This window comes from Nilaparvata lugens, chromosome 4 (genome assembly GCF_014356525.2).
Source record: "Nilaparvata lugens isolate BPH chromosome 4, ASM1435652v1, whole genome shotgun sequence".
Taxonomy (NCBI): domain Eukaryota; kingdom Metazoa; phylum Arthropoda; class Insecta; order Hemiptera; family Delphacidae; genus Nilaparvata; species Nilaparvata lugens.
Window position 1 is genome coordinate 50,494,348 of NC_052507.1, and position 131,805 is coordinate 50,626,152.

A 131,805-nucleotide genomic window follows, 5' to 3' on the forward strand; every position below is an offset into this window, starting at 1 on the left:
GGCGCGCTTATTAGCTCAGACACAGAACATTTACCATCTTTCCAATTCGTGATTTTGAAGTGGGTGAGATTGAATGCTCTCGCCCTCCCCCAAAATTTCTTATAATTGTTTTGTTCGATGTTTATTTCCCACGTCTAAAAATCAGTTAATTTTATGGAAGTATAAATTACAACAATTTCATCTCACTTCTCATACGTACAGTTTTTGGCATGGCGCCCATTTCAAATAATCTTCGTCCATGGTTTCCAGTATTTCTTCGCATTCTTGTATGAGTAAAGGAGCTAATGAACCAATGTTTAAGAATGTTACTATGATTTAGAAAGTAAAAGTAAACAAACCCCCTTTGAACCTATGATGCGCATTTCCAAAGTCGCATGGAGAATGTAAACTCATAATGGAGGGATAACATTAAAGGGTCCTGAGATTTGTTTGTATTTCTATTTATATTACAATAAGTAGCCCTAAACAGAAAAGATACAATAATTATGAGACTATAGTTTAGGGTGACCAAATGTTTAGGTTTCCAGTAAAGTACAAACGTACTTTCTGATTTGCATAGATAATCAGGTGGGGGATGGGTGGTGGAACGACCGTTCCATTCGTTTAAGTTCAGTAAATGTTCATCAGGAATCTTAGGACGGGAGACGAGTTTTTCATTGATGTATATCATTGCTTTTTTACCAAACTGTTTGAATACTTACTCTCATTATGAATTGCAATGGGAGGCGGGCTTCTTATTTTTATCAGAACATTTTCTTACTGAAAGCTTATAAATTTTTGTTGGATTTTTTTTTGTACACATTTTTTCCCAAACCAAAGTTTTCAATAGGGTCGGGGTAGTGGACGGGTGACGAATTCTTTTATGGAGAATTTTTAAAAGAGAATGTTTATTTCTCCGTCCTTATAGATTCTATTAGATTGAACATAACTTACCATAAATATGATGAGCATAACTATGTCAAGTTCCTTTTAATCTAATAGAATCTATAAGGACGGAAAAATAAACATTTTAATAGCTTTAGTGTAAACGCAGCTTAAGGATTTTCGGATAAATTGGAAGTGATATTAAGACATGTTTCATACCCAGGAACAATGCCCTAGAATGACTAGAATATTGGCAGGGATTTCGGAAACATCTGTATAGTTCAAAATCGTCTTATATTGTGAGATTCAATTTATTGTACACCTACAAATATTGACCACCTTCTGCTATTTGAAATCGTTCAAAATCACTTAAAAACTGGTCTTTGCTATTTCTAATTGTTATGGAATATCAAGTTAGTTAGAGTGAAGGGGGGTAGAAATTGAAAGTGTCTTGGTTTTTTGGGGTAATGATTTGGTCACCCTAAACTATAGTCTCATAATTGTCTCTTTTCTGTTTAGGGCTACTTATTGCAATATAAATAGAAATACAAATCTCAGGACCCTTTTTGAATTATTTCAAAATTGATTTGAAATAAAATAAGTTTTATCAAAATCACTTGAAAATGGCATGAATGTTGAAACATGTTGTGATAAAATAATTTAAAAAGAGTACTGAGATTTGTATTTCAATTTATATCATAGTCTCAAAATGTATGCTAAAATTGTACATTGACACCTCTATGCAAATTCCAACCTTGGCATTAGAATAAACTCACGTAATTCTATGATTCATGATGATATAGCCTATATTAATCATCAACCTTTTATAAATTTATTCAGTAAGGTAATGAAATTCTTCTTTAGCGGGTATTTAGTATTTACCTACATTATCGAACATGATTTTTTATTCAACAGACACAAAGTCACTAATTGAAATGATAAATAATATCTAATCATAACTTTGCTTAACTATAGTGAGGTCCACGTTATAATGGCAGTGTTCAATTAGCAATGGTATTGCTATCCTTGTCTATCATTCAACAAATCGGATAGCGCTATCTCATTCTCGCTTTGCTGTTGCCAGATCGTCTTTTAACAATGTAGCATAATTAATTAACAAAATATTTCATTTTAATTATGAAATTATTGAAAAATATAATGTTTTGGTTAATAAAATATAATTGATTATTCAAAACGAGAATGAACCTTTAATATTACATCAATAAACCTTTATCAGCTAGCGTCGATAAAGGGCTTTGACAAGACAGAGGATCGGCAACGTTTTTCTCCTATCTTTCTCCACTGCCATTATAACGTGGACCTCACTATAGGATTTAGTCTAACAGCTTCATTTGAAATGAGTAGGCAAACATTAGATTAACGGTATTATTACAATTTATAAAATAAATTATTGTATTATGGAAAAGTAAAATGCCTCTATTGATACGCTTCTTCTTTCAACAGTTCTAGCACCTAAAAATGTGCTGGCTTAAGGAAACTTCAGTCATTTCAAAGTGAAATTGACAGTGAAAAATGCTCATCTATTGTATATGATTGGAATACATGTTTCTAGATTAACATAGATTTCTCTATACAGAGTGAATCATATTGAATGGGAACCTTCAATAAATTGGAGACTGTCGTGGATATAAAACTGTAACTTTCAGGATAAGTTATTGGTTGAATACTCTAACTTAAATACTCTAATTCTATACTTTTGACGTAAAACTGAATTTCAACCCCTCATAAGGGGGTGACATAGGGGTTGTAACTCAAATATTTTATATGTAAACGCCCATTGTGGTACATCATTTAAGACCTATCTAAAACAAGGAAGATGACATCAATAAAAATGTTCTATGATACTTGTATCCAAAATGGCGGCTGATTGAAGTTTTAGTTTTTAAGGAAATGAGGGGTTGTAATTCAAATATTTCAAAGTTAACAGCCATTGTGTGATACATCATTCTTAAGGCCTTTTCAAAACAAGAAATATGACATCTATAAAAATGTTCTATGATATTTGTATCCAAAATAGAGGCTGATTGAAGTTTTGGTTTTAAAAGAAATAATTGATAAAATTCAATAAGACGCCATTTTAGATAAATGTATCATAGAAAATATTTTTTTGATGTCATCTTTTCCGTTTTGAAAAGGCCATTAAAATGATGTACCACACAATGGGTGTTAACATTTAAAATATTCGTGATACAACTCCTAAGTCACCCCTTTATGAGGGGTTGAAATTCAGTTGTACGTCAAAAGGTAGAGTATTTGACCAATAAATTATTCTGAAAGTTACAGTATTATATCTACAACAGTCTCCAACTTATTGAAGGGTTCCCATATATATGACTCACTCTGTATAATGTAGATTACAATATTTGCAAGCTTATATTGTACACTAATCTAAAATTACCACAGGATACAGCAGTGTATTAATTGATTATAGCAGTTTCCTCTGATTAATAAAAACAAAATATAAATCTTGTAGTGCCCTTTATTTGAAAAAAACTTTACTAAGACATTTCTAAATGACATTTCAACTTGAAAATGACCTAAGTTAGGGTCGAAACTAGTTGTTGAACTATTTAAAAGTTTTTTTTTTAATGAAGGGTACTACAAGATTTATATTTTGTTTTTATTGATTTGTTTGTAAGTAGCCCATGTGAGTGAACAGTTTTCTCTGATATGACTGATTCCTCCACAATTTACTGCACAATTGTTGATTGTTCTAACTAAATGGACAAGAGGTTTATGACCAAAATTAAAATTTATACGAACATTATTCAACATTCAATAACTAAGTTATAGGCCTATAGACTGAAGAATTATAGAACAATGGGATGAAAAGCAATATGAATTACTATAATATAATATCTACTATAATATATATTCATTAATGGATGAAGACATCAGGAGGTGAATAATGTTGAGTCACTGTGATTTGTGGAAGAAGTTATTTGAGTTCTGCAGGCCGGGACAAGTGCAATTTGATTTTTAATAACAATATGCACTAGTCAAGGCCTTTATCCCTCAAATCAGTAGCTGTATAGACTCTCAGGTGGGTCATATCCGTGCATCCATTCCAAGCGCTTACATCTATACATTTATTTGTGTGGAATAACTTATTGATATAAACTCTATAAACAATACAGTATGCTACAATGTGTGATAGGCCTACAGTATAATCATAGTGATAGACAATAATAATGAGAGGGATTTCTATTATGTCAAAATGATTTATGTGTTTGAACATTTATGGTGGCAGCATTCACGGAGATTAAATGCAGTCGGTATTGTCACGTAGGCCTACTGCTCCGTGGAGGGCCATGAACATGCACTAAATAAATATAAATTTTGAATTAATAAATTGAAAATCGGATGCCTTTGAAAAACTATGAAATTGAACTATGAAAACTTTGAAATTGAAAAACTATGCCTTCGCAAGTCGGACAAAGATCAACCTAACCTATATATTACGAAGTACAGTTTCATAACCTCAAAGTTTCCAACTGTTTATTTGTTTTTTGGTTCAATTGCTCAAAGTATACCATTATTCATTTTCGTGCATGCTCGTGCCCCGCCAAGGAGTAGAACGTCACACATGCCGACACAACATAAGCCATTAAACGTTGAGAACTATCACTCAGAGTTTATAATTATAATTCCGATTTTCAATTTAATAATTCAAAATTTATATTTATTTAGTGCATGTTCATGCCCCTCCACGGAGCAGTACGTGACAGTATGTAAAATGTTTTTTGTGAGTTTCCCTCTTCAACTCTTTATTCTTTAAAAGTAAAACTATAAAACTTTGTAAGGTAAAACTATATAAAACTTCATCAGGTTATGGGCCCAGATAATGGCCAAAAACTTAAAAACAAGTAAAAAGTTAAATCTTAAAACAAGTAAAACATGAAAAGTGATTATCGGTTTTTTCTTAAAATAATAGTAAATAAAGGTAACCTTAAAATGGCGACGATGGACGGGGAACTATGTGCATAAGATAAAGGATGCAGATTCATTTACTATGTGGGATTTTGAAATTAAAATATTACTTAAAGCTAAAGATCTGATGGATGTGGCGGATGGAACTGAAACTTCAGAACAACAGGGTGAAAGTGCTGATAAGATTAAGATTTTCAAAAACTAAGACGCAAAAGCTCAACATTTACATCTTGATGACACTGGACAATGATGTAAAAATACATAGGCCTATTATTATATCGTGTAATAGTGCCAAGGAAATGTATGACACATTGAAAAATTTATTCAAACGAGACACAACTCAACAAAAATGTGCTCTTCTTCAAGACTTTTATACATGCAAGTTCTCTACAGATAGACATGATGGGTAACCTAACATACATCCAAAACATCGCATATAAATTTAACAGACTTGACCAGAAAATCTACGAAACGATGGAGATTACTAAAATACTGAGTGGATTCTGGGATTCTACAGTAAACACAAAAAAGACTTTGGATAATCTAAAGGCTAGACTTCTTCAAGAAGAAATCAAATAGGCAGGTGAGAGTGAATCTCTGGCGTTTAAAACAGTAAGACAAGAACGAGGTAAGATCAAGGCTTCTACTTTCAATAGTAAGACAACAAAATGCTACTCCTGTAATGAATATGGGCACATTCGTAATAACTGCACAAATAACAGGTCTAAACAAAACTTTTGTACTTATTGCAAAAAGTCATATCATTATGAAAAGGATTGTTTTTTGAAAAAAAATCTAGTGATAACAAGTCATGTAAAATCTGTAAAAAAAAACTCCAATCACAATGAGAAAGATGTTACTTTCGTAATAAGGCTCAAAGTAAAACATCTTTTCTAACTCAAGTAAATAGTTCAATAAGTCATAGCCTAAAAGCAACTGAGGGTAAGGATGTCTTCAATAAAGTATGATAGATAGTGGTTGTACACCAAACCACATGACTAATGATGTTAGAATTTTAGATAATATAAGAACATGTAAACAAACGATATCTGTTGCCAAGAAAGATCAAAGTATGGTATCATTAGCTTCAGGAGTTGTAAACTCAGAACAGTGTATAGGTTCTTAACAACGTTACATATGTCCCAGATCTCACTAATAATTTAATGTCAGTAAATGCAATTACCGAAATGGTGGAAAAGTTTTGTTTACTAAAAGTAAAGTCCAAATCATGAAAAACGAAATTGTTATTTTGGAAGGGAATAAAAATAAGCATGGTTTATATGAAGTTGAATTAAAAGAAGAAATTAAAAATAATGTAACTATTGCTGAATATTGCAGTAAAATAGATAATCATGACAAGGCTATAGTGAATAATATTTCTAAGAAGATTGACAAGATTCTGAATCTAGTTTCTTAAATCATTCAGAAGCAATGAATTGGCATAGAAAATTAGGTCATATTAGTTTTAAGAATCTTGAAAAATTATCCAAAAATTCAGTAGGAATTCCATCAAGTGTATTAAATATTTGTGAAGAGGAATTTTGTAATATTTGTCCAAAAGCTAAACAAGTGAGAAAACCTTTCAATTCCATGAGAAATAGAGTATCAATTTTTTGCAAGTAATTCATTCAGATTTATGTGTCCTATTGATCCACAAACCCATGATGGTAAAAATTACTTTTTGGCATGTGTTGATGATTTCAGTCATTTTTGTAGAGTCTATTTGTTAAGATCTAAGAATGAAACTGATTCTTATTTGGAGGAATATGTATATGAAGCTGAAGCTCATTTCAATCTCGAAGTTGCTAAAATCAGGTGTGATAATTGTGGGGAATATGTATGTAATTGCTTGAAAAATTGGTGTAAATCATGGGAATTGTGCTAGATTATACTATACCCTATTCACTCCAACTAAATGGAACTGCTGAACGAATGAACAGAACATTAATGGAAAAGGCCAGAGCATTAATTTTTTATTCAAATTTACCCAAAAGTATGTGGGGAGAGGCTGTATTAACATCTGCCTATCTTATAAATCGTAGTCCAACTGTTAGTATTGATACAACACCTGCTGAAAAATGGTAGAAAACCATATTTGAGTATATTAAACATATTTGGTTTTAAAGTACATTCAAAAGTATTAGGTCCACTTAAAAAACTTGACAGCCGTAGCAGAAAGGCAATTTTTGTAGGATATGCCCCAAATGGTTATAGATTATGGGATCCAGTAAAAAGGAAGATTTTTATCTCGAGAGATGTTTTGTTCAATGAAAAAGAAGAAATGTTCAGTTCAAATGAAACTGTAAAATACCAAAATAAAATCCATGTAGACAAAGAAAGGATTGTAAAATGTAGACAGAATAGAAATGATTTGGAAAATCAGAGAGAACAAGAAAATGTACAAGAAATGGAGATGAATGAAAGAACAAGAATCAGGGATGATGAATGAAAGAGAACAAGAAGCAGAGATGGTGAATGAGGATCTATTAGAGGAAGTGAATCAACATTATAGTTTGAGACCAAGAAATAATATAAGACTACCTGCTAGATACAATGACAATATTCATGATGAACAAGTAATGTTAACATTCATGGAATGCATGGAGAGTGAGGATAGAGAAAAATGGAAGGAAGCAATAAATAAAGAGAAGGTATCTTTGGGAAAGAATAATACTGTATTGTTGATGAAAAAGAAACTACAGGAAAGTAAATTTCAACAAGTAGGTGGGTATTCAAAGTGAAAGATAATGGGATATACAAGGCTAGGTTAGTTGTTAGAGGATGTCAACACAAGGAAGGTTCAATCGATTTTGAAGATACTTCTAGTCCTATTGTAGACAATGCATCATTAAGAATTTTGTTTTCAATTGCAGCGCAGGATAATTTGGAAATTCAAACATTTGATGTAAAAACTGCTTTTTTGTATGGGGAATTGGATGATGAAATTTTTATGAGAATTCCAGAAGGATTTGGTGATGAAGAAGGAAAAGTATGTACATTGAAGAAAGCACTTTATGGATTGAAACAAGCCCCTTCTTAATGGAATAAAAAACTAACATCTTTTCTAGAGCAAGAAGGTTTACATCAACTAAAATCTGATCAATGCATTTTCAAACACAGTTCAAATGAACTTTATTTAGCCATACATGTGGATGATGGAATTTTGATGAATAAGGATGAAACTAAAATGAATAATCTATTGGAAAAATTAATGACAAATTTTGAAATGACAGTAAATGATAATCCAGCTAGTTATTTAGGTTTAGAAATAAGACAAAACCAAGAAGGCATTTTTGTAACACAGACAAACTATTCTGAGAAAGTACTTGAAAATTTTAGTATGACTGGCAGTAAATATCAAAATACACCCATAGTAAAAAATGACGAAATTGAAAAGCTTAGAATAGATTTTCCCTATAGAGGCGGTAGGTAGTTAGCTATACTTATCTAACAAAACAAGACCGGACATGTCTTTTGCAGTCAACTATGAAAGCCGATACTTAGATAACCCTAGTGCTAAAGATGTGAAAATCCACATTTGATGTACAAAATGTTAAAAGAACCCTAAGATATCCAAATGGAGCAAAAGAAGTTGGTTTATTTTTTCCTAGTTGTAAGACAAATGTATTGAAAGTTGAAGCATACTGTGATTCAGATTATGCTGGTGATTTAAATGATAGAAAAAGCACAAGTGGGTATGTTATACTGTTGGGAGGAGCACCAATTATTTGGAGCTCTAGAAAGCAGCCATTTATTGCCTTATCCACAGCAGAAGCTGAGTATATTTCTGCTGCAGAGTGTTGTAAAGAATTAAAATATTTGAAGACTTTTCTTTCAGAATTGACTAACAAAACTATTAAAACAGTACTTAATGTAGATAATCAAAGTGCTATCAAGCTTATTAAATCAGGTCAAATGAACAGGAAAAGTAAACACATTGATTTCAGGTACCATTTTGTAAGTGAAGACTTTCATAATGGCATGTTTGAAATAAAATATTGTTGTTTAGAAAATCAGCTAGCTGACATATTTACTAAACCATTATTGAGTAACAAATTTTCAAAGTTCAAAGATATTTTGGTGACTATGTAAAACAAGTGATGACTTTCTAACAAGTAATTCTGATTGAAATCTTATTTTCATTAAATAAATAACAATTTAGATGTAACCTGATTTTTGTTTAAACATTTTGACAATGAGGAGAAGTGTTGGAATATAATAATTCATGTAAAACTATATTTTGTATTATTTCTATTATAATATCAAAATGATTTATGTGTTTGAACATTTATGGTGGCAGCACTGTCTTGGAGATTGGATGCAGTCGGTATGTAAAATCGTTTTCTTTATAAGTTTCCCTCGTCAACTCTTATTCTTTAAAAGTAAAACTAAAACTTTATCAATTTCGACTCAAATTATTATTGCAATGTTTCTTTTAAATACTCTGACATTGTCCAATGCAATTTTGTAATTATTCTTTGACAAAAATAAATCATAGAGAAAAGATAGCATATGAGAAGATACCCTTTTTTCTATGGTACAATGATCTATACAATAAAAGTTTAATATTTTAATGGAACAATTGAACAATTTGAACAGGATTTTATCAGAATATACATTAGTCAAGAATTATGATAAATATTATCACATTTAAGTAACAAAGATTGAAGTCATCTCCAAGGAATAAAATTTATCATGAAATTCAGGGACAGAATTTCCTAGTCGAAAGTAAGGACGGAAAGTCGGTAAAAAGGTAGATTTATAAATAGGACTTTTCAAAAGTTATCTAGGATTCTTATTAATAATATATTATGAAATATACTGTTTTCTGCATGTTCTTCTTTCTTCTTGAATCCAATGTGGCTGGAGTATTTCGTTGGCAGCGAAGATTATGTTCTGGAGTCAAATAGGCCGGGACAAGTGCAATATTCGAATCAATACACAATATTGGCACTCATCACGAACTAGTTGAAACCAGCTATATCAATCTCTTGAAGATTCCTCATGTTTTCTGAAAGGCTGAAGAAATAGTCTGAAACTGGCTTGAAATTTCAAATCTAAATTGACCAAACGCTAAACTTTGTATAATCAGAATTTTCATTGACAAAATATAGAAGTATCTCAGAAAATATATCAATCATTACAAAAAATTAACAAAGTAAAGTAGAACAAATATAAAATATAAATAGAATAGAATTGAATAAATTCCGTTTCTACTATTTGAAGACTTCTTATTTCAATGATTTTTTAATCTATTCTACAAACAAAATCTAACAGGATTTGTTTGTAATGTATATCTACAATATTATTTAATTTGATTTAATTATTTGGAAGAATAATTAGAAATTTCAGTTAACAAATGATGAAATATTTCAAGAAATTCATTCAAATGTCCAATGAAAGGCCGGGTTGTTCTAGTGGTAAAGAGTTTCAAAATTCGGCCTGGTTTATTGGTTCGATTCCCGCCAATGACACGAACGTTTGTTTGTTCTCATCAATTCACCAACGCACTTTTCATTGCCCACGCGCAAGTAGAACGCTCATGTGGACATGATCCGTAATAAAACAACTATATAGCTTACATTTGATATTATTCTGAATCATCATTTCAATTCAATGGGTAATTTTTTTTGTTCAATAGCACATGTAATTGACCGAGCGAAGTGAGGTCTAAGATTCAAGTCGACGGTTTGGTATTTCTCTTAATGTTTAAATGTTTGAATATTTAAATGTTTATATGTGCATTTACGGCGGAACGCGGTAATAGCTTTTCATGAAATTTGACAGGTGTGTTCCAATTTTAATTGCGCGTCGACGTATATACAAGGTTTTTGGAAATTTTGCATTTCAAGGATAATATAAAATGAAAAGGGAGCCTCCTTCAAACGCCAATATTAGAGTAAAAATCTGGTGTGGCGCACTCAAACAACTTTCCTTGCCGTTATGAAAATTGATCAACTGAGCTAGTGTTCCCGCGCATCTAAATTAGTCTACTATTCAAAGGTCTAAGCCAGCTGGTGACAGGACAATAACGCTGCAGACACATGAAGTCTGCTATCTGTTCATAGTGAATGATTTAATAGAATCAACACTTGCCAACATTTTGCAAATTGAATAATCTTATTTTCTCGAACTTCGAGCTTATTTCCAATTTTAGGTGAAAATGTTACTGGACATTAATTGTAGAGATTTTCATGCCCAATCTTTTCCACTTGGATTTTTTTGTTTAAATTGTGTCTGAAGCCTGATAATTGGGAATCTAAAATCAAACTTTGCATAGATGGGGCGGAGCTCCTGAAATTTTTACAGATATTATGGGACTAGTGGCAGTTGTTAGAGCTTATCAATGACTTTTTTAGGTATAAATTTGATCAAAATCGTTGGAGCAGTTTTCGAGAAAATCGCAGAAAACCCTGTTTTTGACAACATTTTCGCCATTTTAGCCACCATCTTGAATTGAATTTGATCGAAATTGTTCGTGTCGGATCCTTTTAGAGGAAGGACCTTAAGTTCCAAATTTCAAGTCATTCCGTTAATTAAGATATGAGATATCGTGTACACAGACGCACATACACTCATAAACTCATACACACATATATATATATATATATATATATATATATATATATATATATATATATATTATATATATATATAGACCAATACTCAAAAACCACTTTTTTGGACTCAGGGGACCTTGAAACGTATAGAAATTAATTTTTTTTTCGGAAAGCCATACTTTCCTTACCTATGGTAATAGGGCAAGGAAAGTAAAAATCAGACTATAGAATTATTCATCATAAATCAGCTGACAAGTGATTACACAGATGTGTGGAGAAGCCAGTCTATTGCTGTATTTCTATAAGGTCTATAGTTTCAATCAGGTACTTGTGGATGAGAAGTACCTGATTGAAACTATAGACCTTATGGAAATACAGCAATAAACTGGCTTCTCCACACATCTGTGTAATCACTTGTTAGCTGATTTATGATGAATAATTCTATAGTCTGATTTTTACTCTAATATTGGCGTATGAAGGAGGCTCCTTTTTCCTTTTATATTATCCTTGAAATGCAAAATTTCAAATAATTTTGTATATACGTCGACGCGCAATTAAAAAAGGAACATTTCTGTCAAATTTCATGGAAATCTATTACCGCGCTTCGCCGTAAATGCGCAACATATGAACATATAAGTGTAGGTACGTTTAATTCTTCAAAGAGTTTCTTGCTTGGGTATCGTCTTGGTTTATCCAGTACTGCTCTTATAAGTTGCTTTTGTAATGTGAAAATTTTATTGAAGTGACAATCATATGCACCAGCCCAAGCTTCAATCGCATATTGAAACAGGGAGTGGGCATAAGCAATATAAATTGAAGGTATTTCAAATGTTTTATTTTGTAAAAGCTATAAATGAGAAATTTAAATCTAAAAGACAGGTAATTCATATGAGAATATCATTTCAAATGTCTATCCACCATCACTCCCAAATATTTCATGGAATCAACTTTTTCAATTCGTTGGCACAAACATTTCAACCCAGTATTTAAGCAGTGAAGATTGATCCTTGTGCATACTTCAATTTTAGCTTTACCAGCTCATATTGAGCAGCCTAAAATAGTGGCATTGTTGAAACTTTTACAAGTAAATGCAAACAATCAAACTAGCCTATAATTATTTTCCAGCTTCTTTTAGTACACAATTTTTATTCATTCGGATGTAAACAATAGATTGGATGTTTCTATGCTTGCCCAAAAGCATCAAGTACTTTACTGATTGACTGACTTGTTGTAATTAGGGAATTATTTCTGGAGAACCAAAACAACTTGAATACTTGGTAAGCATGCAAACACACATCACCTGGTTAACAGAAGAGCCGAAGCGCGTGCCATCTGCACAGGAAGCACCATTTCTTCCTGTTCATCTTCTTATTATTCTTCGTCCTCTATTTCTCTATTCCACTTGTTGCTGCTTCTCCTCTGCCCAAATGAGTAGGTACCTGCCTCAACATCGGCTCACGTCTCAACGACTCATGTTGATGTTGTCAGGAAATGGTCCGTTCTTTTTTTGGCGCCATTCCAGCTGCCGCTTTCAGCTTCAATCAACAATCTCTGTTGAGGTAGCAATAACAGAAACTTATTATTTCAAGTGAATTTGTTTCCCAACACAACACACTACATTTCGATCACAGAGTAATAGAATACTGTAATAGCATCTATTTTTCCTTAATTGTTTTCTAAATAACGCAATATCAATCATTTAAAATACTGTATCCCTAATATTATAAGAATTACTTTGAAAAGAATAATGCCAGCATAAAACCTTCCGCAGCACTCAAAACACGGGAATAGGTACTTCAGTACGTCCACTTTTTAGTACGTCCAGCACTTATTAAAACAACAACACGGTATATAGGATTGTTGTAAGTTTCGGATTGGAAAATAAGATTTAATAACACCACACAGAAATAGAATAAAAGCATTGATATTGTATTTTTCAAGACCTAGTCTCATTAACAAAAAAAAAACTCGTAACTAAAACTACTAGAACAGACTATTCTATCCCCTAATGTTTGAACAAAGTAATAAGATAACATGGTAACAGTAGCACAGTCTTCAATCCAAGTTTATCTATACAACCACCTTACAAAATTTAACACAGTCTTACACATCGTATCAAATAAAAACATGGTTTGTGTTTCTGATCGCAATCTATTTACTGAAGGCCTACTCACATTCTTGATCAAACAGGCTTCAGCAAACCCAGACAGATATTGAATCTCTGAAAATAAATAGAAGGAACGAAAAAAGATGGAGGCACAAGAAAGATAAGAGGATATCTTGAATTAACTAGACTTTCAGTTTCTCAACCAGAAAGACACGACACAGTACACGGGTAGGCTATAACAATCTATTGAATACATTACATTTTAAAACAATTTATAATTTCAAATTTTCTGACGTTTGTGCGTCAACGGACGTTTGACTCTTTTATTGCTTGTCTGTCCTGGTCCAAAGTTGAACGCCTAGAGACTACAATTTGTCACTCTCCCACATTTCATGTATCAATCTGTCGATCCCACTCTCTCAATGATAGAATATACTTGTACTTTCACAGACCAGTGGCAATGACTTCCATATGGAAATCGATCGGTCCACAAGACAGAGGTCGACAATCTAAATGTTCCAGAGGTGATAAAGAGGTTGAATTTTACTTTAAAATGTTCAACTACTAACTGGTATACATCATTTCATACCATTACCTTTATTAACTTCATAGACATTCTTATAATTGTCAGATTGAGAATTGAAATAACCTATTTGGAAAAGAAGGAAGGACTGTAAGGTAGAAAGGTAGAACTGGAGAAAAGGACTATAATACTCATGGTATTGAGTAGTAGTCCTATTAATCGAGTTCACTTGATTAGTTGAATTTTCAATGATAAATATATTTCAATTAACTACGGTGAAGAAGAAACAGTGATACAGATTTGTTGTAATGCGAAAAAAGAATATTGAGAAATCAGCAAGATGAAAATGAAGAATTTTTCACACAATTGTTATTCAAGTGTCCGAAATGTAGAAATGAAATCTTGTTGGTAAATCCTATATATAACAATTTGAAATAGCTAGTGGGAGATGATACTAATAGAAGAAATGGCGGGAAATATCGAGACAACGGTGTGAGAATAGCAGGACGAAAGAGGAATAAAAGAGAAAAGAGGATAAGAGATGGTTTGGTTAAAATAACGAAGAAATTGGTGCCAGATGAAGAAAAAAATGTTTGAAAGACCTCTAAAAGACAGATAAAGGAGGTAAAGAAACGGAAGAATACGAAGAAAAAGAACAAGAAAGAGAAGGAAAGTCGGTGATTGATAGAAAGGAAACGAAGCCGAGTTGGGCCAGGGATGCAAGCTTAGCGATTTCATCTACACGTCTGTAGTTGTTTAGTTCCTCTGCACTTCTAGGAAGGGCACACCCTTGCTATTGTTGTCCACTTCTTTTGCCCTTTTCTAGAGGGGCTCTTCTTATTGTAATGAGCCGTGCAGGGTTGAAGGATATGGAGTATGGAGTTTGGTTTTGGGTGCGGCCAAGGGGAGAAGAAAAGAAGACTGGAGAACTAGCAGAAGAAGGCGAGGAAGAAATAATCATAGTTTCTCCTTCACTTGAGCAAGTACAGTCGTTCGTGATGTGAAGTTTGATATGAAGAACAAGGAATGAAGAAGAAGAATATGAGGAGAAAAGTAATGCTAGAAAGAGGAATGAAAATACGAATGAGAAACGAAAAAGAAAAAGAAAAGAAGAGGGTGAATAAGAATAAAAATAATAAGAAGTATAAGAAAAAGAAGTACCAAATAATGCTTCTCCTGTTTACATTTACGCCGTAAACGTAACTGGCCCTGCATATAAGGAATCTGCACACTTATTTTCTAGATTTCTTCGTTTTGAATCCCGATCATTATTATGCTTCCTTTCTCTTTCTGTATGATGCAGCTGTTCCCCAAATCTAGATGTGTGTTTTCCCCCGATCCAGGTGTTCCACTAAACTGAATCTGATCAACCGTCAGTTAATCCCCTCGACATGGGGGGATACGTTACTGCTATGTAGGCTACTGTTATTCCCCTCCTAACCCCACTCGCCAATCATCAAGCTCACATCTCACAAGCTTCACCTTAATAAAATTGCTCAACGTCTTTCGTCTGAGTCGTATGTGCTAACCGTTGAACCATACCCCCTCCCAAACATTCAGTTTTTTATGTACACCTTCTACTCTGCCACCCAGTTGATAATCATAAAATATATTTTTAAGTCCGGTGTGAAACTTTTAATTGAATAACTTACTGTGTGAGTTATTTAATTCTACATTGAATAATTAGTAAAGTATGTTGCAATTTGCAATATCTGCAATTGTACTGTTGGATGCAAGAAGGGCCCGAGTCCAAAAATTAGATTTTGAGAAAAATGCCCTGAAACATTTCGAACAGAATAATTTTTATTCTCAGTCAAGATGTATCATTTAAGTAACCATTGCATTAAAATTTAATATTTTTTCTATTCATTATTTCTTTTGTATTGAGAATTCTATTTGTAAAATAATGAGTAATTATCAATTTAAAAAAAGATCTTTTCAGGCCTTTCTTGCATAAAATGAAATAAGAACACAAAAAATGTGTTTTATAATAATTTTATTGATTATAAGATGGAAAATTGATTAGATGGTCAACTGAAATGAAAATAAATATATTTGGAAAGTCATGGAATAATTTAAAATCTTAATCTTGTTCATGTGCTATTATTATTTCTTCATCACTTGGAATGTCCAAATCATCATCATTGTCATACAATAACTGTTCTGATTACTATAAAATTCAATAAATATTGATTGAACAGTAACTCATTAAATAGAAAATTAACTTTTAAAAGGAAACTTCTCCTACCTTTGCAGAAACTAGTCAACTCAACTTGTAAACAAACGCTTCAGGCCAACAAGCTATAGGTTGACCAACAGTGCTTCACAAAAATTTTCATAACTCAGTCAGTTTTAAAGATACAGAAACGAGATTTAGCAGTTTATCTCTTTCCTGTATAGGGCTACTTGTAATATAAATATAAAGAAAATAAAAATCTCAGTACCCTTTTTTAAAATATTTTATCACAACATGTTTCGGTCATTTATGCCATTTTCATAAATGAAAAATGTTGTGATAAAATATTTTGAAAAAGGGTACCGAGATTTTTATTTTCTTTATATTTGAGATTTAGCAGGCATGTACAGAAAACCAGCTGGAATATTGGTTTAAGTGTTTTACGCAAAAAGGGCTTGAGTCACTTGAAGCCCTTCTTGCATCCAACAGTACAATTGATATTGATTGTACGGTACTGATAATTTATTATTATACCGGAATTATTCTATGACTTATTACAAGATAGTGGGTAACATATAAACTATTAACAACACGTTGAATTCATAAAAAAATCATAAAAAATATTATTCTTGTTTGACAAAATATAGCATTTTGTATGCCTCAAAACTGTTGCTCCAGCTTCAAGGAATTCCAACTAATGGAATGGGGGAAAATAACTAGTTTGTTGATTCAAATGGATGTGCTTTAAGTCAGAGAAATTTGAATTTGTAAAGTAAGTGGAGCATTTATAACATTAATAACTAGAATGAAAACTAGTTCAAACTTTTAAATTTACTTACAATTTATTTGTATCATCAATCATAAATATTCATATCATGATAAACCACATACACCGACCATCTAAAGCACCAAATTTTCAAATTGGCCGCAGAATGTGAATATTTCAGTAAAATATTTTATAGATGAAGTATCATGAACATTGTGATCTCATACATGATGATCAAATGATTGCATCGTGATCATAGTTTATCTATAATTTTCTATTTCAATTTTTAAATTTACATGGACAATTTACATTATTTTTGTTGCAAAAAAACTATAACTTACTTATCACTTAATCCAGTCAAGAGCCATTGCCATTATTTGCCGATAATTTTTTTTTTTAATTTCTCAAGGGGCGAACAAAAAATACTTTTATATTCAACTAGCAGTTATTTTTCAAAGTGGCTTTCCAAATACCAATGAAATGGTGATACATTTCCTTATAGTTTCCTTCTCATCTACTTATTTTCTCCTTGTTTATCTCATCCGGATAGGAGAAACGGCATCAGTACGAATCTTTCAAGATGGATAAACTGGTTCGTACGAGTACCGAACAGTTGTGAGGGGCTGCTAAGAAGGGTATACTACCTTCCAAAAACCAATTCAAAAGGGAACAAAATTCTTCGTCATCTTGCATTACTTCCTAACTGTCCCTACCGTCCTGAACTATAGCCCACCCTAAGTTACCAACATTTTAGTCGAGATGGAAATCTTACAATATATCATTTTTCTCATGATTTTCTATGTGGTATAGGCTGAATAGATTACATAATATATTCAAAACAAGTTAAACTCATAATGAAATAGAACCCGATTGTTGTTGTCTTTGGAAATGAAGTTGTATGAATAATACTGCTTAGGAAGAGAAGACAACATACAGTATTTTATTATTCAACTGGCATTTCTTACTACATAAATGTTATTTCACGAAATGATGATAGAGCTTATTTATCTCACCTGTAGTTTCAAAATTATGTCCTCTTGAAATCACATTGAAGTCTTTGAAACATGATGCTATTCTATTCTCATAGAGGATAACATGTGAAGCTTAACTTCACTCAGGTTATCTGTCTTCCATTGATGAGTTTCTGTGGGCTACTGGGTATTTCCGTATTCCTGAAACGCAGATAAATACAAGATCAGTTGAAGATAAAAACTGTAGCCAACTATCAGCATAACAGAATGAATATTGAAAAAATACAGATAACATAATATGTATTACTCAATTGCAAAATAGTGATGTGATGAGAAATTTCTTAATGATTGTGATGAGAAATGAGAGATAAGTTCATTTTCTTATATTTTCTGTCTAATGAAACAATGGAAAGTTACAGAGACTTGTGAGAATTTTAGAGAGAAAAGCGAGAGTATCCTGAATTTTAGAATTGGCATAGACTACGAGGAAAGTCTTCAAGTGATTATTATCAATATGATTATTATCTATAGTTATTATATTACAAATTGCTTTTTCATATCATATACAGTTCAATAGTTATTTTCTTAGTCTATATTATGTAAATTCATCTATAATTTTGCTGTATTGTAAGCTATTGTATATAAGTGTATAAGCCAGTATATATTGTAATCTACATAAATAAAGTACTCAATCAATCAATCATAACCTAAGCTTAAAATACTTGCGCGATTTGCCGTTGTGAATAGATTAATATAGTTGAAGATGTAATTGCTTTAAAAATACTTCATTTATTTGCATAGAATGTACTGTAATGGTGAAGTTGTAAGATGTAGGGGGAACTGTGTTCCTCCGCTTCCTAATTTTCACTGCCAGCCCAAATCTGTGCTAAGCACAGATCGTCTTCACTCTAAACAATTATGATTAATATGTGGGAATTTTCAATACTGAACAGTTCAAGCTTTGAACTATAACTGTTTGAAGTTGAAAAAGTAAGTAAAGATTCCTAAAGAGACCTAACAATCACTGTATTGTAACATAGGTCTATTTCTATTACCTATTCATAAAATGAGAGACAATAATAATTTTTAGCAGTGCAGAAACCACTCAATTCCTCTCTGACAGCATTGGTTGAATGGTATGCGTTGAATTTATATATGAAGAATGCTGAAAGTTTCAAGTGAAACTCAAAACTGTATGGACTAACGCTTTAACTCACTTTTGTTCAGCGTACTATACTTGTTTTCACATAAGTTTTCTATTATATATCAGGATGATCTCAAATTAAAATTGTATGGTATTTTGGATGTGTGGAGGTTTTGAAATATGAAGTTCACTATAATCTAGTTCAAGACTTTTTTCTGAAACTAGTTTACAAATCTGAAGGTTGATTATGAGGATCTCCCACAAGTGTGGGTTGAAAAAATCGAAACTATAAGAAAATATGAAAGAATTTAAAAAGAAAATTGGCAAATTCTTCGTAGATTCTCAACCGATTTAAACAAATTCTTTCAATCAAACCAATATAGAGTGAAAATCTACTTATTCAGGATCATTTAGTAATCATTTTCCATTTTGTAATTTAGAATTATAATATATGACTTTTATAAGCCATAATGAAGATGCAGTATCTTGAAACAAGCAGTAGGTGCTCAAGTGGAACGCCCCAATTTCAGTGAAGAGGGAAATTATTGTTGGAAACCACTCACAGCTAACTGCTATTGTTATTGAAGGACTTGCTAATAAGCCTTTTCAGCCAGCAAGCGATGGGGGATGAGTTCGACTCAAATTAATTTACTCACTACAAAATTATTCCAAGCCATCATTTCCTATTTCACAGATTATATTTTCCTTTTCAATTTTCTATTAAACTCATCAATAAAACATTAAATCAGTATCAAAATTAGTTGCCTCGGAGTGAAGTACAGTCAAAGGGGGAATCGTTATAATTAGCTTACCTCTACAATATTTTTAAAGATATCTGTTGCATTAAATAAGAAAAGATAAAACAATCGAACTCCCATTCTTACATTGAAATCCCATTCCATCATTTTTTTCTGATTTAGTAGATGAAATTGAATAATTATTATTCTTGTTAACTAGTCGATAAATAGATAATTGTTTTTATCACACTTTGGAGTATTACAAGTGTTGGGATACTAGGGTTATTCTCCTTATGAATTGTTTGAATATTGTGATTAAAGTGAACGTAGTTGTGTTATTATCTCACACTTTTACAACACGTACGAGGAGTATCTAGCAACTCCTTGTAGATAGATATCTAGCTACTCCCACAGTGCTACGAAACGCCTCTGACAACCAACAATATCATGGGTACCTACTGTTGTAAAGTGTAAAATAATAACACAATCTATTATAATTGATATCAATAGTTCAAGTAGGATGAAGACAAAAGAAGAAATTAAACATAGTTATTATTATTTATAGTAGGCACTGGGTAAACTCCGATGATACTTCAACAAATTTGTAAATAAAATAAATACGAGTATTGAAACATTTCAGTGTATCTGTTAAATACTAATAAAATATTTCATAGAATCACTGGTCTTCGCCAATGTCTTACTGAATTGCATTAATACACTTCAATGATGTGATATATTGATACTTATATGAGTTGCACATGCTTATGAGATCTAATTCATACAATTTAAAAGGCAAATTAATATTTTTTATGAAAGGTTAATGAAAGTCTATTAGTTGATGCTTTTCGAGAATAATAGTCCATAACTTATAATAACTTATTCTCTCATAAAGGATAACATACGAAATTTTTTGCAAGACATCATTGACCTTTCCTCGATAGCTCAGCAAAAATAATTTTCTCATCTAAACCAACTTCTATTAAAAGAAGTGAAAATGTTGGAATCCATCTTGAAACATAGTTACACAATTTCTGAGAAAAAATACACACCAGGATCCCAAAATAATATAGGAAAAGGAATAAGAGAAATTCTATAGGATAAATTCACATAAAACTAGTAGTTCTGTGAACAGTAGACCTCACGCAGTATCTCATCCACAAGTACCTGATTGAAAACTATAGACCTTATAGAAATACAGCAATAGACTGGCTTCTCCACACATCTGTGTAATCAGTTGTCAGCTGATTTATGATGAATAATTCTATAGTCTGATTCTTAATCTAATATTGGCGTATGAAGGAGGCTCCTTTTTCCTTTTATATTATCCTTGAAATACAAAATTTCCAAAAACCTTGTATATACGTCGACGCGCAATTAAAAAAGGAACATACCTCTCAAATTTCATGAAAATCTATTACTGCGTTTCGCCGTAAATGCGCAACATTCGAACATTTAAACATTAAGAGAAATGCCAAACCGTCGACTTCTTAGACCTCACTTCGCTCGGTCAATAAATAAATGTATTTATTAGTTGACAATGAAGCATGTTGAAGAGATAAACTATTTAAAGAATAATTTTCAATTCATTCGAATTCCACAGTATCAATTCTGTTCAAATAATTAAGAGAATTTCATTATCATTCAAGCTTCTACTGTTAAGGTGCGTACAGATATACGCACCGCGAACATGAGCAATTCACTTTTAATCAGCTGATTATATCTGTATTTTTACAGGAACGGTAAGATATAGATATAAAAAGCTTGGCATCAGCTGATTAAAAGTGAATTGCTCATGTTCGCGGCGCGTAAATCTGTACGCACCTTTAGACATCAGAATAGGCCTAGGATAAAATAATAAAATAATGGAAGATCTTGAACTATCATAAGAATTAATGTAAAAAGATTTAATTCAAGATCATCAAAATATAGAAGTTTCTCTTTCACATGAATAGTTTCCTAATGGTCAAGTAATCTCCTTGGTTCTATTAATATCTCTAAGGGCCGTTTGCACAGGAACAGTTCAAACTAAATTTCATTTTAAACTGGATTAAGTCCGTATAAAGTCTAGTTTGCTATAATGTGTTCCATTTTGAGTTTAAGCCACAAGCTCATTAAATCGAGTTTAAGCTTTGACTGTGCAAACGGCCCTAAAAATACTTCATAAGATCTCACAAAACCCATATATCGGGATGATTTTTTAACTTTTCTGCAGGCAACAGGAAAGCAAGGATCAATATAATGAATATTTATAATAGTGAGGTAGAAAATTGGTTGGAATATGGTTGCTGCTGTTGTGCTGTATAAGGCAATCAAATATCAATAATAAAAACTTGGTTGTAGGGATGACATTCAATTGATTGAAATAAAAATAGAAAATGAAAGGAAAAATAAGTTTTAAACTTTCCACAAAATAGCGTTGAAAACTATTCAATTCTAGAAGCGATACACGAGAAGGGGTTGGTGTTAGAATCCTAGCAATGAATTTGGCGTCAAGTCGCAAAAATAGAACTTCTCAGTAAATATTGGAAAGTAGTTTTTGTAGATTCATACCTTGTATTATAGATAATCCATTGAATAGATCCATAGACTTCATTATAGATGAGATTTGTAAGTTAGTAAGAGATCCTCATCTAGGTTTCAACATCTATAACACGCACAAACACATTCACTTGCCAACGTCCGAAATGCAACTGAAAAGAGCACAAGAACAGGCAAACAATCTGTTACTTACCCCCTCCCACCAACCCCTCGGCCTTCTTTCAAGGGAGAGAGCCAATGAGAGATCGGCTAACAAGGAGAAAAGAATTTTTGAATTCTGGCCCAAAGAGCTTCTTTCAAAAAGCATACACACATTGTAATGTGAACCTTTCTCAGTGTATTACAATGGGTGCGCAGGTAAAATTTTCGTACTGCACTCGTCTGAAAAGGGACAACCTTTGTCAACTGTAAAAGGTTGTCTCCCGTACGTTCATCAATGAATAGAACCTTTACTACAGTATAATATGCCTCAGTGAATAACTTTCTCAAAATTCAATGGGTAAGAAAATTAAGAAAAAGGAAGAAGAGGAAGTAGAAAAAATAAGAAGAAAAAAGGGAAAGAGGAAAATTACAGAGAAGAGCAAGGAAAATAAGATGGAGAGAATGAGAAATATAAGAAGAGAGGATGATGTAATTATGGAAAATTACTTTATTCATTTATATTGCAATATATTCAAGCTGCCTCAGTTTCTAGTTTATGATAACTAACATAAGATTGTTCTCATCTCTGATAAAATAGCTATCCAAGCCACGTGGCTCATGACATGGATGGATAATAAACCATTGAGTTATTATATGGATTTTATAAATGAAAATGAGATACAAAAAGGATATGTGATGATATTGTACTTCAAATTATTACTTGGAAGGAAAATAGGATTGCTTGAATAGGGAGAGAGAGAATGACATAGCAAACTGAAAATAGGAAATGATAGAGAATCAGACAAAAGAAACAGAAAATGAAATAGAGAGGTTCAAGGAAGAGGGAGAAGAAAAAGGAAAAACTAGAAAGTGGAGAAATGAAGAAAATCGAGTAGGAGGAAAGTGGAAGAATTGCAAAAGGAGAATGGAAGCTAGTTGGAAGATAGAGATTATGGGAAATGGAGATCTAGAATAAAAAACCAAGATACGAAGAAGGAATAATAAGAAGGCTAGAGTAGGATAAGGAACAAGAAGAGATAAGATAGAAGAAGAAAATAACGAGAAAGAAGAATTTGATAATTGAAAAAAATAAAAAGAAGCCGAACTAGAAGGTCAGGGTTGTACGCTAAAATAAGCAGAATTGATGTTGTTTCTTGGAATTTTGTGCAAACCTTTGGTCCTGCACTTTGCGTTAAGGGGTTGGGGGAGGTGAGCAGCACACCCTCCACCCCCACATATGCACATGCAACGGATTTTGGACTCAACTCAGCCCACCCCAACCCGCCATCAACCCCCAACCAACACAGCACTGCCAAACTGGTTTTTGACCACGTGGTGATTGAAAAGAGCAAAGATTAACAATAATTAGTTTTTCTTCAAAAAAGAAAGAGAGTTGTTATTGTTGCCTAGACTGGTTTGGCACCAAGTTAGTCAGGTCAGTAACGAACACGGTCTAAATAAGTCAGTTGAATTTTAGCACACTATTTGAAGAATTCAGTTTATATGGAATCGTTATATTTTATCATTATTCGACGACTGCCAACTCACAAGGATCTCTTCTCTTGGCAGTGCAAAACAAACTCATTCACAATTTTGTATTTTCAATTGAAGTATTTTTGTATCTCTTAATTAATTAACTTTATGTATCTCTTGATGTACTTTCAGTACTATTTCTAATGTTTTTAGTTGTTTATTCTTATAATAATTGCTAAACTTTCAGAAAGGCGATGAACGTTTGCCTAAATTATATCTATTCCAAATGAGTAAATAGATTGAGTCAATTTCCTGATTAAAAGATTTAAACTCCAACTTATTACTATATTGTTTGGAAACTATGTTTTTTTCGCAATAAATTCGAATTCCAATTGCAATAGTCCGAATGAATGTAAGAAAAATATTAATAATTATTTATCTGAAAATTATTAGCTAAATTTATAAAAATATTATTTTATCCAAGCTCATTTATAATATTAATACAAAATATTATATCTGCTTGCATAAGAATGAATTCCTTTACTTGCAGAATTCCCCAATAGGAATATGCGAAGAAAATACTAAAGGTTCAGTGTCTTAAATCATGAAATCAGGACCTTGAGTTATATTCTACTAGGGTATATTCTGCAGAATTTCAGTCAATTCATCAATGCTGAAGATTTTTATTGAACTGCATAAAAATAAATAATTTTTAGAGATGATTCCTTCCAAAGATAATGTAGGCATATTGCTAATATGAATACTAACAATTCAGTACCTTGAATAGAATCGAAAATAATGATTATACTTTTGCTATTATTCGAACGATTACCTTTATTCTCAAATTTTTAGCCAATTCATAGCATCAATTCAAGATTTGTATTACGTAAATTACATTAAAATAATCTATTTCCCCCAAAGACATGATTATTTCAATGGGAATGACGGTTATGTTATCTCAAGCAATTGCATCTTAAATCTTGGAATAGGTGTCAGAAATTGCTGTCTTGAAATTGCTGTCAGAGTTCCTTAAAAATAGCATCATATCGCTCCCGTTTCAAGAAATGCTGAAAGTTTGGAGAGAATCTAACTATATAATATTGTTCCCAAAATGTTTGTGTAACTAGAAGTTAAGACTAAATTGATTGAAAAGATGGAGCGGAGTGGATCAGTGGCATGATGAGAGCTGAGAGCGACCTGCCAAATGCCAAGTTTGTTACCTGAAGCCGCGAGGATGACAGGACAGTCTTCCGGCTCTTTGTCACAGCTAAATCCGCCCCACCCTGATTCCCAGGCTCTCATTGAACGGCTACCCATAGTTCCCATTCATGTGCACACTGAATACAGGTGTCAGGCACCTATGTAGTGAGAATCACTCTAAACTGTCAGCATTACTTGAATGGGAAGCATCCATGTTATTTATAAGGCATGTTGAAAGTTTCAAGAGAATCTCACTACGAACATAATTGTGCAGTTACCAATCAACGCTCCGCAGCCTACCACCAACCATACACATTGTTGTACTCCGCCTACCACCAACCATACACATTGTTCTATTCTAGATTATGGTAACAGCTATAGTAAACTCAAATTTGAGAGGCGGGTCATGGTGGCTCCATCTATGAGTGAAATTGGTAAATTTCAAGCAGTAAAAAAAGGTCGTCTGCTTTGTGTTCGTTTACATTTAACCTGACTTCTCATTAAAAATATTTTTTCTCAAGATATTTTTAATTCAGTCATACATTCTAACTGAATAATTTGGAATGGACATCAACATTTCAAGCACCAATTCAAGCCTTCACTAAACCGTTGTAATTGTACAAGTGACGATTATTTGTTTGTTTTTCTCTAAAACATAAATAAAACCTGATTTTAAAATTGTCATCTCTAATATCCTATACTATTAAACGAGCAATTTCTGTTTATCCTATACTATTAAACGAGCAAACTTATGTTTATATGTTTAGACGTTCAGATGTTTATATGTTTGTATTTCACCGGATCTCGAAAACGGCTCTAACGATTCTCACGAAATTCAGAACATAGTAGGTTTATAATAATTATATAGATTCTAGATAGGCACTAGGTCTCATCCCTGGGAAAACTCGCTGAAGGACATTAAAAGGATAATTATTATTCATCCTTGGAAAAACAGCTGATAATAATTATTTCGTCGTCTGATGGTGATGGGAGTGAGTGAGCGAGTTCATGTGTGTGGGACTATGTCAAAATTATGACTCAGCTGTTGAACTTTTGTAATCATTCAATCAGGTACTTAGTGCCGGTTGCAAAAAAGCCGGGTTATTTTCAATCCTGATTAATTCCAGTAGATCCATCTTTTTGAAATGGTCTTCTCTGATTTCGTTCGCGTGAAATTAATCAGAATTAAAATTTAACCGGCTTTTGTGCAACCGGGCCTTTGTGAGGGAAAATTTCGCATTCCTCTGGGAATTAATCTCAATTTACTGTGATTAGATAGAACATTTCTGTATGAACTATGAATGTTATTATAATTTCTTCTCTCGTAATAATTTTTTTATTCTTTTGTACTCCAGAGCGAAGCTCGGTTCCCGATATTTTAGAATAACTATGCAATTTAAAGCTTGAAATTTATCAATTTCACTGAGAGATGGTGCCTCACCCGCCTCACCAATTTGCGTTTACTATAATAGAGTAGATAAAACAATATTTCCTTACAAAGAGGAAAAATTACAACTAAAATATTAATCACCTTCATCTTTTTGAAAAATACTGAGATTCATTACGTTACTGATAATTTCTCTCATCTCAACAAATTTCTCAAGTATATTCAGTGTGAAGTTGATTTTGAAACCAGTTGATGTAAAAGACAAAGGATGCACTAAGAAAGTAAGATAAGAAGACAAGCTGGTACCCGCATCATATCATTTCACACACGGTATTAAGCTTCACATTCCTGATAATTCAATTTCAATTATCAACTTTAAGATGTAACTTAGTTGGAAAAATGTATTGACAAGTATAAATGTAATGTGGGGAAAATATCGCAGAATATAGACTACAATGCACACCACTGTAGGAAGAAATTACTTGAAATTAAGAAGAAAAATGTTATCTGTAATTTTTATTTTGGCTATTAATGACTGAAAAGAAAACAACAATAACCATCCATCAAAGCTTTGTTTAGAAATATTCTTTGGAATCTAATTTAGTTGAAATTTATCCAAATGAAGACCATTAATCGTTAAAAATGGATTCAGATTGTTTTGTGAGGGTTTGGTTTGAACATTCGATCCCTTATTCATAGGATTCGAGTCAATGAAATATAATCTGTTTCAGCTCCATACTGGAATTAGGGTGATAAATCTGGATAATTGTTGATCTGATTAGGAATAATACTTACAACTTCTAGCCATTATAGATGGAAAACGTCGCATAAGTATATTCTCGAAACAACTAGAAGTTTAGCCCATGAAGGTATTATGAGGACGAACAATCATCAAATCATCATTGAACCTGTGATAAGGAGATCCATATATGAAACAACAATAAACCACAAAAAATATAGAATGCAATTAATAGAAGAAAACACGATTTAAATATCGAATATATAATTAAGAAATATAGATTTCCAAGTTTTAAATAAATTTACAGTTGAAGTTTAAAGAAAATCCTGACCTGAGAATTGAATAATTAATTATAAACAAACACTTATATTCCGCCTTAAGGGATAAATTTATGATGCAATATCATGAAAAGGGGTTTTTAACTTACTGTTTGTAAGTTAGGGATGACGTAAGTTACAGTTTTCAATACCGGTAACTGGACTGACAACTTGGAAGCGGTTAGAAATTCTTGCCAATTTTTCCTAAGAAATCCAAACTAACAACCATTATTTCTAGAATTGTATGCTGCTTTGCAGTATACAACAAGGGGTTCGAATTCCTAGACACCCTGCACCACCATTTCAACAATGAACTTCTAATTAGCTATTCATAACGAACTCCATTTCCAGAAATCCAGTAACAATGCGAAGCCAAACGAACATCAAGAAACTTGTTCGATGGTTCTCACTGAACAACAGCAACAACCTTACAAATAATGCAACTGTTACAACTATGGTTCTGAACAATACAAGAAATGTTTATTTGCATTTTCAAAGGTCCTGAATTATTGTTGTTGAATGAAAGGGTCTTTTCTTTCATAGAATGGCTGAATTCACCTGCACATGACGTGTTGAATGCTTGAATCCATCACTGCTGGATCTTTGAAATAAATGTTGGGCTAGTTCTATAAATGCCAGCTGGGTATAGAAAGATACACAGTCAGAATTGGCTGTATGGGAAGCATTGATATTTATGAAGAATGTTAACCGTTCAAGTCAATATCACTGAAGGTGTGACAATAAAATATATTTTTATGGTAAAATCTTTTCCATGGTGAAAATCAATGAATTTCAGTATTATTTCAAGCAGTTTACATCAAGAACCTCCAAAGAGTTAAAAGGTGGACAACCAGTCGATCTTCGTTTGACCTTTGTTGGCTTCAACACTTAATCTGAAAGTCAAATGTGCACGAGAGAGAAAGAGACAGATAGAGAGCGCTGGAGGGGTGAATGGAGAATGCATAAAAGTGGCTACGAGAAGAGGAAAATTAGATCGAAGAAGAATATTGACTGATTAATCAATTTTAACATTTTAAATTCATAAATATTAATTTTCAATCATAATACAGACTAAGATACTGATGTAGAAAAAATAAGAAAATGGTGAACGGAGATGAAAGATGGTGGTTATGTTTTTCAATTGGATGGAGGAATGACATGGAGAGTGAAAAAAAGTAAGGCTGAAGATGAAGAAAACATGAGTAGTGAACGGTTGTGAAGATCGTTTTCAGGCGAAAAAATAAAAATGAACATATAATAAACATACTTTCAAGAAGTACGTTGAAAATAGGAAAGAGGGAGAAGAAAGAAGGAGAACAATAGAGAAATTAATGTATTGAAAAAATGCAGCAAGGAAGAACAATAATATTGTATAATGAAAATAAATAGAAATTAATACAGAAAATAAAGAGGAAAAGTGGGAGAGAAAAAAAGAACGAAAAGTAAGATGACATGAGAATAAAGAGTGAAATATTTCAGTTGGCATCAAGTGGAAAATAAGGGAGATGGAGGAAGCATAAGAAAAGAATAAGGGAGCAAGAAGAATAAGAATAAGAGAAAGAGGAAGAGAAAGACTATGTGATATGAGTTGAAGTAGTAGTAGTATATCCAACTAAACATTGACTTTACGGTACTTGAAAACTTCATTCCGTTACAATGAGAGGTGGCTAACAGTATGCCATGCTATGTCTTCTCCATCCTATGCTTGTCATCCCTTCTCACTCACTTGCTATCTATCGACCATCGAAACTGGCCAATCAACTTGAACCGTGTCCGGATATGTGAAACTGAACTCGCACTCGCACTCTCGTAGTGAGTACATCAACAACAACCAACGAAGAAGGAGAATTGTTCAAAGAATGATGGAGAAGGAGAAGATCAACATAAATAGTTAATGATTATTAGTTAGCGTCAATCAACTTGGAAAAGCCAATCAATGTATAATTATGTCCCAAGACCCAAGTAATATTATAATATAGTCCGGGCGCAAATGTCGTGAATAGGGCACTCCGTGTTCATTTTCGAGTAACAAACGTGGAAAATGTCTCAATTTCTTCGTTAGGTCTAGCAAAATAAGGATCATGATGATAAGTTGAAATCACAGGCAAACACCTCGGAAACAAGATGGCCGCCAAAAATTTTCAGAGATTTGCTATATCTCTTGTATTTCAATAACCGTTCAACCGTTTTTTTAGACGAAAATATTTTTAAAATCTTCCTCTAGAATTTGTTTTTTTTTATTTTCCTCTAAAACGCATATTTTTTCAGTATAACCTTCGAAAGCCCAATTTTTTTCTAAATTTGTTCAAATTTCATTCCATTATAACTTTTTTGTGCAAGAGATACAAATTTCAAATATATGAAATCTAGAGCGTGTTTTAAACTTTGGAACGATATATCTTCATGCGCTGTACGTCACAAAATGAGTTCTCCAGCGCCCTCCAAAGAAAACCCTGCGTGATTTCAGGTGCGTTATTCCATACCCATGAGGTAACAAGCTAGAACTATAAAATCGATTTTTTCATGACTACTTCAAGATAGAGACTATGAAATGGTCTCAATCTCTTCGTTACAACAAGACGAATAAGAATATTGCTGATGGAAACAACGAAAATATTCGACATCATTGAAAAATACAAGATTGCGGTCATTATTGACAGAAATTTTTATATCGCTCGTTATTCAGTTATTATGAGAGATATCGGATTCGTTTTACCACCAAAGTGTTTAGAATTAACCAAACAATGATGTTCGAGAGAACCATCTCATTTCGACCACTCTTTCTATTATTTATTCAACTTCAAAAACTTGGAACATACATTTTTCGTGGACAATATTTTACTTTCCAACCTGCATATGTATTCACAGTAGACAAACACTAGTATTATTGGCACAGTGTTGTAGAATATCTCCAAAGCTTCAAAATGACATCTGGTTGGAGGCTGTAAGTCCATATTTCACGGCTGGAGCGTCATCGGAAAAAGAGTAAAAAGTACTGTTTGCAGCGGAAAACACGCTTTTTCCACCAAATGTCAATCCCAACAATTAAAAAACCGTGTAACTCATGACTCCTTGAAGGTACAGACTTGGGAATGATATCAATCACTTTATAATGATGTTCCAAAGTTAAAAACACGCTCTAAATTTCATAGATTTGAAATTTCTCTGCATCCCTTGCACAAAAAAAGTTATAATGTAATGAATTTTGAACAAATTTAGAAAAAAAAATTAGGGCTTTTGAAGGTTATAACTGAAAAAATATGCGTTGAGGAAAATTTCATTAAGCATGAATTGTAGAAGAAGTTTTTAAAAATATGTTCGTTCAAATAAACGGTTGAATATCTTGAACGGTTATTGAAATACAAGCGATATAGCAAAACCCCGAAAATTTTGGCGGTCATCTTGTTTCCGAGGTGTTTGCCTGTGATTTCGACTTATCATCATCACGATCCTTAATATGCTAGATCTAACGAAGAAATTGAGACATCTTCCACGGTTGTTACTCAAAAATGACCACGGAATGACATTTGCGCCCGGACTAATATATAGAAATTATATTGGATAGAGAAACTAGTTAGGTTATCTGTGGTGATATCTGATTCAAGTGAAGACTATATTCAATCAAAGTTTGACATCAATGTCTTCGAGACTACTCAATGCTCTCATGAGAACAGGAGAAAAGTTAGTTGAAGAGTAGAAATATTTTTTGAAATGATGAGCCTACTACAATCAGGTCTCATATTTCAAAAACTTATCTATACTTCTCTCTGAGAATATGTTTGAGAACCATGAATATTTATTACGCTAGAAAAAAATAATATTTCAGAAAATGAGATGATATTTTTAAGCCCAGCAGGCTAATTACGACAATGAAATTCTATTATTTTTCATCATCTTGAGTTCATAGTGTAACTTACAGGAGATCCTTGTAGAGTTTGAAGAAAAAATTGGGAACAAAAGCAGTCTATTTTTCAAAACTTTTTCAGTTTGAGAGTTATTCACTTTGACGAGATCATTCGGCTGGGTCGCCATCTTCAGGTTATAAATGACAACTTGGTTCAATATGCCCATCATGAAGGATTACGTATTGAGTATTACAGAAATCACAGAATATAATTTTATAAAGAAATGAAGGATAAATAATACCTTGAACTTCCTGAGACTCAACTCTTCAGGCATTATTTCATTGAAATCCTGTTAAAGGCTGCAGGAACACGAACCAACAAACAAAACTCAGTTCATGGAATAAAAGGGCCTGTTTTTGCTCAAAGCGAACAGAAAGGAAGCTGATGAAGATGAAGAAGAAGATTAAGAGGGAAAAGAGAGAGGATGAGAAAGTATTGTTAATGAATGGCGAACGAAGAGAAAAATAATGGAGCAGAGGCTCGGGTTTCTAGAAAATCAGGACGGTATATATATAACAAAACTGAAAAATATTTCACGAGTGAGAAAGAGGAATGGTTGAGAAGTTTGTCCGACAAGGATAGCAGCTTTGAAAGCTGACGATCGAAATCTACCTGCCCAGAAGACCTTTTTTGAAAACTGAATGGTGGAAAGAACAAGAAAAAAGGAAAACGCCTCTTGCAACCTCCTCAGAGATTCTACTCTTCATTTCGAACACGAAACGCGAGTGTTTCTGATCAACGAAAACGGCCAAACATGAAAAGGAAGGAAACTCTGCATCATGGATGCACAAATCTGAAAAATTTTGACCTTGATTAAAAATCAATTTTAAGCTGATATCAGGGTTACAATCTTTTTTAGGATAGGAATCAATCCTCTTAAGAAAATAATCAAATCAGGAGGAAGTTTACAAAATACAAAAGTAGTAAGATCAAAATAGCAAAACAAAAGTCAAGCTTTAATGCATCACTTCCCTATTCTTTGAATGAAAATTCAACCCATGGAAAAATACAATTTGGTTTCGGGATAATAAACAGAACTGTAAAGCTTAGAGTCCAAGCATCCACGCTTTTATAGAAATTAGCAAAACCAAAACAGTATGATACAGCAAAATTGGATTTGAATAAACTAGTATGATGAATTTGATTTTTTCAAATATGTATGATATGTTTGATTTTTTGAAATATGTATGTATGTATGTACGTATGATATAAAACTATTATGAAACTCGGGAAGGAGAAACTGTAATCGCCAGTGTAATTGTTATTCCTACGATTTTTTATGTAGCAGCGGTTCTCTACTGGCGAGTCGTTTTAATTTTTGGTGGGTCGTAGCTCAGCTCTTGAGAATGAATATTAGAATTCACTCATAAAGAATTCTCAACATCATCTTCATTTCAACTTAGGTCACTTTTTAATCCTAATTAGTAGGTTTTATACATTAAAAAAAATCATTGTAGTTCAATGTTTTGGAAGAGGTCTAAGAGAGAATTAGAGCCATACAATCAGTAGTTTCCACAGCTTTCTACCTTTAATCTCATATAATTGGATGTATTCTTGGTCTATGTGATACAAATCTATCATATAAGTAGAAAAAGAATAGAAATGACAGTAATTCATTTATCACCAGATCACAAAGTCCACTAAACCAAAACTATTGGAATTTTTCAAGCTCGTCCAGTTGGACCTCTTAACGCGGTCTACTACGAATAAAAATGTATTTGGAATTCTTGCCAATAGTACGCAAAAAAAAGAAGCAATTTGTGGCATTTTCTAAAACCCAAGTTACTCCATAGATAATATGCTTTAACATTAATGAAAACTACATACAACTTACATACTAAACAATACACTCTATGAACAAAAAGATTCACTTAAAAAAGCCTGAAAAGGGAAAAAAGAGGCTTGATTATGATGTGAAAAGAGAGGGAGAAACCTGACAACACTTTTTTAGGTATAGATGCCAAGACATTAAGGCATACATACCAAACATGTACTTCCATTTCCAATGTCTCTTCCTCAAACTATTTTTCCTCACCATATATCTCCTTTGTTCGAAACTCAACTGTACGAGAGATAAAGGCAATAGATTTGGTTAGAAAGATGAAAAATAAAAGGGAAGGTTCTGATGCTCTAAGAGAAATGGAATTTGAAAAATTGGTTCTCTGGAACCTTGCCGCACCTACAAAAAATAAACTTTTATTGGGTTAACTGCTTTTTTCAAACCATTCTCAAATCATTTTCATCTATTGAATCTCTTGAGTTCAATTATTGAGAAGGAATAAATAATGATCTAGAAAAGGGCAGCAGTTCCTTTCATTTCTTTCTAGAAAAACAACAATGTATTTTGTAAAGGGGCCTTTGCTTTCTACTCACATGCTACGTTAAAAGAATTTGATCAGAAATGGGAACCACAACACGTCAGTGCTACAATTGCCTTTAACCAGAGACTATAGAATTCAATTCATTACATGCTACACTCTCTGTATGGAATACATTCTATCCCTTCAAACAATTAAATATCACAAAAGAACATCAGTGTAAACAAAATCATTGCTTTTTCTTCATAACTCACTTTTAAACTGACTGACTTTGACTTTGAAAGTTTTGTACAATAATTTATGCATTTTCAGTTAGGAAAGTACCTTATTATCTGATAATCTAGATCCAGACAATCTATGTGATCAGAGTCGATTTTCAATATGTATCATCCAAACCCTGCTATTTAATAATGGTATTCAATTCAATAGTAGTAGTGAAATAATGCTTCAAGTAGGATACCAAGCAGACCGACTTAAAAACTACTTAGAAGCATAATAAATAGTATTCAAACAAGTAGAGATTCCCCAGAGTTAGAAATTTGTGCGAAGTTAATGAAATTGAATGAGTTTACGGACATGAAACTTTTGGACTTGGCCTATCGCTTCAGGACTCAACTCAACTTCTTCTTTCCTCTAGTAGCAAGATCGTCGCAAAAACTCACTTCAAAAGATGGAAGTTTCCATTTAACCACATGGATTATTGAACTTGGAGAAAGTTACATCGGGAAGTGAATGAATATTTACCGGGAACAGTAATTATCATGATGAAAACTGAAGATATAATATTTAGAATGTTGAGGGCTTTGAGCTTGATGTCAATAACCTCAAAAATACATAGAAAAGTGTAATTGCTTGATGGGCACCAGAACTTAGTTTCTTGAGTTATGGTGATGAAGACCGTAAGTATAAACGCCATTCAAACGTTATTCTCGGTAATATCATAAACATTCTTTGAGAACCGTAAGTAATAAAAAACTTTTTCTTAACAATTCCCATACACAAACATTCTACCCCGTTTTTTCTGATGATAAAGTGAACCCATTAAATAAATACACAAATAGCGTAACTCCAAGTAATAATTCACTGACGAATTGAAATAAAATTATAGTACTTTGGATGTGACAGCTCTATCAAGAGCTTTAACATTGATCTAGAAGTATTTTACAGTTCAGGGAACATAACTGTTCTGAAACATCAGTTCTGAACTGACTAACATTTTCGTCAGGGCAGAAATTACCATTCAAAGATAAACTTTGGAATGCTTCATAAATTCCAAAAACTAAAATAAAAAACTATTTCTAAAAACTATCACATCAATCATTATAGAGACAACAAAAGTTTGCTGGAAAAATCCAAAAAGCATGGTCACTAGTGCTAAGAGTTTCCAACAATCTGCACATAAAAAATACACAAAACATTAAGGAAGCAAAGAGAATAGAGAGGGGAGGATAATAACACAAAAGGAAAAGAGGAGAAAAGAGAGAAGAAGCAGCATGAAGAAGAGAAGACGAAGAATAGAAATGCACCAACCATACATGGTTTAGCTTCACTCATTATTCAATTCGTCACATTCACTTTTGAAGTGATATCACCAAGCGAAGAAGAGAACCTGCCAAAGTTTTTTTTACTATCCAATTCCGCGAAATTCCCTGCTCTATTTATTCAGAGGGTGTGTATTCATTCAGTTTGTGAAAGCAAGTCCCAGTTTCTCATTCAAAGTTGTATTGTTGTATTTGAACTATAGAATTATCGGACATTTTGAATACAAGCTGGCTGAATGCTGAATACCCCGCAGTCAGTCAACACCACAGCAGATCCCCAAGAATTGGAACAACAACTTTTATTTCGCTGGTTCCCTTCTTTCTTTTCACGACCAATCACCATGAAGTAGAATTCAATTACTTATTCCAATAGCCAACAGTTTCTCATTCCAAAAGTCCAACAATAATTTTGGTGATAGAGATTTGTAGGAATCATCAATTAATCTGTAGGTTGACTCATCCGTCATCTAGTATAGTCATCTACGTCATCATCTGTCATCTAGTTTCATACTTAGCTACTACCAACAGAAATGTCTATATAGTAAAGCATATTAATTCTAGACATTTACAATTCATATAATTTATTGGTGAAATGTTAATATTAAGTTATTGTAGCCTGAATAATGTTAATTCCAAAGATCCCTCAGCCCATATACTTTCAAGACACCAAATGTTGCCCAGCTTGGCTCCACAAATAGCTACTTCCTTTTATCTTACGTCCTTGGCATATTTTTTATGAAACAGATGTCATTCTCAGACGGGATCAACACAATACTGAGGAGAAAAATTGACTGAGGAATGGTAATAGTCTATATTGATAGTGACTTCAGTTATACTATTCGGTGAGTTTAAATCGATTAGCACATTTTCGTTAGAATTTGTTCATTTCATTTAAAATTGAATTGATGATGGAAATATGCCAATCAATGAATAATAATTGGTATAGCTTCTCACAAATAAGGCACCTGAGATTTTATCCATCAATAATTATTCTGAATTTATGAACTCAGTCTGTTGCCTGTTCCCAATTGTATTTTATTTATTCTAAGATTAAAAAGAAATAATGAATTAGTAGAAAATCAGAATGCTTAAAGCTCCAAAAATAATATATAATAAATTGGAATTATCTTATTAAAAGTCTCTGGACAGGATTACAAGGTAGAGGATACAGGATACAGCCTATATAACTAAAAACTTTAAGCAATAACAATGTGAAATATAAAATTGATTCTTGTTATAGGATTATTTCATGATGAATTAGCAAATTACTGTGGCTTACTGTACATGTTTACAAATTATTAAATAACTGGAAAAGTTATTCATAAACTGACACACAATAAGCTCCGGTTGACGTGTGGTGTTCTTTGAATCTTTGGTTTCTTGAATCCGTTCATTCAAACATATTCATTATAGTGAAAAAATTTATACAAAAGACCTTAAGATTCTAAAGATAATTGAAATATCTAAATAGAACCCATATCCATAATACACATATGAATATAGTCCACAATACCAATTTAAGTCAGAAACATGATCAAATCACACTGATTATCCATGCATGATATCTATGCCAACGCATCTTGGTATGTGGAGGATTCTCAATGTTATTCCAGTCTTTTACTGTTTTTTGACTCTTTCATCTTGGATTGCGTTTGATGTTATCATTAACGATAAACGGCATTACATTCTGGTATTTCACTAAATGTTGAAAGGTGACATAATAAAAACAAAACAAAAACATCTTCATTAGAGTCTAAATGTAGGCCTCCGGTATCTGATCTTAAGTACTATTTCAGTACAAAATATACAAGTTGGTACAATATAGCAACAAGCCCTTAAAGCATTAGAACAGTATGTAGAGCCCCCTATGAAAACTGTGCTAAGCCCTATCTTTCGCTTGATAGAATACACTTCGTAGCACAGGCATTAGTTAATATACATTAGTTATGAAATTTTCATTTTGTAGCCACAAGCTCTTGTTATACAAATTGTGTGATTGTGATTCAAATAGGAAGGGTTACTTTGTGTACAAGAAGCGAGGAAGAGTGTTGGGCAACAGTGAATGGACAGGAAGAGGTTTCATATTGCAACCGAGCCATTCAAGCAATAGTAATTCGATTTCGAAATTGAACAGGTCAAAGAACTTGGGACGAAACCCGAGTAAAACCACCCAACATCCTTAGACAAACTCTTCTTATTTTCTCCATTCTTACTCAACTTAATATAATATGATTAGGTAAGGTATTCAGAGTCAGTTCTAGTGAAGCGAAATTAAGCACTAATTACAAGGATCCAAAATTATTAAAAATATAATTACAGAATTTTCCCTTTTTTAATAATGCAGGATGACGCAGTGAAATGTATTGAAATAAATTAAATTCCACCAAAAAAAAAAACAGTAGAACTAGGCGATTACTAATGAAATGACATGTATTCATAATGTCATTTTCATGTTCTTACAATTTCCAAAATTAGTTCTATACTTTTTATTTAAAAAATAAAATAAAAATGATAATACTATTTTTTGGAAATCTCCAATGATCTAATAAAAGCTCTCATCACTGTAGCTAACGATTTTCTGTTTTATTTACTAGAGATTGATAATGCTGTAACAACTGAAACATTTGAGAATCGTTTACTTTTAAATACTCAGAGGTTTTGATAATCACAAGTAGTTTTCATTCATATAAAATCTAAGTAATTTATAATACTATTTTTATTTCCTGATCGTGGTGGTAATTTTCGAAGGAAGCATACATATTCAAGTACAAAATTATTTAGTATAAAAAGTAGTCTATCATTAGTTGTAGTTATCAATTAGTATCATTAGTAGTAGTTATCATTCATGAATTCAACAAGTGTCGTAGAATTCAGTGTCGAGAAAGTTCATTCACACAGTGTTTTCGGTGATATGTGAGTTTCGTAAATGGATGACGAGTGGAGTAAGATCTAGTAACTGCTAAACTGGCTAGGCCTTGACCTCCGTAATATTGTTATGGGCTCCTTCCTCTCTTCACTATTGCTCTGCTCTGCTCTCTGCTCTGTGGACCACTCTGTTCTCACAGCCCCTCCAATCCAAGGCCACTTCACTTCATCATGTTTCAACTCACTAAATACTTTGGCCGCTATTTTCGGAAACACGCTTGGTTCTAATAATTACTACTTCTTCAAATACGGTAAAATCAATTAATAAAAACACATATTCCATTCAATTTTTGAACTTCTTCAAAATACTGCCAGTTTGTTAGTGTTATGGTAAACCGAACTTTGACTAAATAAATTTTCATAATATGTTTCCCAATTTTTTTGGAGAAATATGGCAGTTTTAGCCTAATGACACATCCACATGTGAAATCATCATGTATTCTACGCTCTCCCAGGCAACAAAATCAAGATTATTACAATCATGACTATCATTGTGACGTGAGTGGTTTTGAATGTGAAAAGAAAGACGAAACAGAAAGAAGCATGCGGTGAAGACATGAGAGGAGAAATCTCACGTCACTAATCAATAAATAAAAAACTTGAGATACTGTAACATTCATTCATAATAATCGATTCACAAGATTCAATTGAGATTTGTATTATGCCAAAAAAACTAGTAATTCATTATAGGAACCCACAAATGTTTACAGTTTTGGAGCTAGAATGATGACTATTACAAGAGTGATAGGGATGGGTTAAGGAGAAACAATCGAGTCTCCACCAAGTAGACTAAAATAAAATTGGATTAGAATAATTATACATATTTAATAGCTTCCCATATCAATTGTCCTGTTCAAATCATTTTTCCTGTTCTCCTTCTTCAAATGAAATTACAAAACTACTAGAAATTAGAAGAAAATAGTTCTATTAAAATATAAATCAATTCATGCATTAATAATTCAAACTTTTTTTCATGTAAAAAAATCCAATATAAAATATCATTTGGCTGCATCTAATTTTCTCAAATTTCAATGCAAAAATAAATATCCAAAAAATTAGCACAAGAATTAGTACTTAAATGTAATGAAACAATAGTATAAAAGTGATATGTACAAGGCCCTGTGGCGCAACGGTAGCGCGTCTGACTCCAGATCAGAAGGTTGCGTGTTCAAATCACGTCGGGGTCAAGTTTTTTTTAACAATAAATAACCATTCATACAAAACTTTCTCAACAGAATATTGAGAAGAAAATGTAGTCTATCATCTTTATAAAAATTATTTTCTTGTTCAATTATGATTGGAATTGAAAAAATATATACTAGAAAATTATATTGGAGAATAAGAATTATCAAGCGAGTCGGAAAAATTGTATAATTTTTAGTCGCTACCTTCTCGACAATAATTTGATGACGGGAAATCTCCTTTCCACATAATTATATCATAATTCAGCTAGAAAATGCTTTGAAATATTTTTGTGCTTTTATACCGCATCTCCAATTATTAACCACACTATTTTCATGTTTTCTTATACTATCTATCCACACTCACCTGCATTATGCTTGAGTTGTGTTACATAAAAACTAACCAAATATTTAACCAAGGATATATAACTACCGAAATAAAAATTTTAATCTTGAAAACTTGATTGGGAATTTATATCTATAATAATCTCATAGTCAGTCCACAACTATGTTCAAATTCAACAAGTTTTCGACTCGTAAATCCTTTAAATATAATTCCGTCAATATAACCTTGGTGTATTGATTCACATTCAATGCTTCAATCAATAAAAATCATTTATTTCAAAATACTCTATTGATCCTCAACTCATAGTATACAGTAATACAGTTTTACAGTTACAAATCTTGAAAATCATAAAAATTCTACCTGAATTGCTCGATTTAATCGATTGATCGCTATAGGAAGTTGGCGCGTGCTGCGCGTACACAAAGCAGACTCTCATCATTGCTGAAGAGGGAGAGTGAGAGAGAGAGAGAGAGAGAGAGAGAGGCAATTTGTATGGGAGAGGCACTTCCTTGATTGCATGAACGATGCACACCACACCCGTTCATGTCTGGTCTCGTTCCGAGTTTCCCTCGTAGAGATAGCAGCCAAAACTCTGCAAATAGCAACAACAAAATTAGCTTGCAGAAGGATTGTAGACTTAATTAACTTGCAAAAGATTGTATGGATTATAAGGAATTGTAAAATTTTCAGAGATGATATTCCATTGGAGATGTCACAATTTCCATCCAAGACTTCACCTCTGGCAAAGTTAAGAGCTCTCAAAGATTCAAGGATGAGATACTATGAAATGCTTCAATTTGAATTCAAGTTCATGATATGGAAGGTTTTAAACAAATTTTCAACGAGGCTTGTCATTTAGTGCTTCTTCCAAAGACTCTAAAAAGTAAATCATCCATCCTTCTACTCGAACTTACCACCCAGCAAATTAATGCTGCTACCTAATATTGGCAGAATTCAGAGCAACATACAATACAATCTTTTACTCAAACAAGATAGAGTGGAGAGTAAATTTTTAATAATAATTCAACAAGTACTGCCACCTATTGCCAGAATTCCAATTTGAGTATTTTTCACACTGTCGACCAACCAGGAGAGAGTAAGCAGAGTCGAGAAATACATAAATTTGTCAACTTTGTGCATGGTATAACAACAGTGTGGTCACTATGAGTCTTGTATTCTATTGGCCGCTCACTTTCAAAGAAAAAATTTAAACACATTTCTCTGGCAAGATTGGAGCTAATTAATTTTTGGACGTGAAAATATAAATACTGTGATGGCAATGACAATCTATGCATCTTTTCACACAACCAATTTATTATGAAAAAAATTATAGACTGTGCTATTGAATTCGACTAGCGATATGACCAATGGATAAGAAAATACTGCAATCTATTCGTGAGGACCGCAATCATTGATGGCGGCTTATTCCATATCTTCCAACCTTGGCCCATTCAAAAACAAAGAAAATGACCAGCTCTACCAATGTGATGAGCCCGATTCGTTATTGTATCACACAAGCGTATGGCTAATATTTATTTCCTTTCAAAGTCGGTCGTATTTTTGAATGTTTATTGCCCGTAAAAATTTAATTACAACTGGTCAGAAACCGACAGTGTTATTTTCTCAAGGCTGGCGAAAAAACCTCATAACGAAACCTGAGAGAGGGCACACCGCATGGGAATAACAAGTTGAAGAAACTTCGGGAATAAGTCACGCATGTGAGTAGATTTCCCATGCCTCCACTAAAGAAATATATTGTTTCAGTTTGATAATTGATAATAATTTAGACAATGTTATCAAAGATATTGTAGAATTGTATCACTATTAAACTATTTGAATCTAATATATCATGTATAATATTACATTTTTCTCGATTAAAATCGAATCTTCAATTTGATTTTCAAAATATTAATAAAACTTGATAGCAAATATCGGTGTAATCGATATGCGGACTTAACTTTTTACCGAAAATTGATCAGCTACTCAAATGTTGGACAACTCACTTTGACAAAGTTCTATTTCTTAATAAACAAATAATTCTAAACAACATAAAGGGTAAATAAAATTTCAAAACAGTTTTAAAATAAAGTTCTATTGAAAACAATAGATATAATGTTTGTGGACTTGTGTTCTCTGCTAGTTGACAATTGATGACGTGTTTATGCTTTGAAGCTCTAGTCACTTATCCCAGGTGTCTCTCTCAGGCATTTCTATCAAAAGTGTATAAGGCTGGCTAATGTTAGGAGTGTTTTTTTGCTGTTGAAATTTTTCTAAATAATTGAAATTTAAGTTTAGTTTCACATTTAATTTGTGATCTAAATGTTTTTATAAAGTTTATTGGTGTTATTGAACATTTGTGAAAAGTAGATTTCAATTCCTCTTTTCAATTTGTGTTAAATTTTTCGTTTAATGTTGAAAGCCTTAAGCCTGCCTTGAAACTTGTAAACGATAGATAAGTATTCTTAATTTGTAAGTTTTATATTTTGATCTTGATTTGAAACAATAATTTCTGAGTTTTTGTGAAAACTTTTGAATCTATTTTGATGAATGTATCAAACATATTTGTAACCTCAATCATGTTCAATCTATGTTCGGTCCATATATGATTATTTGTTCTGGTGTAAACTGAAAATTTTAAATCATTTAAAAATTATAATTTGATTTGCTCTGAACTGGACTTATTATTCATAGGCATTAAATCCATTCATGATTTATCAAGATATTAGCATATTTGGAACCGATGACTTTCCTTAGATGATAGGTGAAAGCTATCCAACCTATTTGGATAAAATTTGGTAGCACGGCACATGATAATAATTGGATATCATCGTGATGATGATGATGATGATAATAATAACTTGAAATAGTCACAGATCAAAAAAATACTTGATCAAAGACTTGATAGTCACAGCAAAAATTATTTTAATCCATAAATCAGGTGACAAATCAAACCCTGCAAATTACAGACCCATTAGCTTACTCAGTAACTTGGCAAAAATAATGGAGAGACTTCTAAAAAAGAGGTTGATGGACTACCTGAATAAACAAGACTTCATAGCAGCGAATCAATTTGGTTTCCAGTCAGGAAAATCTACTAAGGATGCTGTTATGTTGTTGACAAATATAGTAAACACAAATTTCAATAAAGGGTATAAAAACTGTAGCGATATTTCTAGATTTAGCTAAAGCTTTTGATACCATACCACATGCAACTTTGATAAACAAGCTCGATGGTTGTGGTATACGTGGGTTAGCAAAAAACTTAATCAAAATTACCTGGAGGATAGAATGCAACAATGACCTTCAATAATAATATAGACACACGTAAACTGACAAGTTTTGGGTTACCTCAGGGAACAGTATTGTCTCCTTTGTTGTTCCTCATTTACTTGAATGATCTTGTAAAACTAAATATCCCGAACATCACCAAAATATCTTTTGCTGATGATACGGCATTAATATTTGCAGGTTCATCATGGAGGGAAGCATTTAAAAACGCAAATAGAGGCTTAGCACTGGTCAAGGCATGGCTGGATAATCACACACTCACACTAAACTTGCAAAAAACAAAATCATGGCTTTCTCCCCAACTCAAACTGGTGAACCACCCGCAGACCTATATATTAAGATGCATAATCACCAAATTTCCGACCAAATCAGTGAGACAAATGTTCGTGTCAGGCAATAGGAAGGGTAGATTTTATCAAATACTTAGGAATAATGGTTGATAGCCACTTGAAGTGGAATTTCCATCTTGAGTATTGATATCAAAATTGAAATATCTAATATCTGTTTTTTACAAAATAATTCTTTAAGAGATCTGAACATTATACGAACCATTACCATGCCTATGCTCACTCTCTGTTCCAGTATGGCATAGAGGTTTGGGGTGGCACTTTTTACTCTCACTTCAATAGAATATTTGTTCTACAGAAACATATAATCAGAGCAGCTCTTGGAAAACCCAGGCTTTACCCAAGTAGACGTCTTTTTGTAGAGTTTGGAGTTCTAACACTGAGGCAGGTATATGTTAAAAACATCATCACATACTTGAATAGAAATAAAGATCTACTAACTTTAAATGCCAATCCCTATGACATCCGTCATCAGTAAATAATTTATATAATATGTCATTTAATAGATTAACTGTAAATAGACATCAGTTCTCATTCTATGTGGAATTTTATTCCAACAAGGTCCCTAATAATTTCATTACCGGTAAACTTTCCAAAAGCTTCTTATTGAGATTGATGAGTGGGTGAAAAAAATATTTACTTACGCCTGAACTGATTTTGATGTTGATCAGGTTGAAATGTATATTTTTTGAAGTGTCAAAATCCTTGCGTTCATTGTCTTTCTTGTGTTGTGATTGAATACTTGATATGTCTGTACATACTTCAACTTTGCTCTGAAGAAATAATTTTTCAATCCTAAATTTGTTCTTGTGTTTTTTTTTTTTTTGGTTTTTTTGTAAATTATTACAATATTTTACAATTTTTTATGCAATATTTTGTAAAAGCTCAATGACTTCATTCCTTCACACGGATATATATATTTTTTGTTTTATTATATTATTTTTTTTTCTTCATCTTTCTCTATGATCTAAATTTTTCTTTCTTCAACACTCATCTTTCTTTGTCTGTTTATCTGAGTTATTAATATTTAAGAATGTATTAGATAATATAATAGAATATACTTTTTTGTTATAATTAATAGAACTCACTGCTGGCGCTCAAGTTGTACTTATGCCGGCAGTGCCAAAATAATGACAATAGTGTGCTAAATATTAGGCCTAGTGATAAAAATGTTGTTATGTTATGACACTTGTTTTGTTTATTTCTCTTTTTCTTTCAATTTTGTTCTATTGTTTGCACATTGTTGTCTCTTTGTGATATTTTGAAGATGTAATTTGTTTTTGGCAAATAAATCAATTCAATTCAATTCAATTCAATCAAATCATATAATTGAGTATATGAGCTATGAGGATACTTAATTTTCAATAAATATGAAGTTCGATTTTACTTACTAATGTCTACTTCCCATTATTTGACCATTAAACTGTTCACCACTATGAATCTCATTGAATCTTCGTGGTTACAAAATAATTATTCATTTGTTCTTATCTATCGAAATTGATATTGATACGAAATAAAACAAACTATTTACTGAAATATTCTAAAACAATGATTGTTTTTAAAGAAAAGGGAAGTGAGATATGCAGAGTTCGAGACTAGGAGTGGGAAGAGAAGGAAAGAGAGATGTTGGATCATTGCAGTGACAGTCCACAATAATAGAGTGTAGCCCAGTCAATTGCCATCTAAATTGAAATCTTGTTGGAATCATCGAGTTGGAAAGCAGCAATGAAAAACGATTTCCGTTGCTATAAAATTCAACTACCTTCATTCGTTTCTATGAAGCCGATAGGAGATTGAATTCAGGGTTTATGGTAGGAGGAAGCATTATCAATATTTAGTCACTTCAGGAATAAGATTAGGCTGGATTCTGTAAGTTAGCTCTATTATCAATTATTATAAGATTCACTTCTCACTTTCGGAACAAGAGTCGAGAGTAGAATTATTTTTCTCTCTGAAAATTGACATAGTACTGTAGTAGTAGTAATTATCAATTACCAGCAAAGTAGAACCTTTTTTGTACGAACCGTGAATAGATTTTTTTCAATCCTCTTGAAGGTATTCACTTGGGACTTGTGCTGGGGCTACGAATTATTGTACATGGATAAAAGTTCCAAGTGGGTTCTGTACTATTAAATGAGTTTTTAAAGAATATTAAGACTGGTCAACGAGCAATCACTTTTTATGAAGATTACTAGGTGCTGTTACCTAGTGACACAATTGCTAAACACATATAGCAACTAAGGAAAATTTTATTATCAAGTGAATGAGAGAAAATAGAGGAGGATAAATGTATTACTTTAATTCTTTCCAGTCCTCTATCTGAAAAAGCTTAATCTTGAGAAACTACGATATTTTAAACAAAAGAAAACGAGTGAATAACGGTTATATTCTTTAGATGTTAAGATTATCTTAACATCTATATAAAATAAGCTTCACAGTTTCACATGTTAACTACAAAAAATCAAGTAAAAACTCTCAAGCTCACAAGATTAAATGTGTACTTGCTTGCTTGTATCTAGATCTGGATCTGTTTACTAATCATTTACTCGTACTGTACTCGTGTGGAGTGGAGCTAAACATCTCCATCCCCCTCTATTTTTCACAAAACTTCTCTAACCATTCTCACTCTCTTCTTTCGTCTCATTCTATTTCTCACTCCTTCTTCCCCATCTTTTGTTCACCACCCTTCATCTCAGTCCAATATCTTTCTTCTTCACCACCAGCCTTCTTCTCAGTCCATGTTTTCTTCTTGAGTTCTGCTTCTTCATCACTGGTGTCCAAATGTTCAACAGCCTCTTCAAGTGGTGATAAGTACCCAAGTGGAAAGAACGTTACAGCAACTAGACGACACTAAATACTCTCTCAAGAAGTTCACAGATTGATCCAACTGCACTCACACACACACACACACATACTCGCGTGGGATGCTGTAGAGATTGACTCCACAGTCCACACACATAAGAGCCACAAAAAGCGCCACACCTACGCCACAACTAACCATTATTCACAAATTACAATATTCTGAGATCTATTTGGAATCGTTGTTATTGTAAGCCAGCATGTTCTAGTAAAGTTTACACAAAAGCAGTTAGATAATAAGGTGCCTTATTGACAGAGAGTAATTATATTAAAAATAATGAATAAGAAATAAATGAATCATATGAAAATGAGCAAAAGAACATATATTATGTAGTATCATAGAGAAACAATAGCATAAGTAGATATCCCATGGTATAGGGCGTTTATATCGCAACTTTTACTGTTATCTCAAGCCGATTACTGTCGATTGTTGTCGATTTTTACTGTTCTGACCGGGTAAGAGTGTACAATATGAGAGACTACCAGCGTCATAAAGCTTCACGGGAAAGAACTACGTGGACTATAGGCTTGAGATAACAGTAAAAGTTGTGACATAAACGCCCTATACCATGGGATATCTACTTATGCTTTTGTTTCTCTATGATAGTATCAACTTGTTTATTTTTGCATTTAAACTTGAAAATGACCAAAGTAGGCCGAAACTAAGCGTTGAAATGTTTAAAAGTTTTAGAATGTTTAAAATAAAAAGGGTATTACATATTTCATATTATTTTTATTAATAGCAATTATATTCTGTACTCTCTGCTCATTACATGCTTTTATTGACAAAAATATGTCTCCATGAAGAAGAAATGAATGATATAAAAGTCTTAAGATATTGATAGAGTAGACTAATCGAGTCATTATTTAAGTAATAGACTTATACTCGAAACTAGCAGGGCACCCGTGCTTCGCTACGGGAATTAAAAGATCAGATTATTTTTGTGAAATATTTAAAATATAAATTCTACCAATATCGTTATAACCTTTTTTGAGATCCATTATACAAACAAAAATTGCTTGCTGAATATAACTGGAATAACAAATAAATATAGTCTCGTCACTGTCATAGAATTTTGTATCCGGAAAGGTGCTCTCCCTAGATGAATATGTTAATAAATATTAATATATGATGTTCGCATCTCAAGCAGTTTTATTGGATTGGAGACGGGAAGAAGAATGTACATGCTGTAGGAGCCGAACTACACCTAGCTATAGATCTGTTCCAAGTTTCATTTAAATACATTTCTATGATACTTAGTTACCCGAAACTCGTTGTCAGTTAGTGTGATGATTAGTTGCGTTGCAGTACTATCACCTCTCTTTGAACAACACATTCGACACTGCTGAAAAATATACATTCAAATGCGTATTTTAAAAATCTGGTGTGGTGCACTCGCACAACTTTCCTTGCCGTTATGAAAATTGATCCCCTGACGCTAGTGTTCACGCGCCTCTCAAGTCTACTATTTAAAGATCTGAGCCAGCTGGTGATAGGACAATAACGCTGGAGACATACGAGGTCTGCTATCTCTTCATAGTGAATGATTTTAATAGAATCAACAGTTGCCAACACTTTGCAATTAAAAATCACGTTTTCTCTAATTTCGAGCTTATTTTCAATTTTAGGTGAAAATGTTACAAAACATTAATTGTAGAGATTTTCGTGTTCAATCTTTTCCACTTGAATTTTTTTGTTAAAATTGTATCTGAAGCCTGATAATTGGGAATCTAGAATCAAACTTTGCATGGATGGGGTGCAGCTCCTGAAATTTTTACAGATACGGGACTTGTGGCAGTTGATAGAGCTTATCAATGACTTTTTTAGGTATAAATTTGATCAAAATCATCGGAGCCATTTTCGAGGAAAATCGCAAAAAACCTGTTTTGACAACACTTTAGCCGCCATCTTGAATTTCATATTTTGATCGAAATTATTCGTGTCGGATCCTTATATTGTAAGAGCTTTACTTTCCAAATTTCAAGTCATTCCGTTAATTGAGAGATGAGATATCGTGTACACAGACCTACATACACTCATATATACAAACACACACACACACACACACACACACACACACACACACACACCACACACACACACACACACACACACACACACACACACATACAGACCAATACCTAAAAACCACTTTTTTGGACTCAGGGGACCTTGAAACGTATAGAAATTTACAAATTGGGGTACCTTAATTTTTTTCGGAAAGCAATACTTTCCTTACCTATGGTAATAGGGCAAGGAAAGTAAAAATCAGTCAAGTTAGCGATGCCTTATGGTGTCACCCAGTAGCTCTCTTTATGTACTCATATTGACATCAGGGAATATGTTTCTTGAATCATGCAATGTTTTCAAATTACATTCCAAAAAATGTTATAATCGCAGCTGTTAATTTTCTCTCTTCCTCTCTTTTTCGTTTTCAACAAACGATGGAAATTTCTGTTTCAATCAGCTGCCACTTAGATGTTCAATTTCTCCTCTCAAGTTATCTCAGAGATGAGGCTCAATTTTTTGTATCACAAACGTACTATTTTCTAGGAGCATCTTATGATCTGCCCTCTACCGGCAATAAATAAAGAAATTAGGCCGCAACTTGGCATGGAAATTATTGAGTCAAATCATTTGAATAATTTAATTGATGTGTTGGAAGTGCTCTGTAGTATAGTAAACTAATTGCAGAGAATTTTGTGGAATATATGGCGGGGCTTAAGAGTCGACCTCGACTTTATCCATTGGCAATTGATATTTCCCATTGACAGTTATCAAATTAGTAGTGATCATGTTATTTTTGCTCTTGTTTAATGCAATTGCAAATTAAATTCCAAATTAAGTTTATTTGGAATCTGTTGACTCTAGTATCCATGGATCTCTTGCTTATTCCGGAATTTTTGGCATAGTGTATCGCTTACTTTTCGTTTCACTCATTCGAAAGAGTAAAAGCAGCCATACCACTGACTCTTTCTTCCATGGAAGTCCATTCATATATGAGAGTCCATTCATAATAGTTAGTATAACGTTTATTGTGGCTGATTTCTAATGTCCTAAACTTAACTATTATAAATATTAAAGTGGGATCACTTTAATGTGAATTTGCATAAATCTGAATAGAGTTTATTCAATCACTCTGATAATTGACTACCATTATATGATTTCTTTCTTCAATCTTCGCTTGAAACCAAAAGCTTAGTGTTGAAAATTTGGATGTAAATTAACATGTAACTGAATTTAATTTCTGTCTAAATTGTTAACTTAAGTTTTCAGTTGAATTTGAAACATGAAAATATCAGGCCCAGTTGCACAAAAGTCTGTTCAATTTCAATCATGATTAAATCTTATGAGAACGAATCAGAGCAGGGTTTTTTTTAACAGAAGGCTTCTCTGATTGGATTCTCTTGGTATTCAGTCCGGTTTAGGAATTGACAGACAGTGTAACTGGCTCTCTCAAGGCCATGGCTGCGTACAAACAACAAACATAGAGCAACAGAGGAACCAATACAACAGAAGCTGAAGAAATTAGTCGCATTTCTATCACCTGACAATGAACATTACATTCAACTTCCATATGTTGGGAGAGATCGATTTTCAATTTCTTTTGCTATCATCCGGCCACTTTCTGTACCTATTCTTCCAGATGTTCCATGAATACTGCAATGTTTTAAAATGAGGTCGCTAAATTTGGTAACTCATCTACATCTATTATAAATCTTTTCAACTTGCTCACACTATCTTACGTTTCCAACAGACTTTGGAAAACTTTTTTCTGATCAGCTGCTACTTGAGGGACCAATAGTCCCTTTCTCAAGGAGCTTCAGCGAATTTTCCCAGAGTTGAGACCTGTTCCAAAATATTTTTTTTTTTGTTGCAAACCTACTATTTTCCTGATTCAATCAAAATCGTTAGAGCCGTTTTTGAGATCTGTCCGACATACATACATATCCACAAACACACATATTCAAACATAAATTACTTGCTTGGTATAATTGACTTCAATGATTATGATTTCAATCAATGAGAGCTTATTTAAACATAATAATAACAGCTGGCATAAAAAACAAAAATGTCAAACATAATTGAAATTGAAACAGTAGCGATTATCAACATTATGATCTTCATCAGATGTTGAGGAATAAAAATAAATTGCACACCATAAACGTTTCATACATATATTACACAAATAATGCAAAAAATAGATCGAGGCAAAAATATATAAAGAGCGATAAAAAAAATATAATATAAAAATAGAACAATAATTGAAATCAATAAAATATCACAGGCTAAACTTTATATTCTAGATTTATGGCACGAATCATTACCATGTGCCTTTATCTTAAAATCATATGCATTCTTTTGCATGTAGCTGCGATATGCGCTTGCTAATACTTGTCGACTTGGACAATTCAATTAAAAATGTGTGCTTTAAGATCAGCTTGATAAATTAGCCACTAATAATCCAAATATATATATATTAAAATCTCTAGTACTTAGTAGATTTCTTTGTATCGAATATATATTTTTATCTCAGGGTGCAAGATTCGGCACCTGACGGAATAGGTAGAGCCATTCATCTAGTGAATTAGAGCTATAATAAATTATCGCAAATTGTATTGCAAAAAATTAAATATCATATGCATATGTTTTAATAGCCTAGATTTTGTACTTCTTTGATTTAATAGAAATTTCTGAAATATTGATCTATATTTTTCTTTCAATGAAATACCTTTAATACTAATTTTACTTGCGCAAGTATTACTCTTATTAATTTCTTAATTTATAATAAAAACCCTTTCGGCGAGCTAGCTTTGATCATTAGATTAATTCGAAGCACTAGGGCGCCCATCACTAATTCAAATTTATCACTCACGTGTCGAAAATCTTCTTGTAAGCCGCCGATGTCGATCCAACTCCATGTGGTCCGGGAATATGGTAGCCGGAATCGTCTCCTCCAAGGGGTTATAAATTTAATTAAAAATGAAAATGACTTCTGCTTCACAATAGCATCACGAAGTCTTTTAAGAAATTTAATAATTTACTTTAACTTTAACTTTTACAAAATCATTAGTAAGGTACTACGCTCTAAAATATTTGGGGTCCTCTTATGGTGGCATTTGGCTGGCGAGTGCTGGTTCTCCTTTCTCAAGTTTTACAGATCCTATTTCCGACTTTCAAATTAGCATAAAATTTAAATATCTTAGTCCTCCGCCATTTAGGTTCAAATAGATCTTACAAAAAATACCAAAATATTGCTTAGATTGTATGATTAATAATTTCTTTGCTTTCGAGCCATATCGATAACATAGACTATATAACAATTCAACATAGATTCCGAACATTTATAGAAATATATATAAATATTTTTGAATTGGCCTACAATTGCCGCCTATTAACTGCCGTTTTACTATTGGTGCATGCAAATTTTATTCGGTATTCATGCGCCTGGTACCTCTTATTTCCTGAATACATTAAATTATTTTTATTTGGTTTTTTATTTATGCTCTTTACATGCTAGCTAATATTCTATACATTAATATTAATTCCATGCTACTTAATAATTAGCCACGTGATCAGGTGTTTTTTCACATTGCACACCATCTGATTGCAATAAAGCTCTGCCAGGGGTTTTGGTCAGATTCTACGTTTCTCGGTTTGATCGATCTCTAGGTCACCGATCCGTGAATACATGTACATAACCTCAATCTTCAAATATTTTATATAATAATCTATTTATGAGCAATAAAATTCCTTCAAATCCTTTTTAGGTTTTTGTACCATTTAGCCAGAACAAGCTGATGCTATCTAATCTTAGTTATTATCTATTTGGCGATATTAGCCAGTTACTTTATTTTCAGACCTATTACTGTTTCTGTTAGGGCTTTTTATCTACCCAGATTTAATACTTTACACGCGCCCCTGGGTTTGAATTCAAAATATTTGAGAATCACAATGTTTTTAATGAAAACCCACCCTTCAATACATCGATATACACTATACTTTATTTATAAATTATACTCTCATACTTCTATCACAGTTCGCAGACATATTTGCTGCATCTCCTTTATACCTTTATCAAATACAATAACAAATTCTCCTCCTCAACACACATAAAATATCATAAATATAAACTTCTAAACGCACTCCTCCTGACAACACTTAAAACATAGTAATTTTTAAATTCGCCGCTTGCAGGGCCGCCAACCTAACTACACACATTTCATAATTCTCATAAATGATTCCTTTTAGACAATAATTTCGATTCACAAAACTTCTGGGCTTATATCTTATAGTATTTCTTAGGTCTTAATATAAATAATTTTTTATACATCAGGTACAATACTTTTCCTTTGCTAATGGCTCTTTGGTTTTTTGGTAGCTTGTATTCACTTTAAGTCTTTTCAGGTAACAAACGTGGCATAATTAAAAGTAATAAATATAAAACATATAAATAAATATACCGACATTAATAAATATGATAAATAACAATAATAAATAACAATGATAAATAACAATTTTCGGGGTAACCATACTTTTTTATAATCATATGTTTGCAGGCATTACATATTTGATTCAGGTGGCCTTGCCCAGCTGGTCACTGATTCTACAGAATTTGCTGTCGAATTTCATAATTAACCTAACTGCTGCATTTTTTTCTCTTTAAAGGTAATTTACAAATTTTAAATATACTATCCCCGCTTGTGTCCTTTTTTAGTGGATGTAGCTAATTTAATTACACATTTAAAAATTATTCTTTTTCTTATTGCAGGCTTCTAACGGCTGGAAGGAATTAAAACATTGGATTGTTGCCACGCGGTCCTATGCCAAGATAAAATTATTAAGGAAGGTTAGTAATCGGTTTGATAATAATGTTTTCCTTGATTTCTTATCATGTTTGTTTCATTGGAGCTTGTGCTTGTTATATCGGGGTATCATATAGTCCTGGTTTATTAGCTGTAGTTTTCTGTATATCTGGTGGCGGGTCGTTGGGTGCTGGGTTCCGGGTTTTTTGTTGATTCAATCCTATTGCATGTGCTAATGTATAATTTGTACTTACTTGTTGAGGTGGCGGTTTATAATTTCTGTTGTAATTGTTTTGTGTGTGATTATTATGTGAGTTTAATCGATCACGGCCATCATAGTGATTCTTACGATTGCTCTGCTGGGCATAGTGGTTGGTTGTGCGATTTTGAAATTTTTCATTATTCCAGTTACCATTTTGCCTGTGCTCATAGCGGCGTTCAAATTGAGGAGCAGATCGGTAGCGATCATATGATACCGGTTCATAATTTTGGCTGTTATACTGATTAAATTTTGAGTTATGTTGATTTGGTGCGTATCTCTGGTCTGAACGGTGGTTTGATATTGCCATTGCAGACTGTATGCCATATAAATGATTTATCAGCTGCTTGCAATCAGTAATGGGTTGTGTGGCGAGTGCCATTCTAACTTGATACGGTAGCTTCTTTAAAATAATACTTGCTAATGCCGATTCATTAATGGGCTCGCTCAATTGAGAATTTTTAAACTGTAGGGCAGTGACGAAAGTGGTACATGCACCGTCTAAGTTAGGGTTGAAATCGCATGATATAATGTCCGCTAGCACGTCCAACTGTTTACTTCTGCTCCAATACTGTTCCAGGAAGACAGCGACAAACTCATCCAATGATGTAAATTCATGGGCTCTACTCCGAAAGAACATCAGGGGTTCGCCAATCAATAAATTAGTCAAACGAAGACGCCAAAAATTCCAAGAGGTAGGTGCAAGAGTTTGTACTAATTTTATCTGATCAATGAATGGTTGAGGTTGCAAATGGCGATCAGTATTATCAAATTTTCCCAGTCCTTGTAATATACTATGTACGTTGAGGTTGTCTGTTTGAATCCCTTGAGGTCGTTGTTGAATATGATTTTCTAATGCTATTATTTTTTCCTGTGTTATCTGCCATTGACTATTATGTGTAATTTTATTTGCGTTTATTTCTTGATTTAATTGAGTCAGAGTGGATTTTTGAATTAGTAGAGTTCCGTTTAAAGCTTTACAGGTTTCTGTATTTTGATTTATGCTACCTTGCAGTTGGTTCATTTTTGTGGACATATTAATCTGTTTATTTTGTATTTCTTTAATACTGTTAATATTTTTGTCAACTGTAGTTGTTAAGTTTGATTGGCAACGGTAATTTGTTTGTGGATTTCTTGGTGGCAATCGGCCTTAATGTTATTTGTTATATCCTGAATGGGTGTAGTGATTTGTGTGGTTAGGTTATCTATCCTTTCATTGAGTTCACATGTAACCGTATCCAACCTTTCCGATAATCCTGCCGTAACTTTATCCTGACTTTCTTTTTGTAGGGTTATCATTGCTTTTAATTCTTCCCTATGATTCTCTACTTTAGTTTCAATATTATCCAACCGTTGTTCTACTGATTTTATAGCGCCTGCGGTCTCTTTCATGCCCTGTTCCACTGTTTGTTTATTTTCCTCTTTTACTGTAGCAATCTCTTTTTTAATCTCCTGCATCATATTATCCATTGTTTTTTGTAACATAATATTGAAAGTACTGCTAGTTTGTTCCATTATTACCTTTTGAAGCGGATCTAACTCTGTGATTGAAAATATACTTTGTTTGCTCAGGTGTGACTCGGCCTCCGGCGATGCGGGTTCTGCAGGCTGCTCCTCGCCCCCTTCAAAGTTGATCTCTACTATCCGTTGATTCAATGGTGTGTCAGCGGCGTCGATTCGAGTGGATGATAGAGGTTGCAGACCTGGTGGATCGAAGACTATCGACCCGACGCTTCCTGGTTCCCTTTCTCGTGGCGTATTGGCATCTACCGTGGTGGGGTTTGATGTGCTTGGAGTCGACAAAGTGGGATCTGTGCAACCGCCGTACATATATGAAACTTCAGAGTTTGCGGGAGTGTGATTCATTATGTCAAATATGATAAATGCTAATTAAACAGTGATAAAAATGATAAGCGAAAATGCTTAAAAAAGAGACACAAACCGGGACTTACAGTGAAACAGTGATGTGTAAAGTGTTTGGATACTCATACAACAAGGTATTTATACTTAAGTTTTTTATAATGCTCTAGCGCCCCCAATGTTTTGTTTTAATTTATTCTTGGCTAGTTTACAGGCTGTGACTTATTTTCCAACCGGCTTAAACACATAATATATTTTTGACTAGAAAGTAATAGCAGTTTAGGCTTATAAAATATAATCTCTCTCTATAAACATGTATTTTTTTTACAGTACTAATAATATAAAATTTTCTTTAAAACATATAATTTCTCTTTATTTAAAGCTATTGATTCCCCAAAAAGTAATACAAATTTCCCTTCGCCAGTTTTCCTCAAAACTCGTATAAGTTATCTATAATTTTCAATATGGTTATTGACTTAATTTCAAATAATTATTCAATGAGCTTGGCTCTCATCATCAGTCCCACGTTGGTACGGCATGTCTTTATGTCACGTTATTCTTTATATTTAAATAACGATTAGCCTCCTGCTTGGCATCAGTCGGTAAAGCATGAGATTTGATATAATTATATAATTAGGTCGTGGTTTTCTAATAGTATTCAGTCTTAAAAAATCTTGATAGGCCTAGATATGGGCTTCTCCTATAACTCTTGTAATTCAATAAATAATAAATATATATAAATATGATACTTATACTATAGTGTTGAGGAATAAAAATAAATTGCACACCATAAACGTTTCATACATATATTACACAAATAATGCAAAAATAATCGAGGCAAAAATATATAAAGAGCGATAAAAAAAAATATAATATAAAAATAGAACAATAATTGAAATCAATAAAATATCACAGGCTAAACTTTATATTCTAGATTTATGGCACGAATCATTACCATGTGCCTTTATCTTAAAATCATATGCATTCTTTTGCATGTAGTTGCGATATGCGCTTGCTAATACTTGTCGACTTAGACAATTCAATTAAAAATGTGTGCTTTAAGATCAGCTTGATAAATTAGCCACTAATAATCCAAATATATATATATATTAAAATCTCTAGTACTTAGTAGATTTCTTTGTATCGAATATATATTTTTATCTCAGGGTGCAAGATTCGGCACCTGACGGAATAGGTAGAGCCATTCATCTAGTGAATTAGAGCTATAATAAATTATCGCAAATTGTATTGCAAAAAATTAAATATCATATGCATATGTTTTAATAGCCTAGATTTTGTACTTCTTTGATTTAATAGAAATTTCTGAAATATTGATCTATATTTTTCTTTCAATGAAATACCTTTAATACTAATTTTACTTGCGCAAGTATTACTCTTATTAATTTCTTAATTTATAATAAAAACCCTTTCGGCGAGCTAGCTTTGATTATTAGATTAATTCGAAGCACTAGGGCGCCCATCACTAATTCAAATTTATCACTCACGTGTCGAAAATCTTCTTGTAAGCCGCCGATGTCGATCCAACTCCATGTGGTCCGGGAATATGGTAGCCGGAATCGTCTCCTCCAAGGGGTTATAAATTTAATTAAAAATGAAAATGACTTCTGCTTCACAATAGCATCACGAAGTCTTTTAGAAATTTAATAATTTACTTTAACTTTAACTTTTACAAAATCATTAGTAAGGTACTACGCTCTAAAATATTTGGGGTCCTCTTATGGTGGCATTTGGCTGGCGAGTGCTGGTTCTCCTTTCTCAAGTTTTACAGATCCTATTTCCGACTTTCAAATTAGCATAAAATTTAAATATCTTAGTCCTCCGCCATTTAGGTTCAAATAGATCTTACAAAAAATACCAAAATATTACTTAGATTGTATGATTAATAATTTCTTTGCTTTCGAGCCATATCGATAACATAGACTATATAACAATTCAACATAGATTCCGAACATTTATAGAAATATATATAAATATTTTTGAATTGGCCTACAATTGCCGCCTATTAACTGCCGTTTTACTATTGGTGCATGCAAATTTTATTCGGTATTCATGCGCCTGGTACCTCTTATTTCCTGAATACATTAAATTATTTTTATTTGGTTTTTTATTTATGCTCTTTACATGCTAGCTAATATTCTATACATTAATATTAATTCCATGCTACTTAATAATTAGCCACGTGATCAGGTGTTTTTTCACATTGCACACCATCTGATTGCAATAAAGCTCTGCCAAGGGGTTTTGGTCAGATTCTACGTTTCTCGGTTTGATCGATCTCTAGGTCACCGATCCGTGAATACATGTACATAACCTCAATCTTCAAATATTTTATATAATAATCTATTTATGAGCAATAAAATTCCTTCAAATCCTTTTTAGGTTTTTTGTACCATTTAGCCAGAACAAGCTGATGCTATCTAATCTTAGTTATTATCTATTTGGCGATATTAGCCAGTTACTTTATTTTCAGACCTATTACTGTTTCTGTTAGGGCTTTTTATCTACCCAGATTTAATACTTTACAACACATTAGTTCATCGATAATCTTTGTAAAATATACATATCGGAACAGGCAATAGCCCCCTGTTTGAAAGAAGAAGAAGAAGAAGATTTATAGAATCCTTCTGATTGAAAATTTGTCACTATTCCTTGAGTCTTCAGAGTTTCAAGATTAGTAAATCCTTTATCTGTCAGTAGTCTATCAACAGTAGCCTGTATCTGATTTTTGTTATCTTCAATAAGTTTTGTTGCAATCAATCCATCCAGTAGTTTTTCAGAAATCGTGATCAGTGAGTGAGTGAGTGAGATAAGAATTTTATAAGTATAGATAAAGAATTAGGCTGTTGTTGTTTAAGTCATTGATACCCAAACAAAAATGTATTATCTTAAAATCTCAATACTACCGACAAGAATATGAAAGGAGAGGGGCGAAAGGTGAGACAATAAAGTATAATGAAACAGGTTCAAAAATTTATGAAAGATTTACATTATTCAAAGATTGTTCCATTATCATTATTTATAATATCATACTATTATTAGTTATTATTAGTTATTATTAATTATTATTGAGAAAGAAATAAATTTATCAAGTCATTCAACGTTTTTTCATTCTCACTAAAACTATTGATTGAATTTATAGAGTATATTTTATTTGATCTTCTCAAATTCAAAATTGTGTTTGATAAAGTTTCTGAAAAAAAATGCAAAAATCTAGGAGGAGCTTGATTTAGATTTAAATAATCATAAGAAGCACGTAGTAATTAATAAGAACATTGGAGGAAGAAATATAAAATTTGGCTGCACTTTAGTATATGGGCCGCGGAATCTAGCATTGAGACCTACATAGATCGATAGAGGAGATCAAGACGAGATCAACCATGTGTAACATTGTTGTCGATTTCCAAGGATTAGCTGAAAAAACATGGCGGAAAATTTAAAATTTTTATATCAATTTTTATTTTTAATAATTTTTTTTATGGCTACAATATGTTTTAAACTAGTGCTATCTTATGTAAAATATGACGAGGAATCCAATGAAACTAATTTCAGGTTCGTAACTTCAGTAGTTTTTGAGATATTGCAAAAAATGTGTGAAAAAGTGCAAATTTTTTGTTTAAAAGAGGTGAACCTGTTTGCATGGTGATTGATAGGTATTTTAAACTATTGGATTTAGTAGAATGATAAATTCTAAAGAAAAAATGTCCAGTCACTTGATTACCTAAACTCAAAATTGTTCGAGATATTTGGGCAAATAAAAATATTGCAACTCCATTTTTTTCTACCTAAGGAGAACTTAGGTTTGAAAAAGCTTAGGTTAGGAGGAGCTTGGATCAGGAAAATATTAGTTTAGGGGAATCTTAGGTTAGGAAAAGCTTAGATTAGGAGAAGCTAGGGTCAGGAAAAGCTTAGGTTAGGGAAATCTTAGTTTAGGAAAAGCTTAGGTTAAGGGAAGCTGGGTCTGAGAAAAGCTTAGGTCAGGGAAAGATGGGTTTGGAAAACTTGCATTAGAAAGAGCTCAACTTAGGAAAAGCTTAGGTTACGAAAAAGCTTAGGTTAGGAAAAGCTAAGGTTAGGGGAAGCATAGGTTAGGAAAGAGCTGAGGTTAGGAAAAGCTTAGGTTAGGGGAAGCTGGGTCTGGGGAAAGCTTGGGTCAGGAAAAGTTTGGATTAGAAAAAAGCTTAAGTTAGGAGTAGCTTAGGTTAGGGGAAGCTGGGTCTAAGAAAAGCTTAGGTTGAGGAAAGCTTGGGTTGAGAAAACGTAGATAAGGAAAAGCTTTGGTTAGGAAAAAGTTAGGAAAAAGCTTGGGTTAGGAGAAGCTTGGGTTGGGTAAAGCTCAGATTAGAAAAAGTTTAGGTTAGGAAAAGCTTAGGTTAGAGAAGGCTGGGTCTGGAATAAACTTAGGTTAGGGAAAGCTTAGGTTGGGTAAAGCTTAGATTAGTAAAAGCTTAGGTTAGGAAAAGCTTATGTTCGGGGAAGCTGGGTCTGAGAAAAGCTTATGTTGGGGGAGCTTGGGTTAGTAAAACTTAGATTAGAAAAATCTTAGGTTAGAAAAAAGCTTAGGTTAGGAAAAGCTTAGATTAGGAAAAATCTAAGGTTAGGAAAAGCTAAGATTGGGAAAAGCTTAGGTTAGGAAAAACTTAGGGGAAGCTACGTTTGAGAAAAGCTTAGGTTAGGGGAAGCTTAGTTTAGGAAAAGCTTAGATTAGGAAAAAAGGTAAGATTGGGAAAAGCTTAGGTTTGGGAAAGCTTGGGTTAGGAAAAGCTTACATTGGGAAAAAGCGTAGGTTAGGAAAAGCTTGATTTGATTCAATTATTTTTACAATCTTTTAAAGCTTCTGAATTGCATTGGAAGCTGAATAAAATGTGATCCTCAATATCGGTCTGCACTATGCCTATGCAAACATATTAAACTCTTCTAAAGCTAAAATACTACATTTTCTTGTATTTTTTCCAAATATCTTAATAATCTATAAAATTTTCAAACCTCAAATCTATTTTAATGAATTCCCTGCAAAAATCCCAATGAGATTTAGCCAATTTAGTAGTCACTAAAAGTAGTAATAAAAAAATTAAATTTGAGAATTGAAGAGTATTGAGTGTGCAATTTTTTTTATTTTCCCAAATATCTCGAACAATTTTGAGTTTAGGCTATCAAGTGACTTGACATTTTTTCTTTAGAATTTATCATTCTACTAAATCCAATAGTTTAAAATACCTATTAATTATCATGAAAACAAGTTAACCTTTTTTAAAGCAAAAAATTTGCATTTTTCTGCACATTTTTTGCAATATCTCAAAAACTACTGAAGTTACGAACCTGAAATTAGTTTCATTGGTTTCCTCGTCAAATTTTACATAAGATTGCCCTAGTTTTAAACATATTTTAGCCATAAAAAAATTATTAAAAATAAAAATTGATATAAAAATTTTGAACTTTCCGCCATGTTTTTTCAGCTAATCCTTGGAAATCGACAACAATGTTATATATGGTTGATCTCGTATTGATCTCCTCTATCGATCTATGTAGGTCTCAATGCTATATTCCGCGGCCCATAAACTAAAGTGCCCCCTAAAATTTTACGTCGCTCCGTTTTACAAAACGTCAAACCCGATCAACGATGTTTTCTTTTCAAATCGAGTTTGAAAAGTTGAACTTGAGTGACTTTCTTTGTTCTGCCGTTGAAATTAATCCATCTACCGGAGGTCATTCCTTGAGATTTCAAACCAAGAGTTGAATCACTGCAACATTCAATGGACTATGGTACAGTCGGCATATGAATCGACACCACATTGTAAGGACACAAAGGCAAAGCTGCATGGTTATATGTCACTTCTCACAGTATCTAAGCATTGTTTTTCCACAATCTAGCCACTTTACATAATAGCTTGTAGAATTGGATACGATGCTTCAATAAAACAAACCGTCTATTAAAAACTGGACCCTGATTTGCCTCGAGGCTCCCGACCTTATCCACGTCGTGTGAATAATTTAGCATGTTTTAACTGCCCGTTTTTTCCCCAAGTGTTAATTTGGGATTAGCCCTGATTTGACTATGAATACTGAACTTGTGAACTAACTTAATTGACTGAACGGGAGATGAGTTCAATAGAGCATATCTTCATACTATACAATAGGTATCAACAAACTCAATATCTAAAGTTATTCAGTCCTCGATTTCTGATTCAAGAATTAGTCAGATTTAAGCAATGCAAGAGAGAGAGAAAAGTCAAACTAGTTTTACCTATTTTCTTCCACAAATAAATATGAAATTGATAAGAAAGAGTTCTAGAGAACTGACAAATTGCGATCTTGCTATTTTCACAGATAACTTCATATTTCCGGTTTTGCAAGACATGTTTGATTCAAGGAAATATACATTTATACTCTATAACCTAGGACTATTAATAGGGTATTGTTTGTTTATTTTGTATAATTATTATTAATTATATTTATAATTATTTAATTATAATTATATTAATAATAATTTGTATTATTGGTTATTAATTATTATATTATATTTGCATTGGCGTATGTAGGCATATAAGGGGGAGGGGGAAATAATAGAGTTCTATAATAGAAATAATGTTTTATAGAAAAAGATAATGACATGATGCTTTTAGAAAGGATGCTGGAATAAAAATAGAGATAGAACTACACAGCCCAATGCCTATCGATTGATGGATGAATAATAATAGTCTATATAGAGGAGAATACAGTCTACGTCTCTCTATCTAGTAACTTGTTTGCCAAAATAGTCTAGACGTAATTAATTGCAATTGGCGTCTGAGGAGCGAACAATTTCGTCAGTTACTGGGAAGCTTGCAAAAATTCCTTCCCATATTCCACTACTTTCCACTTTCCTCTTCCAATTTATATATTGCACTTCTTTCCCATATTACACTTTGCCCTCTCTACTTTTCAAAAGACAATTTAGGAGTTCTATTCTTTTTTTTCACCTTGAAAAGCTCAGAGCTCAGTGCTGTAACTCAGTCACACACATCGTTACCAATTGAATACGGACCCGGGACTTGATAAAGTTATCTATCATGATCGTGATATGATTTTTGATAAATGAATAATGATCGTCGTACTTGATAAAGCTATCTATCGTGATCGTGATATGATTTTTGAATCACGAACGTGGTAATATAGAGTTGAATTAGGAATTCTCGTGAATTGTAACGCTTCAAGTATTTGTGTATTGTGCCAAATATATATATATCTTAACAAACCGGTATGCATCTAATCTCATGGAATAATCTTTTTTCGTTGGGGCTACTCTTGAATAGAAATAAAAAATCCAAGTACCTAATTGTTTATTTACGTTTATTTGTTTATAAAAAATTTAAAAAAGGGTACTATGATTTTTTATTTATTACTATTAATCTTCTATGGATAGACTGGTAGATTATTGATTTTCAATCGGTAAGTTCTAGACAGATATACGATAAGTCGATCAATCAGTGCATGTTCTGAACTATTTTTTAAATTTAAAATATATGAGAGGGGAAGGTCAAAAAGAGGTCGGAATTGATGACATGACGACTGAAATTTATTGGAGGAATCCCTAGAATATGGGTTGCAATGGCGAACGGAGGGTGGTGGGTGGAGGGTGCATCACTGGCCTGGAGGTAGGACAATCCTCTATAAAGGACCCCTTTCAGAATCCGGTATACGTTAGTATATAAATGTATCTTGTAATATTATTCTAACTACATTACATAATTATTCATTGTGTAATGTTTTTACTTTTGAGCGGGAATAGCTATAAGTTGGTTAGTTGTTATTGATTAGCAATGGAGTATGCTGTGGCTGTGACTCCTTACAATGGCACTCCCTCGACTGGTAACGTTTTCCATCCAAAAACCGGCATCTTTCAAATCAGTGAGTTGGATGGAGCGTTTCAATTACCATCTTCAGGAATCACCCTCATCATGACTGCTGAACCCTCATAATATCCTAGCTGTGGAATCGATTAGTAACTAACTGTTTTTAATGTTGGAAACGAACTCCAGTTCGGTTTTAGGTCAAGAAGTAAACCAGTTCTGTGCTTTTCAATACTTCTGTAATCGTCTGGGGTCATCTTTGCTGATGCACCGTTCGGCCCCAAACTGATTGCAAACTAACATGGTCCGAAAGTACGAAGAAGAAGCGCATCCTTCCTGGCTGAAAGTTGGTCATAAATCATTTTCGTAAGAGTACGAAGAGATCGCGCGTCTTTTCAGTGCGCGCTCTCTTTGTACCTCACTGATTCACCCTTCTGACAGCTTGACAGAACTTTTGCATGCGCGCCGTCTTCGTTCTCCCAGATGGTCCACGTTCACGGAATTGGGGGCTACTGATACAACTAAAACATTATTCAAATAGAGTTTTTGCGTTAGAGGTAGTTCAGTCACTTGTTTCAATACTTTCAGTATTTTATTAATAATTAAGATTTCTCCATGGTGTGTGGGTGTGTGTTTGTGTGTGTGTGCGTGTGTGGGAAGAATTAAATTAATTAGTTCAATCAAGGTAAGTACAGTATGTTCATTTGAGTTTATAGATAAGCATTTTTAGTTGAGTTATGAATGTATTTCACTCCTGTTTGCAGACAAGATTTTTCTTAAGCAAATAGTATTGTATCCAATGATCTGTAATATCATTTGTATAATGGAATTTGACTTGTAAGTGATATCATTGAATAAAATTTCATTTGATTTGATTAAAATGAAAATCGAACTAAGCTCTTTTGCATTCCTCACAAGATATGGTCCGATAGGCAGTCTACAGACAGTGCGAAGCCCAGTAAATTACAGTTTGTAATTTAAAGCAAATGATAAATATGTAATCTTTAAAGTATTTCAATAGAGCTACAAGAATTGTTCAATTAGTATATAGATTACTTCATACTTTTTATATAAACACAACTAGTTTCAAGTCTCAAAATCAATTATTATATTTCAGTGAAGAAATATTTTAGCAGCAGGCTCATTTTATATTTGATATAAAATTAATATTATATTCTATTTATAAATAAATATTTTGTTTACTGAGAAATGATAATTCATTTTGACACTTGAAAAAGGCATGTGAGCTCGAAACTAGTTGTTTTAATATAAACGAGTATAAAGGGGGTACTGGTAATTTCTGTAATAATTAATTTTTTCTTCATTTTATTCATCAAATTTCCATCAAATATAAATACTAAATACGCAATAGGAAGATGAGAATGCTATAGTTATTACCATACAAAATTATAATAGACTGGTTACAGAGGGTTAGAGGAGTTTCAAAGAAAGGAATGAACTAAACTGTTACGGCCACCGAGGTGGGCGCAATAACAAATTACTTAGTGGCTTCTAAATGGTAGAGCCAGGCTGGACTGAGTGAACACAAGTTGAAACGAATACACTTTTATTAATAATCGGAGGACCAGACCAACAATAAGTTGATCAAATTAAGTATTCAAACACATAAATCAAGTTCAATACAACAAGTCGGTGTAAAACAAAGTCTTTCATTCGAAAGTGGGAATCTCACTACTAGGCGGGAGCACAAATTGCTTAGCTCTTACACTGTCTTTATGAACTATTCACAACAAAAATAAGTCTCAGGTCCATATAGATGCGGTATTACAGGAATAAAACACTTGGATCGGATTAATCTTGTAAAAAATCAACATTTAACTTGGAGCAGGAAACGACACGATGCGTTGCAGGAAGGCGGCGGGATCGACTCTTTGTACTGTGAACTGAGTGACCGATGACTCGAGAACGACTTCTTCAAAGAACGGTTCCTTGGTGAACGACAGTTCAAATAGCTCTGTAGTAGGATCTAGAGGCAGCGCTCTTAGCGGTTACTTACCGCAACAGGTTGGCAGTAACATAGACAAAATTGCAATCTGGAACCATTTAAACTGAGAACCATATATAACATAAAACAGATATAGAACAAAAAGATAACATCCTGTATATCTCCATCTTCACGAAATCAACGTAAGTTCATACCTTCTCTTTTAGTTTGAGTCTTAAAATTGTAATATCACTGAACCCATTCTCTCCAATGAATTTCAGCTCTGCTAGGCAGAAATAGAATATCATTGCTTTGTATGAGAATGTTCACACCTTGACAGATTACGAATGTATGTGTGAACACTCCTATAACAACTAATGGTATACTTATTCTGCCCAACTGAGCAGAAATTCATCGGAAAACATGCGTACCGAGATTAGCTCCATTGAAGTTTCGAAACGAACTACTTCGATGATATGAAAGATTCCATTACAAAAAAACAAGTTTCAAAGGTTTCTGAGCCATTTACCTTGATTTGCAAGGTTCTTGACCACGACAACAAAAACCGAACAAATCCAGCACACCCCGATATACTAAGCTTCCACAATGGGCGTAATTTGTCCGGTCTAATGATCATACATTATTCATTTTGGAGAATCTTTAGACGAAATGGGAATGGGGTGCATAAGGTCTGCCTACCTCTCCAACCAGTTTTCCAGTTTGGGGTGGATAATAGTGTTCTTCAACTTGTCTCGCCATTTCTACAAACTATTATTGGAATGGGGTGGAGGAAGTTCTGTTCAAACTTCTAGTTCTGGAATTGCTGGGTATTTGTTGCATGACTGGACTCACTATAGTTGCAATACTAGTCAAAGTTGAACTAGTTGGAAAAATGTAACCGTCGTTCGGACCGAACTAACAATATGATCCCACAACCTGTTTGCACTTTGAATTCAAGATTTGTTGAATACATCTATTAGCCTAATTTCAGTTGATTTGGAAAATCAATTTATTCCTAGTTAATTTTAACAATCTGAATTATTAAACTAACGAACATATTAGATTAAACCAGCTAAAACTTAACAATTTTCAATATAGTTTGTTTGGTTTCTAAATAAAAATTTAGTTTCAAAAGTTTGAATAGTTGAAAAATGAATGGAGTACTAGAAGCTGTCAATGGTTATATGCTTCAGCTATAATGACTGGTCTGTCTGTTCAAACACCAGTGAATTGATTAATTTCCATCTTCATTTTTTATGTCTGATTATAGTATTTCAAAAAATAATGATTTCATATTCATTTCTGTTATTATATGATTGTTTTTCTATTGCAGTTATTCTTTGTAAAGTTGGTGATTATACCATTGGTAGATAAATAGATAAATCAATTGTTATAAATATGAGAAGAGCAACCAAATTGAACAGATCTGATAATGTTTTTGTTCATAAGCATTGAAAATATCCCCACCATTTTTCATGCTCTTATATCTTTGAAGTACCAAGTCATCCATCCGCAACGAGAATCACTAGGCATATTTTCAAGATTCCTTACAATAACTTCTGTTACTCCCTGGTAGAGATTGCCAATTGACAGAGAATCGGAAACTACCTGCTATTGAAAATTGACATTGAGCAGACTAGCCTACGATCATATATATATATATATATATATATATATATATATATATATATATATATATATATATATATATATATATATATATATATATGCAGAAGTATGGTGATAGTCCGCCAGTTAAAAAGTCACTCCAAAGTCAAGCATCAAATAATTACAAAGATGAACGGAGGTCAATTCGTGACGTCATCAAGATTGGGGGGTTCAGAGAGGGAGAGTATTATGACTCACCCACTCTTCATTCTCAACTAAAGAATTTCACTACAGCTGGCCTGGCCGACGCCGACAGATCAGAGCTGGCCACTGTTTTCACTGCTCACGGCTCATATGTAGTCCAAACAGTCTACTGGAGAATATTTGTTCCAATTAATAACGATTAGTAATAAACACGCTGATAAGTTTTGGCGTTTTGCAACCCATAAGAGACTTAAGGGTCGCTTTCTCCAAAGTTGATTCAAGTATTAGCCGTTTTTAATTATTATTATGTGTTTTAATTGAGCCACCATACGCTAATAATAATAAAAAATAAAGAAAGAGATACTCTCAATGGTAACAATGAAAGCAGTAAGCTCAAACCCGTAAAATTATCTAGATTTATCTGTTGGCCTTAAACTACCAGTAAAGGCTCGTTACAGACTGTGTGGGATGACCAACGATTTACACGCTAATGAATATCAAGTAAAAACTTCAAGAAACAGTAAGATTTACAGTTGGAAAAGAACGGTTTGTGCGAGTAAATCTACAGATGGCATTTACTTCGAATGTAGGCTATAATATGAGCCAGAAACTCAATAAAAATCAATCAATGCTGATTTTCAAGGAGGTACGTGGTGGAGCCATAGAGTCAGTATCATAAAAGTTATACCATGTTATAACTGTATATTAATACAGTTAAAAACTGTATTTTATTTACTCTTTGCTAGAACGTTAAGCTCCCTGTCTGATGGAGAATAAAAGAGATGCTCTCTAATTTCAAAACTGATTTAAACTCTGATTCAATACATGCTAATTTGGTAATGATAGAGTTGAGACGAATCAACCGATTTCTATCACCAAATGAATAATTACGTATTACCTAGAACATGTTGCTCAGCTATTATCGTACATCATTCCAAGTATAAGCCACTAGCTTTGCAACTTGTGCAAGGGATTTGTTGTTATGGAAAAACGCTCATAAGACACAGAAGAATTATGTTTGAGGAAAATGAAAAGTGGAAGAAGGTGTTGTAGACACACGTTTAGCCAAACTAGCGGGCTTGCAGCGTTTTATTGGAACAATGGACTGAACAAGTGGGCGAGCCAAGGTCCAATTATTGGACGTCTGTGCTTGTTCGTCGCAAAACGCCAAGACTGTACGCAGACTGTCTGAAGAGATCAGTCTTGACGAAAACAGTTGCCCAAAAAGGATTCTGAAGGATAAAACAAAAGTAGTATTTCAAATTATATAAATATCCGAATGATACGGTATTTCAAATGTATGGAACTGTATTCGGCATTAACTTGACGATCAATTCGTCTGTCTAGAGACTGCAGAAGTTCTGCAATATTAATATTTTGTTAAACGAACTTGTAGAACGTTTCAGCCACAGTGAAAAACCTATTTGGTAAATACGTTTTTATTATTTTATACTACATTACATTTATCACAGATACACAGGCACTTGCTAATAAAACCTTGCATGGTTTAGCAGGATCATTGTGTAATTATGTGTTTTTGACAATAAAAAATTTGAATTTGAGACGAAATAAAAATCGTATTAATGAAACTAATTATTTTCTTCCGGGAAACGTTTCTCTTATTTTCGCAAAATTAAATTCAAGTAACTTGGATTAATCAATACAGTATCACACTGATGTGATGTGTTATATCACATACTTCCTGAAGCCATTGAAGCTTAAGAATATACAGAAATAGCATTTAAAAATTACAATGAATCCGAGAAAATAGCGTAGTAAAGAGAAATTGAGAGAGAGGGAATGAGAGGAGGAAGAGAGATGGAGAGACGTTTTATCCCAAACTAGCAGGCTTCCAATGTTTTGTAAGGCAGTAAGTAAATGTAAGATACTTCAATTAATGAATATTGCTTACCTTTGGTCAACTGCTGAACTTCTTCGTTATCCAATGAGTACGTCTTTCCTTCTGAAAATAAAAAAAACATTGATAAATAGCTTGTACCGATCAATTTTTCACTAATCAATAATCACACGAGAATGAGTGAATTACCCAGTTGCTACTGCAATCCACTTGAGAAAAAAGCATTTGCACATCACCCAATCCATATTTACATTTACCCGAAGATCCAAGAAGTACTTTGGTAATTGATAACCAATCAGAAGAGAGTAGGCAGAGCTTGTTTAGGTGTGGTTGGAATATGATTCTTGCCTATGATTGGTTCATCTTCCTTGCTTTGTCCTATAATTCAATTTATAAATATCCTATTTAGCCCAGTCAACGAAGTGTTATAGAGGATAAAGTTTGGAAGACAATTTTTGACCCCGCAGTTCTGTTTAGGGTAGTGAGGAGGTAAATATATCAAAATTCCCCACCCCTACCCGCTGTGCTAAGGGGGTGGGGGTGGTTCAAAGGTACCATTTTTTGGTTACTCACATATAACTCGAAAACTATGCATTTTACAGATATGACTATTCTATAAGAAATAAAAGCTTACATAATTTTCTACAATATTGATCTTACAACTTTTTGTATATCTCTTTCACTTTTCGAGATATCCGCTCTAAAAGATGTGATATTTTTGAAAAAACACATTTTCCCTCAATTTTTTGCTATTTTTGCTCTTATAACTTTCTGAATATCGATGGGAAAAATCCATGCTGATCATGAGCTTATAGAGCATCAAATTCTCTTCAATTTGATGTATAATTTCACAAGTTTACGCCCATCCCCACGACTGTTGCAGCAGCTTCAGTGTTGAGTGTGAGATCTTCAGTTATGCAAAAATAAACCAATTGACAAAGGAATTTGGAGAGAATGTTTTGAACACAATTTTTGACTTTGCAGCTTTGTTGGAACCAGTTAGGGGGTGAACATATCAAAAGTCCCCATCCCTATCTCTTGTGCTAAAGGGATGAGGGTGGTTTAAAAGTTGCATTTTTCAATGTTTTGCTTACACGCTCATATCTTTAGAAAAATGCGTTCAACCTACATGACTATCTATTCAGAAATGAAGCTTGATAAATTCTCTACAATATTTGTTCCGTGGTGATTTGTGATATCTCCAACAGTTTTCGAGATATACGCTCTTAAAAGTGTAAAATTGTTAAAATAACAGCTTTTAATCCTATTTTTTGATGTTTCAGGGCCTACAACTCTCCAACAATGCATCATAAAAATGAATGCTCACCGTAGATTTGTAGAGCTTTGTTTTCTCTTTAATTTGATGTATTATTTCACTAATTAAAATTTTCCTTCTATTGTTATAGCGGATTCAATGTGGGGGTGAAATTTTTATTTTGTAACAATTGATCACTTGACAATGAAATTTGAGTCTGGAACATCTGGTACACAATTTTTGACTTTGTAGCTTAATGAAGACTAGTTGGGAGGTAAACATAGCTGAAATACGCATCTATAGCCCGTCTATTGAAGGCGTGGAACTGCTAAGTAGACACTTGTTACAGAGTTGAAAATTTCACCTCCCACATTGAATCCGCTAAGAAGGAAAACATTAAGTAGTGAAATAATACATCAAAAACAAAGCTCTACAAATCTACGGTGAGCATTCATTTCGTTAGGTCTAGCATAATAAGGATCGTGATAATGATAAGTCGAAATCACAGGCAAACACCTCGGAAACAAGATTTTGTTGCCGCCAAAATTTTCAGTGTTTTGCTATTCAATAACCGCTCGAGATATTCGACCCTTTTTTAGACGAAAATGTTTTAAAAATCTTCCTCTACAATTTTTGTTGTATAAAATTTCCTCTAAAACGCATATTTCTTTAGCTATAACCTATAAAAGCCCAAAAAACACATTTTTCAAATTTGTTCAAATTTCATTCCATTATAACTTTTTTTGTGCAAGAGATACGGAGAAATTTTGAAGCTATGAAATTTAGAGCGTTTTTTCAACTTCAGAAATATTTATATCTTCGTGCGCTGTACGTATAAAAATGAGTTCTCCAGCGCCCTCCAAAGAAAACCCTGCATGATTTCTGGTGCGTTTCTCCATGCGGTAACAAGCTAGAACTATGAAATCCATTTTTTTATGACTACTTTAAGATACAGACTTGCAAATGGTCTCAATCTCTTCGTTACAACAAGACGAATAAGAATATTGTTGATGGAAATAACGAAAATATGCGACATCATTGAAAAATGCAAGATGGCGGTCATTATTGACAGAAATTTTTATATCGCTTGTTATTCAGTTATTGTGAGAGATATCAGATTGGTTTCACGACCAAAGTATTTGGAATTAACCAAACAATGGTGTTCAAGAGAATCATCTCATTTCGAACACTCTTTCCATTATTTATTCAACTTCAAAAACTTGAAACATAAATTTTTCGGGGACAATATTTCACTTTCCACCCTGTATATGTATTCGCAGTAGACAAACACTAGTATTATTGGCACAGTGTTGTATAATATTTCCAAAGCTTTAAAAAGACATCTGGTTGAAGGCTGTAAGTCCATATTTTACGGCTGGAGCGTCATCGGAAAAAGTGTAAAAAGTACTGTTTGCAGCGGAAAACACGTTTTGGAAATAAACCAAATGCCAATCCCAACAATTAGAAAACCGTGTAACTCATGACTCCTAGAAGGCATAGATTTGGGAATGGTATCAATCTCTTTATAATGATGTGTAGAAAAAGATCATCCATGATGGCAATCTCAAAAATGTTTGTCATCATGAAAAAAAAGATGGCGGAACAAATATGTCGATTTTCAAGAGATCGTCTGTAATTCTAACAATGTCGAGGATATCGGATCAATTGAGCGATCAGGAAGCTCCAAAATAATCATACTACAATATCCGAAAAATTTATCCAATTCCTTCAACTTTTACTAGAAGTTAATAATTCAGCCGCTATCCTTGACTTTGAAACTCTTGGGAGGCCAAAATACGTTCTTCATAGTACGTTTGACAATTGAAAAAATAATTTCAATTATTTTATAAGAAACTTTCTCGCTTTCACCACCTATTTATCTTTTGAAACAAAAAAGTTTCTAGCATGTCGAAAATGACGTTTTCTGCTCGAAATGTCTCGACATTGACGAGCATAATCATTAATTAAAAAATAACTATAGGTCGGATAAAACGTATCTAGAAACCAATAGAAAGGAGCCATTCCCCCGTTAATTTGATATAAAATTATCACGCATTACGACGCCCCATGATTCTGAGAGAAGTGATATTCAAAAGAAAAACAAATCTTTGCGATGTTTCTATTTTATCATAAAAGCTAAATTTCCTTTTAATCGTTCAACCCTGAAAGGTTTTTAGCACTACTAAGATATCGGGTATGATATTCTACATCCAATTTATTCTGATATTGAATTGGAAATTTGAGTAAATTGTAATTTTACACGATTTGGCAACCCTGTAATTTCTTCTGAAGGAGGGCCAAGTCTCAACTTATTTTACACAGACTATAACTGAGATATGGCAGCTTTGGTGATAGGACCGCATACCAAGGTATGCGGAGCAACTAACCTTCAGCGGTGTCCTATCACCAAAGCTGCCATATCTCAGTTTTGGTCTGTGTAAATAAGTTGAGACTTGGCCCTCCTTTCAAAGAAATTACAGGGTTGCCAAATCGTGTAAAATTACAACTTTCTCAAATTTCCAATTCAATGTCAGAATTGGATGTAGAATATCATCCCCGATATCTTAGTAGTGCTAAAAAAGTTTCAGGGTTGAACGATTAAAAGGAAATTTAGCTATTTTAGATTATTTCAAATAATAATTAATATTACATAACCCTCTACTTGGTCTTGGCATAAGTTCAGAATAGCTGTAATGTATTTCATTTGAGTAGAAACAAATATGGTAAAGATTCGTCAACTATATGCTTCTTATTTACATTAATACAGAAACTGGTAAGAATAATATTCTTAGGGTAATAAACCATATTATGGTAAAGATATTCAGATATCTAATATATTCAGAATCTTGGTGAATATTGAAATGAATTGATACACATGACACAACATTCAATTCAATTTCTTTATTCCAATATAAAACACTGTACAAAATAAAATAGAATAGTCATGGAATAATTATTTACCCGCATGGACTGCTGATCCGTGCGCGGGGAAAGAGTACCTAATCTATACAGCTAACACTATAGTTAGGTCCACTTTATAATGACAGTATTCGATCAACTTTGGTTTTGCTATCCTTGTCTATCATTCGACAAAGCCGGTGGTACTATCCTCTTCTAGGTCCACAACGATGCCAATTATGTTTTTGACAATGTAGAAATATAATTAATTAATGCAGAGAATCGGCTATTCTTCTATCTTTATCCACTGCCATTATAACGTGGACCTCACTATAGTGTAAAAACTACAATCAATAACTTATATTAATTCAAGTTTAGCCTATAAAAAAAATATGTTAAATCCTGTATGAATGTATAAATACAAACTGTATCAACAACGATTCACACAACACAAGTACCCGACTCAGAAAACTTCATCTTCTGGTGAGCTATCTGAACTAACGATTTAACAACATTAAATAGAATGTAGAATATAAAAGCAGAATATAAATGATAATAATAAATAAAAGAAACTCAGATGAGGCATGAAGGGCTTGAAACACAAAAATCATAATCTAGTGAGGTTTGCGGTTTGTGGATGTGCCAATTGCTTTGTGTCACCTATATAATGAGGAGTCCCAAATGTACGAGTATACTCTTCAACCGATAAGGAATCCATCTTTCTGGCAGGAATTTCGACAACAAAGCCACCAGCCACAAGAACCGGTACACGAAGTCGTCGAAATAGGTAAGAAATTCTGAGAAAACCCGTCAAGGACCGTTGCACTGATCAGAAATAATTTTACCTGCCAACAACTTTTTCCACTGGATCTCTCTTCTCCACCTTTGTGCAAAATTCTAGCCAGCACCCTACCATTGTCTTCATTATCTCTCACACTCACTCATTCTCTCTCTTACTTCCTCTCTTGTTTACAGGAGCCTCTATCGAGCATTGCAAACGATGTGGAGAGAATATTGAAAAAGGTGAAGAGAATGGCAAAGAAGTAGAAGAGGAAGGAGAAGGAATATAACGATGATGATGATGATGATGATAATGTGTTTAAACTACTGATAGGCTCGGTATACATAGAGAGGCCTTGAAGCAACTCAGTTTTGTGCACCAGTTTCGAAATTCGATGCCACAATGAGAAAAGGCGAAGAATATCATCGGACAGAGAAAGAGAATGGACACAAAGGAGAGCCATTGATGAAGTGGGAAGCTGATAACTGACGAAGAAAGAGATGAAGGAAAGGAAGAAGATGGAGAAGAAGAACGGATGAATGAAGTTGAATTTTGAGAAAAGGTAAATAAGAATATTGATAAAGAAGTTGGCGGTAAAGAAGAATGGTATCTCAAGAAGATACAATGCTAATTGTAATAGAGTAGAGAAGCAGATGAACAGGATGAAGACAGGTCCAATAAGTAGACTGATTAGTATAAGACTAATCATAAAAACAAGAGTAAATGAGATGAAGATAAATAAAGATAATAAGAGTGAGAAAGTGATAGCCAAAGATAAAAAGAAAGGATATGATGAAAAATATACGAGAAAGAAGTAGAAGTAAAAGAAGAAGAAGAAGAAGAGAAGAAGAAGAAGAAAAGATTACACTTTGATCACGGCTAAACAAGTTGCAGAACTTGAATAAGTCAAAGGGAAAATAAGGGACAGGGAAGCAGGTTCATTGAAAAAGGAAAAAGATTAGAATGGAATTATAACATGAAGAAGGAAAATAATAGTATGTAGGAGAATAGTAATTCAAGAGGAAACAGTAATAGAGATAAATAGTGCATTATTCAGGAAGAAAAACTTTACAAAGAAAACGTTTTTTACAAGAACGAATATTGCAAGATAAAAAAGAATTGGGAATATCGAGATAAAAGAGGATTAATGAAGATGGACAGCCGAAGTGGAAAGGACTAAAGAAAGGAAAAATTAATATATCTCTACACATGTCAGATGATGCTAAGCATGCATTTCATAGCATAGGATAGGAGATACATCTGCGTAGCGGTACTCTGTACCCTGCCAATGTTGAACGGTTGTCCTGCAATGAGAGAAGAGCAGAAGAGTCGTCATACTTCTTCATACTCTCACTCACTCGCTCTCAAGAATATATATAGTAAACTGGATCTCCCGCCGATTCTGAATAAGAATGGGGGGGATGGGCTTGTTCCCCCCTTGATAGACCACTATTGGCCTGATACTTAATACGCCGCTAGTTTTAGCCTAGTGTCCAAATGATAGCGGATAGCGTTAATAGCCGCTATCGGCTTTTAAAGAGGCTTTTAAAGGAGCCAAATTTGAAAGACAAGCACACACGAATTTTCAAATTGCTTGTTATGCGTGAGGGGAGCTGTTGAATTTTAAATGATATACTGGAATTTGTATCTTGAGACATTTATTTGGTTGCCATTGTTTCGAAGGAAATACATCTTTAAGGTATCAATTTTATTCAATAAAGACTAGGTTTACAAAAAATTTATAGAGGAATATCCTTCTTCTTTATCACGAATGGTTATTGTACACTGGATACGATTTGACAATTTTTTAGCAGAATAGACGTATATACTCAAAATTATAGTTCATCTCATTTTTAGATCGTTCAATAATATATCTTGATGATTGAGAAGCCAACTGAATTCAATGTTCTAGAGCAAAAAACTGAATTCATGAAACTGAATTCAATATTATAGAAGAAGTTCAATTCTAAACTTGAGACAAACCGATGAATTCATCAATTTAATTGTATTTGCCTGGAACTTATATATTTAATTATATTCACTCTCACTAATTTTACTATAGCCTACTATTTTATCTCAACACAAGAAACTAATGAATGTCTATTGTTCTTTCGGATTTGATAATTTATTATACTGATAATAGATGTTTGATTCCGCAGTATCAATGTATCAATCATAATTTAGATGATTAATATTTAGGGAAATCCTTCGAATCAATCCATTAAATTGTACTAAACATTAATAATTTATTTAAAACTTTAAATGCATTCTAAATCCGGACATAAATCAGCTTTTTGAGACTGTGCTTTTTTTAGTCTATTATACAAAATAGTTGAATAGTATTATATAAAATGGAAGTCAATAAAATATATCATAGTCGTATAAGGAATGTTCTAAATAATTCATTGAATTTTCATCTTATTCAATCACTGCTAGCAACTAAATGAAGAAAAGTGTCACTGGAACGAGCACATGGAAACACTGGTGTCACATGGTAAGGGAGGGTCATCTAAAAATGAACAACACCATGGAAGGATCTCCCAATGATCTATAGTATATTTATATGTCGTAGAATATATTGTAAATAATAGTATGGTAGATAATCTGTGTGGCGCACCCCTATTCGAACGTTGGACAGCTGGCACAGTGCAAAATCGATCAGTGATATACATGAGCTTAGAAACACCCTAGTTTCAGTTCAAACAATTCAAACACCACCTTATCCTGATCGAAGGGGAGCATGAATTGAATAGGCACCTAGGTGTTCTTGGAAGCCTATTGATACTTTCCCTGCTACAGCAATATAATTTCTTCCATTTCTATAGTAGATTGTTTGCTAATTATTATAAGTTTCGTCGGTGGATGTAACGAAAACTGAAATCCAAGTTGTTTACTTCAATTTATAGTTGAGATCATCAAGTCGCGCTGATTAGCCATGGATAAGTTGAGATCCATGTGACTGCTACTCCCCTTGTGGCTCACCACTTGGAGAGCCCAACTCCTTTAAATACCATTATTTATGAGTTTTTAAAAAGCTTCCCGATGCTTCGGAACCCACCTACTCATCCCTCATCGTCAGTTTCATTACTCACGCACAAGACTGAAGCTCTTGTAGGAATCATCCTCAACAAAGAAATATGAGAATCTATATCCCTATTATAATTATTAATCAACATTTTTGAAGGGATAAGAAACGCATCGATTGATAAACATTGAATTGAATATTAATAATGTAATTGATAGCATCATACCATTAGACAGAGAAAAAGATAGTTATATCTTTACTATTTCAACCAAATATTATTTTATAATTATTATTGTTTCTTTATAGTATGCATAATAGTCGTAGAATGGAAGAAGATGTCTCTGTTATTGAAAAACAGTAGTACTAAGAATAAAAATCTGAAAACCACACATACAGTCACCCTGATAAATGTTCGAGGGAACATGACCCTTTCCTGACTGATTTTTTGATAAAACTTGTGAGCAGTTTCCATTGTGTGCTATGCACGTTTTTCGTGATCCATCTATAATTATCAAGTATTCAGTGTTGAGACAAAGTTTATTTGGAAATCCGGGACAAGTTTTCGAGTCACAAATCAAAAATGAAGAAGGTGTAGATTAACTGAGACACTATTTAAAGAAAAATATGTTAATAATTTACAGGTGAGTTATCCTAACATACATCTTCTTTTACATTTTAATGTTTTTTGCTAAATGGGGAAGAATATATCCAATACGAGAGCTAATCAGTAGGCTATGTCAGTTTCTATAACAATACTGATAGTGAATTTATTAGATTTAAATGTGTCCAAAAACGAATTACCTTTGTTTCCAGCTTTTATCTCAGAATAATCTATTGTAGTCCCTCTACTCTTAAAACTCTCAAACGAGAAAAGTTGCACTTCTTCCGATTTGTGCCACCTTACAGAAAAAATCACTGATGAATTAAATAGTTATTTTACATGATCAATTTAGAAATTTCAAGATAGCAAAACTAAACACAATTTTCAACGATTGCTGAGCTTTTCCACTAATAAAACACACTCTACTTTCTATATAAATTTCACACATTTTTCTAAGTCCCAACTTCAAGAATCTACATCATTTTTGTAAAGTTGACAAGTCTGATGCAAGTAGCTGACAGGTGAAAGACAAAAAGAGACAGACTGTTTTGAGTTAATGGAGTCAGAAGAAACAATTAAAAATTGCTCAAAGTTCAATAACAATCATACACGAGCACTGTTGATTGACAGTAGACTTTGTGATCTATATCTGTATAGAGGAGTTATATGTTATGTGGTACCCAAATCGACTACTCTGTATATATTTATAAAATATTTGAGTGGTGTAAATCTCCACATGTTCACATCTTCATATATCTATATATGAGGGAGTAATTTATGTGGTACAGAATAGACCACTGCATATATATATATATATATATATATATATATATATAATATATATATATATATATATTGAGAGTGGTCTACATGTAGGAGCATGCTGCATGCTGCATGGGGAAAGGCAGGTGCTACTGGGCCAAGTATTATGAGCGCACCTCCGCTCGCTCCTCTATTCAGTTTCCTGGAGAGGCAAAGGAACGATTATTGTGATGATGGTCGGCAAGAAAAAGAAAAACAAGGTGAGAGAGGTGAAGACCAGGTGCTGCAACAGCTGCTATCCATGGATCAGCTTTGTCTTCAGTTGTCCTCTCGTGTCTTTCTTACCTATATGTTTCGCTGCTCTCCCTCTCACTCTGTCTTTCAACCGAAAGCGTGCATTATCTTCCTCTTTCATTTAGCTCGGATCACCTTCTTACCAACTGGTCCACCAAATTTCATTTAGCAATCTTCTACGGATCCAACTATAACATCCGAAAATTATGTTTCTAGATCCCCGGGATGCTGTTTTACTCATAATTATTGGTCTTTACTGTTTTTAATTTTCCTCATAGTATATTGATTAGTAAACAAGGAAAAATTACGAACCTAATTCCGAAATAAATCATACACGTGTTTCAAGCCCTAGTTTCAAAATTCCAATCAAATGCTTCATTGGTATTTCATTGATATCATTGGATTTATAAGATAGATTGTTAGTAGAATGCTTTCATGATTCTGACTTGTGACAATGTCGGAAAATAGATAGAGATTTTAGAAGAAATTATATTGTTTGTTCAAATACATTTCAAGAGTACGGCAGTTCATTTAGGTATGTATCTAGTTATTCTAAGGGACATCTATATCTCTATTATCTTAAGATTTCTAAATATCAGATATCCACATATTCATTAATTCTCATTGGCTCAAATTTTGTTTATGAAGCAATCATAAATTCAGAATGGTACCCAAAAAATAATGCGCCAAGAAATCTAGAATTGCCAGATTCTGAATCCCAGTCACTGTTTATCAAACAATACCCAGAAAATCCAATAGATGTTCATTCTAATCGATAGATTTTCAATAATCTAATCAATATAGCTCTTATCAACAACAATGGATTGTCTTCTAGTTTGTGATTCATGACTCTGTGTTCATGATTGTCCTCATTCAAGTCGAGTTGTGTAGCTATCAAGTTGGAGATGAGCCTATTTTTTCATCATTATGAATTATACACGTTAATCATTTTTGGAGCATGATTTTCATTTTTTATGAATATCGTTTTATATTGAGTAGTCTTTTTAATTTTTTTCATAATAATATAATAAAAATGTTTTGTGTTAAAATACAAACCCTTTACTTTCTCATAGAAATCCGTAATATTATTTGTGGAAATGATTAGGTTCTTGCACAATCATGTTGCGTCTATCACTTCAGGATGGTAATTGGAATTAAAAAAAAAACATTGTGCTCAGCTGATGAGCATCCTTTCTTCAGGAACTCAGGAATAAGGCCATGTAGGTACATAAATTAGGATTAGTTTCCTATAGCACAGCTGCTTTCTTATAAAGTCTTGGGCACGTGAGTGATCAACCATGGATACATAGTTAATATACAGAAAGAGGAAGAAAGGAGAAGAAAAAGGCTTAAGTAGGGTATGGTTTTGACTGAATCTATTCTAAGCCCGAGTCTGATTAAGCTTTGTGCATTAACAGTGCGGGACGCTATCATTTTTAAGCTATCATGGATAAAGTTGTCCTGCGATCCGGTGTGTGCAAGGCTTTAATAAGCATTGATTGTGATATTCTTCCACTTTGACATGATGAAGCATATCAATTATTATTAAGATCATTTGAAAAATAATACACGCGAGGAAAAAAAATCCTACGAAAAAAGTAGCTTAGCTGCTAACTATGCAGAGGTATGATTAATTAATTATATTTTTATCATAATGTAATTAATTATAATTATGCAGGGGTGTAAATTACGCTAATAGTTACCAATAGTTAGCAGCTATGCAGGGTTGTAAATCACGCTAAATAGTTAGCAGCTAAGTTACTTAATTAATTATAATTTCATAATTATTAATTATGATAATAGGCTACATGTTTCGGTTCATCAATTTTTAATCAATCTTTATTGGAAATACTTTTCATCAAAGATAACATGAATAAATTATTGTTTCTAGCTCAATGTATAAAATATCCTATTATATTGAACGAACAATTTCTGTATGTCTGTTTATATTTTTATATCTGGTTATTCGTGTTCAACGGATCTCGAAAACGGCTCTAACGATTTTCACAAAATTAGGAACATAGTAGGTTTATGCTGTAAAAATTCGATTGCACTAGGTCTCATCCTTGGGAAATCTTGCTGAACGACATTAAAAGGATACATTCATCCTTGGCTGAAACAGCTGAGACTTTCGTCGTCTGTGGATAGTAAAAAGTGAGCGAGTGATTCTGTGGGAAATCAAAATATCGCATCCCCGAAATTCATAAGCTGATGTATAGCCAGCTGTAAAACACGATCATTTTAGTTACTTGTGTTCTGTTTAACAATAAATAAAAATAACGAGCAAAGCTCGGTGCCCCGATATTAATTGATTAAACAAGAATAACAGTTACATATTAGATATACCGGTGCCCCGATATTAATTGATTAAACTAGTAGTTCTGTGAACAGTAGACCTCGCGCAGTTATAAACCGCAGCCTCATCTTATACTGTCCATGAGAGTAAATCCTGTCTGTATGTCGTGTCGGCGAGATATCGGTGTGAAAACGACTAATGGCTGTTGGGGTTGGTGTATCAAAAATGATAACATCAAAAGCTAATCATACTTTCAACAGGACAGCCTGAGTTCAAAGCAGAGAAAGTTCGAGAGACAATACTATGTTATTTTAGTTATTAATTGCATGCGCTATTGCATTTATTTATTTATTCACAATGGAGACAACGTGTTTCCCCAAATGTCTCCTTAACAATAAAAATTGTACATATACAAAAGAAAAAAGAAAAATAATACGAAATTATGCAATAATAAATAATTATTACAAACAACGAAAATACCACCTAATTCAAAAATGAAAAATACAAAGATTTCAAATAATGTACTTATGAAAAAAGTAAAAATAAAACAAATTGAGAATTCAAAATTCCAAAACTTATAAAAATTAAAGAATATAATAACAAATAATGAACAAAAATTTTATCAATAGAATAAATAACATTTATAACTGAACGACGTCCCAAACCATATGCACATCCACACTGATACACCAACTATTTATTCGATCAGATCACGCTTACACAAGATTTAATTATTATCATGATAACGCTTTCCGTAATAAGGCGCGAGAAAACCAGAAAACATCTAGGCGCCCAAACAAGCTGTTATAAGTTATTTGCATCCTATTTAATAGTGCATTCAATGAGGTATGCAATGAGGCATGCAATTTATAGTCTACACACACAGCAGTGCTGCGGATTTTTCATTAAGTTACATTGAGATATTGAATTGCATGCGTCATGGCATACGATTTATAATCAACTCGACAGCTGATTTATGATGAATAATTCTATAATCTGATTTTTACTCTATTTTTACAATATTGGCGTATGAGGGAGGTTCCTTTTTCCTTTTATATTATCCTTGAAATGCAAAATTTCCAAAAACCTTGTAAATACGTCGACGCGCAATTTAAAAAGGAACATACCTGTCAAATTTCATGAAAATCTTTTACCGCGTTTCGCCGTAAATGCGCAACATATAAACATTAAGAGAAATACCAAACCGTCGACTTGAATCTTAAACCTCACTTCGCTCGGTCAACAAGAATAACAGTTACATATTAGATATACCGGTATCAGCTATCTATTATAGAAGGAAGAGAATCGGCAAGGCTTATCTTTCTACACTGCTATTATAACTTGGACCTCATTATAGGGTCTAGAACTATTTTTAGAAATAGGCTACAACTTTAGAAGTAATGTATATTAGTATTTACAATGTCTGCAATCAGATAATTTTAATGTCTAGTCACTGTTCAAACTTCCTGTATGCTATTGGCAATATAATGCATCAATATCTATTGCTATGCAAATATTGAAGAAAAGAAATATTTCCAATTTAATTACTTTGTATATTATGGAGTGGAGTAGGAATTTCACGGTTGCGTTCTAGAAAGATGTTGCGTTTTTTATGTTAATTTATGGTTCTGGAGAAAAGTCCTAATATGTAGCAATTAACATTTATAACTTTTTTTGCGAGAATTGGAAACGTAATTCTATTCAAACAAACAAAAACCAGTGAATAGTGCAAACATTAGAAATCTGTTTCCACAACTCCATATACACTTGAGCCTTTTTATTATATTTTATTGATTTTTGTTTATATTTCCTATGAAGTTTGGAGGAGTCTGATTAAACAATTTATGATATGTAGAAGGAAATTATATTTTATCTAATACATTCATGTCCACTCCATCCTGACATGTCAAGACTCCTGTAGATAGCAATTTCTTGTTGTTCAAGAACATTTTTCATGGTTATTGAAAATTAATTATTTAAAAAACATCAAGTTTCCTATAACTCAAGATGAATAAAAATTTGAATCCGTTGAAAAATCTAAAATATTTTTCATCCTCCTACACAAACTACGAGTTTTAAAATAATTGGTAAATCAATTGATTCAATTCAAACAAAATAAAATTTATTAAACTACCCAAGATATACTTCATTTTTTCAAAACAACTTTTGGTGATAACAATCTTAAAATATATTTATTTGATAACAATCTTCTTATAAGAGATAAAAGTCAGAATATTTGCAAAGTAATCACAATATATTATAAAAGATTTAACACAGAAAATGAAAATTGTTCATAAGCTGAGGATAAATTGTTGAATGTATTCGTTGAATGTAGGAGCAAGTTAGTAAAACGTCAAGTATTTTTTATCTTTATCATAAAGCTTGGAGATCTTGAAAATTTCATGGAAATTGGAATAATATTGTGGTATTATCATTACTTTGACATCTGGTAGACTAATAGCCAGATGAAAATTTCATGAGTTATCTGGCAAATAGCTGGAATAGCTGACCACGTGCTTTTGGCATTGTTGCTTTGGCAAAAGTTAGGTAGGTACTACAAAAAATCCAAGAATAAGAGTACGGTACTGGGTACTGAAATGGACAAATACAGTAATGTAATTAAAGAATAGAACAATGTATTGTATATTAACAGCATTGTGTTTTTTTTCTATAAGCCTTAAACTTTATGTATGATCATTATTTCTACAATTTAATTCATATTTGCGTAATAACTTTTGCAATGAAAAATGGTTCAATTTTGGTTTACTTTACTGTGAATTAATGTTAGTAATCTAGTTAAAGAATTGGAAGCTCTAAAATTCCGGCTAAAAGTGAACCTTCATTGGAAATCTGACGTAATAAATACAGTTCAATAAATAATAGATAGGGCAAGGCAAGTAAAAACATGCAAAAAATATATTCATAACCTCTGAAACAAAGCCATGTGGCGTGACAATGTTTTTTACATTATTGTTTATCTGTAATGTATTATGACTGAAGATATAGTTGGACTGTTGTTGAAGCAAGCAGTAGAAGATTAACATTAACAAGAGTAGTTCCAAGCAATCATAAATCTTTTGAGATAAAATTTTCTGGTTTTGTTTACTTACTGGCAATTGAAGGCCGTCGGAACTGTCTGCAGCACACGAGAAACGCAGCATGCTTCAGCGCGACTCAAACTCAGACTGAAACTGAACTGAATTCAACTGAAAACTGAATCCAATTCTGGGTGGAAGTCAACGTGCAGCGGGGATCAAGGGAGGAATCAAGTTCTGCGCATGCGCGTCAACTGTTTACCCGCCATCTGAACAAAGTTTGATTGAATGAATCAGAGGTGGTTGGTGGTCTTGACTTCTGGACAATGGGAATTTTATACTAGCAATTCGCGAATGATAAACGTGGTTTCCATGATCAATAATTCGTGTCTTATCTTGGAAATTCTCTGCGGTACGGCTATTACACAACTTTACACAATGTCGTTTAGTTTAGCTTGGACTAGTCTTATTATGTTACTAGCAGGGCACCCACCCGTGCTTCGCTACGGGAATTAAAAGTTACGATTATTTTTGTGAAACATTGATAATCTAAATTCTATCAAAATTGTTATAATAGTTTTTGAGATTAGGCCAAAACTTGGCATGAAAATTATTGAGTCAAATCATTTGAATAATCAATTGATGTGTTGGAAGTGTTCTGTAGAATATTAGTCTGTTTACAGCGAATTTTGTAGAATATTGGGCGGGGCTTAAAAGTCAACCTCGACTTCATTCTTTGGCAATTAATATTTCCCGTTGACAGTTATAAAATTAGCAGTGATCATTTTATTTTTGATTTTGCTTGATGCAATTGAAGAATAAATTCCAAATTAAGTTGATTCGGAAATTGATGACTCTGGTATCCATGGATCCGGATCCAGATCCAGCTTGTACTGGAAGTTTTGGCAAATAGCCTGTCGCTCACTTTCCGTTTCACTTATCCAAAAGTGTAAAAGCAGCCAATCCACTGATTCTTTCTTACATGGAAGTCCATTCATACATAAGAGTCCATTCATAATAGTTGGTATAACATTTATTGTGGCTGATTTCTCATGTCCTCAACTTTACTATCATAAAGTGGGATCAATTTAATGTGAATTTGCATAAATCTGAATAGAGTTTATTCAATCACTTTGTTTATTAACTACCATTATATGATCTCTTTCTTTGATTTTGGCTTGAACCAAAAGCTTAGGGAAGAAAATTTAGATGTAAACTAACATGTAACTCAATGTAATTTCTATCTAAATTGACAACTTTATTTTTTACTTGTGATCTATTATCAATAGATTTGTCATGTGTCATGTAATGACATCATGAAAGGAAATAGGAGCAGCTGATGGAATATCATGTTTTTTTCGATTTAGTTTTTAGCTGATTTTGAAACATGAAAATATCAGGCCCATTAGCAAGAAAGCCTGTTCAATTTCATTCAGGATTAAATTTCATGAGAATTAATCAGAGCAGGGTATTTTTTTTAATAGAAGGCTTCTCTGATTGGTTCTCGTGGTCAGTCCGGATTATGAATTAACAGACAGTGCAACTGGCTCTCTCAAGGCCATGGCTGCGTACAAACATGGATCAACAGAGGAACTAATACAACAGAAGCTGAAGAAATTAATTGCTTTTCTATCACCTCACAATGAACATTACATTCAACTTCCATATGTTTGGAAAGATCGATTTTAAATTTCTTTTGCTATCATCCGATCACTTTCTGAACCTATTCTTCCAGATGTTCCATGAATACTGCAATGTTTTAAAATAAGGTCACCAAATTTGGTAACTCAACTACATAATCTATTATAATCTTTTCCATTTGCTCACACCCTCTTACGTTTTCAACAGACTATGGAAAACTTTTTTCTGATCAGCTGCTACCTGAGGGACCAGTAATTCTTTCTCAAGGAACTTCAGCGAATCTTCCCAGAGTTGAGACCTGTTCCAAAATAATGTTTCACAACGGACACTTCTGAAATTTTAAAAATACCCTCCACATATCATACTGAATTATTAAAATGTCATCGAAATTGTTTAAGCAGTTTTTGCGATCTGTCGGATATACTATCGAAATTAGTCTTGATAGGATAGGATCAATATTGATAGGAGCAACTCCCGCCATAGAAGTTTGTTTTATGAAAAATAAAAATGATCTATACTCCCAGGAATAGCTCTGATTGAAGCAGCAGTGCCCAATAAATTTATTGTCGATAAATGCATTTCAATAAGTTCTTCAATTTGGTGCCAACCTAATGAAGTCATCTCAACTGCCAACCTGACAAAATTATTAATTTAGTTGCCAGTTAACAACTGCTTCGGAGAGGTACTCTCTATAGATCATAGTTCTATAGTAACATATGATATGGACATTTCTATTATAATTGAGAGATTGGGAGAAGAAGAATATACATGCTAAAAGACGAACTTTAAACCCTTAAAAACCACCCTTAGAGATAAAATATCGCCAAAAGATTTCTTAGTGAGCACCTAGGACGTATAGGGAAGCTATATTCCAAGTTTTGTTGCAATCCATCCAGCAGTTTTCCAGAAATCGTGATCAGTGAGTCAGTGAGATAGGAATTTTATAAGTATAGATGCATAGGCCTATGCATAAAAACTAGCTTAAAAATTATGCTTAAAATTAAGGCTATCGCCATTTTGCAGTAGTATCTCGGATACTGGGAAATAAGGTTACTAACCAAGCTCTATTGGTGTTCTACGAAAATCTGCTTGTGCACCAAGCTATTTCTAATTTTTCCTGGTGAAATTTTAAAAAAATGTAACCAGCAAAACATTTTTAAAAGTCCAGTGCACAACCTTGAAGAGGTCTTGAATTATTCAATTTTAAATGAATATGAATGAATTTTATCGTTTCTATCATGATTTTTGTACGAGCGTTAGCGAAGTTCTCACTTTTGACTTACTAGAGCCCAGGGGGCCCTGACCCCCCCCCCCCCCGAAATGATGAATGATGAATATGAAGAAAAGAAAAATCAGTACAGTAATTACAGCAAAAAGTACAGTAATCTAAATTTTTTACGGCCTGACGATGAAGTAAAAAGAGCGTTCAGTGTAAATTACCCTCTGAATATGAGCAGCAAAACTGATAATTAAGTATTAAGTATTATGAGGTGTTACATAAAATCACTTAACCTAACATTAACTTTGCCCCCCCCCCCCCAAAAAAATATTCTATATACGCCACAGAGCCCAAAGTTATTTTCTGTCTGTTAGTATGTTCGACAAGAACTTTAGAGAGAATTGTTCAATCAGCCTCAAATTTTGAACACGAATTATTCTTTGAGCCTTTTCACAGGTAAAGTTCGTTGGATATGGAAATTGACTCACTGTCTCACTCCTTCGTCCTTTTTAAGGATATAAAAATAACATTGAAATTGCGTAAGAAAAAAAATTGTTTTGATTTATCATTTATCAGTCAGCTGGAATTATTTGCATGCTATTTCTGTAATTTTTCCATTCATTTAAAGAAGCTGATGCTATAATTATTTGGCAGTTGTCACACAGACTGTCAGACAGACAGACTTTATGCGCCGGCACATGAATTTATTCCATCCTATCAATTGCGAACAAGGAGCAATTTTTGTACCTTTTTATTCAATAAAAATCACTGACAATCTGACTTTGATCTCCAGAGACGTGTTTACTTTTTACAACGATCTATTGACTCAGTGGAATTTTTGCAATAATCTGCCCTACATACTTTGCCACTCCTCGAACGTGCTGCTCCAGTATTGAGATTTACGTTATAAAGTCAGCATCTGATTAGCATTGGTGTTGCTATCCTTGTTTATCATGGGACAAATCAGGTAGCACCATCCTTTTTAAGTTCCGCAACGATGCTGGATTATTGTTTTTAGACCATTTCGAATTTAATTAATATTACATAATATTTTATCTAAACTATGAAAATGTATCGTTGGGAAATATTTTATCTTCATGAATAAAAGATAATTGATCATTATTAACAAAAATGAACAATTGATAGTACATAAGTTATCTACTATAGAATGCACTAGTAACGCAGAGAATCCCTATAGGAATAGAGGCATCCCTATTCCTGTTGTTCTATCATTTCTGCTGACTTAATAACGTGAATCTCAGTATAAGCACTGTCCTAATAAGCTTAGTAGGAAATCCACCCTTCGAATAAGTTGCACTTTTGTAAAGGAAGATCAGAGAAAACTACTGCTTCTTTAGATTTCCCAATCATCAAATTATGACATCAATAAATTATAATAATTATTAAAATAATGATTTTGGACCGCCTTGACAAGCCTAGAAGAATGAAGTGCAGTACGATGAAATCTGAGCATTGTATCAAAAGTTATAGTTAAGTGTTTGAAATTTTGATCCTTGAGGATCTCATGCGCGCTGTTCTCATGCGCGCCTCTCCACTAGGAAATACTGAAATAAAGTGCATTCAACGGGTGATTCTCATAGAACATAATCTCATGAATTTATATCATAGTGCGAAATATCAATGTGAGGGTAATGTAGTTGGTGATGATGGTGGAAGCTGAAATTAGGTGTTTTTCACAATACAAGGAGCATTGTTATCAGGTATACCTGGAAATCTATATGAGATAGAGCGCTCTACCTGATCTGAGATTCTAGTTCTAGAGCACAAAAATACGCCCGGAGAAATTTTGTATTATACATCTAAATGGTAACAATCGGAAGGTATTTTTGATCAAAAACTAAAATTCATCACTATTGATTTTTTTTTTAAATTTTACTCATTTTTGAAAAATCATAACTCAGTACTCATTGGAGATATAGAGTTCCGAATGATCTTATTTTATTCACAATTTTATAATCTAAAAAAAGGCGAGAGAAAATTTATCTTTCCGATTACTGGTTTCGGCAGAAATAGCAGAAAACTGAAAAATGAACCTAAAATACGAGGTTTTTGGGGCCTGTATGTAGCACAAGGAAATTTTGTATGAAGAAATTGGTTCTGGACTTCTCTTATGTATCCAAATAAAATATTACAAAATCAGAACTACAATATAAATTGCAAGCACCAATATAGTGACTGGACTAACTCTCGACTATTGATTCAGTATGAAACTTTTAGCTGGCATTCAGAAAGAAAGCTATTATGGGCATACGTTTTAACAGATATTTCGTACACAATAGTTGTTCACTAGTGTGGAAATTTCCTAAAGCTTTCAAGTTCACGAAGAACAAGAACGGTTTATATGCTTGTCATTCAAAATTGGTTTTTGGAAATCAGGGGATTGTTGTGCATCGAGCATCTGCCTGCCACTTATTTTTGTTCTTTTCTTGTATTTCTCTCTTTTCTTCTGTCTGTACTTTCAGCTGCTTTCTCTTCTCTTTTCCAGGGGAATTTTGTCAGCATCGAGCAACTTGGACTGAACTTTTGTGTCCGCCACTGAAAAGAAAGACACGCACCTTCGGTTCTATTCAAAATGTTCTGCACAATCTTGACAAGATCTATTTTCGCATTCCCAAGTTGACTGACAGGATGGTCTTTCAATGGCATTGAGCTTTCCTTAGCACCTCAGCTTGTTCCCTAGCTCCGTGACGACCTTGAAATTTTCTCTTTGTGCCACTATAGTAGAACTATTACTACACAAGTTTTGAAAATAATACTATATAAGTACTCTCATACCATTAATATGTTACGTGAAGTAGATTTTCTCCAAATTTAGTAACGGAAGAATTTTCGGGCTAATGAACTGTTTCTAGCTGCTTCATTAATCAATAAATCAATAATCTAAAGCCTTGTACGTACAGATTCGCGCAAACAATCGTTTGTACACATGCCTCGGCATTCAATAAGCTATCTGATTTGCAGACGACAGGAAGACATGGTAGATGTAAATTTTCCACATCATGATCACGACAACAATGGCGTCATTCCATCATTGAAGATAATTACAAAATGCAGTTGTATAATTTATTTTAATGACTAGTATAATAAAATCGGAAATGAAACTTAACAAACCATTTTGGTGGGTTGAACGATTGTAGGTTAATAGATTGAAGTAAGGAAATGAATTGCTTGCTACATGACATAAGATATGAGATTGGCAATTCAAACTTTATTAGGATGTCAAAACATTATTTTGTTAATATACTGAATCTAATTCAACTAGTTATCCAAACAAATGATACCATTATGAGGGAAGCAATAGCTTCACAAGAACGATTGGCCCTAGCTTTGAAATTCTTGGCATTAGGCGATTCATTTGTTGGTTTACAATATCTATTCTGAATCCCAAAACAGAAAATTTCTAAAATAATTCCAGAAGTTTTAATGACCTAATCAAAGCACTAAACACTGTCCCACAAAATTGACAGTCTTCTTTAATCAAATTAGCCATAAATTGAATCAAATACGGTATTAATTCATACTACTTTTTATCTGATACTAATTTGGGTACCGAACTTTATAGTCAGTTTACTGGATTATGATTTCTTTATTCTTTTGTATTCTTTAGCTAATCAGCTTCAATTATTTATTGCTATAAGTTAGACTTAATTTTTTTATATTGATGAAGACCGTTTTGGATTTTGCAAGTGGTCTTCGTAAACTTGTAAGCTTCAAAGCCGAATGTTGTTATGAAAAGGGAGAAGCTATGAAAATGTTGAGAACTTTGAAAATAATTTGAAAAATAGCCTCATGTATTTGAATAAGTGACTGATGTCATAATGATTTTCAATTCAATACACATTCTTCTATAAGGCATAATTTATTAAGAATTTCAAAGCCCTCCAAAAAAAAGTATTAACAAAGTATTTTTTCATTAGTCTATACATTTTTTGTGCAAGAGATAGAGGAAAATGTCAAATTGATAAAATAGAAAGATTTCTCAGCTTCAGAATGATCTGCTTTTAGCTCAATAGATGTGTCCTTGCAGGATCTCTGATGAGGTTTTCAGTTGATAATTTAAGAAGATGCAAATTCCAAACGAATGTTGATCATGCCCATACCTGTAATGAAATAAAGCATGGTAGAACTTGAATTTTGAATATGTAGCAAGAACACATTGTTAGGTAGACGTAAAATATGTTTCGCAAACTGCAAGGAAGAAGGTGCCATGCTTTCATCCTCTACCTGGATGGTTGTTGGTTGGTCCTTGTGCGGAAATCCTAGCCTCATTCCATCATCCCTGCTGCAAGGACCCTGAGGCGCTTTTAGCGGCTAACACATCATCATGGCCTATTATGTATGTTGTGTGCGTGTGTGTACAAGAAAGAGATGATGATGTTGATAATGATGATGATTATGAGGAAAACGACAAAGAAGAAGAAGAAGAGAGAAAGAACCAGAGGATACAGCAAAATGAGTGGAGAATACATAAACACATACGGTACCTGTACCGTACGTACAGTTTTATAACCAAAAATGTTCTTCATCCATGGTTTTGGATTAATTTTTTCACCAAAATATCGACAAGTTTTCAAGCGAATAAATACTTCTTACTAGATGAGTGTAGCAGTGCACTATTGCGTTGGTTATTGAGGTAAGAGATTATGAGATAATTTAAAATCTATGCGCTTTTGAACCCACGACTGTACCGATATTATTATATGATATTCACTATCTGGGAGTATCAGTAGTGTAGTCAGAAAAAACTTTCGGGGGGACAAATTTATTTGTCATTCAATTGTTGAAAACAATAGTGATTTTGTAGAAGGCCTACTCATTATTATTCTGATGTGTCCCTCCTGTCCACGGTAGAACTGTGACATTTTCGGGAGTACTCTCCAGAAGAAGCTGCTGCTTGAGCTTTGTTTAAGGATATGCATGAAACCGAATCAACTATAATCAACTAGAGCAATTTAAGCTAATGGTAAAAAGTGATCTAATTTTGAGGCGTTATCTGTAGTTTCTCTATTCCCTCCTATCCAGTCCCTACGCACTAGACCACTCGTCACTGTCTATAAGAGAATAGCTCATTATTATTATCAATTCTATTCTCTCACCCCTTATATTTTCCTCGACTTACATGGTACAAAAGAACGAAAATAAGGCAATAGATGCTAATTTTTTGGATGAACCACCCACAAAAAAATTCAGGTCCCATTTCGGGGGGGAATACATTCCCATATCCACCCCTCCTGTATACGTCACTGGGGAGTATAACCTGTAAAATGCTGTAAAACCTGAAGGTTGCAAGATGATTTCTTTATGCGAAAAAAAATTAAACAAAACTTGTAAAATCAATATAGAATCTTCCAATCATAAGGGGAAAGGATCCGAGTATTGTATGCAACAAGCCGCACAAAGAAAGAGCATATACACATCAATAAAGAGCATTCTACATTGAATCGAAGATCGAAAAATAACGGTATAAAGCTGCAAAAACTACAAGCAGGACTTTTATACTAATATTTTTAATCACAAATCATGAAGAGGGGAGGAGCCGTCTTAAATATTTGGATACTCTTTCTAAGGTAGCCTACTTTTATTATGGATACTGGGTACTTGGAGATAGATGCTCTATCGACGTGTACCATATTCTAAAAATGTTGTAGGCCTATGCAACATATTGAATTTTTTTCAAGTCAATTTCCAATTATTAGCAAAATTATAAAGTAGCAGAAAATGCATTTTTCCGCAATCGAGAAAAAATGTCGACATTTTTGAGTCTTTGAAAATGTACAAATTTGAAATAATTAGGAGAAGAGGTACGATTGATACATGCTGTATGCTGCATACAGCCTCACGGCAGTCGTTCGCGCCCAGGGGACATAAATTTCTGAATACCAGTTCTGCGGCTCCTCACACAAATTCCCCTTTCACCCCTCCCCTCACGACATCTTGAACTTGGACTCGCAGTTCGCATGTTGAGTGTGTGTGTGTGTGTGTTGTGATAACGGGAACAGGTCAGCTTCAGCCGGCTTTGTCCGTTAGCTAGATCGAACATCGGTTATTCGCGAATACCTCCGAAGCTGTCACTTGTACATAAGTTGCAGGATAGAGATAGAATAGGCCTATATCAACAAAAATACTAGACTTCTATATCTAACCTATAATATAGAATGGACCTATTAAACTAGTCAAATTGAAAAAAGAAAAATTAGGTACTGCTAAAAAATTGAAGTTTGGTAACAGGTTTTATAAGCTTTGCATGGAAAAAAGAAAATGAATTAATGAAATTTTGAAACAATGTTTTACAGTTATTATGAATTTTGTTTGAAACAGAGTTCAAAATAATTTTAAAAAGAAACAGAAATTGTGTATATAATGATGTGTTTTTACTGTAATGTAAATAAAATAAAAATCAACAGGAATCGATTATTCAGTTTGGAAGTAAGAAAGCATGGCACAAACGGCGAGTTTCCCCAACTCTGTTTAAAAATGAAACATTCTAATCATTTGACTCTGACCAACAGAGTTTGATATTCAACTGTAAAATGTAGCCTAAATATAAAATCTTCTCATTAAATCGATGGAAACTGAAAAGATCACCACTGAAGCCAGAATCAAATCATTTCAATAGTACACTGCCCCCGAAAGTGCAAGCGCAATCTTTTCAATTCAAATTGAGTGTCATATTCAGTAGTGAACCTTCGAAATGCCAAAATATGACGATTATATATACATTTTTTTAGGTATTTGTCCTAAAATGATTTTTTTAAATAAAAGACCCGCGTCCTACCTGACTGAAATATTGCAGTTCTTTATTGCAATGGAAGAATGAATTAAATTTTCTTCCAGTTCCAGACCAACTGGTAAATTATATATCACTCAACCAGGTAATCATAGTTGATGATTGGAAAAGCTTTCAAAATCTCTCCAATAAAATACCCTAAATATAATTTTTTTTCAACGTTAATTCGACTCTCATTTTCATTTTTGTAATTCTTTATTTTTGCAAATAATTTTGAAAATTCATTGAAATTTTATTTTTAGTATTATCTTAGGGAAAAGATAGCTTATGCTATCTTTTCTTTACTGTATTATAATTATATTAAAGTGTTACAACCATATACATTTTTACAAATTTTCACTTATACTTATAAACATCTATGATTCAAAACTCAGCAATAGAGAGCAAACTCTAACATGAAGAGTCTGATCCCACCATAGACACCAAACCTACAATATTACAGAGTATAAACCCTGGACCTGGAATCCATTACATAAATAACAGCTGATGCGCAGACTGATCCAAAATTCAGCAGTAAAACAAGCATTATAAACTATCGACAGTAGGTAATAAATTAATTGTAGAAACAATGGTTATGAAACCCCGCCCCTCGCAACTCCACCCAAAATTCTAATTTCCATTCAGATTGATCAGTGACTGAATCAAAGCTGCATAAAATTGACTAGAGGTTCAACTCTTTATGACTTCCTCCCGTCTCTAATCACTAATAATAGCAACTTGTATTCACTAAAAAATCATACCAGCCTAAATTTGAGTGAGATTGAATTATTACACAGGAATTATATTTGCCATGATTCACGGTTTTATAGTGCATGAGATTCACTTTATACTGCCAGTGCCAGCAATCCTTATGAATAACATAAATGCTTCTCATTCAAAAAATACTGACTGTTTGAAATGCATCTCACTAAATACAACCAATGAAACTTGTACCATTATGGTTCATGAAAACGAAATCAGCATAAATTTGAATGAGATACGGTATATATGACTGCACAAATAATCGGTTTGTAATATAGTTTGTGACATAAGGTTACAGTCCAACGAATATTACTTGCTGATCGAGTTACTGAAGGAATGGGATGCCTAAATAATCAGGCTTTACCAATTAGAGTACATAATTTTTAATTCGAGAACGATTAAAGAATGAATCCCAGTTACAATTTATTTAAATATCCAATGTTGTAATTTAAAATAGGGTGAATTATTGGATCCAAATAAATATTTCTTGAAATGCCTGGATAATGTCATGTTCAAGATACTAGAAGGACAGAGAAGAGAGAAGTATCATGAAAAAATATAATGTTGAATATTAATGGCTAGAATGCAAAACAATATCAAGCAAATCATTAATAGTCCAGGCAACGAATGCTCAAGTAAAGGTATAGAGGGAAAAGTTTGGAACACAATTTTCGTCTTTGCAGCTTTGTTGAGACTAGTTTGGAGGTGAGCTTATCAAAAATCCCAAACATTTTTCAGGATACAATACTATATATCAATATAATATAGGGTTCATACTTTCTGTCTAATTTTGAATTTTAAGCCCACCCACAAACCTATTGTGCTCCAGGCTTCCTCTCCAACTCCAGTGCATTGTGAAAACGGTAAAAGACCAGCTAAAAAACGGTAGGCCTGAAACACCTTCTCAAGAAAATTCTGTATTTCTATTTCAATACTACCGTATATAGTGTGGTCCACGTTATAATGGCAGTATTTGATTAACATTGGTGTTGCTATCGTTGTCTATCATTCGACAAAATAGGTAGTGCTATCTTTCTATAGCTCCACAACGTTGCCAAATCCGTTTTTAACAATGTAGAAACATAATAAATTAATGGACGTTTGCACAGTCAAAGCTTAAACTGAATTTAATCAGCTGGTGGCTTGAACTCAAAATGAAACAAATAATATAGCAAACGAGACTTAATACGGATTTAATCCAGTTTAAATTGAAATTTAGTTTAAACTGTCACTGTGCAAACGGCCCTAAGGCAGATGATCGGCAACGCAGTTCTCCTGTGATTATGCACTGTCATTATAACGTGCACCTCACTACTCTCTATAGGCATACGTGAAAAACACAGAATGAAGTGGTTCTCGTATTAGTTTCACTATTAAACTTTACAACTAGTTGAAAATAGTAGTCAATTCAGATTTGCTATCAATGTTTAATCAAGCACTTTAACAAATATTTCCATTTACAAAAGTTTATAGTAATTTATATTCCATATTAAAGGGAAGAATTATTATATTACAAAAATCAGTAGTTGGTGAGTCTTGGGTGATTAAAACAGAGTTCCAAAGCAATTATAATTAACTTAGATGAAATCTCGATTCAGTGATCAATTACTTTCCTTGAATTTGGAAAGCATTCACAAAGGTTCCTGTTCCAATGACATAAAACAACGGAGCAAGGCTGTAATTTCAAAGAATTTTAAAGAAATTTTGTTCAACCTTGCATGTAATACTATAAAAACTCATTTTATGACTTTCCTCTGAATGAATCAATCATACTTTTCCCATTATAGTGTTCAATTCAGTTTAATAAAAAATAAACATGATGGAATGACAAAATAATAGGCTAAACTCACACACAAGTTCCTGTCTGATGGATTTTGAATCTATTATGACTTACTTCCATACAAAAAGTATTTCAAATTTTAGTAATTGAAGACTGTTGCATTTTAAATTATTTTTTTTATTGTATTTAGTTTTTTATATAAAATCATCAATAATCACTTCATTTCAATAAGTTTGATTTAATTTTCATAATTTTGAGGTAGAGAAAGTTGAAAAATTACACTTTTCTGAAACAGGAAAAAATATAAGTGAAAAGAAATCACTTTGACGCTGCATACATACAGAGCGCAACCTGGTGATATCAATGCAATGAAATTCTTCACACAAACCTCCCTCACAAAATACAAAGTTGAATGGGTTGTTCTAATGTACCTAGAATAGCTGCATTTTAGGTACCTTGGGTTGTTCATAGGGGGGTGATATATATTTATAAATACAGCACTATCGTATATCACCAGTTGCCTTCTGAGTATAAGCATAGAGAAACAATAGCGTAAGTAGATATCCCATGGTATAGGGAATCTATGTCGCAACTTTTACTGTTATCTCAAGCCGATTACTGTTGATTATTGTCAATTTTTACTGTTTTGTTGGGGTGAGAGTGTATGAACGGCACAATTTGAGAGACTACCAGCGTCTCACAGCTGCATGGGAGAGAACTACGTGAACTATCGGCTTGGGATAACAGTAAAAGTTGCGACATAAACGCCCTATACCATGGGATGTCTACTTATGCTATAACGTTTCTCTATGGTATAAGCAGCCCAAGATTGAATCACCTTTACTGATAATTGAAAATATTTATATAAATCCAATAAAACTGTTACTTACAGACTATTAAGAAAGTACCTTCATCCCTAAGTAGTTGATAATAATTAAGTCGATCAATAACAATAATTCAAATGTTGCCTGTCTGACCAGTGATTTTAAAATGGCAGCATTGTGTATTTATGTTTTTTATTTATAGATGAAGTGTAGATTTCGTAATATTAAGCAATATAATTTTATTTCACCATACATTTATTATTATCATCATCATCATCTCGGTAGGCCTACCTACATTATTCAGAACTCATGAAACATTCAATTATCATCTATAGTGAGGTCCACGTTATAATGGCAGTCGAGAAAGATAGGAGAACAACGTTACCGATCCTCTGTTTCGTCAATGCCTTCTATAGATGGCTGCTGATACAGGTTTATTGATGTAATATTGACTGTTCATTCTCGTTTAAATTACCTTAATCAATTATATTTTTCAATAATTTAATAATGAATTTACATAATTAAGATTAATTATTTTGTTAATTAATTATTAATCTATATTGTTGAAAGACGAACTGGCAACAGAGCAAAGCGAGAAAGAGATAGCGCTATCCGCTTTGTTGAATGTTAGACAAGGATAGCAATACCATTGCTAATCGAACACTGCCATTATAACGTGGACCTCACTATAGAACATCAAAGATTTCTCTACATACATTTATTGCATGTTCATTCACAGTAAACTTGAGTGAGGTATTCGATTGAGTTTCAAATAAATTTCCAATCTTGTTATTGGAAGATGTGAAGAATCTCTTAACATTTAGAAGAAAATAATACCGTCAAACCGGCTAACTTGGGACAATTTTCAACTTTGACTTGGAATTCAGTTCCATTATTATTTTAATAATTTATTTCTCCTGTGCTCAAAACGTAGGTCTTTGATAATACTTCAAATATATAAGTTACATTCAATTTCATTATTATTCCAACCTGTTCTGAAAAAAAATTAAAAAATATGGTGTATTATTACCCGCAGAGGTTGGGTAACTTTTGGGACACCAATATGATTTGCCTGAAATGAGACAATTGAGTGGTTGAAGACTAAAACTTGAATAATATGTTTCATATTCACAATAAAAATACTTTAACTGTAAATTAAAATAATTGAGTGTTCACAATAGAAGTTATTTAAGGCTCAATTTTTAGGTTGGAGATAGTAAATTGTTTTGACTGTAAAAAAGTATCTTAGCTGTTAATCAAATGTTCAAAACGTTAATAAATATTTTCAATTATGTGTTCCCAACAAATCCACAATACCACAATGCCTCGGAATGAATTGCACAGACAGCTGGTGAGTTGGAATTGGAGGAAAGGTGTTAAACTGTCCCAAGTTAGCCGGTTTGACGGTACTATTTTCTTGTACTATATCTTAGCTTATTTGTTATTATTATGCAATGAATGCTCAAAAAATGATATAGAGGGAAACGTTTGGAAGACAATTTTTACCCCGAAATTCTGTTAGAGTAGTGAGGAGATAAACATACTATTGTTTCCATCCCTATCACCTGTGCTAAATAGGTGGGGTTGGTACAATTTCCTGATTTTTGCATTAATTAAGCATCTTAGTTTTGCATTAGCACGGACAAGCCTATTCTATACAAAATTTAAGCCTACAACATTCATCTAACACTTTATTCATATCTTCCATAATTTTTTTTGACATATCTGCTCATTAAGGTGTGACATTTTTGAAAAAACAAGTTTCCAATTTTTTGGCTCTTTTGGCCTAATAACTTCCTAACGATAGATGAAAAAATCCATGCTGATTATGAGTTTATAGAGCATTATAAAATCTCTTCAAGTATAATTTCACTATTTTGAAAAATATCTATCAATGTATAAATTAATTTTACGCATTCCCCTACGACTGTTTGCAGCAGCTGTAGTGATTAGTGTGAAATCTTCAGTTTTGCAACAATAGATCAATATTGACTTAGGAGGGATTGTTTGGAACACAATTTTCAACTTTGCAGCTTTGTTGGGACTAGCTAGGAATTAAACATGTCAAAAGTGCCCATCTGCCCATCCCTACTCATTGTGCTAAAGGCATGAGGGTGACATAACTGGCTTCTCTGACATAACTAACTCTACAAAAATTAAACTTGATAAATATCATGCAAGTTTTGTCAACTTTCCATTAGAGTTTTGCGATATCTTAAAACAATTTTCGAGATATTTGCTCTTAAAATAACACTTACATCCATTTTTTTGTTCTTTCAGGACTTATAACTCTCCAACACTGAGAATTGAACTGATAAATTTATCATATTGAAATTATTTCAATGCTCTTACTGGTAAAGGATTTGGGACTCTTCAAACTCATCAAATATGGTTGAAATTTACATTTAGAATACATTCCAAGTATTTTCAATACAATTTGAATCATACTTACAATAATATTAATATTATTAAAGCTTTAGTTTAGTAAAATATACAAATTACTGTGAGCTTGTATTAAGCTGTATTTCTGAAATTGTACTAATCAGAACTATAAGATACCAATTTATTTCAATTGGACTATAAGAAGACAAATAATATCAATTCAATTCTAACCATTTCTATTACTCTATTTACCATTTCAAAACGCTATTCAAATTTAATTATCTCGTATAGGCCTAATCAATAATAATTGCAGTTACACATAAATATACACAAACCATTCACACTCTCAAGTATAAGGCACCTATATTTTTAGAGATGAAGGTACTTTTTCAAAATGTAAATTATGGTATTTGCCAAGTGATCATTTAGCAACATCAGTTCTATGTAAATTTAATAGTCAAAATCAGCTTCGAAGCTGATATGACATTGTGTTTAAATGCTAGACTACATAAAGTCACCATTTATAATATTTCAGTTCGAGTAGTTATTATTTCTATCAAAATATATTATATTAATTAAGATTACTTGTCTGATGATGTACTACAATTGACACTAGTCGAGTCCACATAAAGTGTCAATCAATTTTCTTCACTTGTCATTATGAAAGTGCAAACTCTAATTTTCGTATCCTTGAACTATGCTGGTTGAACTTCTATGCTGATTTTCCTTTCTTGACAAATATTCTCTAACACTAAATCTGTCGCCAAAATGATTATTTTCATAGTTTATCATTCACTCCTGAAAGTCTAGTAGAAGATTTACACAGATTTTTCCAGTTATTAGTTCTCATGCCTCGGTTGCTTCATGCCTCATTATCGACACATCGTGTTGTAGAAGTATTTCATTCTGGAAATATTCACAGAAATTAAATTTATTATTACACGATAAGATTTTTGATCTAATAAATTAGATCTATTGACAAAACCCCAGCAATTTTCCTATAGTCCAGTCAATATAGACATAAAAAAGGGGTGTGCTTGCAATTTATATTGTAGTTCAGATTTTTTAAATACAGTATATTATTTGGGTACATAAGAGAAGTCCAGAACCAATTTCTTCGTGAAAAAAATTCCTTGTGCTAGATACAGAGTGGCCCAAAAACCTCGTATTTTCGGCTCATTTTCCAGTTTTCAGCTATTTCTGCCAAATCTCGTAATCGGACAGAAAAATTTGCTCTAGCATTTTTTTAGATTATAAAATTCTGAATAAAATGAGATCATTCGGAACTCTCCATCTCCAATGAATACTGAGTTATGATTTTTCAATAATGAGTGAAATTTGAAGAAAAAATCAACTGTGATGAATAATTTCAGTTTTTGATCAACAATATCTTCCGATTGTTACCATTTAGATGTATAATTCAAAATCCCTCCTGGCGTATTTTTGTGCTCTACAATCTCAGATCAGGTAGAACACTCTATCTCATATAGATTTCCAGGTTTGAAGAAAAAATCAATTGTGATTGATTTTCTTCAAAATTTGAAGAAAAAATCAATTGTGATGCTTTTCAGTTTTTGATCAACAATATCTTCCGATTGTTACCATTTAGATGAAAAATTCAAAATCCCTCTGGGCGTATTTTTGTGCTCTACAATCTCAGATCACGTAGAACGCTCTATCTCATATATATTTCCAGGTATACCTGATAACAATGCTCCTTGTATTGTGGAAAACACCTAATTTTCAGCTTCAACCATCATCACCAACTACATTGCCCTCACATTGATATTTCGCACAATGACATAAGTTCATGAGATTATGCTCTATGAGAATCACCCGTTATATGCACTTCATTTCAGGATTTCCTAGTGTAAAGGCGCGCTTAGGACACACATTGATATTTCGCACAATGACATAAGTTCATGAGATTATGTTCTATGAGAATCACCCGTTAGATGCACTTCATTTCAGGATTTCCTAGTGTAAAGGCGCGCTTAGGACACACATTGATATTTCGCACAATGACATAAGTTCATGAGATTATGTTCTATGAGAATCGCCCGTTAGATGCACTTCATTTCAGGATTTCCTAGTGTAAAGGCGCGCTTAGGACAAGGATCAAAATTTCAAACACTTATAACTTTTGACACAATGCTCATATTTCATCTTACTACTACACTTCATTCTTCTCTGCTCGTCAAGGCGGTCCAAAATCAACCATCATGAGTCAAATTCGGTCGAAAAATAGAAAATTTATTGTTGAGTGTACTTAAGCCCATATTCCAATACTCGTTTTAATACTCCATGAATCGTTTACAGCAGATGAGAGAGAAAATTCTACTGTACATTTCAAGATCAAGTAATGATTTTTATAATATGGGATTTTTATAATAAGGTATCTTTTTACCAAGATACATAGCTTTGAATATAGAAATGGACATTTTTTGTGTATTGGAATATGGGCTTAAGTACACTCAACAATAAATTTTCCATCACAATTGATTTTTTCTTCAAATTTCACTCATTATTGAAAAATCATAACTCAGTATTCATTGGAGATGGAGAGTTCCGAATGATCTCATTTTATAATCTAAAAAAATGCGAGAGCAAATTTTTCTGTCCGATTACGAGATTTGGCAGAAATAGCTGAAAACTGGAAAATGAGCCGAAAATACGAGGTTTTTGTGTCACTCTGTATCTAGCACAAGGAAATTTTGCATGAAGAAATTGGTTCTGGACTTCTCTTATGTACCCAAATAATATATTAAACAATCAGAACTACAATATAAATTGCATGCACCAATGTATATAGTGACTGTACTACTAAGGACCTTTTTTATTTTGATAACTTGATAGTAAGAGTCGAAAAACTTTGAAAAATCTCACCAGTTAATTTTCCAAAAACTCGATTGATACAATAATATTTATTTATTTAAAAATTGTGTTTATTGAAAAAATCGAAAAATTTATTCAAATACTGTCCAGTATAAATAACACAGGGTCTCTTTTACCTTGGCCATTCTTTATGTGTATACATATTAATTTAGTTTATGGTTGAATAATTCAACCAAGTCAACTCTTGAGAGAGTAACGAGTTGATAACTCTGCATATTGAATGATGTTCAAGGTTTTACCAGTTATCAACTCATCATTGCCATACGAAGGTATAGACTATTATTTTCACGCCTGGGAAATGTTTTTATAAAATGTAAAAAGCTTCTAATATAGGAAGAGGCTACCATCAAACTAGACTAGACTATAATATTATTACTTAGCTTAGCAATGTTTATAAGGTGTATTCACAAAAAATCAAGAGCCGTACTGTATTATGAAGAGTTTGTTTTGAGAAGAAAATATTGGTAGGTTATATGATAATTTGATGGCTGATTATGTGAAATTCGAAACTATTCAAGTCAAGTTCTTGTTTCTCGACTTCTATAATACTTCGCTGTTTAGAAATGACCTGTATTATGATAGGCATATTGTCATAACAATATTATGATAAATGAAAAATATATTTATGATAGTTGCTATAATAGAATTTCAATCTGACACGAATTTGATTAAATGTTATTAATATTTCATGCAGATTGTAATTATCTTCATCAATCCATTAACTTGAAATTATATTTGTGATCTGTCTTCTAACAATTAAAAAATAGTAGTTTGAGTTTCAATTTATTTATTTGAACTTCATTTCAAAACCCCCCTAACCCCGATGAAGGGAGACGCAATTGGAATATGTATCCCCTAAATGTTATTGCACTGAAGTTCTAGGTATAGTATACACCTAGTTGGGCTACCGGGTTTATTATTTGTAGATTGTCTAGTTCAATTCGATATCTGTTAGGACATTTTACTATTAAGTGCAATCTATGAATCAACCATTCATAGATTAAAAATCTGTGAGTTTGTGTTTGTTTAAAAATTCTCAAAGTGATTCAATATTTCCAAGTTTTCATTTATAATCAAGTGAGATATTTCAATTTTGTTGTTTTTGTACCTACCGTATATAAATTTGAATTTCCTAGTTTATAAATTTTTGGGCTCAAATTGATTGAAGCGAAGAAATATCACCCATCTTTAGGAACTATTTATATATAAATTTGGGAAAGGGCAGCTTTGGGATAAGCCGGTTGATCCTTTGCAAATAATTCAAATGATTTATGTATTATCAATGTGAAAATTAATAAAATATTTCATATAATACAGAGGAATAATTAATTTCAGGGTTTGACAGGTAGCCAGGGTTTTATTTACATAATAGGCTGAATGGGGCTATAGCCCAGGGAAGTAAATTTTAGTACGGCATATAAAGAAGTAAAGAATAAAAACTTCTATAGCTGGATAAATTTTGAATAGCCCAGGAGTGGCAAATCTTCAAATCCGTTCTGTCAGTCACCAAAGTTCGCTTAATTTAAGCCAGTTTACTATTGTTCCATTCAAATTCAGATATACCTAACCAGCAATATTATTTTCTCATATGATTGTTCGATCATGAGATTGAATGCCAATATTCCGTTATTGCCTATATTTACGATTCCAGTAGACGTTTTAGTTATTAGAGGCAGGAACCTGAGACATGTACGTATCCACAGGGTTCAAGTTATTTTTAACTGGAGTTATCTTCATCCCAAGTAACCTGCCTCCATATTATTATTAAACTGGACATTAAAATCAGTTTTAAATGTGAATTTTCAACACCTTAAAACGGTTATAATTTTTTTGAATTTCAGATGTGTGAGGGCAAAAAGGAAGAAGTATTAAATTTACATGTATATAAGTCTACTCATGCTTCTAGCGCTACATTAAACACGAAAAAATCAAATTTACAAAAATTTATTTCTATTATTGAATTATGAATGTTCAAGTCTCATATTGGCAATAAATTATTTCATTGAATTTCATGAATAATACATTTTATTGGTGGGGAGATTTTGAAGACAGTTTTAACTCCATTATGGATCAATCCCAATAAAAACTAACTTTTTCAATAAAATTAAGAGCACAAAAACCTAAATTGTCAACGAAATAGAAAAAAAATAATACTAAATTTTTGTAAGAAATGGGCATAAATTTATAATATCAACTTAATCAAACATTGTACAAGGTAAAAACAGAAACAACACAATTTTTAATAAAAAAATTTAATTAAAAGATCACTATGAAAAATGGATAGCCACATGTATAATACATTTTTGTAATTAATTGAATGATAATGGAGACTTTACTTTTAAAAAGGCACTGAAACCTAATGTTATAAAAATTTATAAATGAGGATGAATGATGTACATTTCTCAAGTTTTTTCTTCAATTTTTCTACAATTACATTACCTTAATAATATCATTAATATATTTTTTTTCAATCTTCTTCTTCCCCAGATTCGGATTCTGAAATAAATTAAAAAAATTATTTCTTTTTCAAGCTGAAGAAATTCCATAAAATTAAAAATAAGTTATTCCATACTCATTGATACAAATTAATAGCAATTGAGAGATTCATCAATCATTCAAAAAATAGCTTTAAATATACAGTAGGGTCCAAAAATGTAAACATTCTTTGACAGTAGGCCTATGTTGGTAACGCATTGGCAGACCGACGTACGGAGCTTGGTAAAATACTCCTTCTGTCCTATGCCCAAGGAAAGACGAGATGAGGTGTTAGGTGTTAAGGCAATGGCGGCCTCCTCAATGCATTCCTGGCCACGGTTACAGCAAAACAAATTGACAAAGCTTCCAACTACAATACCAAGTAAAATTCATAGCTCTACTTTATTTTGTTTTGTTTACGTTCACTGCCAATAAATGTTTGCATTTTTTCCAAACTCCGCTGTGCTTATGAAATTTGTGTAGTGTCAATAAAATTAGAAATTTGTGTAGTGAAAAAATTAATTAAAATCAGAACTTATGGACCTATTTACATTAATAGATCAGTCAAACATTAAAACTTACTAGGGAATATCAATTAATCAAATCAGTTTTATTTTGCTTATACAATAATAAATCAAATTAAATAAATAAATTCAGAATAAAAAATATACAATTCCACTTATTAATAAGAGTACTGGATTATAAAAAATATTTACTTTACTCTGATAAAACACAATATACTAAAATTGGAACCTTAAGCTGGATCACACACAACAGTGACAGTGAAAATATAACTCCCATAAGTTCTAATACTATTAATATTCTATTTATTAATATTCACTCGGCCGGGCTGAGTCGGAATAGTCCAATAAGAACACGTGAGAATTATATTTTCACTGTCACTAGAATAGAATGTAAATACCATTGCATCGAACAGCATTTTTAATAATTCTTTTGTGGTTACGGCCACAAGAGAATGGAATGAGTTGCCTGAAAATATTGTTCTATCCGGCTCCATATTGTTCTTATCAAAATATTAATATGAACAATATATATCTTCAAGAACAATAATATAATATATATCTATAATAACAATAATATCTTCAAAATATTGTTCTTATCTCCATTTTTGCGATTTTCATATAGTGTTTAAGGATGGAATTACAGCAATGTGGGCAGGTTTAGTGTGGTTATTTATTTATATAATTCCATTTGAATTCATTAGACCAATAATAGTTTGATTATGGGGACTTCAATGTTAATCAATTATAGATATAAAGGAAATAAAAATCTCAGTACCCTTTTTTTGAAAAATTTTATCACAACATGTTTCGGACATTTATGCCATTTTCAAGTGATATGAAGTAAATACATAAATACTACTGGAAGATTCTCATTTTGATCATATGTTAGTGTATTCATATGTTTTTATGAACTAGGACTGTAAATTTTGGGTTTAAATTCGCATGATTCAATCAAAAATGGGGTTATTGGTGTCTAATTGGATTAAGTTTATTATTTTATCTCTGTTTAATTTTGCTGCTTTATAAATATGAAATTCTTCTTTGACATTCAGTTTTCGACTTTTATTACCATAATTAAGTATTTTCATATTGGAATTTATATCTGTAAAATTATGGTCTGAATCTATCAAGTGTTCTGCAAATGCCGACTTTTGTGTATAATTTTTAGATTTTAGTGCTTGGATATGCTCTCGAAACCTGATATGGAAATTTCTACCTGTTTGTCCGATATAGAATTTGTCGCAATCACTACATTTAAGTTCATAGATTCCAGATTTTTTGAACTTATCTTGCTGTACTTTTAAATTTGATTTCTTTTTATCAGTTCGAATGCATTATTCGTTGTCCTATAACCTAGAATGAATTTATTTTTTGTAAAGGTTTTTCTTATAGCTATATTAAATATTGTGTTATATGGAACACAAATATATTCCTTATTTCCTACATTTCCTTGATTATTTTGAGTTCTATTCTGTATTAATTTTCCTTTTTGTTTGTAAATCATTCTATCAATAGTTTTGGTATTATATCAATTTGTTATTGCCATATATTTTATTATTTTCTTCTCTTATCTGTAATTATCTTTTGACATTGGAATATTATCACTTGAAAATGGCATAAATGTCCGAAACATGTTGTGATAAAATTTTTCAAAAAGGGTACTGAGATTATTATTTTCTTTATATCTATATTACAAGTAGCCCTATACAGAAAAGAGATTAATCAATTATCTTTCTTAATTCTAGTAACCTTTCATCTTCTGATTCTTCCTTCATCATAACTTTCTTTTACTTTTTTTATTATTATTCTTAATCCTAATCAATTTGTTACAATAATGTTCTTCCTTCTTCATCATATCCTAATATTTTTCAATTGTAATAAGGTTATACTTTTTTTGTCTTGATTTTATATTTTTCAATTACATTTAACAGAGTTTACTTATTATTTCTTCTTTTGTATATTTAGAATATTTTTAATTTATTATTATTTTGTAATTTCGCAATGATATAGGTTTTTCAAGACCTGGCATGTGATGAATAAATCATTGAATCAATGACTGTTGTGTGCGAATCCAGCTTTATCAAGTTTACACCTTGAAACTATCAATGTTTGCCGGCAATTTCTTATATTGAATTAAAATTAAACAAGTGTATTAAACCAAGTCCTGAAAACACGAAACGATTAACATGCATAGAGAAGTAATTGCTTCAAAGCACGTTTTCTTGGCAGTCAAGTAACAAAATAGATATCTAAACATATTATAAAGTACTGTTAGAGATGAAAGATTTTCTGATACGGCACCCTTCATTCTAAATGATCGGTTATATAACTAGAAACTAGTTAAATCAAACTTTAATAGTTTCAGATTTTTAACCAGGTTATTTTCTATCCAGGTTGGTTATTTTAGCTTAGTATATTATAAAATATTTGTGGTGAAATGAAAAATATTCGAATAAAAATACCTTCTTCAGCGCTTTGCAGCCATTCAATAAACTTCTTCATTTGTTCAAGAAACATCATTTTTCCCTTAACCGAGTGCCCATCTTTGTACCATTTTAATATCACCTCTTCGGAAATCACTTCAGCTGCAAAAACACAATAAAATTATTCACCTACATAAATTTATAAAAATTGAAACTAGTTAATCTTGATTTAGAATGTATGAACATATAATAAATTCGATCCTAAAATACCGGGTGACCCAAAATAACGGGAACTTTCAAAAACGCCATCAAACAAAAGTGGGAAGACCAAAAATGATTTTATTTAAACTAATGTAAAAGTTCAAGACTTGCCATTTGACAATTATTAATAGCATCTATCACTTTCTGACGATTACTTCATTAAGATGGCTTCCTCCTGCATGAATACACTTTTTAAATCGTGTGTTGAGATTCCTGAACGACTGCTGCAACATTTCAACTGGAATATTGTTAATCATTCTGAATTGTCTGTTATAATTCAACCACAGTTACTGGTCAGGTTGTGCTAACGTTTGATTTGAGATAGCCCCAGAAACAGAAAATCGCAGGTGGACAGATCCATGGGACCAGGAAACGCAACCTAATCGTGAGATTACACGGTTACCAAACAATACTCATTCGCACAGTAGCCATTGAATGCCATTCATTGAAGCCAGTGTGGTTTTCGCTCACAATTTGATCAATTGTTTTGAATTAATAAAAAATTAAAACAAATTCAAAATGAAATCCGCAATATCCCAGATGAGATATTGCAGCGATCAATGAGGAATCGCCAACACAGATTTGAACAATGTATTCGTTCAGGAGGAAGCCTGATGAAGTAATGAAGTAAAAAGCGATAGATGATATTAATAATTCTGAAATGGCGAGTCTTGAACTTAACATTAGTTTGAATAAAATCATTTTTGCCCTTCCCACTTTTGTTTTATGGCATTTTAAAAGTTCCCGTTATTAAAGGTCAGCCGGTATAATTATTTCCAACATTCAAACTATAAAAAGAACCAAATTTCAAATTAAGGAGACCTGATGCTAATTTCAAACAAGATTGTCGAATAATCTTGATATAATGAATAATGATAGGTTACAGACACTAGAGGAAGAACGGGAAAATTCAAATAATCAAGATTCAAACTTTCTCTCGAGAGTCGATGTTTGGGGAGAAATTGCTAACCTCAGTTTCCAAAGGAGATCGATTAGTTATGATCTATCTGCACATTATGTACCTGACCAACTTATCAATGAATCTGATTGTAACAATACATAAAATTTGGATAGTTTTTTCAAGGGTTGAATGAGTTTTGTGCAAATACCTGTTGATTCTACCCGGATTGAATAAATAAATTATAGTGAGTTTCCAAGGGAACCATTAACAATGGTTTTGTTGCAAATTTTTCCACGCATGCCAAATTGTCGACAATTCTTACTTTTGTGTAAACCCAGCATCAATTTGAATAAAAATATCCATTCAACAAGAGCTAACTTTATAGACGAGTATTTCAAGAAACAGACAAAGAATGCAAATTATAGTGAGCATAGACTAAACTTTCGTAAAAACCAGTATAGTTTTATGTAAATAGTTTCAAACGGATCAGAGTAATAACGCAAATTATAGTGAGAATTACAAGCGACAATATTTACAAGCAGTATAATTTTATGTAAAAATGTTGCAAGGGATCGAAGAAAGAATGCGAATGATCACTTACTTTTGTAAAAAAGCAGTATAATTTTGTGGAAGATCTTCATAAAGTTCATGTTCTCGTAACAGTACTCCTGTATTTTGAGCATGAGGGCCATCTGGGAGCGCGCGGCTGAGGTGAATGCCTCGAAGAGCGGCGTGTACTTCTGCAGGTGCTTGAGAGCCTGCTCAGCCACCAGCTCCTCCTTCTTGTTCCACTCCGCCAGCGACATCACCGTCGTCCACACTATTGTTATCACCTGAAGCACATCACATCAATCATGTACACAGTCACATTATATCACCTCATCATCACACCATATAACCACATCAATCATGTACACAGTCACATTATATCACCTCATCATCACACCATATAACCACATCAATCATGTACACAGTCACATTATATCACCTCATCATCACACCATATAACCACATCAATCATGTACACAGTTACAGTGATACATCATCTATATATTAAATACAAGGTTACACGGGCATGTATGGATGATTACAAATAACTTTCACAGGCTTATTTATCAATTTAAATGTATTTATTTATCCAAACGTGTAGCTTAGATGTTGTCATTGCAAATGAGGATGGCAACTAAGGTAGAACATGCATGATAAATTTTCATGACATGCATGCTTATCATGCAAAGATCATGCATGTTTTGTCATCAGCGAGAGACTTGTAACATAAAATAAACACCCAGTAACAATAGATAAACTACTGGAAAATTACAAATTATTATGATACAAAAATAATTCAACCTCAAATACAGCATCGAAGAAAAAATAAAAAACAAAAATTGAAGATACAAAAACTTAGCCTCAAAAAATGTTGGTCGAAGCGTTTCGCTGTGATGACACAAAATTGTAAGACGACTGAATATCATGCATGTTCTATCGTTAGTATCTAGCCTAGAGCCATGTCCACACTGAAGAAATGTTCGACAAACATGTTTGTTGAAAGAGTTTGGGCAAATTTTATTATGTTGACGAAAAATGTTTGACCGTAGCCAGTGTGGACGCGTCACCAAACAAAATATTTGTAGGTGGGGAGAACAGGTTTTTGAGCCACAAATGGCGACCACGTGCTCTCCTAAAATTGAAGAATTGTAGATATCTGTTATTTGTTGTAACACATGCTCTGAACATATTGTATTGTGAGAATATGAACAGTCGAGAGCTAGAATAATAAAAAGAACCGTTTCTCGAAACTACTGAGAATACATTTCAATAGCCTATCTAGCCAGACGACAGTGGTATTCTTTTCAAAATAGTTTGAAACAGAATCAATTCTTTCATAGAAACTTGCTAACAGTATTCTAAACGTTATTCACAGACACGCTTACAATAGAAACCACATGGCCCACTGTGTTTTGTGTTGACCCTTGTATATAGCTATAGGATAAGTTGATGGCAGGTAAATGTAGATTGCGTATAGCAATATAGATATATAGTTAGGAGAGAAGTGAAATATAGGAGAGAAGTAATGCTAATGATAATGGAGCAAACACCTGTTCACGGAGTGCAAACTGGAATAGAGGAGAACGGAATGACTACCGAGGAAGAAGATCGTTTTCAGATAATAATTGGAGGAGAGATGAACAACGAGATGAAAAATTTGAAACGATGTGCCGTGATAATCCCTAGAACTAATAATTACATTGAGCTATTTTCAAATTGAGAAAGAATGTAAATAATATATAATAAGTACATTGGTATGGATAGATAGTATTGAAGAAATCATAATAGACTAATTAGGAAATATACAGTTGCCTGTGAACAATCAATAAACAATGATGGGAGAAGGACAACAAATGACTCACAAGAAGGACAAAATGAAAGTAAAAGGGCTAGAGTGGAAAGAGAAAGTGGTAACACTTGCGAGATGAGCGAGCGACATGAGAAGGAGTGAGATGGAGAATGTATTGTTCCTGGATGATAGGAGACTACAAATGTCGTATTTGAAGTGTCCAAAACTTAGCGGTTATCCTTATAGTTGAGATTTGTTTTCTTTTTCACTTAGGAATTTTTATATCTCAAGAACGAAATGTTGTATTGATCTAAAATTTGGCATGAATATTTATGCTAAGAAGATTCAACTTTAAAAATTAAAATAAAAAATGTTCGATGTACATATTCAAAATGGCGGCCATTTCAACTTTTTGATGGCAAATTTAACAAAAACCGTTCACTTTACAGAGCATTTACAAGAGCCAAAAAGTTTGCAAATTATATCACAATTTCAAGGATACCTTATTTATTAAGATTGGTAGAAGAATAACAGAGAAATTACGAAAAAAAAATTCGTACTGCATGCATGACCACTTTTCACCATTTAAAACATCAAGTGATGTAGGCTAGCCCTACATGGATACTTATGATGTGAACACAGTTGCCAAGGTGATTGTTCTGGAAACAAACTGTTTTTGAAAAGATAACAAGATAGAGTTTTATGAGACACGTTCAAAGATGATGTTTTATTTTATTTTCATCTTGTTCAATATTGTAAACTTTTAATGAATAAAGTGTTAATTACAAAAGCACATTTACAACAATACTAGTAGTTCTGTGAACAGTAGACCTCACGCAGTATTCTCATCCACAAGTAACAGATGTCAACTGTTTTAAATGTTAACAAACTCGGTTCACGTCTGAATTTGTATTCCTTATGATATAATTCATCCAGTTCCGTGATGATTTTTCTATCTGATGAAAATAATTTTTTTAGAATCAAAAATATTATAATTTCTCCAGCATTATTTAGTTCATTTGTTTATTTTTATTCACCTAGGCTATTAAATTAGTTTTTTCGAATGTGAGAATAATTGATACTGATGGGCACGCATAATAATACCATGACTACAAAACAAAATATTGAAACCAAAGACCTTAAAGCTGCGATTAGACCAAATTTATTAACAAAATGTTAATGAGATTGAACATAACTAACTTATCATACACATGATGAAGATGTGTGTTTGTCAACTTCCGTTCAATCTAATAGAATCTATAAGGATTAAGTTATAACCATTTTGTTAATAACTTTGGTGTAAACCCAGCTTAAAGATGCATACCTCTTTAATGTCTTTGATTGAAGATTGAAACTATAGACCTTATGCAAATACAGTAATAGACTGGCTTCTCCACACATCTGTGTAATCACTTGTCAGCTGATTTATGATGAATAATTCTATAGTCTGATTTTTATTCTAATATTGGCGTATGAAGGAGGCTCCTTTTTCCTTTTTTATTATCCTTGAAATGCAAAATTTCCAAAAACCTTGTATATGCGTCGACGCGCAATTTAAAAAGGAACATACATGTCAAATTTCATGAAAATCTATTACCGCGTTTCGCCGTAAATGCGCAACATATAAATATATAAACATTAAGAGAAATGCCAAACCGTCGACTTGAATCTTAGACCTCACTTCGTTCGGTCAATTAATTTTTTTTTTATTCCAATTGTATTTAAGATATGAATCGGTATGAATCCATATGGCCATACAGCTGATTTTACAATGTTTTTCAGATGATCTTGTTTGTCTTGTGCAGACCCTGTATAGAAATAATAGAGGAGGGATCAACAGGCACAGCCTGATTACAAAATGATAATATGCGTGAGGTTACCTCCTGGTCGCCGATGGCGTTCTTGCCGGCAAAGTCGCGCAGATCCGACACAATGTCCTTCATGGCCTTGCCGTCCTGCAGCTCCTCCTCCAGCTGACTCTGCAGGTCGCGTTTCGCTTCTTGTGAAGCCTGAAACAACAAATTTGATTGTTGTTACACACATACAATTTATGTATACACATCCTACACATCTACGTATAATACTACTAGCCGTCAGGCTCGCTTCGCTCGCCATATCCATCTAGCCAGGGGGCTCCGCTCCCTGGAACCCCAACTGGATTGTCCAAGAATGGGATCAGCAGGCTCGCTTCGCTCGCCTGCATTTTTCATTTGAGGATTTTTATCATATGTTAGGACGATCCAGTCGGGGGTCCAGACTAAACGTCTGGCTAAACGGATATGGCGAGCGAAGCGAGCCTGACGGCTAGTAATGTAATATTCCCAGGATTGAAGTAGCAGTGCCCAATCAATTTTTCCGCGATAAATGCATTTAAATATTCAACTTGGTACCAACCTAACAAAGTCAACTCAACTTAATGCCAACCTGACAAAATTATTAATTTAGTTGCCAGTTAACAACTGTTTCGAAGAGGTACTCTATCTAGATTATAGTTCTATAGTAACATATGATATGGAAATTTCAATTATAATTAAGAGATTGGGAGAAGAAGAATATACATGCTAAAAGACGAACTTTAAACCCTTAAAAACAACCCTTAGAGTTAAAATATTGCCAAAAGATTTCTTAGTGCGCCTCTAAAGGGCCAACTGAACACACCTAACAAATTTGAACGTTTTTGGTCCGGTAGATTTTTAGTTATGCGAGTGAGTGAGTGAGTCAGTCAGTCAGTGAGTGAGTGCCATTTCGCTTTTATATATATAGATGTATAGATGTATTACACCCTACACATCCATTTACACTGTGTCGTTCGTGCGATAAATCAAAAACATACAAGCACTAGTCTAAGTCACCAATACAGTTTGGCTGATCACAGGTAATAGGCTACTGATTGAGGGAGATGCGTTCTGACTAGTTGAAATTAATAGCAGTTTCATAAATATTAATCTTATATTATTACAAGCAGGGCAAAATGAGAGAACGGTGGTATGGTATAGTAGTCATATTTCCCACATCCAGCTGTGTTAAATAAAAATAATCTTCCAAATCTTGTGAGCAAGGAGAGCTTGCCCTCTTAATGAAGAAAGTATCTGTGAGTGTGCATAAAAATTGTCAGGTTTGTTCGTACGAACTATGTAAACAAATCAACAATGTAAATTGAAGGTTGAGTGGTAGAGAAGACTTACTCTGTCTGATAAAAATGAGTTTTATTTCAACTTAGTTTTATTTAATTAATTTATTGTTATTTCATTTTATAAATAGATTATAAAAAATATAAATTATTTGTAAAATAGGAGAATTTATTCCAATATCATGGCTTATCGTCTTGATTAACAGCGATAGTTGTGATAAATCTATAGTAATAAATTATACAACTATCATAAATTAAATACATCTATGTGCAAACCTTAGATTGCAGAACTGCTCTTATGGAGTACAGTGCTGTCACATTTCACAGAATCCAGAGAGCCTATGAACTAACTAATTGTGTGACAGAAAGAGCGAAAAAGAGAGCATAGGCTTTTTAATAGAATAAGCATAAGAAAGACAACAGTGTGCCTATTATAGTGTGCTCCTATAGTTATATTGAAATCAGATTGGCCTTAATGTCCCATGCTGCAAACTAAGGTTTGCACAGATTATAATACATGTATTAAGGATAAAACAATAAAATTTAAATCAGAGGTAACTGAGGATTCTGTACACCTTGGTAACTTTATCTAAGACTTTTGACTGAAACATAATCCATTTGAAAAATATATCACGGTGAGTCAACAATTTGACAATATTTTCAGTGCATTTCATGTAAAATCGTCAATTACTTGAAAATAGCATAATTGCAAAAGTTATACTGAATTGATTTCGAAGTTTAGTGTATTGTGATTCACTTAAAACTGTCATCATTGATGTTATAATTTTGAATTGAATGACTGCCTTTATTTTGACCTATTATTCAACTATTTATAAGAAATTTAAAAAGTTTGAAATGAATCTCACTATAGCAGGATGAATGAATAGTTTTATGGAAAACTCACCATTACTAATATTGATAATTATTGCGTGACAAAAATAGTTTGAATAATGTAATAAATCTATAGTAATAAATTATACAACTATCATAAATATTAATACATCTATGTGCAAACCTTAGATTGCATAATTAGATTGAAAAGATCAGCTTTCAGAAAAATTATGTCCAATTGATGAATATTTGTATACCACCAATCTAATCTTTACTATAAAAGCCCCATCTTCCAATGATAACTATAACTGCAGCAATAATAAATTACAAAATACAGTTAAAGTAAATTCGTATGATGTGCTGTCGGTGGGGAGTCACCTGCGGGAAGGTCTCCCCTCGCCTTTATTATAATTTACGCAGTCAATGGGCCTTACGACAGTCATACTTCAGCCGGGACCGAAAATTTAACGTTCTCACCCTATAACACGAAGTGACCTGGTTGAATATTTTGTTCATATCCAGGTTTGAACCCAGGATCTCCAGGCTGCTATATACGCAAGCACTATATCCACTAGACCACGGATCACTCCATAAAAATGCAGTTTTGAAAGATACGATTTTCATAACGAATATTGTGGAATCTGATTCAATTCGACATTTTCTAATCAAGTTTGGTTTATAAAACTTGATTTAACAGAGGTTTTCGGCAATTCTTACAGACATAAAATCAATCTACGGTGAAATAATATTCAACTCAACGAACCTGTGCTTTATGTAGTTTAACTACTTCAGATAAGCCTTTTTCTTCAAATGCATTTCGGAAATATTCTTCAGTCCTTTTATTCGGAGGTACGAATTCCAAAAGCCTGAAAAACAAAATGGCAGATCATCAATAGGGAATCCCATAAAACAATTTTTAGCCTTGGCTTCAACTAAGTTGATCTGTTATCTGAATAATTTAAAATTAAAAATAATTACTGGGACTTTCGATACCCATAATTATGAAAAACTTTTCTAATACAAAAATTCATCATAAAGACAATTTTAAAGAAACCTAGAAGTTATGATAGTAAGATTTTGTTCAGTGAATTTGATGTTAAAACTATACGACAGTTATATCTTAGTTGCATAACAAATTACAGTTTTAAATACGAGCATAATCTCCCTCTATCCGATGACATAAATTATAATCTTAGACCTAATACAATAAGAAAATATGAAATATATAACACCAACTCAGCTCTTCTTAGAAGGCAACTTTACTACATTAGCAGTAAATTCATAGATATACTAGAAAGTCAATTTCCACTTAATAATTTCCGAAATAATAAACACAGAAAAATAACCATAGAGGCATGAACTTGAATTATTTCCAATCGTTGACTTTTATACAATAATCAATTTCATATTATAGATTACATTTTCGAACACTTCATACGCTAAATTCAAGTGTATATATTACATCCCTGATTAAGCTGATTTACGACTCACACTGGCACACAAGGAATCTTCCTTTTGCCGGTGTTTTTGCCTCACCTACTGTACTTATGCATGTGAACATAAATTAAATCTTCATTTTACAACAATTATTTATAATATAAAGGATATCATTTCGTTATTATATCTAATTAAATAAATGTATGTATCTTGGTTCAAGTGCAGTAGCATATACTTATATTTATTTTTTGTAAAGCTTTTTTGTATTTTGTTCTTGGCAAAATAAATTCATTCATTCATTCAATAGGTTCAAATCGATTAATAGTCAAGAGTTAGTATAGATCCAGTCCCATTCATTTCTATAGTCATATTACAATACTGATCGGGAGTTTAAAAATAACGGATATGAAATTGAACAAGTTTCTACTGTAGCTCACGCAATAGAAATGTAGCAAGGTTACGTAACGGTAATCACATAAAATGGGTCAGCACTGTATGAATGTCTGGATAACAGTAAGCTTGGCCTAGGAAGTTGGAAATTCAACACATATACAGGAAGCAAAAACTATTTCCTGCAAACAGTGAATCGAATCACTCCGCTGTCCATTGAAATCAACATATCAAAACAAGGTTTCAACTGGATTATTAGGGAATACATACATTAATTTATTCTTTCAATATCCACTTTATAAAATAACTTTGAATTATTAATTTCAATATTTAAAACAACTTTGTGAGCACATTAATTGATTTTTACAAAACTGTGGTTGATGTAGCCTATTTTTTCAATTTATCAAGTAGTTGAAGTTTCTGAAATTTAATGTAAACCTCCAAAATGATATAAAAATACTGTGATGATTTTTGAACTTTAAGCTTATAATTTATTTCAAATTGTATTATATTAAAGACATTCAAATATTATACTTGCCCAGCGACACTCAAGTTAGGCTGACCTGGAATGATTAACCCGTTCTTCTGAATTTTTTATTGATATTCATATTTGATTTGATGTATTTCCATTGATTCGTTTAAACAATATGAAAAATTTTAAACGTTTCGGATTAACAGAACCCAAAATGACATTATATTTGATTCTATTTTATCTGGGAAGAAATCATTAATCTTGCGGAAAGAATACATGATTTGAAACAGTAGAATTAAAACATGCAAGTAGCTTCGAGTAGAACATTGACAAATCTAAATAAACAAGAAAGCATTAAATTAAAAACCACTGCCAATTCAAACTTCAACTGTCGAGAATGAAAGCTGGCAGGGGAACTTGAATCTGCAATAATTTAAACTTTGAACTAACTATTAAGGTATTAAAAGCCTAATCAATTATCATTGAGTTCTTATAAGGGGTTCAACTGTTCAAGAAGCCAGAATAAATAATATTGAAATTGTCTACCGGTTGGATTATTTACAGTAGTAACATGTATGATGGGATCCAAAATGATGAATCTGAATTACAAGTCACATTATTTAGTGAGCAAGGCTCAAGGCCCAAGGCTCGACTAGATCTAGATAGTTACCTTCCTTCTAGACCTCCTCTTTTCAAAGCGGTCATCAGGGTTGGCAAGCCTTTTTCGTTTTTCCATGTGACAAATACTTCCATGAGAAAGTCAAGCGCCAAATTGTCTTTTACCAAATGTTCCTGCAAAAAAATAAAATCTTGTGAACTTTCTAAGAATAAAATTGAAGAAAATGACAGTAAAATCAAATCCCTGTGGTTCGGAACCCACCTAACGCTGATCATAAATCACATCAACCACGCACAAGCCTGGAGAGCTCATGTGGGCATCACCGGCAAAAACATAAGAAAAATATGAAAGCAGAAGTTTCTTGATCTGTAGAGCGTTCGTATGGTCATTAGTTCAGACTCCAATTCAGCATTGCATTATTTTGTTAAAAGAATTTGGAAATGTAAGAAAAAACTTAGAAAGGTACAAATTATAATTAATCCACAAAATAATAATCAAGTGGAGACAAAAACAAATCGAGCCATCTGATAGGAGCATTGAAGAACAATATTCATCAATAATCAATAAATGAAGGTCAAAATTTATGAAAGAAAAGAACCAATAGGAACGAAAAATCTCTCAAATTGGAAGTTCAAGAGAAAAACTGAAAATGGATCGTAACGATTTGATGAATTTAGTCCGAGATATATTATCTTTAACATGAAGTGGGGAAACCAGTTCTCCTTCCATACTTTGTAGCATGGACAGAGTAGTGGAGAGGAGTAAGCATGCTGCGCACAATTGGATGCTGACACAAAAGTAGTGAGAATGTAGTTAGGTAGTGGGAGGGATTAGGAAAGTAGCATCGGGCCTCTCTGTCTTCGAGAGAAAGTCGCGTAAAAAGTAATATTTCAGGGACTATAGATCTATTTTCTAAATTTTTGATTTTTCAAAATTTTCAATCATCTTTTCAACAACTGAAATATTTTCTCATTTTCATCGACATTTAATATAAGAAAAAGAAGCAGAAAGGTTTCAAACTGTGAGAAACGATTCCCCTTGTTAGTTTTCATTTGAAACCAAAAAAAGGTTTTGCTCAACTTCACAACGAATCAGTAGACTACGATGAGCATTTTGTCATTTTCCAAGAGAATTAAATCTTTCCAATTATTTTGGAATTGAGAAAATTTACTAGTCTATTCCATTTTAATGAATTTTCTTCAAGAATTCAGTTCTCAATGAAACAGGCTAATAACTCATGCTGGATTCGCACACAACGGTGACAGTGAAATATAATTCCCACGAGTCCTAATAATTGGATTGTTCCCATTCAGCCCGGCCTAATGAGTATGAATAAATATCATGTGTGCGAACGCAGCTTTATCCTATCTTCTCATTTATGGAGAGGCTCTAGAACATCAATGTCTTTTCTACAAATTTTCAGGAAGTTTTATAAAAAAATATATAGCTCGATAGTAAAGTTTTCGTAATGGGCTTACATTGATGAGTACATGAAGAACTTGCGGAGGAACTGTCCCGTTACAAATCCAGAGTGCTGTTATTCTGGCCAGCTTTATTCGTTCCATTTCGTTGAACCCCTTGATGAAAACCAGTACCTTTTTCATTTCTTCTTCAAACATTTTCTCCAAGTATTTGTATCTCCTCATCAACTTAACAAAAACCTTCAACAAAGAAACAATATTATTTTTTCATGAATTAGATAATATCCCAGACCTAATACAAAGGAAGAACCATTACTTCTATTTTTTATGGAAAATTGATGTTTTCAATTCAATTTATAAATGTATATTTGTATCTTCAATTGAACATAAGGTAGTGAGATAGTTAGAAACTTCATATTTATTGGTCGGTGAAGAGCCTCCTATCTCACGAAACACATTGGTTGCTAATTGTTTTTTATTTACATGTTACACTAGCAGGTAACCCGTGCTCCGCAAGGGTCTATTTTAAAACTTGACCGAGTGGTATCTTGAAGAGTTTGAAGTTGGCCTAGAACCATCCTCGGTTTTAATTCTCGTTTAAGAATCTATACAAAATTTCAAGTTAATTTTAGTCCAGTATTTTAGACGTGATGATGCGTCATTAGCGTCAAACATAATTTTCCTATCCCGTACGTGTATAAGCCAGTTCTTCCCATTATTTTAGTATAGTTGAGTTCTTCAACTTGGTACTAACATAATAAAGTGACAAAACTAAAATCTTGTTTACAAAAACCTGACAGAATTGGACTGGTTAATTATTTAGCTACCAATTTTAAACATCTGTTTCGAAGAGGTAGACTCTCCAGATTATAGTTCTATATCAACATATGGTATGTATTTTTACATTAATTTACCTTTCCTATGGTAATAGAGCAAGGAAAGTATTGCTTTCCAAAAAAATTAAGGTACCCCAATTTCTAAATTTCTATACGTTTCAAGGTCCCCTGAGTCCAAGTGGTTTTTGGGTATTGGTCTGTATGTATGTATGTGTGTGTGTGTGTGTGTGTATGTATGAGTGTATGTCCGTCTGTGTACATGATATCTCATCTCCCAATTAACGGAATGACTTGAAATTCGGAGCTTAATGTCCTCACAATATAAGGATCCGACACGAACAATTTCGATCAAATGCAATTCAAGATGGCGGCTAAAATGGAGAAAATGTTGTCAAAAACAGGGTTTTCGCGGTTTTCTCGAAAACGGCTCCAACGATTTTGATTAAATTTATACCTAGAATAGTCATTGATAAGCTCTATCAACTGCCACAAGTCTCATATCTGTAAAAATTTCATGAGCTCCGCCCCATCTATGCAAAGTTTGATTTTAGATTCCCAATTATCAAGCTTCAGATACAATTTAACAAAAAATTTCGAGTGGAAAAGATTGAGCATGAGAATCTCTACAATTAATGTACAATAACATTTTCACCTAAAATTGAAAATAAGCTCGAAATTCGAGAAAATGTGATTATCCAATTACAAACTGTTGATTCTATTAAATCATTCACTATGAAGAGATAGCAGACCTCGTATGTCTCCAGCGTTATTGTCCTGTCACCAACTGGCTCAGATCTTTGTTTATAAGTAGACTTGAGATGCACGTGAACACTATCGTCAGGTGATCAATTTTCATAATAGCAAGGAAAGTTGTGTGAGTGCGCTACACCAGATTTAATATTATATTCATGTCCCATGAATGGAATTTGAACATTAATTCTGAAAAATCTAGAAAGAGAATTGAAATTTGGGCTTCGAGATCTGAATTATTCCAGTTTTCCGGTATGCAATCCACAAGTTGACATGTTTTGATGCGAACAAATACAACCCTACTCTCTCTAATTATATAGAATATGGCCTGAAAACAGCATTAGAATGTAACAATAAACTGCGATAGATCATGCCAATTGGCTTTGAGTTAAAATGATAAAATCGTATTTTAAGCCATTATTGTGAATGATGAGCGTATTCAATGAGGAAATATATTGCAATTATTTTACTGAAAGCAAAACTTAGGTGAGGTGAGCTGTTATCATATTATGTTGATATGTTTAGCTACTTCAGGGAATGGGCAAGAAACAGCCAATTTTTAAAATACTATAACTAATATCAATTATTCATTAAAAATAGAGTTCATAAGGTAGGAAGAACTAAAACTAAAATGGGGTTCCTAACTCTTACAAAATATTTTGCATTAGAACTTTTACTGTGGAGCATGATGAAGAATCAATAATAAATCTGTCAATAAGGCTTTGAGAAAATAATAAATACAAGAAGCTGAGATATGACATAAGTGTTTACAACTAGTAATGATAATAGTAACCTGTTCGAAGTTTCGTAAAGAAGCAATATCCTCTGGAGTTTCGAAGACACAAGCATTTGTTTTACAAATCTTGTCGCCATCTTGGGCGATTGATCCACCTGGAACTGGACAGAAACAACACTGACATGAGTCACCTTATAAATCTCTTATATCATGTTATAATTTTTATCATTCAAGAATAAATATCAAGTTAAAGAATAAATCCAAAGAATACAGATGTGGAATCATGTAGTGTAGAAGTGAGAACTAATAAGTGGAAAATCAATTGAATAAATAAAACAATATGAAAGCTGTGAATTATATATGGCAAAATAATTAGAATAAGTCTCTCAATGTTCTAATTAATGTGTGCTAGTGGATGTGCTGCCACTGACATATAAGTCTCATAATTCACTATGGACAACAATCACAACGGTTGGAATAATTGGCTAAAGTAGTGCCAGATAAAACTTGAATCGGAAAAATAGATTATTACTAGGTGATTATTATTATGATTATCCATGTAAGTCCAATACATTAATCACGTAAATTCTGTAAACAATGGGGAAATATATACCTACTCTTACAAACTAGTAATTGTATAATTTATAACAATATTACATAATTACATTAATGTTATAATTACAATCTTGATGGTAAACTTTATAGAAAATGAAACTGGTTACAATCTAAGAAAAATCACAATTTATCAAACATTCATAATTACTAAAACTGCACATAACTATTATTTGACTATACTACTGAGAAGTCATCGTTAAATATATTATGTTTTTTAGGGTACGGAACCGATAATCTACTTTACGCTCGCAGCACAGACAGCTCGATTTTGCTTGAGCCAAAAAGTGATGCTTTACGCTTTTTAAACATGAATACCCTAGCTATTATTATTATTAACCAACCAATCCAGTGTTTCGGATTACGTTAAACCGTCGGTCCCGGCTGCCTTAAAAGCAATCGTTAGGTCATGTCAGAGGCCCTGAAATTGATCAGTTGCGACCTGAAAACCCACACTTGAGCCTGCCAGGTCACTCGATATTATTATTTCAGCTTTTCTGACGTCTATAAGAAGTCTGTGACATCAGTTTGTTTCAAGAGTGATCTTTCCTCATAATTCTTAGAAGAACTACTTGAATTGAAAAGTTTTTTGTTTTATGCACTTACCTAGAAGCCCACCGGCTATGAGAATATCAAAGAGAGTTTCACCATACCGCCGATAGTCTAGCTTGGAACCAGCTGCATCAAGGAACTTGTAAACAGCCTCTAGGTCAGTTCCCGCCTTATCCAGACCCTGCAGAATAGAGTCTCGAAAGCCTGCTGGGTCGTACTTTTCTTTCTCATCTGTAAAACAAATAGTATTTCAAATCACAAATTACAGAGAGAAAGAATTATGTGTTCAAGTGAAAAATGTATCCCTACTACTTTCACCGTTCAAGAGACTAGGGGTCAGAACTAAACCCCAGGCCTCGACAATGTAACTGAAGTCCATGCAACAGTATTCAATGTCGGGCTCAAGCTCAAAATTACAATTTACTTTGCACTCGATACCCTAAGCAGAAGTTTCCATTGTATACTAGAACCATCTTTAATAAAGCCTACCTGTAATCTAACTTTTTATCAAAAATAAAAATTGCATAGACAGGCTATTGTAATAGCAAGAATATAGGCCTAATAACAAGACAAATAAATTACTAACCTCTTTTTCTGGTCTTAATACGTTGGCCTGATAACACCGGCTTTTCAGTCTTCTGACTCATACAATGACTGGCTGTAATAAAATACAAAAAAAGTTAGCCTATATAAATTAAACTTAATCTAACCAACAATAATTGTTTTAATGTTATCAGAAAAGAAAATAAAACAATAAATGACTCGAGTATTGGAATTGTATAAGCATTATAGGATAAGTAACAGACAGGTTGTATATTGATGTCATTTTCAAAATTTCAATACATGAAAGATATTAGGGTAAAGAAGCATAAGTCTATAACATTTTTGTAAGTGCTATGTATCAATATAAGCCTACTTAGTGGAGAAAATTATTAATAAAAAAAATTTAGCTCAAACAAAATTTGAATGCTTCAAAGATTGATTGTTAGCTAATAAGAGTGCATACCTGACATCAAGCACAAGAATCAATTGCCAGATCTATTTCAGTACCGTAAGTACTCTAGAAATTTTCTTGGAATCAACTTCCACTAGTTCAATTCAATTTTAAAATTTCAAGTCACAAAACATCAATGACTCTTTCACAACTTTTACAAAGAGTAAATTTTCAACTGTTCAAATTACTGTGAGAAAAGTAGTAGAATGATAGTTTTTGATTCGGCTTGGCATTGAACCAATGTCATTCAATTCAATTAATGAAACAAACAAAGCTTCCGACAAACAGTATTTACTGAATTAAGATCTTTTATGGCCTTGAAGTACTTTGCTAACTAATTGGAAACGACTAGTATAATTTGATATCAATCTTGAATAGAAAAAATCAATTGAACTGACAGAAAATAATGAGGAAAAGTGGCATAAAAATGTAACACATGATTAAATGAAACAGACAGATTCAAAGCAGTATAATATCTAAAAGATGTGAATCATACAAAATCCAGTAAGTTGACATCGCTGAATATTTGAGTTTACTGAGAGACCTTTACAACTTCAACACATATACATTGTCAACAAATCTATAAGCTAAGTTAAATCAATTTATTCAACTTGTAGTAAACCTCAGCTTTCAGCTAAGCAACTTACTGTAAGAAGTTTTAAGGCTGTCAAATAATACCGGTAATTATGAGAACAAGAGAAATTATCAATATTTACTAATAAAAGATAGCTAATATTATGTTTGTAAACTGTAATCGGCATAATCTTACTAATAAATAAAAGCAGAAATGGGAAAATCTTGAAATAAAAAACTCAAGTGGAACAGAAAATCAACAACAAATGCCAATTTCTATAAATCAACCAAGCAATTTCAAACAAATAATACATAGTTGCTCAACATTTTAGAATAGAATAAGTACTTAGGCTAACTTATGGATGGGTAATAATGTCAATTAGCATTGTGAAAGTTGGAGCTGCCAGTAACTTAACTTTTGATAGGTATGCTTACAATTTTGAATCCCATAAAATTGATTTCAAAGCCAAAATGAATAAGCAATTTACATTGAGTTGAACAAAGCGTTGAATGAATATCAAGTTCTTAAAAATAAAATGTTTAAATGATATAATAAAGTGATTATTAATTATTTTTGTCATGTTGTGTTGGGGATAACTTCCTGATCAACATGATTTGGCATTTTCAAGTTGAACTATCAACGTGAATCCAAGCCTCAAAAACTTTGACATATCAGCAGCTAATTGACTAAAGACAAACATAATTGGTTTAATAAGATTGAAAATGATATCTGTTCAGCATAAGTCAACAAAAATTTGAGATAAATTTAGTCTGACAGACAGATGATGCTTTCACCTAGGAATACAGCCTATTCTCTCTACGAACCAAGGTTAATGAAACAACTCAAATTTAACTGATTTGAAGCAACCCAACGAAAATACTAGAAACGTTACGCATATTAAATGCGTAACTTTAAATATACTTAATTAACTTACATAAATACCTGATAACTTGCACCAAGAAAATACCAGAGAAAACGCTTGATTGATATTTAGGTTGTTGAGGAGTTGAGGTTGAGGAAGGATTGGATTGGGCAACGTGTTACGGAAGATCCGGTCTAAAGGTCAATAGACCATCAAATTGAACATAAATCCGTTATTTAGCTAAAATTAATCAAATTTAGGTTGATTTTTTGAATACAATTTCAAATTACCATAAAAAAATATACATAAGATAAGAGGGATGACTTTTGGATAGAGATAAATGCCACATTAGTTGAGAATATTTTAAAAATATCGTCACTTATTCAACAATTCCAACACCTTTCTTCAAAACATTATTTATTCCTTCAACTTTAATCAATATTTGATTTTTTTAACACATTTTCACATTAATTTTACAAATTGAGGTATCCACTTTTTATCATACACGAAGCTGTAGATTCAGATAGCATCGAGCGGGAAGTTTAAATTGCAGAAATCAGGATTTGAATAACATGAGTCAGTATCTACCTAATAACCGGTAGCAAGCTATAGAGGTTTGAAAAAATAATGTACCGGTAGGTCTACTGTACGATATTGTTTATTTACATTAGAAATAATACATATACAAAATTATAATATAATTATGCATTTTGAATATCATGCTATGTTATCCCGACTCCTACAATATTGTAATGTGTTATTGCTATAATTAATAAAAAATAATTAAACATGAATAATTCTACTACGTGGAATATTGTTTTTGCTGGTATATAGATAGGCCTGAGAGATTAGTGATCAAACATTAAATGCTATAAAAAGCATATAACCAAGTTAAGAGCAAAAATTCATCTACTCATGAGCTTCAAAATAATTTCATTTACGTTTGCAATGTTTATGAATAATAGATAATTATATAATAACCTACTTAATTACCATACACTACTTACAATTTGTTAATCTTATTGAAAAAACCCAAGAATTTTTTCTTTGCAGAGTCTGCACACTAGCAATTTTGTAAAATATACCGTACTAGATTTCTTAGCTATTATTATTAGAGGAAGTTGATGTTATGTAACGTATATAAAAAATCTACAAACACATGATAAGATGTGTCCTAAACAACACGATTTATAGTTTAACAACCATACTATGGATTTTGATACAGTCCTTTGAATAGTCAATATTTTTGGGGGACTATTATTCTATACTGTAATAATAGTTTTAGACAAATAAATAATTCTAGTAATTCTAATAAGTCTTACAAAAGTTTTACAATAAAATAATTTTTCACATTTTTTCTTAAATTAACTATTTATATCTAGGTTTGGCCAGAACCTATTAGAAAAAATCTTTAAAAAAATAATTTCTAGGTTTTAAATTAATATTAAGGTAGACTATTAGAACAACAATATAGTATTGAACATTTTCAAAACCATGAATCTATTTCTTAAGGAAGTGTTCTGTAAAATGTTTAAAAATAAACAATAGCCTAATTTTGTTGAAGTAATCCTGAAACAAAAAACTATATTGTTATTGATATAAACTAAGGTACGGCAGGGCCGCCCCGAGGTTAATAGGCGCTCGGGGCGAGATTTCGATATGCGCCCCCATTCCAAGTATAGGGCGGTAAGTTAGTATTTAAAAGTAAAGCCACATTGCTCTTCCAAGAGGAGGAGTTCCATTAAGGGCTGCATCCTCTCCTTGATAATCATGCTATAGATTTTGTAAGCAGTGTTTAGCAAGCTGATTCCTCTATAGTTTTCACAGGAACTTCTTAGTTCAGTCAATATAGACATAAAGAAGAAGGTGTGCTTGCAATTTATATTGTAATTCTGATTTTTTAATATATTATTTGGATACATGAGAGAACAGAACAAATTTCTTCATGCAAAATTTACTACTTGTGCTAGATACAGAGTTGCCCAAAAACCTCGTATTTTCAGTTTAATTCCAGTTTTTAGCTATTACTGCCAAATCCAGTAATCGGACGGATGGTTGAAGCCGAAAATGTGGTATTTTTCATAATACAAGTAGCATTGTTGTCAGTTGTAGCTGAAAATCGATATGAGATAGAGCGCTCTACCTGATCTTAGATTGTAGGCACAAAAATACGCCCAGAGGGACTTTGAATTATACATCTAACTAAATGATAACAATCTGAAGATATTGTTGATCAAAAACTAAAATTTATCAAAATTGATTTTTTCCTTAAATTTCACTCATTTTTGAAAAATCATAACTCACTACTTATTAAAGATAGAGAGTTCTGAATGATCTCATTTTATTCAGAATTTTATAATCTGAATCAAAGGTTAGAGCAAATTTTTCCGCCCGATTACTGGTTTTGGCAGTAATAGCTGGAAAATGAACTGGAAATACGAGGTTTTTGGGAACTCTGTATCTAGCACAAGGAAATTTTGCATAAAGAAATTGGTTCTGGACTTTTCTCATGTGTCCGAATAATATATTAAAAAATTAGAACTACAATATAAATTGCAAGCACCAATGTATATAGCGACTATTATTATCTCTCTTCTTGAGAAGAGATTTGACTGTAGCAACTTTGCAAACTTCTGGGATGCTCAATTGTCTCCAGAACATATTCATCAAATGAAGGAAGCAAAGTTTGAAGAAGAGTCCCCCTGCTTGAACAGCTCCATATTCAAACCAGCTTGTCTTATCTCATAGTCTTTTCTAACCTTGTATTCTGCAGGCTAAAACCTATTTAGTTTTAAATTTCTGTTGATGTTCCTAAATGGAAAAATTTTGTAACCAGCGAACAATGAAGACTTGCAGGTTTCAGGGGCAGTAGGCGCGCACAAGCTCACTCAATGACTGGAAAAATATACGCCTATGCTATGCGTAGAGTGACTGTATTTACCAAAGTTCAGTCAGTGAACGTCAAGTTTCTATAATTGTTTATGCCACAATTTACACTACACATATATAGAATGAGTTATACATAGAAATAGATTGATTAGAAAATATTTCAAGACTTTTAAGGTGAAGGTGAAATAAAGGTACTTGAACCGATAATGTTGGGGTAATAATGGGGGCGGTAATCATTATACGACCGCGGCGCCCCCTAGCCGTGGCGCCCGGGGCGACTGCCCCGGTCACCCCGCCCTTTGGGCGGCCCTGAGGTACGGTAACATACCGTAGAGAAGATTTTTGCAGATAAGTTTAATGTTATTCTGTGGATAATAATTTAAATACAAGAATAAGCTTTCTTCATTTCCAGTATTTAATTGGTAGATAAGGATTGCATAGTGTCAATTTATTTTGTCAAAATAAAAAAGTTTTCAAAATCATCAAATTTGTATAGGCCTATGAACAAACACTACGTAGTTCTATCTGGAGCAAAAAAATCTATCTTACCTCAAATGCCATCATCATTTTTTATTTATGGATATAATAACAAATCATTTGTTAGAAAAACAAAAAATCTGGTATGGCGCACTCACACAACTTTCCTTGCCGCTATGAAAATTGATCAACTGACGCTAGTGTTCCCGCGCATATCAAATCTACTATTCAAAGATCTACTGAGACAGCTGGTGACAGGACAATAGCGCTGCAGACACATGAAGTCTGCTATCTCTTCATAGCTCGTGAATGATTTAATAGAATCAACAGTTGCCAACAGTTTGCAATTGAATAATCTTATTTTCTCATATTTCGAGCTTATTTTCAATTTAAGGTTGTAACGTTCAAAATCCGAATGGATAAATAAAAATTCCTATTTGAAGAAATTTATAGGTCTTTAAGTGAAATAATAGGCTAATATCGCCAAAGATGATAATGTTAAAGATTAGATAATATCAGGCATCATGGCTAAATTGTACAACAGCCGAATAGAAATGAAAATGATTTTTGCTACCTATATAATAATATTATATAAAATATTGAAAATTTGAGGTTTGCGTAAAACATCTACTGATCGGCGACCTAATGATCGACCGAGTCGCATAACGTAGAATCTGACCAAACACCTTGGCAGAAACTTATTGTAACAAAACAGTATGCAACTTGAGGAACTAAAGGTTCCACGTGGCTAAATATCGTAATATGAGAAACAACCTATAATCTGTAAAAAATTACTTTGCATGAAAAAGCATATTAAAAAACCCAAACAAAAATAATTAAATGTATTAAGGAAGTAGGAGGTTACTAGGCGCATGAATACTATAATAATTTACATGCACCAATCAAATGGTAGCGATTGATAGGCGGCAATAGTGAGCCGATTCAAATATATTTGTATATATTTCTACAAATGATAAGAATTTATGAATTATTGTTGTACAGTTTATGTTCTGGATACGGCCCGAAGGCAAATAAATTATTAAATATGTAACATAAGTAATAATTTAATAGTTTGGTACAGTCTATTTGAGCCATGAATGGCGGAGGAACAGATTATTTAAATTTTATGTAAATTTGGAAATCAGAAATGAAAATCGTAAATTAGAAGAGAGAACTTCCACACTTGCCTGCCAACCACCACCATGAGAGGTCACCAAAAATTATAGAGCGCAATATCTTACTGTACCTTTTTAATAACTTAAAAGTTAAATCGAATTTCTAAATTTTCTCATAAGACCTCATAAGACTTTGTGATGCTAATGTGAAGCAAAAGTCATTTTAAATAATTTTTAACCCCTTGGAAGAGACTACTTCGGCTACAAATGATCCAGGATCACCAGGAGTTTGGATCGCCATCAGCAGCTCATAGAAAATTCCAGCAAGTGAGTGAATAATACTTGAAATAGTGATAGGGCGCCCTCAGTGCTTCGGAATGAAATAAGAATCAAAGCTAGCTTGTCGAAAGGGTTTTATAAATTAAGAAATTGGTAAAAATACTTGCGCAAGTTTAAAGATAGTATAAAAGGTATTTTATTAGATAGTAACGAGTCAATTCATATGTCCAAGGATACATCAATCAAAGAATACTAAGTTCTAGGCTGTTAATACAATATTCATATGATCATTAATTTCTACAATATAATTTGCGATAATATAATTGTAGCTCTGATTCACTAGATGAATTGATCTATCTATTCCGTCAGGTGCCGAATCTCGCACCCTGAGATAAAAAATATTTATTACAAAGAAATCTATTGGAAACCATAGAATTTAATATATATTTGGATTATTGGTTTGTCAATTTATCAGGCTCTGATTTGAGAAATTTATATTTGAAATAGAATTGTCCAAGTTGACAAGTATCAGCAAGTTGATATCGAAGCTACATGCAAATAAATGAATATGATCATGAAATGAAAGCACATGGTAGCGTTTCGTGCTATAGAACTTAAAAAATAGTATTAACCTGTGATATTTATTGATCTCGATTATCGTTTGTCTTATATTATATATTTCTGTCACTCTATAGATTATTGTTTTGACTTATTTTTTTTTGAGATATTTGTTAATATATGTATAAAATTTTTTATGGTGTACGATTTATTTCATTCCTCAATACTATAGGATATAAGTTTTATATATTTATATTTCATAAATTATCAGTATTATTGTGAAAGCTCATATCTGGGCCTATGAAGATTTTTATGAGATTGTATCCTAGTAAACCCACGATCAGATTTTTATAATTATTGAAATAATTCTCATGCTCTACCGATTGATGCCAAGCAGGAGGCTAATCGTTATTTAATTATAAAAAATAACGTGACAAGGTGAACATGTTACTGAACTTAAATTGTAGAGATTTTTATGCTGAATCTTTTCCATTAATTTTTTTTGTTTAAATTGTATCTGAAGCCTGATAATTGGGAATCGAAAATCAAACTTTGCATAGATGGAGCGATGCTTCTGAAATTTTTACAGATATGAGACTTGTGGCAGTCGATAGAACTTATCAATGATATTTTAAAGTATGAATTTGATCAAAATCGTTGGAGCCGTTTTTGAGAAAATCGCGAAAAACCCTGTTTTTGACAACATTTTCGCCATTTTAAATTGAATTTGATCGAAAATTGGGCCCGTTCTGTGCACATGGAATGTGGTAAATTGTCCGATTCACAATTTACCAAGTAAAAAGTTACGCGTTCCATGGGAGGAATTTTGACAGATTATGTTCCAGAAACCTGTTCCAGTTCCAGCTTTCTGCCCCACAGTTGAAGTGTGGTAAAATTGTCCGACCTGGTACAGTTCCAACTATCTGAGCTCTCATTGGTCGATCATTGTAGTCTGCTTGCTTCTCTGCGCATGCGCTGATAGTTTGTTTACCAAAGCATAGCATAGAATACATATAACAAACAATATGATGTTTGATAACCATTAATTAAATGAATTTTTCTCGATAGAAAATTTGAGAGTAATGGAATAAAATAAATTTACATTTTTCTAGACGGTAGGTTTGTAAAACAGCCTTTCTTCATTCACGTAGCTAGTAAACGACACATTTTAGTGAGTGCAAATCAACTTCATATGTGTGCCAAAAGCTTGAACCAACGATTTTGAAATGGCGTTCCATGGGAACATTTTGCACTAGTCACGTGATGGAACAATTTACTGTACACAGAACGTACACATTGTTCGTGTCGGATCCTTACAGTGTAAGGACCTTAAGTTCCAAATTTCAAGTCATTCCGTTGATTGGGAGATGAGATATCGTGTACATACACTCATACACACACACACACATACATACAGACC

General features: G+C 32.8%; 1 protein-coding gene, 1 long non-coding RNA gene and 1 other non-coding gene across 9 annotated transcripts; 1 reads left to right on the forward strand and 2 right to left on the reverse strand.

Annotated features, from left to right (window-relative positions):
* Positions 1-27,341: 27,341 nt before the first annotated feature.
* LOC111045749 lies at positions 27,342-83,864 on the reverse strand. Of its 2 annotated transcripts, XR_005571042.1 has the most exons (4): positions 83,715-83,864; positions 68,747-68,797; positions 40,171-40,402; positions 27,342-27,446 (listed from the first exon to the last, which is right to left on the reverse strand). It is a non-coding gene; the product is annotated as an uncharacterized LOC111045749 (long non-coding RNA). The 2 variants fall into 2 exon arrangements; XR_002605728.2 differs by lacking the exon at positions 27,342-27,446 and having other exon boundaries at positions 35,471-40,402; positions 83,715-83,861.
* On the forward strand, positions 39,399-39,470 carry Trnaw-cca. Its single transcript has one exon. It is a non-coding gene; the product is annotated as a tRNA-Trp (tRNA).
* An 11,597-nt stretch (positions 83,865-95,461) lies between the features above and the next one.
* Positions 95,462-126,298, reverse strand: LOC111045754 (protein krasavietz). 6 transcript variants are annotated; one of them, XM_039425744.1, is made up of 13 exons: positions 126,075-126,198; positions 125,148-125,307; positions 123,224-123,295; positions 122,692-122,868; positions 121,531-121,634; positions 119,209-119,391; positions 117,782-117,903; positions 115,576-115,678; positions 112,732-112,860; positions 109,115-109,346; positions 107,391-107,513; positions 104,369-104,425; positions 95,462-99,940 (listed from the first exon to the last, which is right to left on the reverse strand). In XM_039425744.1, exons 3-12 carry the CDS (start codon positions 123,282-123,284, stop codon positions 104,397-104,399), a joined length of 1,263 nt encoding a protein of 420 aa, XP_039281678.1. In that variant the 5' UTR covers positions 123,285-123,295; positions 125,148-125,307; positions 126,075-126,198; the 3' UTR covers positions 95,462-99,940; positions 104,369-104,396. The 6 variants fall into 6 exon arrangements, with proteins under 6 accessions (XP_039281678.1, XP_039281679.1, XP_039281682.1 ...); XM_039425745.1 differs by having other exon boundaries at positions 125,148-125,261; positions 126,075-126,142; XM_039425748.1 differs by lacking the exon at positions 125,148-125,307 and having other exon boundaries at positions 126,075-126,201.
* Between the last annotated feature and the right edge of the window lie 5,507 nt (positions 126,299-131,805).

Bases quoted from the DNA above. Each gene is read 5' to 3' on its own strand.
- LOC111045754 (XM_039425748.1), bottom strand. From the start codon at position 123,284: ATGAGTCAGAAGACTGAAAAGCCGGTGTTATCAGGCCAACGTATTAAG. The intron at 122,869-123,223 runs GTTAGTAATTTA...TTTGTTTTACAG, and splicing joins TATTAAGACCAGAAAAAGAG to ATGAGAAAGAAAAGTACGAC. The intron at 104,426-107,390 runs GTATTTTTATTC...AATTTATTTCAG, and splicing joins GCTGCAAAGCGCTGAAGAAG to AATCCGAATCTGGGGAAGAA.